A 144179-nucleotide genomic window follows, 5' to 3' on the forward strand; every position below is an offset into this window, starting at 1 on the left:
AAACTTCCATAACTCCCACCCTACCTCAGCCTCCAAGGGGGTATCTATTTATCTACATAAATCCTTACCCTTTTCACTCGGAGCTACATACTCTGATGAAATGGGAAGAGCCCTATTCCTAAAAGGCACCATCAACAATACCAAAATAACGATAGCAAATTTATATGCCCCAAACACGAATCAGGTAGGATGGCTGCTGTCCCAATTGGAGATCTTGAGAGAGTTTGCGGAGGGCCACATTATTCTGGGAGGGGACTGGAATGTCACCTTGAACCCCAAGCTGGATTCCTCCTCGAACAAATCAGGTGTCCCCCAAAAACAAATAAGTAGACTAGTCCGTGTTTTGAACGATTTGGGGGTCGTGGACGCATGGCGCTCCCTCAATCCCTCTTCAAGAGATTACTCCCATTATTCCCACATACACTCCTCATTTCAAAGAATAGACTTTATCTTCGTCTCAGGGGACCTACTAACTAAAGTTAAAAAGACTATCATTGACCCCATAACGATTTCCGACCACGCCCCCATTCATGCGGACATTCTCTTCGTAAGAGATGGCCCCAGGGAATGGAGATGGCGTCTCAACCCATTTCTGTTGGAGTCGGAAATCGATAGAGTGGATCTTTCAAAGTCGATTGAAGAATACTTCCAGCTCAATAACAACGGGACTGTGAAATTACCGGTGACATGGGAGGCCCATAAGGCCTTCGTACGTGGTCTTCTGATCTCTTTGGGATCAAGAACCAAGAAACAGCAACAAGCAAAAATAGACGAGCTTTTAGCACAGATAGCACAGATAGAAAGAGAGGTTAAACTCTCACAAATAACCAACAAAATGGATGAGCTGATCGATTTGAGACGCTCATTAAAAAACCTTTTAGAAGCAAGGTACAACAAAAAGCTCCTCTACTCAAAACACGCCGCCTATGCTCACGGTAATAAAGGCGGAAAATACATGTCTGCACTCCTTAAAAAGGCACGTAGCAGAAATACTATTAAAGTCATTAAAGACCAGGCGCGGAATAAGCATACCTCGTCGCTGGAAATAGCCGACGCCTTTCAACAATTCTATGCAAATCTTTACAACCTTAAAGACCAACACCCTGCCGTGCCACATATCAATAATAGAGACAGAATTGACTTATTTCTAAAAAAACACCAACTTACCAAAATTAGACGAAAACGCCGCCCATCGTCTGTTGGAACCAGTAACACCCCAAGAAGTGGAGGATATCATAATGGCCAGCCCAACGGGGAAAAGTCCAGGCCCTGATGGGCTATCAATAGACTATTATAGAGCCTTCAAAGCGATCCTAATTCCGGAACTAAAGGACCTATTTAATGCTCTCTTATCTGGTGATAGACTCCCCAAACAATCGCAAGAGGCCCACATCACACTACTGCATAAAGAGGGGAAAAACCCGGAGATATGTGGCAGTTACAGGCCCATATCTCTCATTAACGTTGACGTTAAGCTTTGGGCAAAGCTCTTGGCAAATAGAATGGCAAATCTGGTCCCGTCCTTGATAAATAAGGAACAAGTGGGCTTCATAAAAGGAAGAGAAGGGAAAGACAACTGTTATAGATTATTACATGCTATACGGTGTGCCCAAGTCCATAACATTCCCATCGCATTGGTTGGCACTGACGCCGAAAAGGCGTTTGACAGGGTGAGCTGGCTCTACATGGAAAGGGTCCTATCACAGTTTAATTTCCCCTCCCAGTTTATCTCAGCAATTTTCACATTATATCAGGAGCCTCACGCCAGGCTTAAAATCAATAATATCCTTTCCCCCCCATTCAATATCCGAAATGGTACACGTCAGGGATGCCCATTATCGCCTACCCTTTTTATTTTAGCCCTTGAACCATTATTACAGGAAATAAGACTGAACACAGGAATAAACGGCCTTAAACTCGGCTCCGACACGCTCTCAACAGCTGCATTTGCAGATGACATTATGTTCATAGTCTCGGACCCGGAAAGGGGAGTTCCCAACCAGGTTTCAGTCTTAAAATCCTTTGGAGAAATATCCAACTTTAAGATTAACTTTTCAAAGTCAACCATCCTTAATATCTCGGTCCCATCTTCAAAATGCGAATCCCTGAGAGCCAGCTCACCCTTCAAATGGTCAGACACCCAAATAGACTACCTGGGGGTCAAAATCACTAGGAGAGCGGAGGACCTTTATAGCGCCAATTTTCCACCGTTACTAACCTCTATAAGAAACCTCTTGCATTCATTCGATATTCCATTCATTTCCTGGTTTGGAAGGAAAAATATAATCAAATCATACATCCTCCCCAAAATACTATATAAAATCCGCATGCTCCCAATAACTCTTCCCCAATCCTTCTTCAAAACACTAAGAGAGACCTTTTCAAGATTTGTATGGAAACAAAAAAGACCTCGTCTGGCTTATAGCCTGATGACTAAAAGACGGGAGGAGGGGGGGATCGGACTGCCATGCGTCCACGACTTCTACCAAGCAAATCAGATCCAATACTGGATGGATCTGGCGCACCCCATAAGAGATAGAACGTTGGTATCCCTTGCAATGTACTCCCACGGTGATACTTTTCTAGAGAATCTGTGGTTCTCTAGCAAGCTCTCCTACAGATCAAAAAATTTCAATCCTCTTATCAAGGGGCCTTGTGAAACTTGGGACAAACTAAAATTAAACTTAGCCCCAGACCCCTCCCCAATCACACCGCTTAAGTTACTATACAAACTTCTAAACATCCCCCTGGACTCCTCTACTAGGAGTATATGGTCAAGATTCAAAGACCTCCGGATAGCTGACCTACAGGGGCTGAAGCATAAGACAGCGCCAGATATCATACAGGACCTAATCCCACAGACAACCCTATACTTCTTACAAAGAGCTCACATTGCTAGAGTCATCGCGGGGTTTCAGGAAAAGTATAGATCAACCAGGCCTTCCACCTCGTTTGAACAAGCCCTAATTGGGAATTCAACTAAAACCAAGACAATCTCCCACATTCGTAAAAATTTCATCTCAGCCCCCAAAGAATACAAACCAAATTTCTTACATTCGTGGGAGAAGGAACTGGATATCTCTCTATCCCCTTCAGATATAAAAATAATCCTAAAAACATCCTTCGGTATCTCGCCTTGTATCCTCTTGCAAGAGAGTCATTATAAGCTCCTTGTACGGTGGTACAAAACACCACAATGGCTGCATGCTTATAAGCTGGCCCCACACGATAGGTGCTGGAGATGCAACTCCGGTATAGGCTCTTATAAACATATATGGTGGGACTGTCCTGTAATAAGAGCCTTCTGGAGAGATATTGAGGGAGTAATACGTCAACTCAAAGCAGGCTTTACTGTTTCGGCAGAGATAATCTTCCTTTGGAAGCCATCTCAAGACTTCCATCCCCGCAGGGATAAACTCATAGCCTTCCTACTTGACGCGGCAAAAACTCTAATAACCTCTAGGTGGCTGCAAAAAGAACCCCCCACGCTCGCGCAATGGAGAGCAAAGGTTGATTCTATATACAATCTAGAGGAATTGTCTAGCTGGAGTAATGGCACTCAGGAAAACTTTATCATTACGTGGGATCCCTGGAGGAGACTTAAACATTGATCCTCTAGCTAACAGGAGAACTCCACCTGGATGGAGACCAATTTACCCAACAAACAGCTGGATTGTCCCCCCGGACATTGACATGGGCAGCGTCGCGGTCGTCCCTGGCAACGCAACGCTCGGCGGGCGCGCTGAGAGAAGCATCGACTCGGTGAGCAGTCGGAGACTAATTTACCCCACCTCCCCTTCCCCCCCCCCCCCGCTTTCCCCTCCATCTTACCAGCCCCCTCCCCCCCCCCCTAATTCATGGAGATGTTTATTTTGTTGAAATCAAGTTTTGGATGACTGAGGTAACAATGTTCATCGGAAAGATGACTTTTACAGCCACCCAAGACGGCTTTCCTCTTTCCACTTCCACTTACACTGCTCTGTAAAGATTGTTTATTTCTTGATAATATGAGACCTCCCCTTGAGGGAGATCATTCTTGTTATGTTAAAATCTTAATAAAATGTGATTTAAAAAAAAAAAAAAAAATTACTGTTAGTTAGAAATTGGAGGTCCCAAAGGGTCCCTTCCTTGCTAGATATGACTAATTTAATATCAGAGCATGTGGAGATGGAAAGAACCTATGCATTCAGACAAGACAAAATCTCTAAATTTAAAGAGGATTGGAGTCCTTGGATAAACTATTTTATGCTTGAATCTGCAAATTTAATGCTGTAAAAACTGAAAGATATCACAGACCTTCAGTTTATACAATAGGAAAGATAAATCACTCCAGACGGACGAGAGACAGATTGGTTCTAATATATGCAGAGGAATGGTCCCTACTGTTTCTCCCTCCCTCCCCCTACCCCAACCCTCCCCCCCCTCCCTTACCACCTATATTTGAAAAATTTATAACGACTGTTTCAGTATAGCAAGTCAAAGATACTTCATGTTACATATCTCATGTGAATTTGTAAGAGCGAACTGTATTACATAAAAACAGAAGGCTTCTCATTCCATGTATGTATATTCTGTTACTTGCTAATTTTCAATAAAAACGATTGAACAGTAAAAAAAGTACCCATTGTGGCCCTAATCTTATGTCCATATGCACAAGGGGGTCCAAACCGAAAAGAGTAGCCAGTGGCTTTCAGAACAGAAATTTAGCTTGAAGTTGTTATAGGCCCCATAGCACACTAGTAGAGCCCTTGAGCTGCCAAAACGATGGACAACCCCCACAAATGACCCTATTTTGAAAACTAGACCCCTTAGCTGTTGACTAAAAACTTTTGTTTTCTCTACAGCACACATATGAACGTAGAATACACTCCAAAATGGATACCACTGTTTGTTCTTTGTTGAGAAAGTTACCCACTGTAACCCCAATTTGCACACTGAATGCATTAGTAAGCCTGTAATGCAGGTAACACCCTTTGGCTTTCAGAAATGTCAATTTTATGTCTGTTGTCTTTGTTTCAAGCAGAATAAACTGTGGAGACGCACCGCAAACTTCATAGCACTAGTTCTTCTGTGTTCAGCAATGGCTTTTACCAATAGGACCCACGGCTAGGCTTTTAATGGACAAAACATCCATTGTTTTTAGGGCACAATTGAATAAACCTCAGTCCCTATTGCACAATTGTGCAGAAAAAAAAATTGAATCTCTCCTACTCCCTCCTTCTCCGCCTTTGCTGCAAAACGACACTTTTTGGAGGTATTTTTTTTACCTTAGTGATAGGGATGAGGTGTAAAGGTGGTACTATGGGAAGTTCTGTAAGCTTCCTGAGGTGCAGAGGTCTCAAATTGAAGGTGCTCAACAAGCTGATCCTGGAACTGCAGGAAGGTGAGGGTTCCTGCCATACGTGGAATCCAGTTGCCTAGTTCCGACCTGCTAATGTGAGCGGAATTGTGTAATCCAATGCACTTGTGTAATCCAATGCATTCGCGTATTACCGCAGATCAAACGCATGTGAAATCTGCAATTTCTATCTGGTCATGTGAGACAGGCCTAACGTACATCGCTAAATTTTTATACCATTGGATAATGGTCATCATCTAAGGAGGGGTCCTGCTCAAAAAGGCCTCTGGTCACTGATCCAGACTCTTGGCTACCTTTAGTAGCTAGGAGCAAGCAGATTTTAAATTTCCCGGCCCTCCCAAGCTTCTGTATTCGCATCTACCATTCTGCCAATGGGCACATGTGTAGAAGCAAGGAAAGGTAAAGAAACCATCAGGGGACAGATCCAGGAGCCTTAGTTAAGTCATTTCACCACCCCTCACGGATCTGATCCTTCAGGGAAGGTGAAACTAACTTTTTCTTCACTTTTACATGATCGTGTACTGTGGCCCACTGTTAAATTTCAAAGCTCTCAGCTACCTTTTGTGTTTGTAACTGTAAGTGTAGTGTAACAAGAAGTGAGGACCCTTGCCATGGGTTGTGGGCTCACATATTGTAGCTAAAATATCAGCTAATACCTCACATTTATCAGCATTCATCTATAACATGGAGTGCGGCTTTGACTGTTGGGGGAGCGCAAGGTGTCCGTGCCGGTGGGATGTACTTTTGGGGTGCAGAGTAGATCACTGGTTTCAAATTTGGCAATTAATAAGTTGCAATCCTGCATGGTGCACTATATGTATCATGTGGTCTGACATCCCGTATTTGACTTTCTTGTGCAGGAATTAAAAGTAAGCAACCACCCCCATCATTATAAAGAGGGTTTCTGAGGGGTTGTCTCATCAGTGTTCTCACATGTGTCTGTTTTTGGCTCCTCCATACAGCAGTGTGGCCTTGCATGATTGAGGGATATGTGGTTTATATGCCTGCCCTCTTGTATCAATGTATTCCTGAGTACGTGTCCGTATTCTGTAATTTTTTCTTTTACCTTTGGTAGCCAGGAGCAGGATGATTTTAAATTTCCCAGGCAACCCTTGACTGTTTTGCATGCATCCACCAATTGCAGATGGGCATATGCACAGAAACTAGGCTAAGGTCTGCGCATAAAGATCCAGTCGGGAATAAATCTGTGGGCCTTAGGTAAGTAATTTCATCTCCACTTATGTATACTTTTAGAAATGTGACCCGAAAGTGACATACCGGAATTGACGTCAGGGGGTAGGGTTAGTACAGTTAGAACTGACAGAACAGCCAATAGTATCATTTGTAGCTAAATGAATTTTAAGAACAAAAATAACTATATAAATTGTATGGCAACGAATCCAAGAAGTCTGATCGGTAAAGTGGATGAGCTTCTAGCAAGAATGAACAATAGAAATTACGATATAGTTGGAATAACAGAAACATGGCTTGATGATAAATGCGATTGGGCGGTGAATTTACAGGGCTAAAATCTCTTCAAAAGAGACTGTGGGGAACAGAAAGGGGTAGGTGTGTGTATGTACATTAAATTTTACTTAATGCCCAGGTTACGGGAGGATATAGGGGCAGGAGATGAACACGTGAAATCTCTGTGGGTAGAAATACAGGGAGAAAAAAATGACAAAATACTGGAGTTTTCTGTAGACCACCAAAAGCAACAGAATAAACTGAAATCTTATTATTAAGGCAAATAGAAGAGGTGTCAAACCGCAATGAAGTAAATATCATGGGGGACTTTTATCCGGATATAATATGGGAAAACAAAACCTGCAAATCTCACAAGGGCAATAAGTTTTTGAGAACAATTAAAGATAACTTCCCAACTTGTGCAGGAACCAAATAGAGGGAGGGCCACTCTGGACTTACTATTAACTAACAAATCGGACCGCATAATAGGGGTACAGGTTGAGGGAAATTTGGGAAAAAGTGACCACAATATAATTAATTTTCACTTGTCATTCAATAAGAAACCTAATCAGGGAGCGACAAGAAACTAAACTTTAGTAAAGCAAAATTTGATCAGCTCAGAACTACTATTGGTAACATTAATTGGGAAAACATCCTCAAAAATAACAGTACAGAGGACAAATGGGAAAGTTTAAAAGGATCTTAATCACCTCATGTGAACAGTTCATTGCCTTTAAAAATAGAACCTCTAGTAGAAAGAAACCAATGTGGCTCGACAAGACGGTAAGAGGGGCAATAAATGAAAAAAAGAAAGCGTTTAAACAACTATAACAAGAAGGCAGTAAAGAAGCATTAAAAATTTTAATTTAAAATCACACAGGGAAAAAAAAATAAAATATGTAAAGGAATGATCAAAATTGCTAAGGAGGAGGCAAAAATACTGATCACCAAAAAGAGCAAAAATAACCATAAACTATTATTCAACTATATTAACAGCAAAAGCATTTGTACTGGCCCTTTAACTCTTTCCAATCCACTGTCTGACGTCTTAAGACATTATGATTGAAGGCTGTACAGCTCTGATGTTGGAAGACATCCGTCGGGGTTCTCTTACTGTATATTGCCAGCCTCTCTGCTGTCGGAGCCTATTCAATGTGTCACCTCATGCAGTACTGGCTTTAGCCAGCATGTAGCGCCATTGTATAACGGCAGAAAAAGAGTAAGCCCCCTAGGAAAACTAGGATACAAATTGGATTGGAAAGGGTTAACAAATAATGCAGGAGAAATCAGAGAAGACGATGGGGGAAAGGCAAATCTATTAAATAGTTTCTTTTCAACTGTATTCACGAACGAAAAGGAAATGTCACATGAGATGCAGGGGAATAAAACAAACCTCACTCTAAATATTGCATACCTAACACAGGAGGGAGTACAGAGCAGGTTAAAGAGGATTAAAATCGATAAATTGCCGGGCCCAGATGAAATACATCCAAGGGTTCTACGAGAATTAAGTGATGTGATAGCTAGACCGCTATTTCTTATATTTATGAGCACTATCAATACCAGTGTTGTACCATTGGATTGGCGCATTGCCAATGTAGTTCCAACATACAAAAAAACAGTCCAAAAAGAGCCTGGTGACTACAGTCCGGTAAGTCTCACTTTAATAACTGGAAAAATATTTGAGGGGTTTCTGAAAGACGCCATCCTAGAATACCTCAAGGAGAACAACAGTATAACTCCTCATTAGCATGGGTTCATGAGGGGTCAACCATGTCAGACCAATCTGATCAGCTTCTACGATAAAGTAAGCTCTAGGCTGGACCTGAGAGAGTCTATTGATCTTGTGTATATGGATACAAGATAATGAATACAACGGAGGACAGTGTACGGCTACAAAAGGACCTAGATAAGCTGGGGGCTTGGGCAGACAAATGGCCAATGAAGTTCAATGTTGACAAATGTAAGGTTATGCACATGGGCAGGAGAAACGGATGTCACCAATATACACTAAATTGGGTACTGCTAGGGAAAAGTGATATGGAAAAACAACTGGGGGAAATGGGGGATTGTAGATTTAGCTGAAGCAACCAATGTCAGCTGCTGCAAAAGATAATAAAGTCTTTGGAGTGTATTAAAAGAAGCATAGGGGCGAGGGACGAGAACATTATTCTTCCAGCATTTAAGGCACTTGTCAGGCCCCACATGGAATACTGTGTACAATTCTGGTGCTAATAAAAAAAAAAGGTTGCAGTGCTTCAGGGGGTTCAAAGAAGAACAACTAAATTAATAAAAGGAATGAGAGGACTGCAATACCCAGAGAGGCTATTAAAATTGGGATTATTCACCCTGGAAAAAAGACGCCTAAGGGACATCAAATAACTATGTATAAACACATAAGGGGACAATGCAAGGATCTCTCCCATGATCTGTTTATACCCAGGACTGCGAAGGTAACGAGAGCATCCGCTACGTCTAGAAGAAAGCAAGTTTCATCACCAACATAGAAGGGGTTTCTTTACTGTAAGAGCAGTGACAGTGTGGAACTCTCTGCCTCAGGATGTGGTGATGGCAAAATTCATTGAGGAGTTTACGAGGGACTAGATGTCTATCTATAGTGGAAGGATATTCAGGACATAGACATTAGCTGACCAGCAGGTTATTGTTCTGGGTCTTACAGACAGGTAGGAACTATCAAAGGTTGATTCAGGGATTTTTCTGACTGCCATTATGCAGTCGGGAAGGAATTTTTTCCCATGGCTGATTTGCTTCTGACCCTTTTTTTAAAATTTTTTTTGGCTTCCTGTGGATCAAGAAGGGGGTTGGAACAGACTGAACTAGATGGACATTGTCTTCATTCAGCCTAACATACTATGTTACTATGTGAGGAGAGATGTAACTTTAACTTTTTTAAACTTTTCATAAACTTTACAAGATCTGTTATCCACTGGATAACCACGATCATGTGACCGGTGACATCTCCTTGCTCTTGGCTACCTTCGCCTAAGATTTCTTTCACATGCTACAAAATCACTAGAAAATCTATGTATGTGAAGCCTAGAGATGAGCGAGCACCCAAATGCTCGGGTCCACAGTATTCGAGTCGAGCTTTTCGTAAAATTAGAGAGCTCTACTCAAGTAACGAACCCCATCGAGTACAATGGGAGACTCGAGCATTTTTTTTCCTAGTCAGTCTCTGTCTCTCTCTCCCTCCCCCCCCCCCCCCCCGCTCCGCCTGCCAGACAAAAAAAATTGCCATTGACGCGCGCTGCGTCACAGCGGGGAGGGGCCAAAACAGACACATCACAGTGGGGAGGAGCCAAAAACTGTGGTAGGGTCGAACACGGCTTAGAGTAACGAGTACCAACAAGTACGCTAATACTCGAACGAGCATCGAGCTCGGCAGAGTATGTTCGCTCAATTCTAGTGAAGCCCATGATTTCCAATGGGTTCTTTCAGGGTACAAAACATCTGTCATGTGAAAGAACCCATTGGAAACCATAGGCTTCACATACATGTGTTTTGTAGCGAGATTTTGTAGCCTGTGTGAAAGAAGCCTAAGGCCGCCTGCAGACGAGCGGAAATCCCGCCGCGGGATTTCCCGCGGGATTTCCGCCGCTGAAAGTCTGCATAGGAGTGCATTACAATACGCACTCCTATGCAGACGGCCGCGGTTTGGCCGCGCGAAATCTCGCGCGGCAAACAAACCGCGGCATGTTCTAATTTTCTGCGGGGCACGCACTCACCTGGCCGCCGGCTCCGGTCTGCGCATGCGCCGGCTGCGCGGCAGCCGGCACATCAAAGAGCCGGGGCCGCCAGGCGCGGGTGAGTACGCGCTCGTCCCTGCAGGCTCTCGGGTCGGATCGCGCGGCGAGATTTCTCGCTGCCGGATCCGACCCGCTCGTCTGCAGGCGGCCTAAAGGTTAGACACCCAGGACATGAAAACACGTATGGGTGGTCAATAAGGAGTTAACCAAAAGGCTCAGAATATGTTATAATTTGTGTATATCAACATGCAAACACTTATATAAGTTAAGATAAACAGTTCTGTATGCTGTGTTTTTTTTTCTTATGGTGATCACTCAATAAAATCTCTTGAACTAAAGTAAATCTATTATAATAGAGAAATCTTGTTTAGTAAATTTATCTATGAAATATATATATATATATATATATATATATATATATGTGTATATATATATATATATATATATATATATATATAAATAGCAAATAGAAACAATCGTTATTAAAATTACTAAATTAATATAATATTATCATAAAGGAGGGTGGAAAGCAACTTTCATCTATATATATAAAGACGAAAGCCCTCACTGACTCACTCACTCACTGACTCACTGACTTGCCAATAATTCTCCAACTTCCCGATGTCGTAGAAACATGAAATTTGGCACGAGCATTGATTATGTCATAAATAGGAAAAGCTAATTGGTCCAAATCGATTATTCAATCTTAAGTGCAAAAGAATTTGCGTCCAAATTTTACATACGTAATCTAATTCTCCAACTTTGCTATGTCATAGAAACTTAAAATTTGGCATGAGCATCGATTATGTCATAAATAGGAAAAGTTAATGGGTCGCAACTCATTATTCAATTCTAAGCGCAAAAGAATTAGCGTCCAAATTTTACGTACAGAATCTAATTCTGCCACTTCCCCAATGTCATAGAAACTTGAAATTTGGCAAAATCATAGATTATGTCCAAAATAGGAAAAGTAAAGTGCTCCTAACTCGATTATTCAATTCTAGCACAAAAGAATTAGCGTCCAAAGTTTATGTACAGAATCTAATTCTCTCAGTTCCCGATCTCATAGAAATTTGAAATTTGGTAAGAGCATTGATTATGTCATAAATAGGAAAAACTAATGGGTCCCAACTCGATTATTATTTTCTAAGCGCAAAAGAATTACCGTCCAAATTTTATGTACGGAATCAAATTCTCTCACTTCCCAATGTCATAGAAACTTGAAATTTGGCATGAGCATTGATTGTGTCATAAATAGGAAAAACTGATGCGTCCCAACTCAATTATTCAATGGTAGTGCAAACGAATTAACGTCCACATTTTACGTACGGAATTTAATTCTCTCACTTCCCGATTAGAGATGAGCGAGCCCCAAAATGCTCGGGTGCTCGTTACTCGAGACGAACTTTTCGCGATGCTCGAGGGTTCGTTTCGAGTAACGAACCCCATTGAAGCCAATGCGTGACCCGAGCATTTTTGTATATTGCCGATGCTCGCTAAGGTTTTCATTTGTGAAAATCTGGGCAATTCAAGAAAGTGATCGGAACGACACAGAAACAGATAGGGCAGGCGAGGGGCTACATGTTGGGCTGCATCTCAAATTCCCAAGTCCCACTATTAAGCCACAATAGCGGCAAGAATGCCCCCCCCCCCAACAATTTTTACTTCTGAAAAACCCTCATTAGCAAGGCATACCTTAGCTAAGCACCACACTACCTCCAACAAAGCACAATCACTGCCTGCATGACACTCCGCTGCCACTTCTCCTGGGTAACATGCTGCCCAACCCCCCCGCACGACCCAGTGTCCACAGCGCACACCAAAGTATACCTGCGCAGCCTTCAACTGCACTCATGCCACACGCTGGCCTCATAGCCACACCACCCTCATGTCTATTTATAAGTGCGTAGCCATGAGAAGGAACCACAGGCACACACTGCAGAGGGTTGGCACGGCCAGGCAGCGACCCTCTTTAAAAGGGGCGGGGCGATAGCCCACAATGCTGTACAGAAGCAATGAGAAATCCAATCCTGTGCCACCTCCATCAGGAGCTGCACACGTGGGCATAGCAATGGGGACCCATGTGCCACACACTATTCATTCTGTCAAGGTGTCTGCATGCCCCAGTCAGACCGCGGTTTTTTATGAATAGTCACAGGCAGGTACAACTCCACAATGGGAATTCCGTGTGCACCCACAGCATGGGTGGCTCCCTGGAACCCACCGGCGGTACATAAATATATCCCATTGCATTGCCCATCACAGCTGAGGTAACGTCAGGTTTAATGCAGGTGGGCTTCGGCCCACACTGCATGCCCCAGTCTGACCGGGGTTTTTAATACATAGACACTGGCAGGTACAACTCCCTAATGCGAAGTCCCTGTGGACCCACAGCATGGGTGGCTCCCTGGATCCCACCGGCGGTACATAAAAATATCCCATTGCATTGCCCATCACAGCTGAAGTAATGTCAGGTTTAATGCAAGTGGGCTTCGGCCCACACTGCATGTCCCAGTCAGACTGGGGATCTTTAGAAGTGGACACATGCAGTTACAACTCCGTGTGGACCGACAGCATGGGTGGGTCCCAGGAAGCCACCGGCGGTACATAAATATATCCCATTGCATTGCCCATCACAGCTGAGGTAACGTCAGGTTTAATGCAGGTGGGCTTCGGCCCACACTGCATGCCCCAGTCTGACCTGGGTTTTTAATACATAGACACTGGCAGGTACAACTCCCTAATGTGAAGTCCCTGTGGACCCACAGCATGGGTGGCTCCCTGGAACCCATCGGCGGTACATAAATGTATCCCATTGCAGTGCCCTGCTCAGCAGAGCTAATGTTACATACAATACAGGTGAGCTTAGGCCCACAGTGCATGCCGCAGTCAGAGTGGTAATATGTACCTTAACAGTAACCGCGTTGGTGGGAATGTGGTGGCGACTGCGGACCTAGTAGCGCGGTTTTATTTAGTTGGTTTTTGGAATGTGGCCAGGATTAAGTGGGCCGAGGCGGGGGGATGGTGGGGGGGGGGCTCTCTTGTTGTGTCGGTAAAGGTGAAATTCTTGGACTGCCACCAGACAGACCAATGCAAAGGTATTTGCCAAGAAAGTTTTCATAGTTGGAGGAGGAGGGGGATGTTTTTGAGGCACTACGTGTCCTCTCCACGTGTCCGTGGTTATATGCACCTTAACAGTGACCGCGTTGGTGGGAAATGGCCTCGCCCCCATCATGTCTTTGGGAAGCCTCCGTTTCCACACCCCAGTGACATAGCATTAGCAGCGGTATAGGCAGAGCCGAGAATTAGTAACATTTCAGCGGTAGCATTAGGAACAGGCCCCAGTAACATATCACTAGCAGCATTATAGGGGGAGCACAGTATTAGTTCCATTTCAGTAGTAGTAGCAGTGCAGACAGGCCCCAGTAACAATTCCGAAGCAGCAGTATAGGGGGAGCACAGAATTAGTTCCATTTCAGTAGTAGTGGCAGTCAAGACAGGCCACAGTAACATTCCCGTTGCAGCAGTTTAGGGAGATAACAGTCTCTTTCACATTTCAGTAATTGCAGTATAGACAAGGCCTCAGTTACATTTATGTAGCAAAAGTGTGGGCCAACCCCACACACCTTGCTGTAGCATGAGTGCAGGCGAAGCCCATAAAAATTACTAGGATTACACTGTAGGCGAGGGCCCAAAAAAATTGGTGTACCAACAGTACTAATGTACCTCGGAAAAATTGCCCATGCCAAACCAAGAGGGCAGGTGAAACCCATTAATCGCTTTGGTTAATGTGGCTTAATTTGCAACTAGGCCTGGAGGCAGCCCAGTTAAAATAAAAATTGGTTCAGGTGCAAGTTTCAACGCTTTAATGAGAATTGAAACGTATAAACATTGTTTACAAAAGTCATATGACTGAGCCTTGTGGGCCTAAGAAAAATTGCCCATTCGGCGTGATTACGTGAGGTTTCAGGAGGAGGAGCAGGAGGAGGAGGATGAATATAATACACAGATTGATGAAGCTAAAAGGTCCCCGTTTTTTATGGTGATAGAGAACGATGCTTCCATCCGCGGGTGCAGCCTCTGTATTGTTTAGGTACCGCTGCTGTGCGCTGGTGGAGAAGAGAAGTCTGGGGAAATCCAGGCTTTGTTCATCTTTATGAGTGGAAGCCTGTCGGCACTGGCAGTTGACAGGCGGGTACGCTTGTACGTGATGATTCCCCCAGCCGCACTAAACACCCTCTCTGACAAGACGCTAGCCGCAGGACAAGCAAGCACCTCCAGGGCATACAGCGCGAGTTCAGGCCACGTGTTCAGCTCCGACACCCAGTAGTTGTAGGGGGCAGAGGCGTCACGGAGGACGGTCGTGCGATCGGCTACGTACTCCCTCACCATCCTTTTACAAAGCTCCCGCCGACTCAGCCTTGACTAGGGAGCGGTGACGCAGTCTTGCTGGGGAGCCATAAAGCTGGCAAAGGCCTTGGAGAGTGTTCCCCTGCCTGCTCTGTACATGCTGCCTGATCTCTGCGCCTCCCCTGCTACCTGGCCCTCGGAACTGCGCCTTCTGCCACTAGCGCTGTCGGATGGGAATTTTACCATCAGTTTGTCCGCCAGGGTTCTGTGTTATAGCATGACTCTCGAACCCCTTTCCTCTTCGGGTATGAGAGTGGAAAGGTTCTCCTTATACCGTGGGTCGAGCAGTGTGTACACCCAGTAATCCGTAGTGGCAAGAATGCGTGTAACGCGAGGGTCACGAGAAAGGCATCCTAACATGAAGTCCGCCATGTGTGCCAGGGTATCTGTACGCAACACATGGCTGTCCTCACTGGGAAGATCACTTTCAGGATCCTCCTCCTCCTCCTTCTCCTCCTCAGGCCATACACGCTGAAAGGATGACAGGCAAGCAGCATGGGTACCCTCAGCAGTGGGCCAAGCTGTCTCTTCCCCCTCCTTCTCATGCTCCTCCTCCTACTCCTCCTCAACGCGCTGAGATATAGACATGAGGGTGCTCTGACTATCCAGCGACATACTGTCTTCCCCCGCCTCTGTTTCCGAGCGCAAAGCGTCTGCCTTTATGCTTTGCAGGGAGCTTCTCAAGAGGCATAGCAGAGGAATGGTGACGCCAATGATTGCAGCATCCCCGCTCACCATCTGGGTAGACTCCTCAAAGTTTCCAAGGACCTGGCAGATGTCTGCCAACCAGGCCCATTCTTCTGTAAAGAATTGAGGAGTCTGACTCCCACTACGCCGCCCATGTTGGAGTTGGTATTCCACTATAGCTCTACGCTGCTCATAGAGCCTGGCCAACATGTGGAGCGTAGAGTTCCACCATGTGGGCACATCGCACAGCAGTCGGTGCACTGGCAGATTAAACCGATGTTGCAGGGTCCGCAGGGTGGCAGCGTCCGTGTTGGACTCGCGGAAATGTGCGCTGACCCGGCGCACCTTTTCGAGCAGGTGTGACAAGCGTGGGTAGCTTTTCAGAAAGCGCTGAACCGCCAAATTAAAGATGTGGGCCAGGCATGGCACGTGCGCGAGGCTGCCGAGCTGCAGAGCCGCCACCAGGTTACCGCCGTTGTCACACACGACCATGCCCGGTTGGAGGCTGAGCGGCGAAAGCCAGCGGTCGGTCTGCTCTGTCAGACCCTGCAGCAGTCCGTGGGCCGTGTGCCTCTTCTCTCCTATGCTGAGTAGTTTCAGCACCGCCTGCTGACGCTTGCCCACCGCATCAAGCACGGACGAGTACACTCGCTCATCTCTATTCCCGATGTCATAGAAATTTGCCATGGGCATTGATTATGTCATAAATAGGAAAAGCTAATGGGTCCCATTCGATTATTCAATTCTAAGCGCAAAAGAATTGGCGTCCAAATTTTACGTACGTAATCTAAATTTCTCACTTCCCGATGTCGTAGAAACATGAAATTTGGCACGAGCATTGATTATGTCATAAATAGGAAAAGTTCATGGGTCCCAACTCAATAATTCAATTCTAGCGCAAAAGAATTAGCGTCGAAATTTTACGTACGTAGTCTAATTGTCTCACTTGAAATTTGGCAGGAGCATTGATTATGTCATAAATAGGAAAGTTAATAGGTCCCAAATCATTATTCAATTCTAAGCACGAAAGAATTAGCGTCCAAATTTTACGTACATAATCTAATTCTCTCACTTCCCGATGTCATAGATACTTGAAATTTGGCATGAGCATTGATTATGTCATAAATAGGAAAAGTTAATGGGTCCCAACTCATTCGATTCTAGCGCAAAAGAATTAGCGTCCAATTTTACGTACGTAATCTAATTCTCTTACTTCCCGATGTCAAAGAAATTTGAAATTTGACTCGGGCCTTGATCTACATATATAAAAATGAAAGCCCTCACTGACTCACTCACTGACTGACTGACTGACTCCCTGACTGACTGACTCGCTACTAATTCTCCAACTTCCCGATGTCGTAAAAACATGAAATTGGGCAAGAGCATTGATTATGTCCAAAATAGGAAAAGTAAAGGGGTCCTAACTCGATATTTCAATTTTCACGCAAAAGAATTAGCGTTCAATTTTACGTACGTAATCTAATTCTCTCACTTTTTGATGTTGTAGAAACATGAAATTTGGCATGAGCTTTGATTATGTCCTATATAGGAAAAGTTAATGGGTCCCAACTAGAGATGAGCGAGCACACTCGTCCGAGCTTGATGCTCACTCGAGTATTAGGGTGCTCGAGATGCTCGTTACTCGGGACGAGCACCACGCGGTACTCGAGTCAATTCCATTTCCTTGCCTGCATGTTTAGCGCCATTTTCTACCCAATAGACATGCAGGGAAGGCATTACCACTTCCTCCTGTGATGTGCCAGCCCTATCCCACCCCCCTGCAGTGAGTGGCTGGCGAGATCAAGTGACCGCCGAGTATTTAAAGCGGTTCTGCCGGCGGCTCGCCTCAGACACACACTGGGAGAGTATAGGGAAAGTGCTCCTGAGATAGGGACAGTGGTAGTGTAGGATCCTGTCTACAAGAACCCAATGGTCCTTCTTATTACGCAGCTAGGCCTGTTTGCAGCCTTCCGTATATTTTTTTATGGCTGCAGTTTGCACTACATTACCGCTGTCAGCGTGAAAGTGTACGCAAATCATTCCAAAATTATTTACACCAGTCTGTGCCTGCAGTGAATTATACGCACAGCCCAGGCCCAACACAGACACTTTTAGAGGGAAAGTGATATAGACAGTATACAGCCTGTATTTTTTTTCACAAAAAAAACCTTCATTGGGCTGCCTCTCAGCATCTTCATTTTACTGGGTGCCTGCTGGGAGTTGAACTGCTTCACTAGTTCCCAGCTAGGCCTGTTTGCAGCCTTCCTTATAGCAATGGTGGCCCAATCAGAGTATGAGCCATTCATTACCACCCTCTGCTTTCTTTCTCTGAGCCAATTCTTTACCCAGATACACACGTTTTCACCCAATCTGAGCTGTCTCATTTTATATATCAGCCTATTATGCGGCACGGTGTCAAATGCTTTAGAGAAGTCCAGATATACGAGATCAATAGACTCTCCCAAGTCCATCCTAGAGCTTACTTCATCATAGAAGCTGATCAGATTGGTCTGACAAGATCAACCCTTCTGGTGAGGAGCTATTCCATTGTTCTTGAGGTATTCTTTGAAGGCGTCTCTCAGAAACCCGTCGAATATTTTTCCAGTTACTGAAGTGAGACGTAGCGGCCTGTAGTCACCAGGCTCAATTTTGGACCCCTTTTTGTAAATTGGAACCATGTTGGCAATGTGCCTATCCAATGGTACAATCCCGGACTTGATCCTGGTAAAAAACCGGTTCCGCACCTCCTCCTGCGTTAGGTATGAGATATTTTGTGTGGGGTTCATTTTATTCCCCTGCATCTCATGTGACATTTCCTTTTTGTTTGTGAATACGCTTGAAAAGAAACTATTTAATAAGTTTGCCTTCCCTCCATCATCTTCAATGATTTCTCCTGCATTATTTGTTAAAGGGCCATTGCTCTCAGTGCAAATCCTTTTGCTATTAATATAGTTGAAAAATAGTTTTGGGTTGTTTTTGGTCTCTTTAGCGATCAGTCTTTCTGCCTCCTCCTTAGCAATTTCGATCTTATCTTTGCATATTTAGTTTTTTTCCCTGTACGATTTTAGCGCTTTTTCGCTGCATTCTTGCTTTAGTAATTTGAACGCTTTCTTTTTTTCATTTATTGCCCCCCTCACCGTCTTATCGAGCCACAATGGTTTCCTTTTACTTGAAGTTCTTTTATTTTTAAAGGGAATGAACTGCTCACATGAGGCGATTAGGATCATTTTAAACTTTTCCCATTTGTCCTCTGTACCGTTATATTTGAGGATGTTGTCCCAATTAATGTTACCGATAGTAGTTCCAAGCTGATCAAATTTTGCTTTACTAAAGTTTAGTTTCTTGTCGCTCCGTGATAAGGCTTCTTATTGAATGACAGCTGAAAGTTGATTATATTGTGGTCACTGTTCCCCAAGTGCCTCTAAACCTGTACCCCCTTTATTCGGTCCGGTTTGTTAGTTAGTATTAAGTCCAGAATCGCTCTCCCTCTCGTTGGTTCCCGCACAAGTTGGATAAGGTAGTTATCTTTAATTGTTCTCAGGAACTTATCACCCTTGTGAGATTTGTGGATAGCGCCGATCGCAAAAAAGTAAATAAAAGTACAAAAAAGTTAAACATTCAGCTGCCCTGATGGATCGGATCCATCAGGGCAGCTGAAAATACTCACCGAGGTCCGCTGCACTGCTCCCCGCTCTCCTGCCGCTCCGGGCCCCGAAGCAGAAGGCCCGGCGGTGCGGGAGATTTAAAATCTCCTGGCTCCCGGCTCCTGTAGGTAGCCGGGAGGCAGGAGATGTCAGCGGGGACCGCGATGAGCGGTCCCCGGTACCGCGTTCGCCGTTATCCAATGGATAACGGCGATCGCGGAAAAGTGCAAAAAAGTTTTAAAAAAGTCAAGTCAGATCAGATCCATGAGGGGAGGTGAAAATACTCACCTCAGGTCCGCCGATGTCCCCGATGTTCCAGGACCCGAAGTCCTCCTCTGCGCATGCGCGCCCGATGATTGACATTGGGTGCGTGCACAGAGGGGCTCGAGCCCCGGGAAATTCAAAATCCCCCTGCTCCTGGCTGCCATGTGTAGCCAGGAGCAGAGAGATTATACCGGGGACATGATCACTGTTATCCAATGGATAACAGTGATCATGTAAAGTAAAAAAAAAAAAAGGAAAAAAAAGTAAAAAAAGTTTTTAAAAAGTTTAAAAAGCATACATTTCATCTCCCCTCACGGATCATATCCGTGAGGGAGGATTAAAGTATGTACATAAGGCCCCTGGATTTATCCGCGGACCTCACCCCAGCTTCTGCGCACGCGCCCGTCGCCAAAATAGCGGACGCATGCGCAAAAGCTGTGGATTGCCAGGATAATTTAAATTCTCCCTGCTCCTGGCTACAAAACGTAGCCAAGAGCATGGAGATTTCACGGGGGGCCACGGTGAGCGGTTCCTGGTCACGTGTTCGCCATTATCCAATAATGGCGATCACGTAAAAGTTTTTAAAAAAATTGAAGTTTCATCTCCCCTCGCCTATGCAATCGGTGAGAGGAAATGAAATTTTTACTGGAGGCCTGCATATTTGAACCCGACGCGATCCTCCTCCGTGAACCTTCCTGAATTCTGCACATGCGATTGCCGGCAAAATGCTGGACACATGTGCAGGAGTCGGGGAGCCCAGGAAATTTAAAATCTCCTTACTCCCAGTGACCAACGGTCGCCGAGAGCCTGGAGTCTCGTTGAGCGGTCGCCGGTCATGTGATAAAAAGGTAGCGATCTACCTTAGGTCGGTCTCACATGACCGGATACGAATTACGGATTCCGCATGCGTCTGATCCGCGGTAATACGCAGATCAATCGCATTGGATTACACAATTCCGCTCACATTAGCGGGTTGGAATTGTGTAGTCCACTCGCAGAAAGGAGAACGCAGCAGGTTTTATTTTACTGTGGATATCCGCAACATAGAGCCTATTGTGCTCCGTGGTCGCAGATATACCCGCAGCCCATACGCAACTATGTTGTATACAGGCTGCTGGTACCCGCGTCATCACTAAGCGAGGGTTCGGGAAATGCAAACAACAAAAAAGGTGTACTGCGCATGACCGCCTGTGTGAGTATGCAGTTATGCACAGTACGTTACACGGCCGTACGCAGGGTCACAGCCGGGCTCACAGATGAGATCCGCTGTGGGCCTCCACAAGCGGATTCCACCTACGGCTGCGTGAGCCCGGCGTTATTCAGACCGCTACCTGTAATACCTAATTTACAAGAAGCCCCGGGAACGCTTGCCTTCATGCAGTTCCAGGAGCAGCTTGTTGAGCGCCTTCTGTGTGAGACCGCCGCACCTCCGCAAGCTTACGGAGCCTCACAGTGCGCCACTTTTTACACCCCATACCCACCACTGAGGTCAAGAAATAACCCCCAAAAGCATGAGAGGAGGGGGGATACACGGTTTTATTGCCCCATGGGCCCATTTCAACCAGCCTCCGTAATTACCCCTGTCTTCGGAAATACTACACAGTTCACATTATTACTTTTATCTAAGATTTGCAAACGCCGAAAAGGGCGCGGAGTGTGTTTGTGTGTGTGTGGGGGGATTTTTAGGGAGTCAATTTTTATTCTGTACAAATAAGCAATGGGGCCTGGAATTTATTCAGTTGTGCCCTGAAATCCAACGGGTGTTCCCTCCTTTACAGGCCTTGCCATGCGTCCTGTAAGTAGATGAGGGCCACAATGGGTATGTTTCTGAACACGGGACAAATGGGGGTATCCATTTTGGGGTGAACGTCTTCATTCCTATGTACACTGTACAAAAAAACTGTTTTTAAATTTAACAAATTGCCAAAAGAAATTGAAAATCGTAACTTTTTCCTTCTGCTTTGCTTAGATTCATTCAAATACTGTGGGCTCAAAATACGCAGTACACCCCGAGATGAATTTGTTAAGGGGTCTAGTTTTCAAAATGGGGTCATTTGTGGGGGTTCTTTATAGTTTTGGCCGTTCAATGGCTCTACAAGTGGGCAATGGGGCCTGAAATTTATTCACTTGTACTCTGAAATCCAACGGGTATTCCTTTCATTGTAGGCCTAGCCATGGATCCTGTAAGTCTATTAGGGCCACAATTGGTATGTTTCTAAACACGGGACAAACAGGGGTATCTATTTTGGGGGGAAAGTCTTCATTTTTATGTGTGCTGTACAAAAAAAACTGTTTTTAAATTGACGCAATAGCCTAAAAAATGAAAGTCGTAATTTTTTCCTACTGCTTTGCTTAGATCTATTCAAAAATTGTAGGGTTAAAATACACAGTACACCCCTAGATAAATTTGTTAAGGGGTCTAGTTTTCAAAATGCGGTCATTTGTGGGGGGTTTTCTATGGTTTTGGCCGCTCAAGAACTCTACAAGTGGGCAATGGCACCTAAAATGACTTCAAGCAAAATCTATGTTCTGAAAGCCACCGATTACTCCTTTCATTTTGGGCCCCGTTGTGCATGCGGACATAAGATTAGGGCCACAATGGGTATGTTTCTGAAAACAGCACAAACAGGGGTATCCATTTTGGGGTGCAAATCTTCCTTCATATGTGTGCTGTACAAAAAAAGCTGTTTTTAAAATGACAGAATTGCCAAAAAAACAAAGATCCTAATTTTGTCCTTTTGCTTTGCTTGAATTTATTTAAAAACTGTGGGGTCAAAATACGCAGTACACCCCTAGATAAATTCGTTAAGGAGTCTAGTTTTTAAAATTGGGTCATTTGTGGGGGTTCTCAATGGTTTTGGGCGCTCAAGAACTCTACAAGTGGGCAATGGGGCCTAAAAGGACTTCAAGCAAAATTTATGCTCTAAAATCCACTGACTACTCCTTTCATTTTGGGCTCCGTTGTGCATCCAGACATAAGATTAGGGCTAAAATGGGTATGTCTCTGAACACGGGACAAACAGGGGTATCCATTTTTGGGTGCAAGTCTTCCTTCATATGTGTGCTGTACAAAAAAAGCTGTTTTTAAAATGACAGAATTGCCAAAAAAACGAAAATCACAATTTTTTTCCTTTTGCTTGGCTTGAATTCATTCAAAAACTGTGGGGTCAAAATATGCAGTACACCCCTATATAAATTCCTTAAGGGGTCTAGTTTTCAAAATGGGGTCATTTGTGGGGGTTTTCTATGGTTTTGGGCGCTCAAGAACTCTACATGTGTGCTATGGGGCCTAAAAGGACTTCAAGCAAAATTTCTGTTTTGAAAGCCACTGACTACTCCTTTCCTTTTGGGCCCCTTTGTGGACTCAGATATAACATTAGGGCCACAATGGGTATATTTCTGAACACGGGAGAAATAGGGGTATCCATTTTGGGGTGTAAATCCTCATTTTCATGTAAACTATAGGAAAAAAATATGTCTTTAAAATGACATATTTGCAAAAATATGAAATTTTACTTTTTCTCCTCTAAATTGAATTAATTTCTGAAAAAAACTCTGGGGTCAAAATACTCATGACACCCCTCAGTGAATACACTAAGGGGTTTAGTTTTTAAAATGGGGTCATTTGTGGGGGTATCTATTATTCTGACACTCATGAGCCTTTCCAATCTTGGCTTGGTATAGGAAAACAAAGTGTTCCTCAAAATGCTAAAAAGTAATGTTACATTCGTATGTCTCTTAAATGGTTAAAAAACGAAAGTTTTTCCAATGTGCACCCAAAATAAAGTAAACAGGTGGAAATATAAATCTTAGCAAAAATTTCTATATTATGTTTGCACATATTTAAGATATTGTAGTTGGAAATGTGAAAAAATGACGATTTTTTCAAAATTTTCCCAATTTTGGCGCTTTTAATAAATAAACACAAATTCTATCGGTCTATTTTTTCCACCTAAATGAAGTACAACATGTGGTGAAAAAACAATGTCAGAATCAGTTGTATATGCAAACCTTTATGGTGTTTTTCCATGCTAAAGTGACACATGTCAGATTTGCAAAATTTGGCCTGGTCATTAAGGCGCAAACAGGCTTGGTCACTATGGGGTTAAGCTCAGACTGTCTGAAAAGCTACATGAATGGTGCAGATTTCATGTGTATGTGTTTTACCTTCATGTGGGCAACTAAGCGTAAGGTCCATACGAACGTGATCCGAAGACACGGGTTAGGGGAAACTGACCCTGTGCTGCAGGGAAGAAGACTTGGCCCTACCTACAAGCAGAGCAATTGCCTCAATAAAGGCGGCCCCATGCTGAAACATCGGCCCTTCTCTCCCTGAAAGGGTGATACTTGCAACCCGGCGGAACTGACACATTAAATGCACAAACTCACGCAGCAGACAAGACTGAGGAAATACAACTTCCTCATAGCAGAGGGGCTGGGGTGTATATCTACATCTAGACCTAGGAGATTGGCTGACCAGAACAACCACACCCAGCCAGCTCAATTAACCCTCACCTGTGCAGGTGTGCTTCTGGAACCCTGTAGAACCACAAACTCTAGCAGCACAACCTAACAGTACCTCCCCTTTAAAAAAGGTGCCTACGGACCCATAAGGCATAAACAAAAATTATGTAACTCCTACAAACCGCGCATGTGTACAATATTTATTTATAAAGTTCCTGACACCAAGTCAAAGATTGCAAAATGGGAGAGAGTAATAAATAGTGCACCTGAAAACAGCACCACTGCGCCATACACAACCGATCTCAGTCACAGTAACCTGCCAGGAAAAGTGCACCACTCCAGAGTGGAACACATGTCAACCCTCTCTACTGACATAACGTGCACAGGACTTATCACTACGGGCGTGATGCAGACACCAGCTAATCAACTACGAAAAGGGATAAAGCACCCAGATACATAGCGCACATGGCTCTGTAGCAACGGGAAAGACTCGTCCTTAGTTATGTCCACTGGGTGCACCTTGCCGCAGCATGGACACGGATCCAATATTGCGTTCCTCCAGAACGAGCTTGCTGAAAAACCACTCAAACGACATGCTTGCCACTGAAACTGTATGGAGCCACCACAACACCCACCTTACCAGGGAAAGAACGCCAGAACACCCATCTGGCCAATAAGAAAAATCATGGCTGGCATCACCAGCTTGCACCACACGAAAGAAAATCAGATGTTTGGAGGCTGCACCAGCCAAGGGAAAGGAGGGACCTGTGAGTGGCTGCACCTGTGTGGTCACTGTACCACACACTACTGGGTGCACCACCCCAGAACGCCAAGAGTGGGGGGAGGAACAGCAGGTGTCAAAACCATCTGCAAGGAAAATACTGAGAAACTCGCTCCAACAACCGCATGCAACAGACACTACAATCTGAGCACCACCAGGAACAAGTGCATAACTCAGCCTTCAACATACTCAGAACAGGACTATCCACACTTGATGTCTGGCCACCTGCACAGACACTGGAGCAGACACTGTTCACACATAACATATCAACAAATGCCTACCAACATAATGCCCCCCCCCCCCCAGTTACAAAAAGCGGTGCATTATGTTACGTTTCTGTGGGCAACTAAGTACCAGACCCACACAAACGTGACCCGAAGACACAAGTTAGGGGAAACTGACCCTGTGCTGCTGAGAAGATGACTTGGCCCTACCTACAAGCAGAGCGATCGCTTCAAAAAGGGTGGCCCCATGTTGGAACGTCAGCTCTGCTCTCCCTCAGTACTAGGGTGATACTTGCAACCAGGCAGAACTGACACATTAAATGCACAAACTCACAGTATATGTCTATACTCAGACCCAGGGGAATGGCTGACCAGAACAACCACACCCAGCCAGCTCAATTAACTGTTACCTGTGCAGATGTACTCCTGGAACCCAGTAGAACCACAAACTCTAGTAGCACAACCTGAGGGCTTATGTAGACGACAGTATATCGGCTCGGTTGTCACGCCGAGCCGATATACGGTGTCTTTGTCTGCAGGGGGGGTGGATGGAAGAGCCAGGAGCAGGAACTGAGCTCCCGCCCTTTCCCCGCCCCACACCACTATTTACAATGGGAGGGCCGGGACGGGGGTGGAGCTAAGCAACGGGACTTAGCCCCACCCCCGCCTCGCCCCCTCCTATTGCAAATATTGGCAAGGGGCAGAGAGGGGGCGGGAGCTCAGTTCCTGCTCCTGGCTCTTCCATCCTCCCCCCCTGCAAACAAGGACACCGTATATCGGCGTGAAAACCGAGCCGATATACGGTCGCCTAAATAAGCCCTAAGAATATGGTCTGAGATTGCGTCAAATTGGGTGACTTATGTAATGTGTTAGTATAGATAATGAAAAAATATATCTTGTCAATATTGGTCTTAATCTCATAACTAGTATATTGGGTATTGTTGATGGGCTTGATGAACATATTCATTTGAGAATTTAGAGAGCATTGCATCAGTTGCAGAAGTTGACCACTTGTTTGATGCAGCCTGATTCTCCAACAGCAGAAGATATTGTTGCAAAAGCAGAAGCAGTTATATTTTTGGAAAGTAGGATATATTTAAAAAGCCGCTGTTTGACTAGAGCCTTATTCACACAGTGATTTTACATAGCTATTTAGCCGCAATAAATCATTGGTCAAAAAATGTAATCATGTGAAGCATTGGATGCAATTATTCATATGGACGATTTTCAAAAATGCATCATTAATACATCAAATCGGCAACCATTTTTGGTCACAGATTTTTCACGCTGCGTCAAAAGATAGGTCTTTACTTATCGTTTGACCAAAATTGCTGGAAGCTCCTATAAACTCCTATCGCCCCCCAAAAAAGGGAGAATGAGGGAGTTTACATGTGCCCGGCGCTTAGCAAAGAAGACAGCTGGTTCTATTTAAGCATTTGAAGTCATTTCGAGGGTTTCCGCTGACCAGCGGAATTCTGCGCAGCAGCATATTTTTTACATGATACACCCCTGTATTAATGGGGAAAAAAATTCTCATTAATATGGGGTCTCGATCACAGCTATTCTTCATAGATGCGATTTTCGGCTGCGATGTGGCTGGAATAAAATCGCAATGCTCTTGTGAATGAGGCCTAATTTTGAGTAAATTTTGAGTAGATGGTCTTAATTCACTTTGAATGGATAATTCACTTTGAGTGCTGGTTACATTGAGGAATTGTAGAAAAGCTGATGAGATTTGGAGGGGGTGAGGGAGAGATATAACAAGGTGGAGAAGAGTTAAGTTTTTTATATATGCCTAGTTTTTTATTTATTTTTGTCAGGGATTGGGGTGATTATGATTTTCTTAAATATCATAATTGATTGTATTGTTTGGGTGGAGTAATGACATGTTCTATTACTATTACATATATGCATGTAAATTGTCTTGAAAGTAAGGGATAATTGTACTAAAAAATATGATTTCAATAAAAATCATCTGATAAAACAAAATAACTAGAGATGAGCGGGCACCAAAGTGCTCAGGTGCTCGTTACTCGAGACGAACTTTTCGCGATGCTCGAGGGTTCGTTTCGAGTAACGAACCCCATTGAAGTCAATGGGCGACTCGAGCATTTTTGTGTATCGCCGATGCTTGCTAAGGTTTTCATTTGTGAAAATCTGGGAAATTCAAGAAAGTGATGGGAACGACATAGAAACGGATAGGGCAGGCGAGGGGCTACAGGTTGGGCTGCATCTCAAGTTCCCAGGTCCCACTATTAAGCCACAATAGCGCCAAGAGTGGGCCCCCCCCCCCCCAACAATTTTTACTTCTGAAAAACCCTCATTAGCAAGGCATGCCTTAGCTAAGTACCACACTACCTCCAACAAAGCACAATCACTGCCTGCATGACACACCGCTGCCACTTCTCCTGGGTTGCATGCTGCCCAACCCCCCCGCACGACCCAGTGTCCACAGCGCACGCCAAAGTATCCCTGCGCAGCCTTCAGCTGCCCTCATGCCACACGCTGGCCTCATAGCCACAACCCCCTTCATGTCTATTTATAAGTGCGTCTGCCATGAGGAGGAACTGCAGGCACACACTGCAGAGGGTTGGCACGGCCAGGCAGCGACCCTCTTTAAAAGGGGCGGGGCGATAGCCCACAATGCTGTACAGAAGCAATGAGAAATCCAATCCTGTGCCACCTCCATCAGGAGCTGCACACGTGGGCATAGCAATGGGGAACCTATGTGCCACACACTATTCATTCTGTCAAGGTGTCTGCATGCCCCAGTCAGACCGGGGTTTTTTATAAATAGTCACAGGCAGGTACAACTCTCTAATGGGAATTCCGTGTGCACCCACAGCATGGGTGGCTCCCTGGAACCCACCGGCTGTACATAAATGTATCCCATTGCAGTGCCCTGGACAGCAGAGCTAACGTCAGATTAAATGCAGGTGGGCTGCGGCCCACACTGCATGCGTCACACTGCGTTTTTTTATAAGTAGACACAGGCAGGCACAACTCCCTATTGTGAAATCCCTGTGGACCCACAGCATGGGTGGCTCCCTGGAACCCACCGGCGGTAAATAAATAAATCCCATTGGAGTGCCCAGCACAGCTGAGGTAACGTCAGGTTTAATGCAGGTGGGCTTCGGCCCACACTGCATGCCCCAGTCAGACTGGGGTTCTTTAGAAGTGGACACATGCAGTTACAACTCCGTGTGGACCGACAGTATGGGTGGGTCCCAGGAAGCCACCGGCGGTACATAAATATATCCCATTGCATTGCCCATCACAGCTGAGATTACTTCCGATTAAATGCAGGTGGTCTTCGGCCCACACTGCATGCCCCAGTCTGACTGGGGTTTTTAATACATAGACACTGGCAGGTACAAATCCCTAATGTGAAGTCCATGTGGACCCACAGCATGGGTGGCCCCCTGGAAGCCATCGGCGGTACATAAATGTGTCGCATTCCAGTGCCCTGCTCAGCAGAGCTAACGTCACATCCAAATACAGGTGTGCTTCGGCCCACAATGCATGCCCCAGTCAGAGTGGTAATATGCACCTTAACAGTAACCGCATTGGTGGGAATGTGGTGGTGACTGCAGTCCTAGTAGCGCGGTTTTATTTAGTTGGTTTTCGGAATGTGGCCAGGATTAAGTGGGCCGTGGCAGGGGGATGGTGGGAGGGGGCTCTCTTGTTGTGGCGGTAAAGGTGAAATTCTTGGACTGCCGCCAGACGGACCAATGCAAAGGTATTTGCCAAGAATGTTTTCATTGTTGGAGGAGGGGGATGTTTTTGAGGCACTACGTGTCCTCTCCACGTGTCCGTGGTTATATGTACCTTAACAGTAACCACGTTGGTGGGAAATGGCCTCGCCACCATCATGTCTTTGGGAAGCCTCCGTTTCCAAACCCCAGTGACATAGCATTAGCAGCGGTATAGGTAGAGCCCAGAATTAGTAACATTTCAGCGGTAGCATTAGGTACAGGCCCCAGTAACATATCACTAGCAGCATTATAGGGGGAGCACAGTATTAGTTCCATTTCAGTAGTAGTAGCAGTCCAGACAGGCCCCAGTAACAATTCCGAAGCAGCAGTATAGGGGGAGCACAGTATTAGTTCCATTTCAGTAGTAGTAGCAGTCAAGACAGGCCACAGTAACATTCCCGTTGCAGCAGTTTAGGGAGATAACAGTCCCTTTTACATTTCAGTAGTTGCAGTATAGACAAGGCCCCAGTTACATTTATGTTTATGTATAGAGATGAGCGAGCGTACTCGGCCACGCCCCTTTTTCGCCCGAGCGCCACGATTTTCGACTACTTCCATACTCGGGCGAAAAGATTCGGGGGGGTGGGGGGTTGCATCGGGAGTGGGGGGGAGTGGGAGAGAGAGAGAACTCCCCCCTGTTCCCCACTGCTACCCCCCGCACCGCCACGCCTCCCCCCGCCCCCCCGGCGCCCCCCAAATCTTTTCACCCGAGTATGGAAGTACTCGAAAATCGCGGTGCTCGATCGAGTAATTACTCGAAACGAGTAGGTTCACTCATCTCTATTTATGTAGCAAAAGTGTAGCCCAACCCCACACACCTTGCTGTACCATGAGTGCAGACGAAGCCCATAAAAATTACTAGGATTACACTGTAGGCGAGGGCCCAAAAAAATTGGTGTACCAACAGTACTAATGTACCTGAGAAAAATTGCCGATGCCCAACCAAGAGGGCAGGTGAAACCCATTAATCGCTTTGGTTAATGTGGCTTAATTTGTAACTAGGCCTGTAGGCAGCCCAGTTAAAATAAAAATTGGTTCAGGTGCAAGTTTCAACGCTTTAATGAGAATTGAAACGTATAAACATTGTTTACTAAAGTAATATGACTGAGCCTTGTGGCCTAAGAAAAATTGCCCATTCGGCGTGATTACGTGAGGTTTCAGGAGGAGGAGCAGGAGGAGGAGGATGAGTATAATACACAGATTGATGAAGCTAAAAGGTCCCCGTTTTTGATGGTGATAGAGAACGATGCTTCCATCCGCGGGTGCAGCCTACGTATTGCTTAGGTACCGCTGCTGTCCGCTGGTGGAGAAGAGAAGTCTGGGGAAATCCAGGCTTTGTTCATCTTTATGAGTGTAAGCCTGTCGGCACTGTCGGTTGACAGGCGGGTACGCTTATCCATGATGATTCCCCCAGCCGCACTAAACACCCTCTCTGACAAGACGCTAGCCACAGGACAAGCAAGCACCTCCAGGGCATACAGCGCGAGTTCAGGCCACGTGTCCAGCTTCGACACCCAGTAGTTGTAGGGGGCAGAGGCGTCACGGAGGACGGTCGTGCGATCGGCTACGTACTCCCTCACTATCCTTTTACAGTGCTCCCGCCGACTCAGCCTTGACTGGGGAGCGGTGACATGGTCTTGCTGGGGAGCCATAAAGCTGTGAAAGGCCTTGGAGAGTGTTCCCCTGCCTGCGCTGTACATGCTGCCTGATCTCCGCACCTCCCCTGCTACCTGGCCCTCGGAACTGTGCCTTCTGCCACTAGCGCTGTCGCATGGGAATTTTACCATCAGTTTGTCCGCCAGGGTCCTGTGGTATAGCATCAATCTCGAACCCCTTTCCTCTTCCGGTATGAGAGTGGAAAGTTTCTCCTTATACCGTGGGTCGAGCAGTGTGTACACCCAGTAATCTGTGGTGGCCAGAATGCGTGTAACGCGAGGGTCACAAAAAAGGCATCCTAACATGAAGTCAGCCATGTGTGCCAGGGTACCTGTACGCAACACATGGCTGTCCTCACTAGGAAGATCACTTTCAGGATCCTGCTCCTCCTCCTCCTAAGGCCATACACGCTGAAAGGATGACAGGCAAGCAGCATGGGTACCCTCAGCAGTGGGCCAAGCTGTTTCTTCCCCCTCCTCCTCATGCTCCTCCCCCTCCTCCTCCTCCAAAACGTGCTGAGATATAGACAGGAGGGTGCTCTGACTATCCAGCGACATACTGTCTTCCCCCGCCTCTGTTTCCAAGCGCAAAGCGTCTGCCTTTATGCTTTGCAGGGAACTTCTCAAGAGGCATAGCAGAGGAATGGTGATGCTAATGATTGCAGCATCCCCGCTCACCATCTGGGTAGACTCCTCAAAGTTTCCAAGGACCTGGCAGATGTCTGCCAACCAGGCCCACTCTTCTGTAAAGAATTGAGGAGGCTGACTCCCACTGCGCCGTCCATGTTGGAGTTGGTATTCCACTATAGCTCTACGCTGCTCATAGAGCCTGGCCAACATGTGGAGCGTAGAGTTCCACCATGTGGGCACGTCGCACAGCAGTCGGTGCACTGGCAGATTAAACCGATGTTGCAGGGTCTGCAGGGTGGCAGCGTCCGTGTTGGACTTGCGGAAATGTGCGCAGAGTCGGCGCACCTTTCCGAGCAGGTCTGACAAGCGTGGGTAGCTTTTCAAAAAGCGCTGAACCACCAAATTAAAGACGTGGGCCAGGCATGGCACGTGCGTGAGGCTGCCGAGCTGCAGAGCCGCCACCAGGTTACGGCCGTTGTCACACACGACCATGCCCGGTTGGAGGCTCAGCGGCGCAAGCCAGCGGTCGGTCTGCTCTGTCAGACCCTGCAGCAGTTCGTGGGCCATGTGCTTCTTCTCTCCTAAGCTGAGTAGTTTCAGCACGGCCTGCTGACGCTTGGCCACCACTGTGCTGCCACGCCGCGCGACATCGACTGCTGGTGACGTGCTGCTGCTTACACATCTTGATTGCAAGACAGAGGTTGCGTAGGAGGAGGAGGAGGGTGGTTTAGTGGAGGAAGCATACACCGCTGCAGATACCAGCACCGAGCTGGGGCCCGCAATTCTGGGGGTGGGTAGGATGTGAGCGGTCCCAGGCTCTGACTCTATCCCAGCCTCCACTAAATTCACCCAATGTGCCGCCAGGGAGATATAGTGGCCCTGCCCGCCTGTGTTTGTCCACGTGTCCGTTGTTAAGTGGACCTTGGCAGTAACCGCGTTGGTGAGGGCGCGTACAATGTTGCGGGAGACGTGGTTGTGCAGGGCTGGGACGGCACATCGGGAAAAGTAGTGGCGACTGGGAACCGAGTAGCACGGGGCCGCCGCAACCATCATGTTTTTGAAAGCCTCCGTTTCCACAAGCCTATACGGCAGCATCTCCAGGCTGATCAATTTGGCTATGTGCACGTTTAACACTTGAGCGTGCGGGTGCGTGCAGTGTATTTGCGCTTGCGCTCAAACATTTGCGCTAGCGACGGCTGGACGCTGCGCTGAGAGACATTGCTGGATGGGGCCGAGGACAGTGGAGGTGAGGGTGTGGGTGCAGGCCAGGAGACGATCGTGCCTGTGTCCTGAGAGGGGGGTTGGATCTCAGTGGCAGGTTGGGGCACAGGGGGAGAGGCAGTGGTGCAAACCAGAGGCGGTGAACGGCCTTCGTCCCACATTGTGGGGTGCTTGGCCATCATATGTCTGTGCATGCTGGTGGTGGTGAGGCTGGGGGTGGTCACTCACGGCTGATCTTGGCGCGACAAACCTTGCACATCACAGTTCGTCGGTCGGCTGCACTCTCAGTGAAAAACTGCCACACCTTTGAGCACCTCGGCCTCTGAAGGGTGGCATGGCGCGAGGGGGCGCTTTGGGAAACAGTTGGTGGATTATTCGGTCTGGCCCTGCCTCTACCCCTGGCCACCGCTCTGCCTCTTCCAACCTGCCCTGCTGCTGCACTTGCCTCCCCCTCTGAAGACCTGTCCTGAGTAGTCTTAGCAAACCAGGTGGGGTCAGTCACCTCATCGTCCTGCTGCTCTTCCTCCGAATCCTCTGTGCGCTCCTCCCTCGGACTTACTGCAATTACTACTACCTGAGTGATAGACAACTGTGTCTCATGGTCATCGTCCTCCTCACCCACTGAAAGCTCTTGAGACAGTTGCCGGAAGTCCCCAGCCTCATCCCCCGGACCCCAGGAACTTTCCAAAGGTTGGGCATCGGTCACGACAAACTCCTCTGGTGGGAGAGGAACCATTGCTGCCCATTCTGGGCAGGGGCCCGAGAACAGTTCCTGGGAGTCTGCCTGCTCCTCAGAATGTGTCATTGTAATGGAGTGAGGAGGCTGGGAAGAAGGAGGAGCAGCAGCCAGAGGATTCAGAGTTGCAGCAGTGGACAGCGTAGAAGTCTGGGTGGTCGATAGATTGCTGGATGCACTTTCTGCCATCCATGACAGGACCTGCTCACACTGCTCATTTTCTAATAAAGGTCTACCGCGTGGACCCATTAATTGTGAGATGAATCTGGGGACGCCAGAAACGTGCCTCTCTCCTAATCCCGCAGCAGTCGGCTGTGATACATCTGGATCAGGAGCTCGGCCTGTGCCCACACCCTGACTTGGGCCTCCGCGTCCTCGCCCGCGTCCACGTCCTCTAGGCCTACCACTACCCCTCAGCATGGTGTATGAAGGCGGTGATGTAACGGAGACAGCAGAGCCAGGAAACAATTTTGCGCAAGCCTGCTGTAACGCTTAGCTGCGTATTAATTAGGACTACTACCCCCAGCAGAGACGCAGTACACTGAAGACGGTCACAGGCTGCCCAAATATAGTATTTTTCCCCAATTTTTTTGAAAAAGCCCACTGCCTTTATAGACAGTATATCTCTTTCACCTTTCCCACTGTCTCTGCCTCACCAGTACTGCCCCTATACTCTGTACAATGACTGCAGACTAAGGACGCAATGGTCTGCATGCCCGATATACAAAAAAAAAAAAAATTGTGCAACACTGCTAAAAGCAGCCTCAACAGTACTGCACACGGTCAGATGTGGCCCTAAGAAGGACCGTTGGGGTTCTTCAAGACAAATATAACACCTAACGCTCTCCCTATAGCAGCTAAAGCAAGACAGCACTTTCCCTGATCTCTGTCAGCATGCATCTGTGGCGAGCCGCGGGCGGGGCAGATTTTAATACTGGGGTGTCACCTCATCTCCCCAGCCACTCACTGCAGGGGGGTGGTATAGGGCTGGAACGTCACAGGAGGAAGTTGTAATGCCTTCCATGTCTTTCTATTGGCCAGAAAAGCGCACAAATGTCTCAGAGATGAAAATGAAAGTAACTCGAACATCGCGTGGTGCTCGTCTCGAGTAACGAGCATCTCGGACACCCTAATACTCGAACGAGCATCAAGCTCGGACGAGTATGCTCGCTCATCTCTAAAAAATAACTTAAACTTTTCATCCAACAGTATCTGTGAGACATATAAGTTTTGTATGCTTATTTAACATCTTGCACCACATATCTCTGCATATGTTGGATTTTTAGACAAGAGAGCGAATTTGAATTATAACTAATTTTACTTACAGTATATGTAAATGTAGAAATCTTTATAATACACTGTATCATATTAGGAGGCAGTAGCATTCTTGTCACCCTCCAGCAACCAGTATAGATCACAATGCCACTGGTACAGTCAGCAAAGGCCTACATAACTTACGAGGAAGGGGTTAGTAGTATTGGGCAAAGGAGGGGCATTCAGATCTGGTGGTGGACAGTCCATATCAAAGAGATTACGTTAGGCTTACCTCTACCAGGACCATTCGGCACATAGAATGCATGGTAACCAGCTTTCCCGTCCACCAAGTTAGAATGAATTATACCGTTTTGGATTGTAGGTTTCGTGTCTATTGGTCTGAGGCCATTTTAGTTCTTGGTTTGGATGCATTTTGCCTATGCTTCTCATGACAGATGGTGTTGGGTGTCCATGGACTTGGTGTAAAATTGTGTTGGGAGCTGAATTGTCGTTATGTATCCCAATAGTTTAATGGTATGGTCTAAACTGTGTGGCTCTTAGTGGTGGGCTCTGTGAAGTGCTATCTCTTAGGAACAAGTGGCTATTTGACACATTGCATCTGCAGATATTCTTGGTGCCTTAAGGTAGGGTTCCCTGCAGGTGTATGTTAAACAAATTGAGTTGGGGTAGTCCTTGGAGTTGGTCTAATATGGCTTTGATGGATGCATTGTGGGCATGCATCCCACAATAATTTAATAGTGTGGCCCATCCTGTCCGACTCTATATTGAGGGCTCTCTATGCTGGGATACCTTGGGAGCAGGTGGCTATTTAACAAATGGCATCTGTAGGTGTTTTAGTGTTTCCAAGTAGAGTTCATGGCTGAGGTTACCTTAAACAGATTTAGTATGTTGTACATTTGTTTAGTCCCTGCTAAATCTGTATAATGCAGAATGTAACTCAGGATGTGGATAGAATTATTAACTTCATATAATATTCAAGTGACTGAACATGTGATCAAATTTAATTTATCCTTTTCTGTTGTTCCAGCCGTAAAATTAGCTTTCTATGCTACATTATCCTTATATGCATATGTACTGTAAACCTGTTCCAGCCTGCAGTCTATGTGATGTTGTCTGTATTTCAATGCAATGCAAATCTGGCAACATTTGAATAAAAATGACTAAAAGTTTGCCTTTAAACCTTTGGTAATAAGTCTCTGTGTTACCAGGATCCTCACACACAGGAGAGATGGCTGATTCTACAGAGGGTCACACTGACATGCAATATCTGGGTCTCCTGGTCCTGGCACTGATTGCTCTCATAGCTGGACTGGTGTTACATTCATTTATTATAGGCGCCAATGTTAATGACTGGTGGAAAGGAAGATCAGTGACTCCTGTTGACCAGATTGCAACTTCTCTTGCTATTTCAAGGATGTGTGCTCAGTGTGCTACTAGTATATTTTTATTGAGGACTACATTCCTACTGATGAGAAACTTGGATTCATATATATCTTTGTTTATTATGGTTGTGTTTTATGATTTTTTTTCCTATGCAAATATTTGCTTAACATCTCTGCTCTCCATTGTCTACTGTCTGAAGATCTCCAACTTCCACACTAGACTGTTCCTGTATCTGAGGAGGGTTATAGTACACAGGACTGTTCATTTCACTGTAGGCTCAGTACTTCTCTCCACTTTCAGTTGTTTCATCCCATTGTTAATGACTATCATTGAGTTGACCAAAGGTGGAACATATAATACAACCATGGCTGATCTATCCAGTGATAGTCATAATAAATATGTTGTATACATTTATATTATTGGAGATTTCTTCCCACTGTTATTCTATTACATCTCATCAGCCATCCTCTTCATCTCGTGGTATCATCACACAACAAATATAGAGATGAGCAGTAATGTATCAATCAATTTGGAGACATATTACTCAGTGATGAAATGTATATCCTTCACTTTCACTTATAACACTCTATACTTCATTGTTGGTTGTGTTGGTATCTTTTATTACTCTGTTTACTGTGTTAGCCTTGATTGGCTTTTAATTGTCTTAGAATTTCTCCCAGCTCTACATTCCTTCCACCTGTTCTACAGAACAAACAAGCTCAGGAGGCAGATGTCCAAGGGTCTTCAGAATGTTATGCATTTCCTAATACATAATAAAAATGCAGAAACCAGAGATAACATAGAAGTAGTATCTCTGTGAGGTAAATGCATACAATTGGCCATTAGTGTATGAGAGCTAGGGGTTAAGGGCCAGCACTGATCAGAAGACTGAAGGCGCTGTGACCTCGCTGAATCAATGTAACCCTTTATTATTTATTCAGGCACAGCACCATACATATGGGCATGGTTGTGGCTAGTATTGTAGCTCAATCCATTGAAGTTAACAGGATTATGCAGGGGTGAGCTGTATGGTACTGTGCATTGATAGATGTTGAAGGCTGCTTCCCATTTATTCTGCTGATGGATGATGGTCTTGCTGCTGATTAGTGATGGAACTATGGTCTTCACTGTCTAAGGCCTCGGTCAGACGGGCGTATTTTGCCGCGATGTTCGGATCGCATGTCGGATGTGTCAGGACAGTGTCCGGGATATGGGGGTCCCTGAGATATCCCGCAACCCCTGTCCCTGCCTACTTGCCCCCCTGGGCTAACCCCCAGGGCGACAACTGGGCGACGGTCCCTACCCTCACTAGGGAAGCGGGACACGGGAGACAAACAGACACTGAGACAAACAACGGTAGAATGGTCAGACAATCCGGGTAGGCAACAAGAGGGTACGCAGTACGGAGGGGTCAGGCAAAAACGTAGTCAAGTCCAAAAGCAGGTGTCAGAAAAGCCGAGGTCACAAGAGCAGTCAGGATAAACGCGGGTGTAGCTGGAGAACCAAACTAACACTGGCAACGCCTGACAGGAAAACACACATATTTAAATGCTGTCAGTGCTCCCGCCCCAGAAGCTGATTGGGGCGGGGAGCCTGACAGCAGCAGGGCTAATCAGGGAGGTGCTGGGGGCACGCCCCCAGTCTTGCAGCACAGACCGTTACTAGGGAAGCCAGCCTGGTAGTCAAGTGACTAGAAGCACCAGCTGCCTCCCTAGCAACCCGGCGGCGACCAGTCTTACAGCGGCCCGGGGAGATCACCAGAACCGGGGCTCCCCTACGCCGCACTCCTGTAGCCCGGGTGGCAGGACCGGTGGTGCGGGCACGGCGGCCCCGAGAGTTGCAGGTTCTGACAGTACCCCCCCTTCTACGGGGGGACACCGGACCCCCATGGCCCGGTGCGGGTTTAAGCGGGAAAGCCCTGTGGAATGACTGGACTAGGCGTGGCGCATGAACGTCCCTGGCAGGGACCCACGTCCTATCCTCAGGGCCAAATCCTCTCCAGTGGACCAGGTACTGCAGCCCACCTCTAGCCCGTCGGGCATCCACGAGCCTTTCTACTTCATACTCCAGTTCCCCCTGTACCAGAGAGGGAGGAGGCGGGTTCTGGGTGGGGAGAACTGGAGTCACATACTTCTTAAGCAAGTTTTTGTGAAAAACCTTGTGGACCTTCCAGGGGTCAGGAAGTGCCAACTTATATGACACCGGGTTGATGACCTGAGAAACCGTAAATGGGCCAATGAACCGAGGAGCAAGTTTCAGGGAGGGAACCTTAAGTCTCAGATTCTTGGATGATAATAAAACCTGCTCCCCGACCACAAAAGGTGCAGAGATAGTACGTCTTTTATTTGCGTATTTACGCAGTTTCTCTTGGGAACCCTGAAGGTTCTTATGAACCTGGGCCCAAACTGTGCACAGTTCTTCAGCGGATATGTCAGCGGCCGGATTGTTCGAGACAAAAGGAGTAGAAAGCGAGAACCGGGGATGGAACCCATAGTTACAAAAAAAAGGTGACAGTTGGGTCGACGAGTTACCATGGTTGTTAATAGCAAATTCGGCGAGAGGTAAGTAGTTGGCCCACTGATACTGGTTATCAGAGACAAACAGTCGCAGATACTGGATAAGTTCTTGATTCATCCGTTCCGTTTGTCCGTTACTCTCGGGGTGGAAAGCGGAGGAAAAGGACAAATTAACGTTTAGATTTTTACAGAAGGCTCGCCAGAAGCGAGCGACGAACTGAACCCCTCTATCTGACACAATATCCTCGGGGATCCCATGTAACCGAACAATCTCCTTGATGAACATCTCAGACAAAAGTTTGGCGTTAGGCAACTTGCCAAGCGGAACAAAATGAGACATTTTAGAGAAACGGTCAACTATTACCCAAATGACCGTATTCCCCAGCGAGGATGGCAGATCAGTAATGAAATCCATGGACAAATGGGACCATGGCCTGGACGGAATGGGCAAGGGCAGAAGAGGACCCTCAGGACGTCTCCTGAGATTCTTCCCCCTTGCGCAAACCGGGCACGCGGACACAAATACCCGTACATCCTTGGCCATGTGCGGCCACCAATAGAGTCTGGCCGCTAACTCCAGAGTACCCCTGATGCCGGGGTGTCCAGCTAGGACTGAAGCATGTGTCTCCTCTAACACTTTCAATCTCAGTGACAACGGGACAAATAATTTGCCTTCCGGAAGGGCTTCAGGAGCAGATTGTTGAGCGGCGTGAATGAGAGGTGAAAGGTCGGAGGAGACAGCAGCGAGGACCACCCCAGGGGAGAGAATGCTCTCAGGCTCTGGCTCGGAAGGTTCCGGAGAACCAAAACTCCTAGACAGGGCATCAGCCTTGACGTTCTTAGAACCGGGTCTATAGGTAACAACAAAATTGAACCGAGAGAAAAACAAGGCCCAGCGGGCTTGCCGAGCATTTAACCTCTTAGCGGAATCTAGATAGGTGAGGTTTTTATGGTCTGTGAGTACCGTGATCTGGTGATGGGCTCCTTCCAAAAAATGCCTCCACTCTTCGAAAGCCCACTTAATCGCCAGCAATTCCCGGTTGCCTATATCATAGTTCCGTTCGGTGGAAGAAAACTTCCTAGAAAAATAGGCACACGGTCTGAGGTTGGTGAGAGTGGAGGGACCTTGGGACAGTACCGCTCCCACACCAAACTCAGAGGCATCCACCTCCACCACAAAAGGGCTGGACAGATCCGGTTGTACTAGGACAGGTGCAGAAGAGAACGCCGCCTTTAGGGTATCGAAGGCCCTCAGAGCCTCAGAAGACCAGGTCCTCACATCTGCCCCCTTTCTGGTGAGGTCCGTTAGAGGTTTAGCCACCACGGAGAAGTCTTTAATGAATTTGCGATAGTAGTTGGCGAAGCCGAGGAAGCGTTGAAGGGCTTTCAACGACCCTGGCTGGGCCCACTCCGTGATGGCTTTCACCTTTTCAGGATCCATCTGGAAGTCGCATGGCGTGATGATATACCCCAAAAATGATATCTTCTGTACCCCGAAAACACATTTCTCGAGTTTAGCAAACAGCTTGTTATGTCTGAGTCGAGCTAGTACAGTCTGAACGTGAGTATGGTGACTCGGCAAGTCGGAGGAAAAAATCAAAATGTCGTCTAGATATACCACCACGAACACCCCCATGATATCCTGAAACACTGAGTTCATGTACCCCTGAAAAATGGCGGGGGCGTTACACAACCCAAAAGGCATAACTAGGTATTCAAAATGCCCGAGGGGCGTATTGAAGGCGGTTTTCCACTCATCCCCCTCCCGAATGCGGATGAGGTTGTATGCTCCCCTGAGATCAAGTTTAGAAAACCATCGGGCACCAGCGACCTGGTTGAGGAGGTCAGGAATGAGTGGAAGAGCATACTGGTTTCGGACTGTGATTTTATTTAGCTCTCTATAGTCAATACAGGGCCGGAGACCCCCATCCTTCTTCTCAACGAAGAAAAACCCGGCACCCACCGGGGATTCTGAGGGCCGGATGTGCCCCTTGGCCAGGCTGTCCTGGATATAGTCCCTCATGGATTCTCTCTCTGGAACCGTAACGTTATAAATGCGGCCCTTAGGAAGTTTGGCCCCAGGAATCAAGTCTATTTTACAGTCCCATTCCCTATGAGGGGGCAGAGCTTCAGATAGTTGTTTGGAGAACACGTCGGAAAACTCGGAGAAGTATTCTGGTAGGGGGCTCCCCTCGCAGGTGGAGATTCCCACCTTCACCGCACAAAGGTGGTTGGCACAGCGGGGACCCCACTTTACCAGTTCCAACGTGTCCCAATTTACTACCGGGTTGTGCTCCCGGAGCCAGGGGAGGCCTAGGACGACGTCCACAGACAAATCTCTCATCACTAGAAAGTTGCAGGTTTCCACGTGTAAGGCTCCTATAGTAAACCTTACTTCAGGGGTAACCAGATTAACCACCCCTGCTTGCAATGGAGTGGAGTCCACTCCTGAAACCAGAATCGGAGTCTCTAAACGTAACAAAACCCCGGACAGTTGGGCAACGAAATTAAAGTTAACAAAATTAGCCGCAGCCCCAGAATCCACAAAGGCTTGCCCAGTACGGTGGAAAGCATGAAATTCTAGGGTGCAAGGCACTAACATTTTGGACAACACAGGGAGTACCTTGGCTCCTAGACAGTCCCCCCGACAACTGCCCAGGAGCGGGAGTTCTTCCTGCCGTGGCTTCTTAGCGCAGGTAGCAATGCGGTGACCCGGCTCCCCACAGTAGAAGCAGAGGTTCTTCTTCAGGCGGTGTTCCCGTCGTTGCTTGGGGTTCATGGCTCCCAGCTCCATGGCCTCGGTGGTGGGAGGGTAAAAGGTCGGGTCAGTCGAAGAAGTAGACGTGGGGAGTGGGGTGGTCCGAGCGGCGTGTCTGGCCCTCAAACGTCGGTCGGCTCGAATAGCCAGCGACATGGCTTGCTCCAGGGTTCTAGGCTCTGGGTGGGCCACAAGTAGGTCCTTGAGACCCTCAGACAGACCGGTCAAAAATAAGTCTTTTAGGGCGGCATCGTTCCACCCGGATTCCGTACAATGTTGACGGAATTGGGAACAGTAGTCCTCCGCCACTTTACAACCCTGGCGCAGGGCCAGAAGTTTGGAGACTGCGTAGCCCGCCCGGTCGGGTTCGTCATAAATTTGACCCAGGGCGGAAAAAAAGGCGTCAAGGGATAGTCGGGCTGGAGAGCCAGCTGGTAGCGAGAAGGCCCAATTTTGGGGTTCTCCCCTCAGGCGGGTAATTACGATTCCCACCTTCTGGTATTCAGTACCAGAGGAGTGGGGGCGAAGATCAAAGTAGAGCTTGCAGCTCTCTCTAAATGCAAAGAACTGATCTCTCTCTCCGGAGAAGCAATCCGGAAGCGTGGCTCGAGGTTCTGACATTGTTCCTGGAGCGGACGAGGGCTGCATGGGACCTGCAGCTGCCACTTGTTCCTGTGGCTGCAAGCGGGCTGTTAGGTCCTGGGCAAGGGTCGTAAGAACCTGGACCTGGTTCGCTACAGCCGCCACGGCCTCCATCGAGGGGCTCAAAGTTGCCGGGCGGATGCAGGGGTCTGACCTTCGTTCGGCCAGTGTTACTGTCAGGACAGTGTCCGGGATATGGGGGTCCCTGAGATATCCCGCAACCCCTGTCCCTGCCTACTTGCCCCCCTGGGCTAACCCCCAGGGCGACAACTGGGCGACGGTCCCTACCCTCACTAGGGAAGCGGGACACGGGAGACAAACAGACACTGAGACAAACAACGGTAGAATGATCAGACAATCCGGGTAGGCAACAAGAGGGTACGCAGTACGGAGGGGTCAGGCAAAAACGTAGTCAAGTCCAAAAGCAGGTGTCAGAAAAGCCGAGGTCACAAGAGCAGTCAGGATAAACGCGGGTGTAGCTGGAGAACCAAACTAACACTGGCAACGCCTGACAGGAAAACACACATATTTAAATGCTGTCAGTGCTCCCGCCCCAGAAGCTGATTGGGGCGGGGAGCCTGACAGCAGCAGGGCTAATCAGGGAGGTGCTGGGGGCACGCCCCCAGTCTTGCAGCACAGACCGTTACTAGGGAAGCCAGCCTGGTAGTCAAGTGACTAGAAGCACCAGCTGCCTCCCTAGCAACCCGGCGGCGACCAGTCTTACAGCGGCCCGGGGAGATCACCAGAACCGGGGCTCCCCTACGCCGCACTCCTGTAGCCCGGGTGGCAGGACCGGTGGTGCGGGCACGGCGGCCCCGAGAGTTGCAGGTTCTGACAGGATGCGCATCCGCAAACCGCGTGACCGGGGCCGAAAAATCGCCCCAAAAATCTGCTGCTAGGAGCGTTTTCGGGGAAAAGGCCCCGATCAAAGGAGCGCTGTCCAACCCATTGCAATTCAATGGAGCCGGCAATACAGCCGGCTCCATTGAAAGCAATGGGCTGGCGGTGAGCGCGGGATGAATTTTTGGGAAGGGCTTAAAAATATAAGCCCTTCCCTGAAAAGCATCCAAAACTGTGTAAAAATAAATATATATATATATACTCACCTTGTCCCTGCAGCCAGAGTTCAGCCGCGTCCGGCCGGCAGTTCTCCTGAACTGCTCTGGGTAGTATTCAGCAGCCGGGGATTTAAAATCCCCGCCTGCTGAATGGGCTGCCTTTGATTGGTCACAGCCCTCACCAATCAGAGGCAGCTCTCACTCACCCATTCAAGAATTTATGAATGGGTGAGTGAGTGCTGCCTCTGATTAGCTCAGCGCAAGGACCAATCAGGGGCAGCTCTCAGCTATTGAATGACAGCTGAGATCTGTCCCTGATTGGTCCCTGCGCTGAGCCAATCAGAGGCAGCTCTCACTCACCCATTCATGAATTCATGAATGGGCGAGTGAGAGCTGCCTATGATTGGTGAGGGCTGTGACCAATCAGAGGCAGCCCATTCTGCAGGCGGGGATTTTAAATCCCTGGCTGCTGAATACTACCCAGAGCAGTTCAGGAGAACTGCCGGCCAGCCGCGGCTGAACTCCGGCTGCACGGACAAGGTGAGTATATATATATTTTTTATTTTTACACATTTTTGGATGCTTTTCAGGGAAGGGCTTATATTTTTAAGCCCTTCCCGAAAATTCATCCCACGCTCACCTGGAGCCCATTGCTTTCATTGGAGCCGGCTGTATTGCCGGCTCCATTGAATTCAATGGGCGGACATCATTCTTGTCTGCCACAGCTGTTACAGCTGTGGCAGAGGAGAATGTTTTCTGTAGTATATGTTCTCAATGGGGTCGGCGCTGCTGCCGCCGGCCCCATTGAGTGCATATAATAGAACACAAGGAATCGCAGATCGTAGATAGGCGCGATCTGCGATTTCTTGTGTCCTATAATTTATCGGACAAGCGCATAAAAAGCGCCCATGTGTCCGATACCATTGCAAAGCAATGGTTCTAAAAGATCGCAGATCGCATGAGCATGCCCAAATCGCGGGAAAAATCGCCCTTGTGACCGAGGCCTTAGGGTGTGTTCACACAGGGCAGAGATGCTGTGTAAGGTCAGCAGCCAAAAATTCCACAGCAAATTTCAAAGCATTTCACCTTCTAAAACAGGATCAGAATTTGTACAATTGGTGCAGATTTTGACTTGAGATCAGCTGCATATCCGCAACTGATTTCAGCAGATACAGCTCTTCCCTTACTGCACAACTTTTGTTACTGCTCAGCTACTGGCCAGGTGACCAGCAGCTCAATGCATGCTAGAGACTGCCGGATGCCAAGGCATACTAACAGCTCAAGCTTTGTAAGGTAAGGGGAGTGCTGCATCTGCTAAAATCAGCTGCAGATACACAGTGGATTGCATGTCAATATCCGCACTTATGGTTCAGATTTTGACTCTGTTTTGGATGTGGAAATGCTGTGGAATTTTCCATGGAATTTGCTGCTCCAGGATGTCCGCAGTATTTTCGCCCCATGTCAACATAGCCTTAGAGATCCAGGGAGTCTTCATCATTCTCCTTCTCGAAAGGTCATTTGGTAAGAATTAGGCGTGAAGCCCCTTCTCCATCTCTGCTGGATGGCACACCAACAAAAACATAATATGTTTGAAAGAATTAGCACAGGCAAAGATCACAGGAATAAAGAGTACCAGAAAAGTTAAAGAAAAAGGGGGGGGGGGGGGATAATGATAAGTTATTATAAGAGTTCTTAAAATATAAAAACATACATTTTTAAGGACAATAAAAATGAATATTTAACCCCTTAATAACCATGCCAAATTTAGGAAATCTGACGTTTCACTTGAACATAAAATAACTGTGTAAAGGTTTTGCATATCCAAGTAATTCTTACATTGCTTTTTCACCATAATTGTACTTCATTTATGTAGTAAAAATAGACCAATAGAATTTGTGTATAATTATTAAACGCACCAAAATTTGGAAAATTTTAAAAACATTGTAATTTTTTCATATTTTCAACTGTAATATGTCATATGCCTCCAGTCTACCGTCAAGGCTGGAGGCTCTGCCAGATTCTTGTTTGTTATTTTCTTTGAATAGGATTAGGCTTTTGGGTACTGGGATATTGTTCACAGTAATAGAAGTGGAAGCTGCTTTACTCTCTAAGGGCGCCCACCCACTGGCGATTTTTTTCCCTGCGAAATTCGCAGCATTTTTTTCTCTGCAGTGGTCTATGGGACTTGTAATGTTAAAATCGCGATCGCGCAAAATCGCAATTTAGGCCTCCTTCCCACGAACGGATTTCCGCCGCGTAATTCGCGGCGAAAATCCGCTGCGTTGCCCGCAGCTATTAGGTTCTATTGAACCTAATAGCTCCATGCTCACGATGCGTAATTCCACCGCGGAATTACGCACCGCGATTTCTCCCGTCCTCACCCGCAGCATGCTCTATTTTCTGCGGGTGAGGACGGGCTGTACGCACTGACGGCTTCCATTGCAGTCAATGGAAGCCGTCCGTTCACGCTATCTCCCGCTGTAACCAGCGGGAGATAGCGTGAAAAAACGCTTTCCCGCCCACCGCCGCGCGTCATATGACGTCATATGACGCGGCCGGCCGCATCACGTGACACGGCCGGCCGTGCACGTGACACGGCTGGTGACGCGGTGGCGGTGGGCGGTGACGGGCGGTGACGCGGCAGCGGTGGGCGGGGAAGCGATTTCACGCCATCTCCCGCAGGTAAGTATAGGGGCTCTGGGGGGCGCCGTGATGGGCTTCGCAGCGTAATATTACGCGGCGGAGCCCGTCACGCTCGTGGGAAGGAGGCCTTACCGCGAAATCGCGATTTTGCGCGATCGCGATTTTAACATTACAAGTCCCATAGACCCCTGCAGAGAAAAAAATGCTGCGAATTTCGCAGGGAAAAAAATCGCCAGTGGGTGGGCACCCTAAGGGTGCATTCAAACGAGCGTGTGCATGTGCGTACATAGGCGTGCACAAACATGTGTGAATGCAGGTCCGTGCAGCATTGCTTTCAAGTGGGCCACAGCTGCTGCCAGCGGCTCCTTTAAAAGAAATGGTCTGCCGGCAACCTCTGCAGTGATTTTTAGGGAAGGGTTTTCAATATAAGCCCTTCCTTGAAAATCTTTCATATCCAGTGTTGAAAAAAAAACGTCTTCGCCAGTGCCGGGGCTCAGGCACATCTAACAGCTTGGGTGCCATCACTGTAATGTAGTTCTTTCAGCAGGCGGGGATTTAAAATCCCCGCCTGCTGAAAGAGCTGTGCCTGATTGTCTGAGTGCTCAGCCAATTAAATGCAGTGCTCAGCCATTCATTGAATGACAGATAAGCGATGCCTGTGATTGGTCACAGCACTTAGCCAATCACAGGCAGTGCTTGGCCATTCATTGAATGGCTAAGTACTGCTTGTGATTGGTTGAGCACTGTGATTGGTTGATTACAGGCAGCGCTCAGATGTCATTTAATGAATGGTTGAGCGCTGCCTGTGATTGGCTGAGTAGTGGCGGTCCCCTTGAAATCAATGGGAGAGATTTGCGATCCTCTGCCACAGCTGTGACAGCTGTGCCAGGGGATACTTTACTCCCCTATAGGGAGTCCCCTTGTCACTGAACACTGTGACAGTGCTGTCAGTGTCCAGTGATGAGGGGATTCCCTGCTGGGAATGTGACACCCATAGACCTATGGTGTACGCATGTCCTATGTTTTGCAGCCACATGCGTTTGCGCGCCTGTAAAACACAGACATGTGAACACACCAGAGGGAACCAAAGGTTCTAATAGACACGTGGTTATGTGCGCATGTATGTATGCACACGCTCGTGTGAATGCGCCCTGACATATTCAGGCAGAATTTAGGTTAAGGGATATTAGTCTCTGGAAAATATCTATTTAGGCATTTTCTTAAAAAAATATTGATAGAGGAAAATTTCTTAGTGGTCTGGAACTGAGGTATTCGCTGACTAGTCTTATACCCTTTGAGTTTCCAGTCAGTGTACATAGTGAATGCCCTCACAAACAGACATTCACACAAAAGAAAGTGTTAAGGTTGTGCAACTGGGACCTGTGGCTTTACAGGTTTCCTTGTGCACACCCTCACAAGTAGGGGTAATTGAGCTGGCTGGGAGTGGTATTGTCCACCAGCCAATCTCCCTCGTCTGAAGCAGATAAATACCAGCAAACTCTTCGGAGAGATTGCTGGTGATTTTATATATCACCGTGTTGAGAGCACTCAGAGCTGGTGTGGTGCATGTTTGTTTGTAGTTTCCCTCTCTCCTCCCCTGAAGATGGTCTGGGCACCTGATGTCCCTCCCCTGCTTTCCTCCTGGGATGCATGCATTGTGTAGTGTGTGGTATGGTGAGCACACAGGTGCAAGTGGCTCCTATCCCTGGGCAAGTAGGCCTCCCAGACATTTGATGTGTGTGTCAGATGTGTGATGCCTGACACTGTTCCCTATGTCAGCACAGTGGCTGGCTTTCTATCCCCTGGAGTGAGGACACTTGGACTGACCTATGGTTTTCCAACTGTATGCATGTGAGCTCCGGGTGGGGTTCATGTTGTATGTTGTATGCACAACCTGGTATGTTGGTGTGAACAGCAACATGTTCTGTATGTCTGTGCTGGTGGCTTGACATGAGTCCTGTTCTCTGTGGTATGTGGTACACTGTATGCTGGGCAAACAGTGATGTATGTTAGGTCTGTGCAGGGTGCCAGACATGTGCTTATGTGCAGTCCTGTTCTGTGTACACTGTGTGTGTGAACAATGTTGTGCCCTGTGTGTTTAGTGCATCTCTCCAGGTCCCTAATAAGGGTTAGCTAGGTCCTAGAAGAGAACAGTGGGGCCAACCTTATCAGGACGATAACCCTGCTTTTAGGCAGAGGTTCCCGGGTTTCCCTGGTTAGTAGGGGACAGGGGTCCTTCCGTTATTGTCTGGAAAGGTGCAATTGGTCTTGCAAATACTATTTAAGTGTATTTGCAGTTTTAAAAGGACACAATCCTGCGCCCTCATGGAGGCATGGTGCTTTAGTGCGCCCAGTGGACATAACAGGTTCAAAAAGAGGTTCAATATAGAATAGAATTTCTGAAAAGATTTCACTATTTTTGTAGGTTCCTGATTTGTCTCTCTAGATCTATTGTGATTGCTAGCAATATATATGTTTTACTTGTAGCCTTCTTTATCAAAGAGGACATGAGTCTGCCTCCCTTATTGCCCTGTTACTAAAGGTGATGTTTAAAGTAGAGAAGAAATTTTGCGAATCTGACGGTAAGTATGTCTTTGAGCTTTTCTCTCAAGTCGGTCAGCTTTATTTGAGCTTCCTGTGCTTTTTTTCTGTTTCAAAAGTTGTTCTAAGCTAGAGATCTGTGAAAGAAGTCGTCGATCTCTTTTTGCTTGTGCTGAGCCAAGGACTATGAATAGACCTCAAATATATGCTTTGTGAGTCTGCCATACCAAAGGGTGTTTATCAAAAGATTGAACATTCTCCTTCAAAAATAGATTTGAACTAAAAGCCATCGTATTTTTTATTTCTTGGTTATCCAGTAAAGATTCATTAAGCCTCCAGCTCCAGCTTTTGTGTGTTGAATTTATTAAAACAAGAGAGGCTATGATGGAGGCATGATTTGATACCCAGTGGCATAGGAAGCCGGGTGCGGCAGGTGCGGAATGCCCAGGGTGCTATCTCTGAGGGAGGTGACAGCTCAGTTGCGGTTCTCTGGCCACTGGCTATGGCTGCAGGAGAACTGCCTGCTGAGGCCCGCGGCTCCCTCAGAACCCGTGTACCTAGTGCTGCGAGACAGACATGGAAAAGAAGCTGCTGCTCTGACTGCTCTGCCTGACTGCACTGCTGTGTGCCAGGTAGTGTAAGGAGAGAGGTGAGGAGAACAACATCTGCAGCATCCCTGAGCGGGAGTGTAGGGGTTAACACTGGCAGGAGCCGACACGGAAGGCTATTGGATCGGCTGGAAGATGTAGGTGGGGCTATCTGTGGTCGATCTTGCTGGGGCTGAGATACTGATGACAGTGACTGGCACTGCCCCCATATGTCATGTAAGAGAAGGCTGGGGTTGCCATTTTATATAAGTGTTCGCAGTCATTAAATATGTATGTGTGTGTATGTGTGTATGTGTATATGTATGTATATATATATATATATATATATATATATATATATATATATATATATATATATATATATATATATATATATATATATATTAGAGGTGCACTACAGAGAATGACCTGTAGGGGGCAACAATCTGGTGCCTGAGACAAGGGAAAACACCCACAGCTGTGGTTAGGAAGTAGGATATAGCTGTTCTTTCCTACTACAGTCAGAGGTGAAGTGGGCTGCAAGCCAAACAGGTCCAGTGAGAGAGACCTGGGTTGTGAGCCAGGCAGGTCCAGTGAGGGACCTGGGCTGTGAGAGCCCAAGGCAGTTCCAGGGGGGAGACCTGGACTGGGAGCAAGAGGTCTGGAGAGAGACCTGGATGCTGGAGAGACTGTTCGTGTGCCTCAGGAAGGTTGGCGTGAAACCGTCCTGAGGGAAAGCAGAGTGAGTCCTGAAGACTACTGTATGAAGCTGTCCTGGAGAGTGGGTGAGAAACACAGATGGACTATATATTGAACTATATGAACCCAAAGGACATTTAAGATTATTTGCTGAAGGGCTGTGCTGAAACAAGCTGATATTACTGAGAAATGTGAAAATAAATCAGAATTTGGAGTTTAACCCATTGGTGTCTACCCGTGATGTGAGCGAATGGTATATGTAATTTTAATTGCTGGTGGTGGAGTAAAATGAAAAAAAAAAAACATTCCGCCATTTTTCGCTGCGTCTTGTTTCTACGGCGCACAAACTGCAACAAAAATGACATGATAACTTTATCCCATGGCTCAGTACGGTTGCTACAATACCAAAGCTATATATTTTTAATTTTTTTGCTGCGCTACTTGTATTTTTTTTCAAAGATATTTAAGTTTTTAAACTATTTACTGCCGTCAAATTCTGCACGCAATAGCTTTTTTATTCTTCTGTCCACATAGTTGTGCGAGGGCTCAGTTTTGTGGGATGTCCTGCAATTTGTGTTGGTACCATTTTGGAATACATACGACTTTTTGATCGCTCTTTATTTCATTTTTTTCTTGGAGACAGGTTGACCAAAAAAGCGCATTTCTGGCATTTCTTTTTTTTTTTTCTTTTCTGACAACATTCACAGTGCGGGGTAAATAATGCATTACTTTGATAGGTCAGACTTTTATTTTATACAGGGTGCAGTCAGAAAGAGTTCCAGCGCATACATGTACCAAAGATCCCCATAGAAGTCTACGGGAGGTGCGCAAATGCACAAATCACTGAAAGAAAGGACACTAGACCTCGTTCGGCTAAATAGTCATTTAAATCAGGTGCTGATCGTCTGCTACGTGCAAATGTACATGCCTTCTGTGCGCAAAAAGTAAAATAAAATGCGCGGATACCTGCGCAAATCAACCTCGTTCATGCTTGTTTGAAGGAACCCTAATAGAGGCTAAAACACAAAATTGAAATCCATGTTCTAGCGCCATACCATTGTGTACCTCATCCGTGCCTTGCTATTTAAGAACTCCATTGTTCCTGCAGTATAGGCGACTACTAAGATATAGCGCTGGGTCCGTCTTATTAACGCCATCCATATAGGGTGACAGTTGAGTATATGGTCATCCTTCAAACATGGTCTGCATCAATCTCAGGTCTGTGGATGGCGATTGTTCAGCTTCACACAGTTGTTGGGGACAACATGGTGATTGGCTCGTGTCTATGATGAACTAGAGCTGTATGGCTACTTTACTAGTCCCTTTGACTGTTTGGTGTTTGATGTCGTACATTTACTTTCACAGAGTGAACAGTTGCCCAAATGACAGTTAGTGGCTACTTATGAACTCAATAGAGTTTTGTAATATTGCAAATATACTCTTTCCAATTAAAAATGGGTTTTCTTAAAATGCCCGTCCCTCTTATCAGTAGTTGTCCAACTGCTAGGGATTCGGTTCGTCTAGTACAGTAACGCCTTTTGCATTTAATTTTTTTGTGTATTAGAACTTCCGACCAGAAACTGTGCATGAAGAGTAACTTTTCCTGAGTTACTTTAGTTCCGTTACTTGTGCTCACAAGTGCTGGTGTGTAAAGAAAGTCAAAAGCTCCTTTGTTTGATCATTAGGTATCTGGGTGCACAGTTAGTCGGTTAGTAATGGCATCATTTTGTAATATGCTATCACCTACTTTGATGTACACATAGGGCTTCTCTCACACGAGCGTTTTTTGCCAGCGCAGAGCATTATGCATTTCCTGCGTGCTGACAATCCCTATTCGCTTGGCATGTAGGCATGTGTAAAAAGCACTAAGATACTGCATGCTGTGTGTGAGAGGCACAATTGAAAGTAATGTTAAGATTGGTACTGCGTATTGTTGTTAGCTGTTAGTCATTCACGACCCTCAGTGACCCTAAAGCTGAGCTCCCTCCATGTTGTTCGGTTTTGTACCGCTTCTTTCAGTTGTGTGATATCCATGCCAGTATCAGCTCTGAAAGCATCAGCCATTCTTTGGTGGCTAGGTCTTCTTTTTCCACTGATCTTTCCAAATATTATAGATTTTCCTAGTGACTCTGCTCGCATTTCATGGCCAAAATCTGTGAGTCTGAGCCCGGTCATCATCCCCTCCAGTGATATATCAGGTCTTATACGATTCAGGACCTCTCTGTTTGTGACTCTCGCCGTTCAGGGTATACGCAACAGCTCTCGCCAGCACCACAGCTCAAGCACATCAATCCACCTTCTATCAGCTTCCCTCGCAGTCCAGCTTTCACATCCATACATGGCTATGGCGAAGACCATGGTTTGTACTATTCTGTGTTTAGTTGCACTGCCGAAATCCCCACTTTTCCAGATTTTGTCCATGTTTAGCATTCCACTTCACCCCAATGCTATCCTACGTTTTATGTCTTGCACAGATTCCCCAGCCTGGTCAATTTTTGAACCACGGAAGATGAAGCTCTGACATATTCAAAAATGTTATATCACAACTGAATCTGGCAAGGCACACACTCAGCTCTGCTACAACTAAAAGACTCAACTCTACTGTGCTGACATATTCAACAATGTCACTTGTCAATTGAAATTGAATTGATTTTGATGATACAATTTTAAAATTTTTAGAGAACTAAGTGAGGAGACAAAGGTTTTAAGTGTTTATGCTTACAATGTCAATTGTTTTTCCTTATTTTAATAATCTCAAAATTGGGGGTGGGGGTGTGACAACAAAAATTTCCGCCACGGGTACCACCTGACCTTGCTATTCCACTGCTAATACCGTTATGTTCCCTATGTTTGAGGCCTTAATTTGGTGTATCAGGGAGGAAGAAAGGAGAATATAGCCTATTCACTGGGGAGTAAAAGGAGTAAAAGGAGAAATTCCTGGTTGACGGGTGAAGAGTCCTCCAGGCATCTTGTAAGTCTTGAAATGTGCATAGCAGTTTCTTCTGAGCTTGCAGGGATATTTGAGATTTTCCGGAGTAGGAGTCCAGTATGGTATTTAGGGTTAGATTAAGGTCTGACCCCAGGATTATTTTACCCTCCGCAAATAGTGCACTTGCTCACTTTGTCTAAAAGCCAGGTAACCTGGTTTGTATTTAGAGCATACAAATTTACCAATGTGAATGTTTCTGAATGAATTTTTCCCTTAAGGAAGAGCATTCTTCCCTCCAAGTCTGCAAATTTGCTCTTGGGGACAAAGGGAACTGAGGAATTGAATGTTATCGCCACTCCGGGATGGAGAGATGGGTTAATTAGGATAGTTCACTCCCAAAATGCAAAGTTTTGTTTCATCTATTTTCTCCTGCTCTTTCCTTCCTCTATTGAGATTATGAAGCTATAAAGTTGTGCTTATAAAGCTTAGCTCCAGCTCATTTGTTAACATTTTAAACACAAAGCCAAACAATGAACAATGGATTAAACGTTAAATTAACATAACATTTTGTTTGCCCGGTTGCTGCGATAATCATCAGCCACCCAGGGGCAGACTCCCTCATCCAGGGCAGGACTCAAGCGGCCCTCAGTATAAGTCTCAGAGGAGGAGATAACCCAGCCTGTCCATGCAGTGCCCCCAAATGAGCCAGTCTACTCCCCTCCCCCATAGCAGTGAGAGAAGGGACAGGCATATAGATGGGTATACAACTTAATACTTATGAACTACTGATTAGTTCATCAGGTACAGCTATGTCCTCCATCCAGTGGGTGGGTGCTGTTTCCAGTCCAATACACTCAAAGTCTTTAGAACTGTAAAGACAAATATAGGAAGTGCATAAGGGAAAGCAAAGAGAAAGAAAAGAGAGGGGAAAATAAAGAAGGGTAGCAAAGGGTCCATCTTGGGATATGCTTCTTCCAACAAGTTCTGTTCACAACAATGAAGGCCAATGAGCCTGTCAGGGAGACCATCTCATTCATTTTTTATGTACAAGATGGCCTCTCAAGGGACTCTTTGAGAAATAGGAGGTGGTGGAGATAATATGGTTTCTCCTCCCCGGAAGTCAAGTTTGGCTCTGGATCTTCTGTTTCTAGGAGACTTGGAGCATGGGACTGCTTTACAAGGTGTCTGGTTTATTAATCTCTCCGCGTCCGGGAAGGAATCTGAATTGGAGTTATACTCAAAGTGTCCCAAGCCCTATCTAGGTCTGCCAGTGTGTGGATAGTGATGCGCTTGCTATCTTTATGGACCTCCAAACCAAATGGGAACAGCCACACATACTGTAGGTTTTAGCCCTGAGGGCCTCCAGTAGGGGTTCCAGCTGCCATCTCTTTGCAAGAGTGCATGGTGCTAAGTCCTGGTAGAATTAAATACTTGCACCTTGGTATTTTATTTCGTCACTGTCCCTGGAGGCCATCAGTATCGCCTGCGTATCATTAAAAGAAAGTAGGCCACAGATTATGTCTTTTGGTGGATCATTTGTTTTTGGCCTAGGTCTGGGGGCCCGGTGAATTTGTTTGATGATGACTGAGCGAGGTCTCTCCCCACCCAGAAGGTCTGTAAATAAAGACATTGCCACGTTTCTGAGCGAGTCTGGTGCAACTGATTCTGGTAGGCCTTTGATCCTGATATTTTGCCTGCTGCTCCTATTCTCCTGTCCCTTTATCAGGGTTGGAGCCCTATCAGTCTGATCTCTTTGTGATGCTACAAAGGTGGATAGATCATTTGTTTTCTTAATAAGGTCTGTACAAGTGTTTTCTAAATCCTCCACTCTATTGCCTATATTTTGGATTTCTGTTTTCATGTTTTCAGTTAATTCTGTAAGGACTGGTTGTATGGCCCGCGCAAGAGCTTTTTTGAGGAAATCCTTTGATATACTTGACTGATGTGTGCTGCTGATTTCAGCTTCGTTATCACTATCCATGTCTTCTTCTGTTGTGAGCAAGGGATTTTTGTTGGATGTCCGTGCAGGGGAATGAGCCCTCCTTTTTTTAGGTAGCATTGGGGGTCTGATTGATTTTTAGATGCAGATTGCTGACAGCCAGCATAGTGAGCTTTCTCTTTCGCAGTTTTAACCATTGCGCTGCCAGGCTCATGTAGTCTCGTCTGTGTAGGGCACGGAAAACAGGGTAGCAATCAGAACATTATGTTTACACAACTTTAGTTGGTAATTCAAGTAGAGTAGGGTTTGTCACAGTCTGTGTTGCAGCGATTGGGTGAGTATAGGAAAGTTGATAATTAGGTAATTAAACTTAGCATTCAAGTTTGTGGGCCACTACATATCATTGGGGAGAGGTCTGTGCTGATGTAGCATGGTTGCCCAGGCACAGACTTTATAGCTCTGTATGGTTATTTATGGGTGGATATATGGAAAAGTCCCTGGGGAACCTGTGTTGGATAGCTACTCAGTTCCCATTAAAAGTTGAAGTCCTCCTGTGTGTGTCGGTGTTCAGCCTGTATGGACCAGAGGCTCTTTAGATGATCTGTGCTCAGCCCCCTCTCACTGCAGCATGGGAGTTCAGAAAGAGATCCTGGGTCTGCCGGCAAGAGCAGGCTTTGCTGTCTGGTTCCCTCTGCATCTGACAGCTCCTCACCCCTCCCTTACATTTCAGGAGAGAGTGCTTGGTGTCCTGTAGTAGCGAGGAGGGTCTCAGGTATGTTCCTGTTTGACAGCTGTCCTCCGGTTGCTGGTACAAGCACCATGGTTGGCAATGTCTGCAGGTGTCAGAAATTTGGTCCCCTGCTCGGGCAGCTCGGCTAGGCCCCTGCGCTCAGCGTTCCTCTCAGAGCCTCTGTCGGCTTCACAAGGTCTTTTTCTCTTGCTGTCTGACCCCTGGAGATCTCACAGGGGCTAGGAGAGCTCAGGATGCTTGGAGTATGTGTTGTTTCCAATGGAGCCCAATTGCAGTGCAACATCTCTTGGTGGTGGTTAGGCCATGCTTCCATCTGGAAGCACATTTGAAAAATGTTAGGTTTTTAATAGAGATGAGCGAGCACCAAAATGCTCGGGTGCTCGTTACTCGGGACGAAATTATCGCGATGCTCGAGGGTTCATTTCGAGTAACGAACCCCATTGAAGTTAATGGGCGACCCGAGCATTTTTGTATATCGCTGATGCTCGCTAAGGTTTTCATTTGTGAAAATCTGGGCAATTCAAGAAAGTGATGGGAACGACACAGAAACGGATAGGGCAGGCGAGGGGCTACATGTTGGGCTGCATCTCAAGTTCCCGGGTCCCACTATTAAGCCACAATACCGGCAAGAGTGCCCCCCCCCTCCCAACAACTTTTACTTCTGAAAAGCCCTCATTAGCAATGCATACCTTAGATAAGCACCATACTACCTCCAATAAAGCACAATCACTGCCTGCATAACACTCCGCTGCCACTTCTCCTGGGTTACATGCTGCCCAACCCCCCCGCACGACCCAGTGTCCCCAGCGCACACCAAAGTGTCCCTGCGCAGCCTTCAGCTGCACTCATGCCACACCACCCTCATGTCTATTTATAAGTGCATCTGCCATGAGGAGGAACCGCAGGCACACACTGCAGAGGGTTGGCACGGCTAGGCAGCGACCCTCTTTAAAAGGGGCGGGGCGATAGCCCACAATGCTGTACAGAAGCAATGAGAAATCCAATCCTGTGCCACCTCCATCAGGAGCTGCACACGTGGGCATAGCAATGGGGAACCTATGTGCCACACACTATTCATTCAGTCAAGGTGTCTGCATGCCCCAGTCAGACCGCGGTTTTTTATAAATAGTCACAGGCAGGTACAACTCCGCAATGGGAATTCCGTGTGCACCCACAGCATGAGTGGCTCCCTGGAACCCACCAGCTGTACATAAATGTATCCCATTGCAGTGCCCATCACAGCTGAGGTAACGTCCGATTAAATGCAGGTGGGCTTCGGCCCACACTGCATGCCCCAGTCAGACTGGGGTTCTTTAGAAGTAGACACATGCAGTTACAACTCCCTGTGTACCCACAGCATGGGTGGCTCCCTGGAACCCACCGGCGGTACATAAATATATCCCATTGCAGTGCCCAACACAGCTGATGTAACATCAGCTTCAATGCAGGTTGGCAAAAAATTAATTGGATTACACTGTAGGTGAGGGCCCAAAAAAATTGGTGTACCAACAGTACTAATGTACCTGAGAAAAATTGCCCATGCCCAACCAAGAGGGCAGGTGAAACCCATTAATCGCTTTGGTTAATGTGGCTTAATTGGTAACTAGGCCTGGAGGCAGCCCAGTTAAAATAAAAATTGGTTCAGGTGCAAGTTTCAACGCTTTAATGAGCATTGAAACGTATAAAAATTGTTTACAAAAATTATATGACTGAGCCTTGTGGGCCTAAGAAAAATTGCCCGTTCGGCGTGATTACGTCAGGTTTCAGGAGGAGGAGCAGGAGGAGAAGGATGAATATTATACACAGATTGATGAAGCTAAAAGGTCCCCGTTTTTGATGGTGATAGAGAACAATGCTTCAATCCGCCGGTGCAGCCTACGTATTGTTTAGGAATCGCTGCTGTCCGCTGGTGGAGAAGAGAAGTCTGGGGAAATCCAGGCTTTGTTCATCTTGATGAGTGTAAGCCTGTCGGCACTGTCGGTTGACAGGCGGGTACGCTTATCCGTGATGATTCCCCCAGCCGCACTAAACACCCTCTCTGACAAGACGCTAGCCGCAGGACAAGCAAGCACCTCCAGGGCATACAGCGCGAGTTCAGGCCACGTGTCCAGCTTCGACACCCAGTAGTTGTAGGGGGCAGAGGCGTCACGGAGGACGGTCGTGCGATCGGCTACGTACTCCCTCACCATCCTTTTACAGTGCTCCCGCCGACTCAGCCTTGACTGGGGAGCGGTGACACAGTCTTGCTGGGGAGCCAGAAAGCTGTCAAAGGCCTTAGAGAGTGTTCCCCTGCCTGTGCTGTACATGCTGCCTGATCTCTGCGCCTCCCCTGCTACCTGGCCCTCTGAACTGTGCCTTCGGCCACCAAAGCTGTCGGACGGGAATTTAACCATCAGTTTGTCCGCCAGGGTCCTGTGGTATAGCATCACTCTCGAACCCCTTTCCTCTTCGAGTATGAGAGTGGAAAGGTTCTCCTTATACCGTGGGTCGAGCAGTGTGTACACCCAGTAAACCGTAGTGGCCAGAATGCGTGTAACGCGAGGGTCACGAGAAAGGCATCCTAACATGAAGTCAGCCATGTGTGCCAGGGTACCTGTACGCAACACATGGCTGTCCTCACTAGGAAGATCACTTTTAGGATCCTCCTCCTCCTCCTCAGGCCATACACGCTGAAAGGATGACAGGCAAGCAGCATGGGTACCCTCAGCAGTGGGCCAAGCTGTCTCTTCCCCCTCCTCCTCATCCTCCTCCCCCTCCTCCTCCTCCTCCTCCTCAACGCGCTGAGATATAGACAGGAGGGTGCTCTGACTATCCAGCGACATACTGTCTTCCCCCGCCTCTGTTTCCGAGCGCAAAGCGTCTGCCTTTATGCTTTGCAGGGAACTTCTCAAGATGCATAGCTGAGGAATGGTGACGCTAATGATTGCAGCATCGCCGCTCACCATCTGGGTAGACTCCTCAAAGTTTCCAAGGACCTGGCAGATGTCTGCCAACCAGGCCCACTCTTCTGTAAAGAATTGAGGAGGCTGACTCCCACTGCGCCGCCCATGTTGGAGTTGGTATTCCACTATAGCTCTACGCTGCTCATAGAGCCTGGCCAACATGTGGAGCGTAGAGTTCCACCGTGTGGGCACGTCGCACAGCAGTCGGTGCACTGGCAGATAAAACCGATGTTGCAGGGTGCGCAGGGTGGCAGCGTCCGTGTGGGATTTGCGGAAATGTGCGCAGAGCCGGCGCACCTTTCTGAGCAGATCTGACAAGCATGGGTAGCTTTTCAGAAAGCGCTGAAGCACCAAATTAAAGACGTGGGCCAGGCATGGCACGTGCGTGAGGCTGCCGAGCTGCAGAGCCGCCACCAGGTTACGGCCGTTGTCACACACGACCATGCCCGGTTGGAGGCTCAGCCGCGCAAGCCAGCGGTCGGTCTGCTCTGTCAGACCCTGCAGCAGTTTGTGGGCCATGTGCCTCCTATCTCCTAAGCTGAGTAGTTTCAGCACGGCCTGCTGACGCTTGCCCACCGCTGTGTTGCCACGCCGCGCGACACCGACTGCTGGCGACGTGCTGCTGCTGACACATCTTGATTGCGAGACAGAGGTTGCGTAGGAGGAGGAGGGTGGTTTACTGGAGGAAGCATACACCGCCGCAGATACCACCACCGAGCTGGGGCCCGCAATTCTGGGGGTGGGTAGGACGTGAGCGGTCCCAGGCTCTGACTCTGTCCCAGCCTCCACTAAATTCACCCAATGTGCCGTCAGGGAGATATAGTGGCCCTGCCCGCCTGTGCTTGTCCACGTGTCTGTTGTTAAGTGGACCTTGGCAGTAACCGCGTTGGTGAGGGCGCGTACAATGTTGCGGGAGACGTGGTCGTGCAGGGCTGGGACGGCACATCGGGAAAAGTAGTGGCGACTGGGAACTGAGTAGCGCGGGGCCGCCGCCGCCATCATACTTTTGAAAGCCTCCGTTTCCACAACCCTTTACGGCAGTATCTCCAGGCTGATAAATTTGGCTTTGTGCACGTTTAACGCTTGAGCGTGCGGGTGCGTGGCGGCGTACTTGCGCTTGCGCTCCAACACTTGCGCTAGCGACGGCTGGACGGTGCGCTGACAGACATTGGTGGATGGGGCCGAGGACAGCGGAGGTGAGGGTGTGGGTGCAGGCCAAGAGACGGTAGTGCCTGTGCCCTGAGCGGGGGGTTGGATCTCAGTGGCAGGTTGGGGCATAGGGGGAGAGGCAGCGGTGCAAACCGGAGGCGGTGAACGGCCTTCGTCCCACCTTGTGGGGTGCTTGGCCACCATATGTCTGCGCATGCTGGTGGTGGTGAGGCTGGTGGTGGTGGCTCCCCGGCTGATCTTGGCGCGACACAGGTTGCACACCACTGTTCATCGGTCGTCTGCACTCTCAGTGAAAAACTGCCAGACCTTTGAGCACCTCGGCCTCTGCAGGGTGGCATGGCGCGAGGGGGCGCTTTGGGAAACAGTTGGTGGATTATTCGGTCTGGCCCTGCCTCTACCCCTGGACACCGCACTGCCTCTTGCAACCTGCCCTTCTGCTGCCCTTGCCTCCCCCTCTGAAGACCTGTCCTCAGTAGGCGTAGCAAACCAGGTGGGGTCAGTCACCTCATCGTCCTGCTGCTCTTCCTCCGAATCCTCTGTGTGCTCCTCCCTCGGACTTACTGCCCTTACTACTACCTCACTGATAGACAACTGTGTCTCATCGTCATCATCCTCCTCACCCACTGAAAGGTCTTGAGACAGTTCCGGGAAGTCCCCAGCCTCATCCCCCGGACCCCGGGAACTTTCAAAAGGTTGGGCATCGGTCACAACAAACTCCTCCAGTGGGAGAGGATTCGGAACCCTTGCTGCCCATTCTGGGCAGGGGCCCGGGAACAGTTCCTGGGAGTCTGCCTGCTCCTCAGAATGTGTCATTGTAATGGAGTGAGGAGGCTGGGAGGAAGGAGGAGCAGCAGCCAGAGGATTCAGAGTTGCAGCAGTGGACGGTGCAGAACTATAGGTGTTCGATAGATTGCTGGATGCACTTTCTGCCATCCACGACAGGACCTGCTCACACTGCTCATTTTCTAATAAAGGTCTACCGCGTGGACCCATTAATTGTGAGATGAATGTGGGGACGCCAGAAACGTGCCTCTCTCCTAATCTCGCAGCAGTCGGCTGCGATACACCTGGATCAGGAGCTCGGCCTGTGCCCACACCCTGACTTGGGCCTCCGCGTCCTCGCCCGCGTCCACGTCCTCTAGGCCTACCCCTACCCCTCAGCATGGTGTATTACCAGTAGTGCAGAAACAGAACGCTGTAATTAAATGTGCCGCTTATTGGCCTGTGGTTGGAGGCTGACTTCACTTACGGAACGCCAGAAAATAATTTTGCGCAAGCCTGCTGTAACACTTAGCTGGCTGCGTATGAATTAGGAGGACAACTACACCCAGCACAGACCCAGAACACTGAGGACAGTCACAGGCAGCCCAAATAGATTTTTTTTCCCAAAATGTTTTTGGAAAGGCCCACTGCCTATATACACTGTATATGTCTTCTGTCCCTGCGTCACCACTACTGGCCCTGGAGTATGTAAAATAACTGCAGACTGTTGCACTGTGGACTGGAATGTGATGTAACAGCCAACACAGAGCCAGGAAATAATTTTGCGCAAGCCTGCTGTAACACTTAGCTGGCTGCGTATAAATTAGGAGGACAACTACACCCAGCACAGACCCAGAACACTGAGGACAGTCACGGGCAGCCCAAATAGATTTTTTTCCCCAAATGTTTTTGGAAAGGCCCACTGCCTATATACACTGTATATGTCTTCTGTCCCTGCGTCACCACTACTGGCCCTGGAGTATGTAAAATAACTGCAGACTGTTGCACTGTGGACTGGAATGTGATGTAACAGCCAACACAGAGCCAGGAAATAATTTTGCGCAAGCCTGCTGTAACACTTAGCTGGCTGCGTATAAATTAGGAGGACAACTACACCCAGCAGAGACCCAGAACACTGAGGACAGTCACAGGCAGCCCAAATAGATTTTTTTCCCCAAATGTTTTTGGAGAGGCCCACTGCCTATATTCAATAAATATATGTCTCCTGTCCCTGCCTCACAATATATGTCTCCTGTCCCTGCCTCACAATATATGTCTTCTGTCCCTGCCTCACCACCACTACTGGCCCTGGAGTATGTATTATTACTGCAGGGCGCAATGCTCTGCACTGCCGATATACAAAAAAAAAAAAAAAATGTGCAACACTGCAAAAAGCAGCCTCCACAGCACTGCACACGGTTAGATGTGGCCCTAAGAAGGACCGTTGGGGTTCTTGAAGCCTAAAATACTCCTAACACTCTCTCTATAGCAGCTCCGGCACCAACAGCACTTTCCCTCCTCTATGTCAGAACAAATCTGTGGCGAGCCGCGGGAGGGGCCGATTTTTATACTCGGGTTACACCTGATCTCGCCAGCCACTCACTGCAGGGGAGTGGTATAGGGCTTGAACGTCGCAGGGGAAAGTTGTAATGCCTTCCCTGTCTTTCTATTGGCCAGAAAAGCGCGCTAACGTCTCAGAGATGAAAGTGAAAGTAACTCGAACATCGCGTGGTACTCGTCACGAGTAACGAGCATCTCGAACACGCTAATACTCAAACGAGTATCAAGCTCGGACGAGTACGTTCGCTCATCTCTAGTTTTTAACCATTTAGGAGACATACAAATTTAACATTAATTATTAACATTTTGAGGAACACTTTGTTTTCTTACACCAAGCCAAAATAGCAAAGGCTTATAGGTGTCAGAATGATGGATACCCTCACAAATGACCCCATTTTAAAAAAATAAACCTCTTAATATATTCACTGTATCATGAATGTTTTGACCACACATTTTTTTGGAGGAGTTAATGCAATTTAGAGGAAAAAAAGAAAAATGTAATATTTTTTCAAATATGTAATTTTTTTTTTTTTTTATAGTGCACATCAAAATGTGGATTTACACCCCAAAAATGATACCTCAGTTTGTCTTCTGTTTAGAAAGATAACCCTTGTGGCTCTAATTTTATGTCCATATGCAAACCAGGGTCCAAAACGGGAGGAGCAGCCGGTGGCTTTCAGAACCGAAATTTTGCAGGGGTGTGGCTTAAAAGCCAGAGGATGATGGCCACATAGAAAAGAGCTCTGTGCAGTAGCCTTCTAGCCAGAAACACCACAGTGTGAAGATAGGGGAGAATCTATCCGTTCCTGCTACTGCGGACCTCTGGACCCTGATGGCCACCAAAACTAGGGCTTCCAAAGCCCAACCAAAGAAGCTGGAAGACTTCTTTTCTGCCAAGGAAGTCCCTCCCAACATGGTGCTGGCTGCTGTGTGGGATTCTGGAGCGTAAACAAGAGAGACTAGAAGGAAACGTTCACCGCTGCCCGGCCCCGACGCTGCCGCTAGGAATATCCACAAGCTGGGTGAGTCCTCAAAATCCCAGAGGACTCCCCTCCCACCTCAGCCACGGAAGGGAGCAGAGCGAGGGAGCAGAAGGGGTGGCGGCAGTGAGATCCCTGATACCGCCGGCAAGCGGCAAAGCCACTTTCACTTTGCCTGGCAGCTCCTGTGGCTCCCCTGGCAGTCTCCTACAGTGATAGAGAGTGGGGGGATGTCAGACGGTGCCTCTGGAGGGGCCCCTTTGTTAGCAAGATCCCCTGGTGGGGAAAAGGAGAGGGGGGGAAGGAGTGAGGTCCCTGGATAGCAAATGCTTCTCTTCTGGGTCAGCAGAGGCCTATACAGCAGCTGCCGCAGCTATACCTGCTGTCCATAACACAATAAGGGACAAGTACGCATTGTCAGATGCTGCATCTAGAAGGGCTCTATTACCCCCAAGATCATGTGCTAAGGAGAGGGGAGAAGAAGTAGAATGGAATACCCTGCACAATAATTACTCAGATGTAACTCTTCACTCAATGAGAGCTGAAAGGCACACTATGGCAACCCCTCCTGGCAGTAGCACTGGTACAACCACTCCTGGCAGAGACTTAAAGGGGTTGTCCCGCGCCGAAACGGGTTTTTTTTTTTTTCAACCCCCCCCCCCCCCCCCCCGTTCGGCGCGAGACAACCCCGATGCAGGGACGTACAGAAAGCTTACCGGAGCGCTTACCTTAATCCCCGCGCTCCGGTGACTTCTATACTTACCGGTGAAGATGGCCGCCGGAATCCTCTTCCTCCGTGGACCGCAGCTCTCCTGTGCGGTCCATTGCCGATTCCAGCCTCCTGATTGGCTGGAATCGGCACGTGACGGGGCGGAGCTACACGGAGCCGGCATTCTGCACGAGCGGCTCCATTGAAGAGAGCAGAAGACCAGGACTGCGCAAGCGCGGCTAATTTGGCCATCGGAGGGCGAAAATTAGTCGGCACCATGGAGACGAGGACGCCAGCAACGGAGCAGGTAAGTAAAAAACTTTTTATAACTTCTGTATGGCTCATAATTAATGCACAATGTATATTACAAAGTGCATTATTATGGCCATACAGAAGTGTATAGACCCACTTGCTGCCGCGGGACAACCCCTTTAATTTTTACGCTATCACCAGTGGGGTGAAGTGATTCTCACAACAATCTTCTGTCTACTTCGGAAACTCAGAGATCCAAAGAGCATATCACAAAATTCCCATCTACTGACCAACCAGCTTCAGAAAACTTTATTAAAAATATTATCCTCTCTCTGAGTGACTCTATTAATGTTGATATGAAAACCATGAGCTCTGCTGTTACTATGTTCGTTCATGATCTAGGAGAGAGAGTAGACCACATTGAGAATAAAATGCAAGAACTCCCTAAATCCCACAATGACGTAATTGATGCTCATCATTCTCTGGAAGATGAGGTGCACAAATTAAAGGCAAAAATGGCGGATATTGAGGATCCCAGCAGACAAAATAATATTACATTTTAGGGGATTCCTGAGTCTGTGTCTTCGGAGAACTTAAAAGACTTTGCCACACATCTTATCCTAAAGGTTCTCCCTGACACGCCTCCAGGTGACCTTATCATTATCAGAATCTGGACTCCCTAAACGCAGAATCCTACTGGAAGCAACTCCTCGAGACACTATTGCTCGGATTCATTTCTACCATCTTAAAGAGGCTTTAATTTTGACTTCACGAAAGTTGCCCCAGCTTCCAGAGCCCTTCTCGAAAATTAAACTGTTCTCGGATCTCTCCCAGTTTACTATGCAAACCAGAAGATCTCTCTTGCTCATGACAATTGCCCTCAGACAAGCTGGAATCGTTTACAAATAGGGTTTTTCCATAAATTGATGATAAACAAAGATGGCAAAACATATAACGTTCATAATCTGGAGTCGGGAAAAGAGGTCCTCAAAAATTGGGGCATCTCTGTGGACCTGGGGGTCTCCCGGGAATATCTACAGCGGAAACAACTGAAAAAAAGCTTGTTGATGACGTTTATCTTCTCCCTTTTCTTACTTCTATTAAACTACTGAACTCCTATTAAAAGTATAGGAGGCTGTTGGACTTTGAGAGACTATCCACCCCCCCCCCCCCCCCCCGACTGAGGGCAGTTTGTACGCCTGATATGATTTTACACTGTTTTGTTTGTTTTATTTGTTTTCGGTTCAATTGTTCAATGTTGCTGTATGTTCTAAATGTGACAATTCTGCCTGCTCCACACTTAAGAATAAATAAATGGCGATAAGTAAATGGCGATAAATATTTTTTCCTTCAATGCAAAGGGCCTTAGTTCTCCCTTTAAGAGAAGAGCAAATTGGAGGGAGGCGTTGACGTTTGGAGCAGATATAGTATATATACAGAAGTCGCATTCCAAAGCCTCTGCACCTCCCATCATGAAATATGGAATTTTTTCTAAATTCACAGCCAATGCAGATAAGAAAAAGGCTGAAGTATGTATTGCCATAAGAAATACCTTGAGTTTCACTGTCGAGAACCAAATTTTAGACCCTAAAGGCCGCTATATTAGCATGCACCAACAACTCATTTCCAATGATTTTAGCAAATATTTATGCCCCGAACACACATTTATTTTCTGAACAAAATCAGGTGTGGAAGTTTTCCAGAGGCGATGTGATTGTTTTACAGGGATTTCAACATCACCCCTGATATGGAGTTAGATAACACAGGTACTAGCAATCGCCATCTGTCTTCCCTCAGCCCTTCGGTACAGAAGGAAGCCCCGTTTGACACTTTACGCTGTAAGAATGCTTCTGCCCATGAATTCTCCATTTACTTGGCCCACCACAGGTCTTTCTCTAGAATAGATTTATGCCTTGATAATAGACCATTACTCTCTCGAGCGGTCTCCAAGTTAGGAACAGCCACGTGGTTTGGCCATGCTCCCTGGGTTACCTTTCTTTCACTGGTCCCTCAATTCCAATGTCCCAAAACCTGGAGGATGAATATACATTTATGTTGAACATTCCCAAATACAGAGATATTATATTAAATGAAATTAAAATTATTTTAAGTGGAATGCTATCCCCGGATCAAAAGCTACATGGGTCTGGTTGGCACGCAAATCCTATATGAGAGGCATATTTATCAAATTAGAGGCAAGATTTCAAAAGGAGAAGTCAATTGAGATTGACAATCTTGTTAACAAAATCCAAACTGCCGAAAATGACCTGAGAAGAACCCCCTGAGATCATGCACATAAACAACTTTTCTATCTTAGAGAAAAACTGTGCTAGTCCCTCTTTAGACGTGGAATTAACTAAGCTCAAGACAAATATGTACGCAGCAGTGGGTAAACCATAATAAATTCTAGCTAGACAAGTTAAGAAGAGAGACCCCAAAACTAAGATTCCTTATCTGTGGGACCCCGGTAGACAAGGTTTTAAGATTATGCATCCCGAGCAAACCACAGACACCTTCAGAGCCTACTATAATAACCTTTATAATTTAAAAATGACCCTAATATCCCACATCCAACACCAGAAAACTTGGAGGACTACTTCTGCCCCATTCCTTTACAGACTATATCTAAAGAAGACAATAGGTTGTTGGATGCTCCTTTTTCATCAACATTGTTAGACTCGGAAATCAAATCTTTGAAACCCCTGAAGGTCCCTGGTCCTGACGGCTTTGCAAATGACTATTTTAAAACCTTCACAGAACAACTGTCTCCACTCCTACTAGAAACATTAAATTTAGCTGCAGAAGTGGGGTCACTGCCTGAGGAATGTCTACAGGCCACGGTGATGACACTTCCAAAACTGGGAAAAGAACCAACCTCCACAAGTAATTTCCACCCAATCTCCCTGTTAAATTTGGATGCTAAAATTTATGCTAATCACCTTCTGACTATTTTCCATGGGGTTATTAATTCCGAACAAGTTGGGTTTACAAAGGGCAGACAAGCTCCAGACAGCACAATTATTAATTTGATACATATAGCAGAGCAATCCAGCACTCCTATGTTTTTTTTTTAGTGTTAGATGCTGAAAAGAACTTTGATAGGGTCCAATGGGACTAAACGTTCTTGGCCCTTGAAAAGTTTGGCCTGAGAAATATAACAATTAATAAAATTAAAACTCTGTACTCTAAACCCATGGCTAGAGTCCTGGAACACTTTTGAGGCCTTTCAAAATCTCCAACGGGGTAAGACAGGGCTGTCCGCTGTCTCCCCTGTTATTCACTCTAGCCATTGAACCCTTGGCTGAACTGATCTGTACCAACATAGGTGTACAAGGACTTTCTACGGGCTTGCGAAACCAAATATTAGGATTATTTGCTGATCATATTATACTGACTTTGACCAGGCCTCTCCAGTCCCTGCGGGAGGAGTGAAAAATTCTACAGATGTATGGTGGAGTGTCTTACTACAGCCTAAATGTCACCAAGTCTCAAATTCTGGGAATTAATATCTCACCCTGTCTCTGGGAGGCTTTAACCCCTTAACGACCAGCCCATAGTGTTTTTACTTCCTGCCCAAGTGGGCTTTATTCTCGGAGGACGTAAAAACATGCATCCTGCAGAGAGTAAAGCCCCGTGGGCTATGGACGTGACTGCTCCATGCTGTCGGTGCCCGCAGGTAGCCGACAGCATGGAGCTGTCATCCTGGGCTGCGGGGACCCCCCCCCCCCCCTGGCATTGCGATCGGCGCTATCCAATGGATAGCGCCGATCGCAAAAAAGTTAATAAAAGTGCTTGAAAAGTAAAAAATTCGGCTGCCCTGATGGATCGGATCCCCGATGTCTGCCGCGGAGAAAGGGTCCTCCGGGATCCGGCGCGGCTCTTCTGCGCATGCGCGCCAGACGAATGACGTCACGCGCGTGCGCAGAAGAATGGGAACCCCGGGGAGTTTAAAATCTCCTGGTTCCCGGCTCCTGAAGGTAGCGGGGAACCAGGAGATGTTCCCGGGGACCGCGGCGATCGCGAAAAAGTTTTAAAAAAGTAACAATCAGCTTAATTTCACCTCCCCTCATGGATCGGATCCATGAGGGAGGTGAAAATACTCACCCTCGGTCCTCAGCGGTGTCCCGGTCTTCCGGTAACCTGAGTCCCCTTCTGCGCATGCGCGCCCGATGATTGACATCGGGCGCGTGCACAGAGGGGCTCAGGACCCGGGAAATTTAAAATCCCTCTGCTCCTGACTGCCATGTGTAGCCGGTAGCAGAGAGATGTCCCTGCAGAGATGATCACTGTTATCCAATTGATAGCAGTGATCATTTAAAGTAAAAAAAAGTGTAAAGAAAAGTAATAAAAAAAAAGTTTAAAAAGTAAAAAAAAAAGTTTAAAACTAGAGATGAGCGAGCACCAAAATGCTCGGGTGCTCGTTACTCGGGACGAAATTATCGCGATGCTCGAGGGTTCGTTTCGAGTAACGAACCCCATTGAAGTCAATGGGCGACCCGAGCATTTTTGTATATCGCCGATGCTCGCTAAGGTTTCCATTTGTGAAAATCTGGGCAATTCAAGAAAGTGATGGGAACGACACAGAAACGGATAGGGCAGGCGAGGGGCTACATGTTGGGCTGCATCTCAAGTTCCCAGGTCCCACTATTAAGCCACAATAGCGGCAAGAGTGCCCCCCCCCCCCTCCCAACAATTTTTACTTCTGAAAAGCCCTCATTAGCAATGCACACCTTAGCTAAGCATCACACTACCTCCAACAAAGCACAATCACTGCCTGCATGACACTCCGCTGCCACTTCTCCTGGGTTACATGCTGCCCACCCCCCCCCCCCTGTAGACGAGGGCCCCCAAAAATTGGTGTACCAACAGTACTAATGTACCTCAGAAAAATTGCCCATGCCCAACCAAGAGGGCAGGTGAAACCCATTAATCGCTTTGGTTAATGTGGCTTAATTGGTAACTAGGCCTGGAGGCAGCCCAGTTAAAATAAAAATTGGTTCAGGTGCAAGTTTCAACGCTTTAATGAGCATTGAAACGTATAAAAATTGTTTACAAAAATTATATGACTGAGCCTTGTGGGCCTAAGAAAAATTGCCCGTTCGGCGTGATTATGTGAGGTTTCAGGAGGAGGAGCAGGAGGAGGAGGAGGAATATTATACACAGATTGATGAAGCAAAAAGGTCCCCGTTTTTGATGGTGATAGAGAACGATGCTTCCATCCGCGGGTGCAGCCTACGTATTGCTTAGGTATCGCTGCTGTCCGCTGGTGAAGAAGAGAAGTCTGGGGAAATCCAGGCTTTGTTCATCTTGATGAGTGTAAGCCTGTCGGCACTGTCGGTTGACAGGTGGGTACGCTTATCCGTGATGATTCCCCCAGCCGCACTAAACACACTCTCTGACAAGACGCTAGCCGCAGGACAAGCAAGCACCTCCAGGGCATACAGCGCGAGTTCAGGCCATGTGTCCAGCTTCGACACCCAGTAGTTGTAGGGGGCAGAGGCGTCACCGAGGACGGTCGTGCGATCGGCTACGTACTCCCTCACCATCCTTTTACAGTGCTCCCGCCAACTCAGCCTTGACAGGGGACCGGTGACACAGTCTTGCTGGGGAGCCAGAAAGCTGGCAAAGGCCTTGGATAATGGTCCCCTGCCTGCGCTGTACATGCTGCCTGATCTCTGCACCTCCCCTGCTACCTGGCCCTAAGGAACTGCGCCTTCGGCCACTAGCGCTGTCGGATGGGAAGTTTACCATCAGTTTGTCCACCAGCGCCCTGTAGTATAGCATTATTCTCGAACCCCTTTCCTCTTCGGGAATGAGAGTGGAAAGGTTCTCCTTATACCGTGGGTCGAGCAGTGTGTACACCCAGTAATCCGTAGTGGCCAGAATGCGTGTAACGCGAGGGTCACGAGAAAGGCATCCTAACATGAAGTCAGCCATGTGTGCCAGGGTACCTGTACGCAACACATGGCTGTCCTCACTAGGAAGATCACTTTCAGGATCCTCCTCCTCCTCCTCCTCAGGCCATACACGCTAAAAGGATGACAGGCAAGCAGCATGTGTACCCTCAGCAGTGGGCCAAGCTGTCTCTTCCCCCTCCTCCTCATGCTCCTCCCCCTCCTCCTCCTCCTCCTCAACGCGCTGAGATATAGACATGAGGGTGCTCTGGCTATCCAGCGACATACTGTCTTCCCCCGCCTCCGTTTCCGAGCGCAAAGCGTCTGCCTTTATGCTTTGCAGGGAACTTCTCAAGAGGCATAGCAGAGGAATGGTGACGCTAATGATTGCAGCATCCCCGCTCAGCATCTGGGTAGACTCCTCAAAGTTTCCAAGGACCTGGCAGATGTCTGCCAACCAGGCTCACTCTTCTGTAAATAATTGAGGAGGCTGACTCCCACTACGCCGCCCATGTTGGAGTTGGTATTCCGCAATAGCTCTCCGCTGCTCATAGAGCTCGGCCAACATGTGGAGCGTAGAGTTCCACTGTGTGGGCAAGTCGCACAGCAATCGTTGCACTGGCAGATAAAACCGATGTTGCAGGGTCCGCAGGGTGGCAGCGTCCGTCTTGGAGTTGCGGAAATGTGCGCTGACCCGGCGCACCTTTCCGAGCAGGTATGACAAGTGTGGGTAGCTCTTCAGAAAGCGCTGAACCACCAAATTAAAGACGTGGGCCAGGCATGGCACGTGCGTGAGGCTGCCGAGCTGCAGAGTCTCCACGAGATTACGGCCGTTGTCACACACGACCATGCCCGGTTGGAGGCTCAGCGGCGCAAGCCAGCGGTCGGTCTGCTCTGTCAGACCCTGCAGCAGTTCGTGGGCCGTGTGCCTCTTCTCTCCTAAGCTGAGTAGTTTCAGCACGGCCTGCTGACGCTTGCCCACCGCTGTGCTGCCGTGCCGCGCGACACCGACTGCTGGCGACGTGCTGCTGCCGGCACATCTTGATTGCGAGACAGAGGTTGCGTAGGAGGAGGAGGAGGGTGGTTTAGTGGAGGAAGCATACACCGCCGCAGGTACCACCACCGAGCTGGGGCACGCAATTCGGGGGGTGGGTAGGACGTGAGCGGTCCCAGGCTCTGACTCTGTCCCAGCCTGCACTAAATTCACCCAATGTGCCGTCGGAGATATAGTGGCCCTGCCCGCCTGTGCTTGTCCACATGTCTGTTGTTAAGTGGACCTTGGCAGTAACCGCGTTGGTGAGGGCGCGTACAATGTTGCGGGAGACGTGGTCGTGCAGGGCTGGGACGGCACATCGGGAAAAGTAGTGGCGACTGGGAACCGAGTAGCGCGGGGCCGCCGCCGCCATCATGCTTTTGAAAGCCTCCGTTTCCACAAGCCTATACGGCAGCATCTCCAGGCTGATCAATTTGGCAATGTGCACGTTTAACGCTTGAGTGTGCGGGTGCGTGGCGGCGTACTTGCGCTTGCGCTCAAACAGTGGCGGTAGCGACGTCTGGACGCTGCGCTGAGAGACATTGCTGGATGGGGCCGAGGACAGCGGAGGTGAGGGTGTGGGTGCAGGCCAGGAGACGGTAGTGCCTGTGTCCTCAGAGGGGGGTTGGATCTCAGTGGCAGGTTGAGGCACAGGGGGAGAGGCAGTGGTGCAAACCGGAGGCGGTGAACGACCTTCATCCCACCTTGTGGGGTGCTTGGCCATCATATGCCTGCGCATGCTGGTGGTGGTGGCTCCCCAGCTGATCTTGGCGCGACAAAGGTTGCACACCACTGTTCGTCGGTCGTCAGGCGTCTCTGTGAAAAACTGCCACACCATAGAGCACCTTGACCTCTGCAGGGTGGCATGGCGCGAGGGGGCACTTTGGGAAACAGTTGGTGGATTATTCGGTCTGGCCCTGCCTCTACCCCTGGCCACCGCACTGGCTCGGCCTGTGCCCACACCCTGACTTGGGCCTCCGCGTCCTCGCCCGCGTCCACGTCCTATAGGCCTACCCCTACCCCTCAGCATGGTGTATTACCAGTAGTGCAGAAACAGAACGCTGTAATTAAATGTGCCGCTTATTGGCCTGTGGTTGGAGGCTGACTTCGCTTACGGAACGCCAGGAAATAATTTTGCGCAAGCCTGCCGTAACACTTAGCTGGCTGCGTATGAATTAGGAGGACAACTACACCCAGCACAGGCCCAGAACACTGAGGACAGTCACAGGCAGCCCAAATAGATTTTTTTCCCCAAATGTTTTTGCAAAGGCCCACTGCCTATATTCAATAAATATATCTCTTCTCTCTCTGCGTCACCGCTACTGGCCCTGGAGTATGTCAAATAACTGCAGAGTGTTGCACTGTGGACAGGAATACAGCGGTGATGTAACAGCCAACACAGAGCCAGGAAATAATTTTGTGCAAGCCTGCTGTAACACTTAGCTGGCTGCGTATAAATTAGGAGGACTACTACACCCAGCACAGACCCAGAACACTGAGGACAGTCACAGGCAGCCCAAATAGATTTTTTTCCCAAAATGTTTTTGCAAAGGCCCACTGCCTATATTCAATAAATATGTCTTCTGTCCCTGCCTCACAATATATGTGTTCTGTCCCTGCCTCAAAATATATGTCTTCTGTCCCTGCCTAACCACCACTTCTGGCCCTGGAGTATTACTGCAGGGCGCAATGCTCTGCACGGCCGATATACAAAAAAAAAAAAAGGGCAACACTGCAAAAAGCAGCCTCCACAGTACTGCACACGGTTAGATGTGGCCCTAAGAAGGACCGTTGGGGTTCTTGAAGCCTAAAATACTCCTAACGCTCTCCCTATAGCAACTCCACCAAGACAGCACTTTCCCTAAGCTATGTCAGAACGCATCTGTGGCGAGCCGCGGGAGGGGCTGATTTTTATACTCGGGTGACACCTGATCTCGCCAGCCACTCACTGCAGGGGGGTGGTATAGGGTTTGAGGGGGAAGTTGTAATGCCTTCCCTGTCTTTCTATTGGCCAGAAAAGCGCGCTAACGTCTCAGAGATGAAAGTGAAAGTAACTCGAACATCGCGTGGTACTCGTCACGAGTAACGAGCATCTCGAACACGCTAATACTCGAACGAGCATCAAGCTCGGACGAGTACGTTCGCTAATCTCTATTTAAAACCCTTACATTTCATCTCCCCTCACGGATCATATCCATGAGGGAGGATGAAATTACGTACCTAAGGCCCCAGGATTTATCCGCGGACCTTACCACAGCTTCTGCACACGCGGCCGTCGCCAAAGCGGCAGACGCATGCGCAAAAGCCGTGGATTGCCAGGATAACTTAAAATCTCCCTGCTCTTGGCTACAAAACTTTGCCGAGAGCCTGGAGATTTCACGGGGTGCCGCGGTGAGCGGTTCCTGATCACGTGTTCGCCGTTATCCATTGGATAACGACGGTCACGTAAAAGTAAAAAAAAAAAAAGTTAGTTTCATCTCCCCTCACCGATGCGATCGGTGAGAGGAGATGAAACTTTTTACCGGAGGCCTTGGTATTTGCACCCCGGCGCGATCTTCCGCCGTGAACATTCCCGGACTCTGCACATGTGATCGCTGGCAAAACACCGGACACATGCGCAGGAGTCGGGGAGCCCAAGAAATTTAAAATCTACTTGCTCTCAGTGACCAATGGTCACCAAGAGCCTGGAGCAGTGACAGGTGGCCTCGTTGAGCGGTCCCCGGTCACGTGATAAAAAGGTAGCGATCTAACATAGGTCGGTCTCACATGACCGAATACGAATTACGGATTCCGCATGCGTTTGATTAGCAGTAATACGCAGATCAATCGCATTGGATTACACAATTCTGCTCACATTAGTGGGTTGGAATTGTGTAATCCACTCGCAGAAAAGAGAACGCAGCAGGTTCTATTTTACCGCGGATATCCACAACATAGAGCCCATTGTGCTCCATGGTCGCAGATATACCCGCAGCCCATATGCAACTACGTTGTACAAGGGCTGCGGGTACCCGCGTCATCGCTAAGCGACTGTGCGGAAAATACAAACAAAAAAAAGTACTGCGTATGACCGCCTGTGTGAGTAGGCAGTTATGCGCAGTACATTACGCAGCCGTACGCAGGGTCACAGCCGGGCTCACAGCTGGGATCCGCTGCAGCCTCCGCAAGCGGATTCCACCTACGGCTGCGTGAGCACAGCGTTATTCAGACCGCTACCTGTAATACATAATTTACAAGAAGCCCCGGGAACGCTTGCCTTCATGCAGTTCCAGGAGCAGCTTGTTGAGCGCCTTCTGTGTGAGACACACTGCAGCAAGATTACAAAGCCTCACAGAGGGCCACTTTTTACACCCCATCCCCGCCGCTGAGGTCACGAAATACCCCCAAGCGAGAAAGGAGGGGGGATACCCAGGTTTCTTGCCCCATGTGCCCAACCCAACTAGCCTCTGTAATTACCCCTGTCTTCGGACATAAAACGCGGTTTATATTATCACTTTTATCTAATATTTAGGGAATGCCAAAAAATGGGGATGGCGGGGGTGGGGGGGTTATTTTTAGGAAGTCAATTTTTTTATTCAGTTGTACCCTGAAATCCAGCGGGCATTCCCTCCATTATGGGCCTAGCCATGTGTCCTGTAAGTAGTTTAGGGCCACAATGGGTATGTTTCTGAACACGGGACAAACAGGGGTATCCATTTTGGGGTGAACGTCTTCATTCCTATGTGTGCTGTACAAAAAAACCAGTTTTTAAATTGACAAAATTGCCAAAAAAATGAAAATCGTAATATTTTCCTTCTGCTTTGCTTAGATTCAGTCAAATACTGTGGGGTCAAAATAGGCAGTACACCCCTAGATGAATTTGTTAAGGGGTCTAGTTTTCAAAATGGGGTCATTTGAGGGGGTTCCTTATCATTTTGGTCGCTCATAGAGATGAGCGAGCGTACTCGGAAAAGCACTACTCGCTCGAGTAATTGGCTTTATCCGAGTATCGCTGTGCTCGTCCCTGAAGATTCGGGTGCCGGCACGGAGCGGGGAGCTGCAGGGGAGAGCGGGGAGGAACGGAGGTAAGATCTTTCTCTCCCTCTCTCCCGCCCGCTCTCCCCTGCTCCCCGCTGCGACTCACCTGTCAGCCGCATCGGCACCCGAATCTTCAGACCCGAGCACAGCGATACTCAGATAAAGCACATTACTCGAGCGAGTAGTGCTTTTCCGAGTACGCTCGCTCATCTCTAGTCGCTCAATGTCTCTACAAGTGGGCAATGGGGCCTTGAATTTATTCAGTTGTACCCTGAAATCCAGCGGGCATTCCCTCCATTATGGGCCTAGCCACGTTTCCTTTAAGTAGATTAGGGCCACAATGGGTATATTTCTGAACACGGGACAAACAGGGGTACCCATTTTGGGGTGAACATCTTTATTCCTATGTACACTGTACAAAAAAACCTGTTTTTAAATTGACACAATTGCCAAAAAAATGAAAATCGTAATTTTTTCCTTCTGCTTGGCTTACATTCATTCAAAAACTGTGAAGTCAAAAAAGGCATCGTACGCCTAGATAAATTCGTTAAGGGGTCTACTTTTCAAAATGGGGTCACTTGTGGGGGTTCTCCATCGTTTTGGCCACTCAAGGGCTCTACAAGTGGGCAATGGGGACTAAATCTCCTTCAAGCAAAATTTCTGTTCCGAAAGCCACCGGTTGCTCCTTTCATTTTGGGCCCCATTGTGCATACAAACGTAATACTAGGGCCACAATGGGTATGTTTCTGAGCTCGGGACAAACAGGCGTATCCATTCTGGGGTGTAAATACTCATTTTCATGTGTACTATAGAAAAAAGTCCTGTCTTTAAAATCACATATTTGCAAAAATATGAAATTTTAGTTTTTCTCTTCTAAATTGCATTGACTCCTGAAAAAAAACGGTGGGGTTAAAATACTCATGACACCCCTCAGTGAATACGTTAAGGGGTGTAGTTTTTAAAATGGGGTCACTTGTGGGGGTATCTATCATTTTGACTCCTATGAGCCTTTGGAATCTTGGCTTGATGTAGGAAAACAAAGTGTTGCTCAAAATGCTGAAAAGTAATGTTAAATTTGTACGTCTCCTAAATGGTTAAAAAAACACGAAAGTTTTTCCAATGTGCACCCAAAATAAAGTAAACGGATAGAAATATTTATCTTAGCAAAAATGTCTATATTATGTTTGCACATATTTGAGATATTGCAGTTGGAAGTGTGAAAAAAATGACGATTTTTTTCAAAATTTTCCCAATTTTGGCGCTTTTAATAAATAAACACAAATTCTATCGGTCTTTTTTTTCCGCCTAAGTGAAGTACAACATGTGGCGAAAAAACTATGTCAGAATCGCTTGGATATGCAAAACCTTTCTGGTGTTTTTCTATGTTAAAGTGACACATGTCAGATTTGCAAAATTTGGCCTGGTCATTAAGGCGCAAACAGGCTTGGTCACTAAGGGGTTAAAGAATGAGTTTCTCCTCAGGTGGCAGGAAGATAGCATTCTATATCTGGGTATTAATTTGACTCACACCTTAAATTTGATAGTAGAAAGAAATTTGAATCCGCTGACAGATTCATTGTGGCAAGAACGAGATTCATACAAGTCTCAGTACATATTTTGGCTGAGAAAAATTGCAATTTATAAAATGATGACACTTCCTAAGCTTCTGTATGTTTTTAGATCTCTCCAGGTTGTGATACCCATCAAGCATCTTAAAAAATTGCAGAGACAAATTACCAATTTCATTTGGGAATGAAAGAGACCCAGAGTAGCACAAAATATTTTAGCTCTGTCAATGGGTAAAGACAGAGTGGGTGCTCCAAAAATAGAAGCATATCAAAAAGCTGCTATCGTAAATCAGACGAGATGTTGGTTGTCTTCTGTTAGAGATTTAGGCTGGCTGGTAATCGAAGAAGCATCTATAAAACAGAGATCCCCGGGGGCGCTATGGTGGGCCCATATTCTATCCCTTCTTGGAAAATATTCTGACTTGTCCCCCACAGTTTAGGCTTCTCTGAATGCATGGAAATACCTGATCAAAAATCTTGGCCCATCCCTTCAATCAAATAGTCCCATCATCCCCATAGAAACACTTGAGTTCTTCATTAAGGATCTGAGTCTGTGATCTTGGAAATCAAGAGGAGTACGTCATTTAGATGATATTGTAGAAGGCAAGGCAATAATACCCTTTGAGGTTCTCAGAGAAAAATTCTGCTTTCCAGAAGGTGAAAGGCAGAGATACTACCAGATTAGATCTTTCCTCCTCTCAAGAAATGTTCATAGAATCAAAATACCCGTAATAGTCTCCAAGTTTCTAAAAGCAGTCTTCCCAATAAACAAACCACAGATAGCAGCAATGTTTGACTGTCTGACTGGCAACTATTTAATGAGCAAAAAAATCCATATCCTAAACTGGGAAAAAGATTTGAAAATAGTCATAGACAAATACAATTGGGGAGCAGCTTTTAAACGTGTGACAAGAGCAACTAGAGGCTATGGAATTCTTGATTAAAATTGTTACAAGATGGTATTTAACTCCAGTGTCTCTCAAGAATATGAGTCTATGCAAGTGCGACGACTGCTGGAGGGGCTGCGGCTGTAAGCACTCCCTGCTTCACATTTTCTGAAATGCCTATGCTTAACCACTAGAGATGAGCAAGCATGCTCATCCGAGCTCATTCGAGCGAGCACCGCGCGGTGCTCAAGACAAATTTCACCCTCTCCTCCCCACAGGTTTAGTGGCTTCACACAAGCGTGTTTTTGTGCGTATATACGTGCACACAAAGACATGCATCTATAAGCCACAATGCATTCTCTATGGTGTGTTCACATGTCCGTTCTTTATAGGTGTATGCCTGCAAAGATAGGACATGCATGCACCATAATGAATGCACACATTGATTTCAATGGAGCCGCAGCTGCTGCCAGCAGGTCCATTGAAGACAATGGTCCGCCGGCACCCCTGAATTGTTTTTTATGGAAGGGGTTTACATATAAGCTAGAGATGAGCGAACGTACTCGGATAAGCACTACTCGTCCGAGTAATGTGCTTTATCCGAGTACCGCTGTACTCGTCTTGAAAGATTCGGGGCGCTCCGCTGCTGACAGGTGAGTTGCGGCGGGGAGCGGGGCAGAGCTGGCGGGAGAGAAGGAGAGAAAGATCTCCCCTCCGTTCCTCCCCGCTCTCCCCTGCAGCTCCCCGCTCCGCAGCGCGTCCCGAATCTTTCAGGACGAGCAGAGAGGTACTCGGATAAAGCACATTACTCGGACGAGTAGTGCTTATCCGAGTACGTTCGCTCATCTCTAATATAAGCCCTTCCCTGAAAAACAATAATTTTAGTGTGTGTGTGTATATATATATATATATATATATATATATATATATATATATATATATATATATATATATATATATAAATAATTATCTCTCTGACGCTGCGGTGTCCCCCGCAGGGATGCAGAACACATCTGCCACATGTGGCAGGTGTTTCCTTCATCCCCACTAGTAAAAAGAATTCTCTGCTGCTGCACCTGCCACATCTGTGACTGATGCAGCAGAGGAATTATTCAATTTCCTACCAGAGCTGCCTGTGATTGGCAGAATTCCTCTGCTGCATCTGTCACAGATGTGGCAGGAGCAACAGCAGGGAATTCTTTGTACGGCATGTGACAGAAGTGTTCTGCATCCCCGCGGCAGACACGGCAGCGGCGGAGAGGTAAGTTTTTTTAATTTATTTTTTTTTTTTACACTGTCACCTTGAAAAATGCTTGAGTCTCAATTGGGTCCATTACCAAATTACCGAAACGAGCTCTCGAGCATTACAAAAAGCTCGACTCGAGTAGCGAGCACCCGAGCATCTCTAGTTAATAGATTGGGATGAAGGAGGAGAGTTCAGATTTGGTCCTGGAAGAGTGGTAGATAGCGTCAGAGGGTTTAGGCTTATCTCCGACAGGAGCATTTTGCCCATGGGATGCATGGTAACCAGTTTTCCTGTGTACCCATTTGCAATAAATTGTGTTTTTATGCAATTCAACTGGTATTTGTTGGTGTCTTTTGGGGTGTGTCCATTTTATTTGTGGATGGGTGAGTTTTTTGCCTAAACTTGTCAAAGCAGCTGATGGAGTAGTCCTTGGAGTTGGTATAATATAGCATTGGGGATGCATTGTAGGTATGTTACGACCAGTAATTTAAAGGGAACCTGTCACGTTCCAACAACACTATAAACTAAGTTGGAATATATATTTTTTTATACCCACCTACTCCTGCAATCTTCTGCTGTAGCATGAAAATCTGACTCTTTTTACAGACCCACGCACACGCCCTCCTATTCAAGTCTATTTGGGACTGTGTGCACTGGACTCTGAAAAGAGTTAGATTTTCATGCTGCACACTAACATTGCTGGATCACGGGTGAGCATAAAAAAATCAACCATCTCCCTATCACGTCTCCCAACAACACCATGTGGCCTAACCCACCTGACTCTATATTGAGGCTCTGTATGGTGTTATTACTTAGGAGCAGGTGGCTATTTAACAAGTATTTTTAGTGCCGATTTCATGATTGATGGTATGTTGAACAAATCTACCACTGAACATTTGTTTGGCTCGGGATAGATCTGTATATTACAACTCAGGATCAGAAAAAAAAAGTTATTTCAAATATTTACAAAGGGACTTAAGTGAACATATTTTGATTTTTCCTTTTTTGTTGTTCCTTTTCAGTCAAATGATCTTGCTATGTTATGTGATCTGCTCTGCATTTGTTCCATAGACCTGTTCCTGCTTAGAATGCAACATTTGAATAAATAACTAAACATTTTTTTTTAAACTCGTTTTATTGACAAGTTAACAGCATGTCAAATACAGAAAAACAGAAACATAGTGCAGTACATGGTCTTATATGTAGTAGAAACCGGTCGGGCTTGTACTTTACGGTTTACATCTTAGCGTTTCGCTGGCCCGGAGTAGAGGGGGGATAAAATAAGAGTGGAATAAAGTGCAATAGCGTAGGGGGGATAGGTGGGTGGGGAGAGGTGAAGGTAATGAAAGGTTCATAGAGAGAGGTGTAAAAGTGCTAGGACATATTTTAAAGCATATATCTGTTGTATCAATTATCTTAAGCAGACTTGTATGACTTTGCATAAAAATGTGGTTATCAACCGAGTATGTTGCGGTGCGGAGCCGGGGCCATCAAGGTGTTTTATTTTTAGAGGGAGGAGGGAAGAGTATAGTTGTACTCTGGGTGGTCGACCGAGCGCGGGGTCGAGTCTCCCCATCCCGCTGCGGTCCCCCGGGGGTTTTACTATCGTCCCTGTAGCGCTGATATGGCTAATGAGAGCGGTTGCGGAGGAAACAAGGTCAGTGAAGAGTCACACCATTGGCCCCACACCTTTTGGAATTTATCCAGGCAGTTGCGGGCTTTATATACTATGTTATTGTAGGGTATAATTGAATTTGTGGTTTTCTTCCACATTGCTACAGTCGGGCCTCCCTGGTCCATCCATCTCATCGTGATGACCTTTCTGGCTATGAACAGAACCTCCCGTAGGAATATTCTATGATAGTGTTGCCACTCCTCTTCATCAAGGATGCCAAAGAGGCAGACTTCTGGGGTGGCAGGGACTGGGACTTCGAGGACTACAGATAGTAGATTTATGACTTCGTCCCAATATGATCGGATCCGTGGGCAGTCCCAGATCATATGCCAGAAATCGGCGTATGTGCAGGTGCATCTGATACAGTGCGTGGTTGGAATCCTGCCCATCTTATGTAGCCTTGCCGGGGTGAGATAGCATTGGTGAACTATGTATAGTTGGGTCATTTTGTTTGCTGAGGGAGAGACGGATAGCGGTGATTCTAATACCTCTTGAAAAGTCTCTTCCATCAGTGTTGGAATCAGAGACCTCCACTTAATCAGAGCGGGAGGGATTTCCCTGGCGGCTTTTGAAGTTTCTAGATGGGAATATAATGTCGAGATGAGTCCTCGGGGCCCTTGTGATCTTAATATTCCGATTAATGGGTAGTTGGATATAATGCTGCTCGCGGGCGGGAATTGCGTCTGGAGTGCATGTCGGATCTGTAGGTATTTGTAGAAGTGGGATCGAGGTATTTGGTATTGGGCCTGGAGTTGCTCGGACAGCAGGATATTAGAGTTGAGCTAGCCCATGCTGTTCCCATACCTCTAGGTCGGCTAGTAACCGCAGCTCCCCCAGCCCAGGGTTCCTCCACAGTGGCATGTCTGCGGCTATATCATAAAACCCGCTCACCCACCTAGCCTGGCGCCAGACCCGCATAGCCAGTCTATGGATAGGTAGTATTTTGCCCTTTACCGTGGCGGGGAGCTCTAGCAGCGGCCAGAGGCTAGGGGTATTTAGAGTCTGGGCCAGGTGGGCCTCTGAATTGGGCAGTGGGTCGTCTTTCAGCCAACATTTTAAGTGTATCAATTGGCCGGCTAGGTAGTATAGGAATAGATCTGGGAGTGCCGACCCGGCCTCGTCTTTAGGTCTCTGCAGCGTGGAGAGCTTAAGTTTTGGGCGAGAGTTGCCCCATATGAAGGAGGTCATGAGGGAGTTCATAGTTCGGAAGAATCTTCTCGGAACTGGTACGGAGATGTGTTGCAAGGTGTAGAGGCACTTCGGTAGGACTATCATTTTGATCAGGTTAATACGACCTGCAACCGATAGGGGTAAAGATCCCCATACTTTCAATTTGGATCTATATAGGTCTATTAGTGGGTAGACGTTCAGATCTAGGGTTCGAGTGATTGTATTGGTGATCTGGACTCCCAGGTATTTAAAGTCGTTAGAGACTCGTAGGCCGCATAGTGAGTCCGTGAGTCGTAGAGGGTTCTGTGTAGAAACTAACATTAGGGCGGATTTTGACCAGTTTATTTGTAGGCCTGAGAAAGTTGCAAATTTATTAATGATGTCTATGGCGCGGGGCAGGGTGGTTGTTGGGTCTGACATAAACAGCATGAGGTCATCAGCGTATAACGCCACACGGTCCTCCCGGTTTCCTATTTTAATCCCATGGTATAAAGGGCATGTTCAGAGCATAATGGCCAGCGGTTCCATGGCCAGGGCGAAGAGAAGCGGGAGAGAGGGCATCCCTGTCTAGTACCTCTGCACAGGGGAAAATACGTGGAGCAGGTGCCATTCACGGAGATTGCTGCCAATGGTGTTTTGCAAATTATGGAGATCCATTGGATAAAACGGTCTCCGAACCCGAATCTCTTCAGCAGCTGGAGCAGGAAGGGACACTCTATGGAATCAAAAGCTTTGGCTGCGTCTAGTGAGGCCAGGGCCCAGTCCGTTTTGTCTGCCGATCCGATTTGCGCTATTGCCTGGACCCTTCATAAATTTTCTCTTGTGGATTTGCCCGGCATGAATCTGGTTTGGTCTGGATGTATCAGGTCTAGAATAACGCTATTAAGGCCTCGGACCAGCATTTTTATCAGGAGCTTGTAGTCCGAATTGAGGAGGGATATGGGTCTATATGAGCCACATTCTAAGGAGTCTTTTCCCGGTTTTAGGATAAGTACGATTGTGGCCTCATAGAAGGATGGGGGCAGCGTCTTGTTGTTATAGGCAGTGTTATAAGTCTCAAGTAATGTGGGCAGGAGTATTTCTTGGTATTTTGCGAATACCTCTATTGGTAGGCCATCTGGGCCTGGGGCTTTACCGTTGGACATCTCCTGAAGGGCCTCCGAGAGTTCAGTTAGCGTGAATGGGGCATCCACTAGGGTCTGCTGGTCCTGGGAGAGTGTAGGGAAGTTAAGGTTAGATAGGAAGCTTGTTAGTTCTTGTTGTGTGGCATGAAATCCAGTAGCATAGAGATCCCTATAGAAGCGTTGGAATCTTGCCCCTATTAAGTTCTTTTCATGGAGGATTTCTCCTGTTTCCGATGCGATATGAAGTATCGACGGCGATGTCGAATTTTGATGTACCAGGGTGGCCAATAGGCTACTGGATTGATTGCCAAGTTCGTAGAATTGCTGTTTTACAAAGAAGGAGGCTCTACGGGCCTTCTCTTGTAGGTGGGTTAAGTATTGCCTGCCTTGTCTTAGCCACTGCTCTCTACGTTCGTCGGTTGGTTCTGCGATGTAGTCTGCCTCTAGGCATTCATATTGAGATGCCATCTCATGCTCCAGCTTAGAGGATTCCATTTTGATATATGAAATAGATGATTTTAGGGCGCCTCGTAAGAAGGCCTTTAATGTCTCCCACAACACTGCCGGGTCGGCATCTGGCTGGTTAAGTTCTAGGAAAACAGAGAGTTGGTCGGGGACTCTATCATTTGTACCGAATAGATTTAGCCAGAATGGATGTACACGCCAGTTGCGCCTATGGGCATGCGTGTCTGGTGTGGAAACTTCTACGAGTATGGGCGAGTGGTCCGATATGCCTCTAGGAAGATAGTTGATGTGAGTTATTGCAGTGCATAGTCTGGCGTTCCAAAGACAACAGTCTATTCGGGAAAGAGTGTTCCTGCCGGCGGAGTGACACGAGTATTCGCGAGTCGCTGGTCGCCTAACTCTCCAAACATCACACCATCTGACCTCTTGTAAGAATTGCGCCAGGGCTGAGGGGCTAGTCGGGGCTGGGTGAGCTGCGGGAGCACCGAATCTGTCCATCTGGGGGTCCAGTATCAGATTTAAGTCGCCCACGCATATTATAGAGGCATTAGGGTATTGGGTAGCGAATTGGGCCGCCTGGTGTAGGATTGTTATGTTGGCTGGTGGGGGGAGGTAAAGCCCGATTATTACGTACGGCAGGGACTCTATCCACGCCTGGATGAACAGAAATCTGCCTTCTGGGTCCCTGACTGTGCGTCCCGGTTCCCATCGCAATCGCTTGTGAATTAGTATTAATACTCCTCTGGCATATGAAGAGTAGGTTGAGTGGATAGCCCATTTGACCCATGGTTTCCGTAGTTGTCCTGTTTTCTCAGGGATCATGTGTGTCTCTTGGAAGCATACTATGTGGGGGTTATGGTTTCTAATATATGAGAAAATCATAGAACGTTTTCTAGGAACTCCCATTCCCCTCACATTCCAGGAGAGTATATTTATGTTGGCCATTTAACTCGGGTGGTTCTATGCTTATGCGGGAGAGGGTGCCCAACCGAATCAAGCCGAGCCCGTGCCCGGTCCACCACTAGGTCCCCCCAAACAAGGGTCGAGGGATGTGTCCCTTCTCCGACCGAAACAAACTCTGTATGTTGTACTGCACAAACTTATCCAGAACATTGCATTTGTAATTACATCAACAGCAGGTTGCCCGGGTATTGCAAACATCATAACATTTAACGTAACTTGAACGTGCATGTGATAATGGGGAAGACTGTGCACCCAAAGTACGATGGTAAATCTGGGCACAGTCAGACAGATTAATTCTGCTTAGAACTCTAGGCCCCCAATATCACAGGTACATTTACTTCTCTGCCCGACTAAAGTTTCTTATGCATATTTAAACCAGTGAGGATTTTTACAAAGTATATAGTCAATTCTTTCTGTAGTTTCCCCTATACTTTAGATCGTGCCGCTATAGAGTGGTATGTAGGGAAGTGAAAGGATAGTAGTGGTGAAGAGAGGGAACAGTGGGGACAGATGGGGGGGTAGACGCAGGTGTGTGTCTGTAGTCTCTTGGGAATCATGAGGGATGTAGAGCTGACCATAGTCAAGTATCCCGGTCCTTCGTCCACTTCTCCTCTCTAGGCTGGACCTGTTAGGAGGTCATTAGCGCTCAGGTGCACAGAGGAGCATAGGAATTGTGGTAGTGGAGAGGGGGAGAAGGGAGTCAGACCGGAAACAGAGGTATGTGTATACGTGTGCAGTTTTGGAGATCATGGGAGATGTTAACCTGACCGTGTTTGAATGTCCAAGTCCATCATTCCCCTCCCCCTCCCGAGTAAACCTGTCAGAAGATCATTGGCTCCTGGGCGATCTTGGCATACGGTTGAGCCAGTCCTTGGCTTCCTCTGGAGTGGAGAAGAAGGTAGCTCGTTCGTTGCGGACCACGCGCAGGCAGGCTGGATACATCATGGAGTATGGTATGGCGGCCTCCCTCAGGCAACGCTTGACAGCTACGAAGGATGCTCTGGTTTTCTGAAGGGGAGACGAAAAATCTGGGAAAAAAGAGATGTTAGCGTTCTGGTATTGAAGGTTCTGCACCCCGCTTGCGGCCTGGAGGGCTATATCTCTATCCTTGCTGCTCAGAAGTCTTGCCAGCATCGGTCTTGGGGGTGCTCCTGGGGGCAGAGGGCGACCCGGGACCCTATGGGCCCGTTCAATGGCAAAGGCCGCGGTGAATTTGGCCTCTGGCAAAAGTTCTTTCAGCCAGGTTTCCATGAATGAGCAGGGATCTTGACCCTCGGCGCGTTCCGGTAGTCCTATTATCCGGAGATTGTTTCTGCGTAGAAACAATTTTCCAGATCATCTGCTCGCTGGAACCAGGTATTCGCCGCTTTGTCAAGTTCTGTAAGTTTATCTGGTATTGGAGCCATGGTGTCTTCAAGTTGCGATATACGTGTCTCGGTCTCCCCTACTCTGCTTCTGAGGTTATGCATATCTTGCCGTTGTAGTCCTACATCTATTTTGACCTCCTCAATTTTCCCGGTTAAGGAGGTAGTGCTGGTATGTATGGCCTCTAGAAGCTGCGCTGTGACTTGTCTGAGCGTTGGTTCCTTTTCTGTCTCTGGGGGTGGTGCAGAGCCTGAGGCCCCACTCGCGTCCTCATCTAGTCTGGGTGATCGACGCCGGGTGTTTGTTGGTTCGAGTGCGTAAGCCCTGAGGCGCTCCATTATCCGTGGGGGAGTACTGCGGCTCATCTTGGACGACTTGCGGTTGCCCCGCATGTGGGAGGAGGACGGCGGTGGTATGTTTGCGGTCTTTATGCACTGAGCAGACTGTGGAGGATTTTCTTGTTAGCAAGGGTTTGAGATGTATAAATACGCTCCGTTACAGTGGAGTGAGTGGCTTGGTATACGGAAATTGCTGAGCTGCTTGGTTTGGCTGGTAATCGGTTCAGTATATTCAATAGTTGCTGTTTACTGCAGTCAGGATTACCACTGAGAGTCTCACTAGGTTATAGAGGTGGCAGCTGTAGTGATCGGAGTTCATTGGGCGTAGCTGCGTTTTTGTGCTTTGGTGGGATGCCGGTGTACCGCCGGTCGTGCTCCGGTTCTTCCTTGCAAGGAGAGACGGGCGCCCACAGTTTGCTCCGCGTGCTGTTTGCCCGTTTCAGGGGTGGTGCGGTTGTAGGGCCGTCAGCAGACATTGCGTGCGGCCTGTTAGTTGTTGCCCGTTCCGGGCTGGAGGGTGCCTGGGCACGTGGGGTGTTGCCTTGCACTTTATGCTTAGCTGGTGCAGGTTGCCAGTGGTGCTGGTTATGGGTTGATCAGCCGCTTTAGGGTTGTTGTTACTGCGGGGTGGCTTGCTGACATCTTGTACTGTCTGGTGGTGATCGCCCGTTCCGGACTACAGTAATGTCCTGGTGGAGGGGGTTCCACCCTGCACCTTATGCTGAGGTGCCAGTGGGCCTCAGTTATGGGGTTGCCAGTGGGCCTCAGTTATGGGGTGTTACCCGTTTGAAGGGTGTTCCCTTTATGGGGTATTTGGCAGTCCTTTTAATGTGCCTCTTATGCAGGGCCGCTGTTGGAACTGAGGGGGAGGGGGTGTATCCCTCTCGCTCTCTGGTGTCCAGGGGGGGGGGCAACCCGGTGGCCTCTGTGTTTCTTCCTCTCTTCCCCTTCGGCACCCCGCCGCCCCTCACCATTGTAACGGTGGTTTTCCTGTGCCTGTCTGTCGGGTCTGGGACACAGTGCTGGCCGGCCGGCGCCTGTCACTCACCGGGGCCCCGCCTCCTTCTCAGCACCGCGGGAAGCCTCCGGGTCCTCAGGGCCGTGACGCCGTTGCCTTCTGCTGGTTCCCGCCGCTCTCCTCTGCCTCGCGATCTTTGTCCCCTGCCGCTCCGCAGGGCTTCACCTTCCCGCCGGGTCCTTCTAGCGTGGAGGGGTTGCGGAGTGCGCACCGTCTCTCGCGGCTGGAAGCGCCGGAGCTTCAGGAGCAGGCCCAGGGCCGGTGTCTGCCAATCCTCGCCGCCGGGCACCCGCTGGAGGTCTCCTGATCCCTCTGGAGGTGTTCGCCTGCGTCTGGGTAGGTTATTTTTGCGGTTAGTGGAGTCGGGCAGTCCGGATGGATTCAGGATGGTGGGGATTGCCACGGAGCACAAGGTCTGTGCGTCTTCACAGCATGGCTGCTGGACACGCCCCACATAACTAAACATTTTAACATTAAACCTTGGGTAAAGACTCCATGTGGTACAGGAAGCTTATAGTACAGGTGAGATTGCTGATTATACAGAGACACTGACTCTTATATCCAATATCTGGCCGCATTTACTCCTAAAAGAGTATGTGCACACATAGTGGATTATTTTGCATATAATTCCAGACTAAAATCAGCTAATGACTTTATTTGGAGTGAGTCTTCATTAAAGTCTTGACTAATTGCATTCCAGTGAAAGAAAACTACTCTTGAAATCAATCACTTTTCTGTAACATAACATGCTGCAGATCCAAAAATCTGCAGCATGAACATTTTTCCCCTGTAAGCTTTTCCATTGTCAGTGGATTGTGTTTGTTATAATCCCATTCACTTACATTGTACTCTACTTGGAATTCTGGCATGTAATCTGCAGCCAGAATTCCACAACAATTGTGTTGTGTCTTCCATCTTTTATATACATGCACAGCTTAGCTATGCTATGCACACACGCAGACCTGCAATGCTGTAAACACAGTTCTGCTTTGCTATAGACACATACAACTCTGCTGCAAGCATCCCATTGATTTTAATGAAATGTATAATTTTTTATTTTTTTTTTCAAATCAGAATTTTATTAGAGTTTTGACAATTATACAAGGATATCAAATGGTATTACATGTAACATAAATTGGGAAAGAGAGTACACATACGCCTGTGTCTGCTAACTCAAATTCTTCTCATCACTTTCGGTGAACTCAGTGATACATACTTATGGTCATAATCATAGTCATACCAGAGGAGATAAATATGAGACTGTACAACAATTCTTCTCCTCCAGTTTTACTCTCGAACCCAATGGATAACGGGAATAAACACCTGAATCAACATTCAAAATAAGGGGAAGAGGGCGGCGGAAAAGGAGGGGGGAGGAGGGGAAGTATAAGGGTGTGTTGTAGTGGACCGATAGCCGAACAAGGAGAAAGGAGTGGGTGTACCTCGTCTCGTTAGTCCCAGAATGCCAGGAGCCGTACCTCACGCCAGGGCGCCCAAGTTACAATAAACTTGTCGTAGGTGTTGTTTGACCAGCTATGTAGTTCTACCAATGAGTACAAATTATCGACTCTCTCTCTCCATTGACCCAACGTAGGGGGAGTGTTTTGAAGCCATAGACGGGGAACTAGGGATTTAGCTGTATCCAGAAGCAGAGCGATCAGTTTGTTGCTTTTAGGATGAAAATGCTTCTATGGTCTCCATAACAGGACTAAGTCAGGGGAGATGGAAATCTTTGGGGAAATCTTCCGGATGATTTTATCCACGCCACTCCAGAAGGAAGTCAGGGCCGGACATGACCACCAGATATGTAGGTATGTCCCCTCACTGGCCTTACATCTCCAGCACGCCTTCTGGGTGGAAAGCTTATGGTCAAATAACCACTGAGGGGTCCGATACCACCTCACAAGCAGTTTGTAGTGTGCCTCCTGGGCCATGACGCAGGGAGATAGACCAAATGAGGTGTCTAAGATCGATTTAGTCTCTTCTGCATTTATGTGGATACCCAGCTCCCTCTCCCATGAGGTGAGGAAGGCTGGTTTATAGGACTGGCCTGGTGAGATGAAGTTCTTGCGCAAAAAGGAGATTATTTTTTGGGAGGTTTTATTCTCCGACCAGGCCTTTTCAAAAGCTGTAGAGGGCCTAGTGGATTTGTATTTACTTAGGTACTCTCTGAATGTGCCAGTTACTTGAGCTTTCTCTAAAAATGAGAAGTTCTCTCCGGGCCGTAGCTTTTGAAGGATACTGGTAGGGTCAAGATGAGCGAGAGCTTGCAAGTTTGCAATGTGAAGATGTTTAAATTTCCCCCACACTGGGGCAGTGTCCTGACTCCAGTGGAGGTTCAATATTTTAGAGATGGAGGGCAATGGGAGAATGGGTGAGGGGTATGGAGCCAATTCCGCTCTAAGCCTGTCCCAGACCTCACACGGGCCCCTGAGAAGTGGGTTATAGGTCCTGGACTGGTAGTGTGCGCTGACTGGGAACGATAGGTCCTCAGATAGTGGGGATCTGTTATAGCCTTCCACTAATCTAGTGAGAAGCCTATCACCCTCCGCCTGCGCAAGGTCCTACCAATAGCGGAGTTGAGATGCTCTGTAAAAGTCACATAGGTTGGGGAGGTCTATGCCTCCCTCACACCTCCTTCTTATCATCAGGCCATGCGCCAATCTTGGTCTCCTCCGCCTCCACACAAAGCTCGAGAAGGTCGAACGCAACTCTTTAAAGAAACTGGAAGGGAGGTGAATAGGAAGCATCCTTATCTTGTTCAGTATAATGGGGAGTATATAGGTTTTTATAATGTCTTTCCTCCCAAACCATGACACAAATGGAATGTCATAGGTTTTGAGAAGCTGCCTGACCCGCTCGATAAGAGGGACGAAGTTCGCATCATATAAATCTTCCGCTTTTTTGGTCAATCTAATACCCAGGTATTCTAGGTAGGAGGATGACCAAGCTAAGGGAGAACTAGCTCTCAGTTGATCATACTGCTTAGGTGGTATAGAAATATTTAGTGCAGTCGACTTTGCAAAATTAATTTTAAAGTTCGATATTCCACCAAACTCCTCGAGAAGCTCCAGGAGCCTGGGTAAGCTCTTCTGAGGCTCAGTAACCACAAATGCGACGTCGTCCGCGAAGGCCGCTGCTGAGAGTTGTCGACCACCTATATCTAGGCCTCTCACCCCGGGATCCTGCCTTATCCTCAGTAATAGAGGTTCCAGCGACAGAATGAAGAGGGAGGGGGAGAGGGGGCATCCCTGCCGAGTACCGTTTTTTATGAGGAAGGGAGGGGAGAGAATCTCATTTACTCTAAGTTTTGCATGAGGGCAAGCATAAAGCGAGAAGATAGCCCGAATAAACTGCACAGGGAAGTTAAAATGGTACAGTACCCTCTCCATGTATAGCTAGTCAACCCTATCGAAAGCCTTTTCGGCATCAGTACCTACTAGGGCAAGAGGGATCTTGTGATGTTGGGCATATCTGGCCGCATGGAGAAGTCTGAGGCAATTATCTCTCCCCTCCCTTCCCTTGACAAAGCCTGCCTGTTCACCATCTATCAGGGAGGGCACAAAGGGGGCTAGTCTTTTTGCTAACAGTTTAGCACAGAGCTTCATATCCTGATTGATCAAAGATATGGGGCGGTAGTTCCCGCATAACTCCGGATTTTTATTATCTTTGTGAATCAAGGCAATGTGGGCCTCCTGGGCTTGTCTCGACAGGGAAGCGCCCCCCAATAGATTATTAAATAAGGTTGTCAACCTTGGTTTAATCACTTGAAGAAAAGTTTTGTAATATTGGAGAGGGAAGCCATCAGGACCTGGACTTTTGTTAGGGGGGCTAGATGCTATCAGTTCCTCTACCTCGGATTGTGTTACCTGATCAATTAGCGAAGAAGCCTCCGTTGAGTCCAGTCTGGGCATTTTGATCTGCCGGATAAAACCGTCTATGAGGTCAGAGTAATTTCCTGGGGGCGGAGTATCTCCTTCCTTTTTTATATTGTATAAGTCCGTGTAATATTTTCGGAATTCTTCAGCTATGTCTTTGGAGGCGGTCAAAGATACTCCCGTCGGGGACTTAATAACTCTAATCTGGGTCTTTGCCCAAGCCTTTTTAATTAGAGCTGTCATCAGTCTACTGCCTCTGTTGCCCTGGGCGTAAATCTTGTGTCTGAAATTCATCAGTTTTTTTATTAAATTTAGAGTTCAGTAATAGTTTCAGGTCGGCTCTTACCTCAGACAATTTATCTAGGTTTTTTTTTGTTTGAGACAGTTTCGCTGTTAACTCTAGTTTAGCAATTTGTGAGAGTTTATCATCAATGGCCTTCTGAGTACATTTCTTGACCCGGGAACCTAGGTCAATCAACAAGCCGCGCATAAAGGCCTTATGGGCCTCCCAGACTATTGGGGATTTGGACCCCTCTATTGAATTAAGGAGAAAGTACTCCTCGAGCTGCTTGGCCAAATATTCTCTGTCTTCTATCTGGTCGAGAAGAGATATATTAAGCGACCACCTCCACTCTCTCGCGCATGGTTGTGATGGGCGAATCGTCACATGCACAGGGGCGTGATCCGATATCGTCATGATGTCTATATCGGCTCTTATCAGCGTCGCAAGGAGGGCGGAGGAGACCAAAATGTAATCCAGTCTCTGATATGTTGAGTGTACCAAGGAGAAATACGAGAAGTCTCTCGTGGTAGGATTTAGAGAGCGCCACGAGTCCACCAAGCCGAGCTCCTGGATCTGTTTGCCCAATCTTCTCAGTTTGCCCTGCGAGATCTGAGACCGTCCGGAGGAGGAGTCTAACACGGGGTTGAAGGCGATATTAAAGTCGCCTGCTAAAATGATCTGGCCTACGCTAAAGTTTTTCAAAATTCCCAACTGTTTTAACAGCCAGGGTACCTGCTCCTTATTGGGGGCATAGATGTTTGCTAGGGTCATCTTAATATTATTTAGTGTACCTCTCAGGTAGAGAACTCTACCCTCGTCGTCTCCAAACCGAGCCTCCTCCACGAAATTAATCGATTTATGTAAAAATATGGAGACTCCCTTCGAGGCAGACGAGGGGTGGGTGCTATGATACGCTCTGGGGAAACACTTCCCCGGAAGGGAGAAGGATTTGGTACCCTTAAAGTGGGTTTCTTGGAGAAAGAGAATTTTGGTACCATACCTTCTCAGTAGTAACTCCAGGTCGTGGCGCTTTGACGGGGAATTGAGGCCCCTGACATTGAAGGATGTGAGACGCAATCCGCTCATGGTAGAGCCTCTGCGCTAAGGGAGGAATAGACAAAAATTTAGAGATCAAGAGTACACAGAAGCAAGGCAAAGGGGGACTCCGGAGCACCTTCGTGAGGTCACCACCCTCAAGTGGTGTAAGAGGGGGGGGTGTCGGACACGGGAGAGATAGGAGAGAGGGGGAGGGGTAAAAAGGTAGGGGAGGTCAAACACAGGTCTTGCTGGTAGGAAGACGAGCTGGTTTCCCTACAGGGGGAACTCCTGCTCCCTGAAAATAACTTTAGTGATCTGTAAATATAAAGAACTAAAACTTAATGACCAGGGACGGTATACCGAAATCCCGAAGAATCAAGGACCCTAACGGGAGTTCAGAATATCTGTTACTGCCTAGACAGTACAGACAGGCACCCATCAGTCCCTTCGGAAGAGGAACAGACGGGTTGGCGCCCGAAAGGAGAAAAGTATTATGCAACGGCAAACAACATATTATGAAATGTATAATAAAAGCGCAAGTATGCTGGAACAGCAAAGGACGAAACTTATTAAAGCACAGTCACCAGTCCCGAGGCAGTGTGCCAGAGAGTAGTAGGGAGAGCAATTAGCCAACGGCCTTCTGAATGTCTCTATGTTGAGTCGAGAAGAAGCCGTTCTCATCCTCGGATCACACCAGGCTGTGTGGGTAGAAGTTGAGCTGAAGAAAGAGAGGAAAAAACAAAAGGCAATAGCAGAGCATAGACAAAACATAACCTCCTACAGTAGGCAGACAATATAGATGGAATTAGATCTGCCCCTGGGGTTTGTTCTGGCTCTGACAAAACAGTGGAATAATGCACATCAAGTCTGATATCACTTGATTCACGGGTCCTGACGAGGCTTCTTCTTTTTCCCCTTAGGGGATTTAGAGCTACCCGCTAGCATCCAGTCTCCTGGGTCCTCAAGCGGTTGAAACTGAAGCGGATCAGGGATCGACTGCCAATTAGGGAGATCAATAGGCTCAATCTCAAGGAGCTCCCACAACTTTTGCATATCTTCCTGGGTGCGAATATTAAACTTTTTACCTTGGATAGAAATGCTGATGCCGAAAGGGAACAACCAGGCATAACGTAACTCCCTGGATTTAAGAACCTCTAATAGTGGTCGTAAAGCACGTCGCTTAGCAAGGGTGGAGGGTGCCAAATCCTGGAAGATCCGAACCAAAGAGTCCGAATATTTCAGTTCTCCGTGCTATCTAGCCGCTCTCAGCACTGCTGTTACGTCGGGGCGCGAGTAATTTACAAATCACGTCCCTAGAAAACTCAGAGGTGCTAGGCGGAGGTCTAAGAGCACGATGAATTCTCTCAATATTGATGCTGGATGCTCTTTCCTTTAGTATCTCTCAGAGAAAGGGATGTATACAGCTCTCTCTCTCCCAGGAGAGGAGAAAAGTAGATTTGGCTGCTACCAGAGAAGGATTAAAATGTTTGCGTATGAACACCATTTTCCTGGAGGCCGGCTTATCATCTATCAGAGCTTTCTCTAATGGAGTTAGGGGTCTAGTAGATCTATATAAGCTAAAGAAGTCCCCAAACATACTAGTGACGTTATCTGATTGTAACAGGGAGGGTTCAACTGGGAAGAAGAGCCTGTAATATGTCTGAGGGGGACTTGTGGTCCAGCGACTGTAGGTTGCCAATGCTTTTGTCGGCAAAGTTCCCCCAGAGACTGGCTGTGGATAGGTCAAGAGAGAAGTCTAAAAGTTTATATAGTGCTCGAAGTGGGGTGGCCGGAGATGGTCTTGGTTCCAAAACCTCCTTTAAGCTATCCCAGGTCTCGCAGGGTCCCCTAAGTAAGTGGAATGCCTGGTCTATTCCCACCTTACTTACTTTTTCTCTCTTAGAACTCTCTCCCCGACCCCCTTCAGTCTGGTTTCTACACCCTCCATTTGACGGAAATCGCCCTCATAAAAGTGTCTAACAGCCTGTTAATGGCCAAGTTGAGGGGCTACTACTCCCTACTAATCCTCCTTGACCTGTCCGCTGCATTTGACACTGTCAACCATAACCCCCTCCTTGCTCTGCTCTACTCTATTGGCCTAAAGGACATTGCTCCCTCCTGATTCTCTTTCTATCTTTCTGACCGGTCTTTCAGTGTTTCTCTTGCTGGCTCAACCACCTCCCCACTTCCCTTTTCACTGTCGGGGTGCCCCAGGGCTTGGTCCTTGGCCCCCTTCTCTTCTCTATCTATACAGCCCCAATCGACTAACCAGTTGCAGATTTGGCCTCTAACATCACCGCTATGCTGACAACACTTAGCTATATACCTCTTCTCATGACATCTCTGCATCTTTCCTCCAAAAAATCTCCGATTGTCTGCTTGCAGTCTCTAACATCATAACCTCCCTTATTCTAAAACTTAACCACTCAAAAACTGACCTTCACACTTTTCCACCCTCTATCAGTCAACCTCTCCCCAACATTTCCATATAAGTAGCTAGCACTACCACAACCCCCCAGGCAACACACCCGCTGCCCATGGATCACATTGGACTCAGGCCTCTCTTTCACCCTCCACATCCAATCTCTGGCCCGAACCAGCCACCTGCACCTCAGGAACATTGCAAAAATCCAGCTGTTCCTAACCATGGACATGCAAAAGACTCTCTTTGTTGCTTTCATCCATTCCAGACTCGACTACTGCAACTCTTTGCTAATTGGTCTTCCACACACCAGATTTTCCCCTCTGCAATCCATATTAAATGCGGCAGATAGACTCATCTTACTATCCAGACACTTCTCAGATGCCTCCGCACTATGACAGTCACTGCACTGGCTGTGCATGTATTACAGAACTCAATTTTAACTCATAACCCTCAGTCAAAGAGCTCTCCATGACACTGTGCCACTGTATATTACCTTCCTCCTGTCCATACATCAGCCATCCCGCGCACTTTGCTCTACCAACACAGTCAGACTATACATCCCCCTAATACGAACCTCACATGCTCGCCTCCAGGACTTCACTAGAGCAGCACTGACCCTATGAACCACTCTGCCACAAGACATCTGGACAATTCCTGACGCACAGAATTTCAGACGTGCCCTAAAGACCCACCTCTTCAAAGAAGCATGCAAACTCTCCTAATTTAGTCCTCACTTTCAAATGACACTCTCCAGTGCACTCCCTGTCTCACATCGCCTGCACCACCCCACCCCATCCTGATGGTGCTTCTCCATGCATAAAAACACTGCAGAATACGTTGGCACAATACAAATAAAGATTTTCATTATTAATTATTATTATATGGGCTACATTTGTCTCCTCCCTTGATAATCTAAAATGCCTGGCATGAACCCAATTTGTTTTTTCCTCCACTGAGGTAGTGGTGCTTAGCAGCTTTTGAAAGCATCCTTCATATCTTGATTCTAAACTCTTTCTCAGATATATCTTTGGAGAACAACCCAACTGCTCAAAATCAAACTGTGACTCCTCTTTTAAGTCTGGATATGGAATTTATGAAAATACACATTTATGAGTTACAGTTAACTCTTGATTTAAGGCATTTACCTAAGAAGTGAGATCCTCATGCCAAGGCTGCATTCCCACGAACGTATATCGGCTCGGTTTTCACGCCGAGCCGATATACGTCGTCCTCATGTGCAGGGCAGAGGATGGAAGAGCCAGGAGGAGGAACTGAGCTCCCGCCCCCTCTCTGCCTCCTCTCCGCCCCTCTGCGCTATTTGCAATGGGGAGAGGTGGGCGGGGGCGGGGCTAATTCACGGAACTTAGCCCCGCCCCATTCCGCCTCCTTTCATTGCAAATAGTGCAGAGGGGCGGAGAGGAGGCAGAGAGGGGGCGGGAGCTCAGTTTCTGCTTCTGGCTCTTCCACCCCACCCCCCCCTGCACACGAGAACAACGTATATCGGCTCGGCGTGAAAACCGAGCCGATATACGTTCGTGTGAATGCACCCTAAGTCTGGAGAAAGTATAGGCCTGTTACATGAACTCTACTAAGCAAAACTTCATAGGGACTCAACTTAGTCTTATAATTAGGTGTGGTTCTAACCTAGAAAAGGACTAATAAAAGCCCATATGTTACATCATATGTCCATATTACTTTGTTCAACAATTTCTTTAGTTGTATTCTTGTCATTTGCATTTTGTTCATTTTATTTTAAAAGCCACGTTTCTAGCTAACCAACAAACTCCAAACACTTGCTTTTGGTAGCTGTCTGTTGTCATTATGTTGTCATTATGTTGTGCAGTTGCTAAAACAGTCTTGATTGCAGCAAGAAGGTACCTTGACCAATCGGCCTGGGTTGAGACAGGTGCATACCATGCATCCCTCAGCAATGTTGAAACCTGGTGGCAAGCCAAGCAAACTACACTATACCGCAAATTACCTCCTTGGATTGATGGGTTAGCTAATGGCTCAGGTGTGACAACATGGAGTAGAGTGTGCAGGGGAGGCAGAGGAGTTTATCCTTCCTCCAGACCCAGTCAGTGTTGCTTTTGTCTCCTATCTTTTGCCACTTCTCCTTGTTGGCTTGTTCCTGCATTTTAAGGAACATAGAGATAGCCACCCCCGCTTCAGGTGAAACTAGATTACAATCTGTTGCCTTATTCAAGGGAAGTTGGGCTGCTGCTGTGTCTGCTCTCTGGTTCCTTAGAGCCTCAGAAGTTGTCTCTTTGGTATGGGCCTGGACTTTGATAATAGTCATCTGTGGAGAAAAAGCTAAAACCTTACAGAACAAAAACACTGCGTCTGCATTCTGGATTGGCTTACTCCAGGACCTCCTAAAATTTCCACTGTGCCACAAAAGATGCATATTCATGTACAATTCCAAATGTGTACCTTAAGTCAGTGTAGACATTAACAGTTTTATCTGCAGCCAGCTTAAATATTTCAGAGAGTGCCATCATATGTAACTAACTTCTTTCCCCTTATCGCTAAGGTAAAGAACTTCCTCCGTTCGCATGACCTACCCTTCATATTGTGATTTGGTAGAAAAAATGTCTTGAAATCCTATATCCTTCCCATTATTCTATAAAAGATTCATATGCTCTCCATTTACCTTCCTGTGAGTTTCTTTAAAGCCCTTTGCTTGGCTTTTTCTGGTTACATCTAGAGAATGAGGTGACCAAGACTGGCCTACAGTTTAATGGTGAAAAGGGGTATGGAGGAATTGATTTGCATCGCATACACGATTTTTACCTAACTTCCCAACTTAGCTACTGGATGGAGCTGGTCCACCCTATAAAGGCGACAGCTTTATATATCCACTGGCCAAAGGAACCTATGGATCAACCCTTTTGGAGGATCTATGGTTCCCCAGGAAAAAAAGTTACAGGACACAGGGTTTCAATCCCCTACTTAGGAGGTGGAGGAAGATTAGGTTGAGAATGTTACCGTCTCTGTGAGTGGGGGAGTCTGAAAGTTGTGATAGGCTGAGAGGTGAGGTGAGCATTAAAAGCTGGGAGGCAGATGGGGAGATGGGGTCGTTAGTGGGAATATTAAAGTCACCGAGGATGAAGGCTGGGAGCTCACAGGACAGGAAATGGGTAAGCCAGGCAGCAAAATGTCCAGGAACAGGCGAGTGGTGCCTGGGGGCCTGTAGATAACTGCGGCACATAGAGGGAGAGGACGAAAAAGTCACAGGGTTTGTACTTTGAAAGCTGAGAAGGTAAGGGAGGGAGCCAGGGGAAAATCACCTGGAAGGTGCAGTTTGGAGGGAGAAGAACACCTACTTCTCCACCGCGCCTGTCTTCCGATTTGGGGGATGGGAGAACTGCAGGTGATCATAGGACAATACAGCAGGGGAGGTAGAATCGGACTGCTGAACCCAGGTTTCGGTGAGGGCGAGTAGATTTAGGCGCTTGCTGGTGAAGAGGTTGTGAATGGTTGGGAGTTTGTTGCACACGATTGGGAGTTCCAGGGAGCACATTTAAAGGGGACAGGAGGGTGCATGTGGGCTAGAGTTCAGGCTTGAGGCTATGTGGATTTAGTTTGCTGGGCGTATTGGCTGGGAGCAGTACAGAATGGGCCAGGGTTATGGCACTTGTCCACCGCAGCTAAAAGTAATTGGGTAGTGAGGATGAGCAGATACTTGGAGTTTTTGTGAGGGTAGCTGTGGTGCTTCTTGGTGATAAGGGGGAAATTGAGGCATTTGAGGAAGGTAAGAAGCATGCAAGAGCTGTGCATAGGTGAAGAAATCAGGGAGGGGCTGATGTAGATAGTGTGCTTAGGGCTTGGCATAGGAGGAAGGTGTAGATGCAGGCAGTGAGGATGGCTGTAGAGGTTAGAGCTAAAATAAAGGTTTTAATATGCATGGAGTTAGTGTTAAAGGGGTTGGCTTGCTTCCTGCTCTGTCAAGGGGATCTGTTGAGGTAAGTGGCACACTCAAATGAGCAGTAGGGTAGGTGAGGTGGGGTGTGTGTGGAACAGTTCATGACATGTGGTGAGGCAGAGGTGAAAGTGGAGAGCAGTCAGTGAAGAGAGAGGAGTATAGTGTAGTGTAGGCATAGACAGAGAAAGAACAAAGCATGACATGAGCATGCGCAACACAAAACATGAGCATTAATGGAGCACGGCACAGACAACATGAAGCATAGACATCAGCATGGATAAAGCAAAGCATGGACGTGAGCTAGACAGTCATTGCAGATGGTGATAAGGCACGTGCATGATAGAGCAGGCAGAAGCATAGACAATGGAGCATGGGTGCCGTCTTAGCGGATGGTGAGGCAGTGGAGGGATGAAACAGTCTATGCAAGTTGGATGGTGAGGCAGGCTTTTACCCTGGCATCCGGCTTCAGTAGAGGTTCATAGTGGCAGAGTTCGTGCAGAGGCTGCGGTGCCTTTCAAGGGCTCTTAGTGTTCAGGAATACTTTTGCAGTGAGCAGGTGAAGATTGAGGTGGCTGCAGGGCTTAGGCCAGTTAGATGGGTCTCTGAGCTGGGGTGCAGGTGTCTGATCAGGGCAGGTGTTTAAGCAATAAATGTGGGCTATATGTCTCCTGCCCTGTCAAACTACCTTCTATAACTGCATAACACACTTGATTCAGGTCACACTTAATGCCGGTTAGACTTGTGTACCCTGTGCCTTGCATGCTGGAGAAGGTAATGCTACTTTTAAAATCCTGCACCAGTCTAAAGCTGGGAGTGGCTAGTTCATTAGATTGATTAAGCAACTGGTCTAGAGGTTTATGACATCCTTGGATATTCAGCAAACAATAAGACTGGACATGGAGATGGGGGATGGGGCAATCTGAGGAAGTGTGAACCCAGAAAAGAAAAATCTAATAACAAAAATATAGACTGAGCAGAATACACAGCATAGACAGTAAACCGTTAAACTAAGAAGTGAGATATTATTGGTGCAGATTCAGCAGAGATGAGTGTGAGTTCGCAGCACAGAGTATGTCAGCATTTTAGCAATAACAGAACACATGCCAAAGACATCAAACAGTTCAACTAAGCAGTTAGATATAGTAATATGTAGGACCCTTGCAGTCATTGGGCTGTCATTTTTCTAGTTACCAATAAGGGAAATGGAAGACATATATCATGTAATGACATGGTTGCAGTGGAGGGAAGGTCACTCTATTATGCAGGAATATTTGGGCTGAGATTTGTTAAATATCACCAATATGTGTATGGCAATATGAGGATATAATATATATATATATAAATATATATATATAAATATAAATATGAATGTTTGGGTTCCTCCAGGTGGAACACATATGATGGACACATACGACTAAATTCCAAGTCAGGCAGTTGGCCTCGGCAGAGACTTGTCACTGGCTCACATGTAATAGTTTGGAGATTGGAAAATGTCAGCAGATACGACAAAGATAGAAAAAACTCCTGTAAGACTGCGCTACTAAGATGGGTGACATAGTATACAAAAACTTACTTGAAAAAGGGATGCTCCCATATATAAGGGAAGTCACCAGAGCGATAATGTCCATTCATTTCAGGGAAAGTAGATAAAGCAGTAGGTCCATGGCAAGCAGGAAACTTCATGTGATGATTTAATCAGACATTAAAACAATACAAAACAACAAGGTAGCAGTAAGTCTTCCAATGATTCAATAATATTGTGTAATCGGACAAAATGTCAACATGTCAGAAATAATAAGATGTGCAGCTGTACCATGGTAATCCCATCACATTAGACATGTTACATTGCCAATGGGTTGGGTTCTCTCTTGCAGGAATACTACATATATGTATATCCCTGCTAATTAGAGATGAGCGAGGATACTCGATAAGGCACATTACTCGAGCGAGTAGTGCCTTAGCCGAGTATCTCCCCGCTTGTCTCTAAAGATTCGGGAGCGGCGGGGAATAGCGGGGAGGAATGGAGGGGAGATCTCTCTCTCCCTCTCTCCCCCCCACTCCCACCTGCTCCCCGCCGCAACTCACCTGTCACTGGCGCCGGCCCCCAAATCTTTAGAGACGACCAGGGAGATACTCGGCTAACTCACTACTCGTTTGAGTAATGTGCCTTAGCGAGTATACTCGCTGATCTCTACTGCTAATGTGACAGGGGGCCTTGCGCCTTGTCTCACTTGAGTGTTTTTATGTATCAGAAACTTGAATATAATTTTAGACAGAAAATGGATACTATGGCTATAGATGAAGACTGTAGTGCCCCTCCTACACTTCTGATTTTAACATTACAAGTCTCATAGACCCCTGCAAAATAAATAAAAAAACGCTGCAAATTTCGCAGTGAAAAAAAACTGTAGTGGGTAGTCACCCTTAGAAGCGTCAATATGGGAGTTTGAGGTCTGGCAATATACAATAGTATAGTAATAAATGGTATAGCATGTGATATAGCAAAATTCTTAAATGCCACCTCCTGGGTGTTGCTTAAACTTGACTGATAATTCAGAATCTATACATGGAAATATCCAGGATATTTGAAAATGCTGCCAACTCCCAGGCAAGATAAGGATGAGGGGTGATTTGACCGGCTTTTTGGCTCAGGGTTTAGCATGTCCTGGCTCTGGCATCTCATGGGAATTATATCTAGTATAATAAGTATCTATGTTTCTTAATATTGTTGTATTCAATGTGTTCCTATTTTATCTAAACTTTGAATGAGTTGGGTTGCTCAAATGTTGGGAATGGGATAAATCTTTAAAAGCTGTCTACCCAGAAAACCATTGAAAAATGTAATGTGTTGTGATGTTTTTGTCTTGTCCTGCATATCACCTAGCAGTAGGAAGGGAAAATGTATGAGAGAGGAAAAGGTTGGTGGCATGACAATATTTCCTTGCGGAAGTAGCCTAAGGTGACTGCTAGGGTCTCCTGTAAAAGTTAGAGAAAAACCCCAGAATGTTATGTAGGCAGGCATATACTCTCCAGGCAAATAAAAATACTCACAAAAAGGAGGGAATTGTGGGAGATGAGAGAGATTTTCTCTATCTTATATGCATCTTTTCATTTGTTCAGCTGTGTAGGTCTAAGATGGAGGGCACTTCTTGGGCTAGAAGACGTGTCAGCTCCATAGGTGTTTTGGAACAGAATCACAAGGACATATACTATCGACATGTGATGATGCATTGGCAAAATTAAGTATCTATATATATATTGTATTCACACTATACATATCCATCAGCAACCTCTGCAAAACAAAACCTTCTTTTGTTTGAATTACTATATAATCCTTTTCCCACCAAAATTAAAGCAGATGTCTTATGGCACACACTATAATGGAGTGCCTTTTCTTGGCTTCTCTGATCTCATATTAACCATATCTAATATGAACATCATAATATTGCTAATAGAGATGAGTGAGCACCCAAATGCATAACCCTTGTTCTACAAAACAAAGCGACAGGTCTTGGCCTGTGTTGAGGCCAACAACAAGCCACAACATCTGTGAGAACATAGAAGTAGTAGCTCTATGAAGCAAATCCTAAGGACTGGTCATTAACATATGATAAGTGAGGGTTTATGGTCAGCCCTGATCTAATGAATGAAGGGGCTATGGCCTCACTGGAGCACTGTGCCCCCTCATTATTTAACCAGACACAGCACTGCACATACTGGTTTGGCTATGACTACTACTGAAACTCAGTCCATTCAAGTAAATAGGACTAAGTAGAGCTGACTTGTATGGTATTGGGCTTTGAAAGGACTTTAAAGGCTGCTCCCCCTGCATTCTACTGATTGGTGGATGGTTCTGCAAATTGAACCATCAGCCTTGGCTGGAGTGAAAATGGGGTCATGTTTGTGCTCCTGGGACATGTAGTTCTATGGATTTCCAGGAGCACATTTCCACAGGTGTGGAATTATTGGGCTGGCTGGCTGTGGAGTTCTCCAGCCAACCAATCACCACCAATGTATTACACATAAATACTATCCCATCTTGCTAGAGGGAGCTGGTCATTTATCCTTCTCCTCATTCCTCTCAGAATCCTTGAGTTTGGAGTCATGCATGTGTTGCTGCATGCATGAGGTTTTGGATGGGATTCTCTTGTCTGTTATAAACAGTGTCCTGTTCTGCTTGCATGCTATTTTCCATCTATAGCGAGCCAAGCCCTTAGGTTCCAGCTTTGGGCCATTCCCCATTAGGGTGATCGCCCCGTTTGCAGGCAAGACTCCTTGGGGTTTGAGTTGACTTGTTAGAGGGGGAACTCATAAGTCAACGACAACCCTTGTTGTGGCCTCATGAGCTTAAGTGTTTTGGCCAAAATGCAAACGAATGTCTCGTACGCGCTTTAGTTATTCCATCTGCTTATGCGTGTTCGTTGGTATTTTAGGTAAGTGTTTTATTATTTCTCAGTCATTGTTGGATGGCAGCTCGCAAGTCCCATTTGTACATTGTCAAGAGATTATTTTCATTTGCATTCATCCTAGGTGTGGTGTGCATTGTGCTAATAACAAACATACACATGGAAGATAATCTCTGTGACCTTCACTATTTTATCGACCCATGAAGCCTCCATCATCTTTGTTTGGTGAGCTTATTCAGCCAGAAAAACCTAGGTAATGGTATTTCAGCTATGTGGCTTTTGGAGTTTAAGGGTGGTTTTACACTGAACAACATCATTCAGGTAATCACTGGAACATGCAAATCTGAACAATAAACATACAGTGTAAACACAGCCAACGTCTGAATGATGAACAAATTTGTCATTCAGTTTGTGCAGGCATAAAAAAATGTCTATAATAGGCATATTTAATTATAAGCTTTATGATAGGCCCATGTAATCAGGTAGTTGATCATCTGTGAATGACTGCCTGTTTACTCTGAATGGAGGTGTGTAGTCAGAAAAGATCTCTGTCATGCTCCACCATTATTCAGTGAGTGATCATCACTTCTGTCTGAAAGCATGGGATCAATGATCAATGGGACAACTGTCATGTACGTAAGCAATCAACAGTCATCCCGTGTAAAATTGCCCTAAGGCACTATCTCTACAGCTTCTATAGGAATTATTTAATGTATGTGCACCAAACTCTCTTTGCAATAGATCATGTGGGGTCCTGTTCCTAGAGAAGTGATGCCAACTGATTATACGTTGAGTTTTTTTTTCTTTTTTATTGTCACGTTACTTTTTGCAGTGCAGAAAATCTCTGGTTCTCACATGGAACCCATCAATGATGTACTGTTAAAGGATCTTTTGTTGGTACTTTTAGTCGTTAATGATACTTGGATATATACCACCCCTTATCATTATAATCCAGCTATCATTTATTTTGAATGTATGTGTTTTTGTAAACTTGACTAGGTTTTGGTTTCTACAAGACAAAGGAAAAACCACTTGCTATGAGCTTGCAAAAAAGATATGTCTTGTGTAGGCTAAGGAAAGCCCAAACTGGGTGCCTCATTAGTGGAATTCAACAATATAGTGACGAGTCAAAGTGCGATCTCTGCATTTCGCGATGAGCATTTCACCCAGATTGCCTAACTTGGACATTAAAATTTTAAGCTGTGATGATTTGTGCATGCATGTCAGCTAAAGGTATTGGCAGTCTTCACTTCATAGTAAATACTATCAATGTTCCTGTGTACCAGAACATTTTGGCAAAACATCTATTGTCCTCTATTCCAGAGGCTCGAAGTAATAATAGAGAATTTATTTTTCCAACAAGATGTAACATCTTGTTAAAGAACTAAGTCAGCTAAAGCCTGATTAACCCAAAATGGAATCTCCACACTGTCTTGGCTTTCAAGAATTTCATTACTGGCTGTTTGTAATCAAAATCCAGCACGTGGCCACCGGAGCTTCTGCACTGGATTGGAGGGAGATGGAGGAGATGAGTCATGGTATTCTTTTTAGTTTTCTTTTAATTATTGGTTATAGGACATTTTCTGCTCTTCAATCTTTAAGAACACAGATTTTTTCTCGTTTTAGTTTCAGTTCCTCCTCCCCACTCTCAGGCCAGCTTCACGCATAAGAGACGCGTAAATCTTGCACAAATATAAACTCTATTCTGTTGAATGGGTTCATACACATAAGCAATGTTTTCTTGCATGGCACCATAATGCCAAATCAAAGCATGTTCAATCTTACTGCATGATCTTGCATCACAGCCCCATTGTTTTCCATGGGTCCGGTGCAGCAGTGTCAGCTCCATTGAAACAATGGGAGAAAACCGTGATCATTTGCTTCGACTATGACAGCTTCGGCAGAGGATCCCCACATCCCCGAAGTGATGCAAGGCTATTTTCACATGAAAATGCCTCACATCCCTGAGGCTTTCACATGGATGGCGAGGGTAATATTAGGCCATGCAGGTTTACCAGCAGATCACTTTGCATCCAATCTGTGAAATTCTGATTCTCTCACATGAGTTTCATGCGTGATGGTGAATGTAAGAGCCATGTGATGTATTAAAGGTCTCACTGAAATCAATAGGTGATGTGTTCAGAGGAACACAAAAAAATATAACATGCAGCGTTTTTTTCCTCGACGCATTGCAGTGAGGGAAAACATTGTTCATCTTTATGACTCCATTCAAAAGAATGAACTTCATTTTCATGTGAGTTTTGTGAGTCTTGCATTGCATAAAACTCGTGCGAGATTTTTGGCCGTAGACAGAAATTCTTGATGATTACACATAATCATTCCATTTCCAGAACAGTGATGGTCAGTTCAGTGCTTCTGAAGGCAGCAGGTACACAAAGTAAGACAACTTAGCCCTTTTTGAAATTAAATCATATGCTAGGTCTTCAAAATGGATAGTGGATTGACTTAGGAATCCTTTTTATGACTTGAGACTGCTGTAATATCAGGGAGCAGTAAACAATTATGGACTGCTGAAAATTGGTTAGGAAGACGTGAACTGGACTGCTGGAGACAGGGGCGGATTAGGAACCCAAAGGGGCAGTGGAAGAAAATTAAAAAGAGGCCCTATTGTCACTGCAAGATCCCTATATTGACAGTCAGCTGGGCTCACACTGTAATGGCCAGGATCAGAGAAACCTCTGATCCCTGTCATTTAACTACCTAGATTTGCAGTCAGTAGTGACTATAGCATCTAGTTGGATAAAAAGAGGAAGGGGGATCCCTCTTTCTGCATCATCCCCTCACAAATGCAATGGCAGAATGCTGATGGGTAACCCATAATGCCACCATAGTAGTGCTGCAAAAACACTATACAAAGAACGTTATCACCCACTATACGATGACCATATAGCAATAAATGCCAGCTCTATAGGGGTGCTCTGCAGGCTATATAAGCAATTACAGTACTGTTATATCCAGTGATCACAGGTGAAGTCCTCTTATTGGAGTTGTTCACTTTTCTTCTCCATCTAAGTAGACCAAAATAACAACTTTTTCCAGCCAAAGCTTAAAGTTGCGTGAATAGTGCGGATGTGGAGGAGCGAAACAAGTTTTTTTTTTTTTTTAATGAATTTCAAACAGATTTTTTTTAAATTTCCACCTCCAGCAGCCCCAAGATCCAACCGGCCCACTGGGAATATTCCTGGTGGGTTTAATGGCCAGTCTGCCCCTGGCTGAAGAAGCAGGTGTAGCAGGAGGGAACAAGGTTTCCAGATGAGCTGAGATGTTTTGTAATGTCTGGAATACTTAATGTTAATGAGTAACGGTTACAAAAGCTCAATAGCCAACTTATAAGCTTCAGGCAAGAATCAGCATGGCTTAGTTTAGGTAACATGTAATGAGTCCTTCAGGAGGTGTGCACCCAGTGGGTCATTAACAAATTTGACTTTGAGCTGAACATGGGTGCAAAGTCTGAAGAACTATGATTTTGTCACCTTTACCCACACATGGGGATGTGGACTTTGTCATAGGGAATCCATAGTTATTACAATAGAAATAGTCTCCATTAGCAAGAGCTGACATGAAACTGAGCAGAAGACACCAAAACAGATCATTGCAGAGCCTAAGTGCACTTGCCCTATGCTGACAGCTGCAGAGAGCAGTGTGGATCTGTGGCTGGAATTTGATCTTCCAGACAGAAGCAGAGACCCAGCGATCTGAGGGAGGAATGCTACCTGTGCCGAATGTGCTCTGGACTGCTGTTGCTAATTGGTTTAGAGGAGCAAGTGCTCCCAGTATAGAGGTGGCCTGATTCCTGCAAGTGGTTGTGGACCACTTCCAGAGTGCAACCTGTGTCAATCAAACTATGGGCAAGGAAACTACATGGCAATGCAGATGCCCTGTCAAGGGTGCATTGTTCAGTGGCAGCTGGTTCCCAGCCCCCCAGTCCAGAGTTTACACATGACTCAGGAGGCCAGGAGGGGTCAGGCGGCTCATGGATTTAAAAAGCAGACAGGCAGCAGAGGGAGTGTGAGCTTAAGACTTAGGGTGGACACCAACTTGCTATGAAATAGCTGTGTAATGCAAGAGTGAGTGAAAATGCATGATAATTAACCCAATAATTTTCAATGGTTTCATTCTCATTTGTGATGTTTTCACTGTAATCTTGCATCCCAAAAGAGAATGGTTGATATTGCCCATTGTTCTCAATGGGACCAGCGGCAGCTGGGCTAGCGCAATTGAAAACAATGGGGAGAGCATTGCGCTCCCCTGCCACAGCTATGACAGCTGTGGCAGAAGTCTGCGATGCTTTCTTATTTCTTTCAATGGGGTTGACACTGCTGTGGCCCCATTGAAAGCAGTGTGTTTGCAGCGATGATTTTTAGGGAAGGGCTAGAAATTTAAGCCCTTCCATGAAATTCATAGCAAGCTGTAAAAAAAAAAAAAAAAAAAAGAATAACTCACCTAGAAGAGCGGTCCGGCTCTTCTCTCTGGCCCCGGCTGTCTTCTTCTCTGTTCTGGAGGCCTGGGATTGAAAAGTCCCAGCCTCCAGAAAGTGCTGCCTCTGATTGGCTGAGCACTATGGCCAATCAGAGGCAATACTCAGCCGTCATTCAATGAACAAAAATGCATGCTGCAGATTTAGAATCTGGAGCATTTTTTCAAAAAACGCAATAGGACAAATGCTTGTCTACTTTTTAAAGTGTGTGGTTGTGCCTTTTTTTCCCCCAAATTGAACAAATGATGACTTCATATGGAAACATAGGTGCAAAAATCGCAAAAAAAATCTGAAAGAAGATACCACTATTTTTTTTTTTTTTTTTACTTTTGCAGCATTGCTACAGAGAACACATCACAGATGTAAATGAAAGGATTGAAAGACATTAGTTTCATAAAAAAAAACACATGGTACCCTAAGGAGGACATTTTTGCAGTCTTGTCCACATGGCTTGTGCTGTAAATGCTGAGGAATCTGTGATCTGTGTCAATTGCTTAACCTGAGTGCTCATGAGGTCTTGTATAGTGAAGAGTTCAAGACCTGGTCACCTCTCTGAGGCAAGGAAGCTGGAGGCTGTGACTATGGAAATTCTGCATTGGAGGTCAGAAAATGTGACATGGGCAAGACTGGATAAAGTTTGCCTGTAAAGAGCGAGAGAGTGAGTCCTAGTTATGAGCTATGAATAAGGATCTATATTGATCCAAAATGCATAAGTGTTTTATAGACATGCAGTGTATTTGTTTTTATAACTCTATGTCTTAAAAAAACATTAACATTTGTTACCAATGATGCTGGAGATAATTTTTGGATTTTGGGGGAATTTTGCTTCTGTTGTACTCTGAATCCAGCCTTGATTGTCTAAACCTACGTGTACCAGAGAAATGTATTCTCAGCATAGAAGTCCATACGTGATCCCCACACAACACTGAGTTGATTATTTTCTTGTTCTGCATATCTTTCTTATGGGGAATTAATATTCTGTCCATTGCTCTCTGAAAAGTAGCAGGGGCACCTTTTAATCAAAAAGTCATTCTCCCATACTGATAACAGCCTTCCTGAGTGGAAAAAGCATTTTTTCCTTAGTATTCATTGACAGAAGAATTTGCTAATACCCTTTTGTTAGGTCAAAAGTTGTAATGTACCTGCCTGGATCTAATCTTTCAGTTAGCTCATCTACCCTGGGCATGTGGTAGGCATCCAATTTAGAGACCTCATTAAGCTTTCTATAATCATTACATAATCGCCATTCCCCAGAGGGTTTTGGCACCAGCACTAAAGGACTTGACCACTCTTGGAATCCTCAATTACCCCCAGTTCCAGCATTCTTTTAACATCTAGGCAAACTATCTCTCTAGGGGCTTCGGGAATTCAATAGGGTTATGTACTAACTTTATGCGTGGTTCCGTTATGATCTCATGTTTAACGATCTTAGTATGACTGGACAAATCAGTAAAAAGATCCTTATTTTGCTGTAGAAATTCTTTACACAGCTGGAACCTAAGGACCTAGCTCATCCAAAGATGATAAACTATCTAGCCACATAGGATGTATTTCACACAAACACATCCTGGAATGCATCCAAAACGGATGAGGACTGATCACACCACAAGACTAATCACACCTTCTCAGACACACACCACACATCACTGTTCACACCAATAAAACTTCCTGCATGAATGCAAATACCAGGGGGAATGAGGAATCAAGCTCCCTCTAGCCATAAAGACTTATTTATATGTGACCTGCCGTGATTGGTTGGAGAAACTTCACACTCAGCCAGTTCAATTTTACCACACTTGTAAAGGTGTGCTCATGGGAACCCGTAGAACAATAGGTCCCAATAGCACAAACTAACAGCAAAGAATATAGTCTTCACCGTGGGTACCAAAACTAGTACCCAGTCCCTCGGACTGAGCTGCCTGTTTTTGGCTAACCTATTATAGGTTATATGTTTTGGAGCAAGGTGGGGTCAGAATATCCTCAGGATAATGATATAAGCCAGGCCACCTTCTTCCATGTTGAGCGTTAGCCGCTTAGTTCTTATTTTTAATTATAACCCTCCAATATCTCTAGTGCATGAAGTCTCCAGTTTTCTTCTGCACACCTTTCCTATGCTTACAAAGGCACGTAACAGCTGAACATATTTTCATTCCTCTTTTTCTGTTGTCCCAGCTATAAAATAATCTTGCTATGTTATGTGATCTGCTTTGCATTTGTACTGGAGATGTATTACAGCTCAGAGATTCTGTGATGTTTGTATTTCTAAACGTTTGTCATTAAACCTTTGGTCAAAACTGACTGTGTTTACAAAACCCTTACATACAGAAGAGACGGCTAATTCTATGGTTCAAAAGTATTTTATTAGCTACATCAGATATAACAATACATTCACAGGATAAATCAGAATATAATTAAGACAACACTCCTGTATGTTTTGGGATTAATCAACAGCCAGTGCAAAGCAAAATCTAACATAGTTCCACTTGCATTTGTCGCAGAATATCCCATTACCTGGGGGCGAGGGAAAAAAATGAAGGTATCGAAACCTTGTAAAGAGATAGAATGAATTTCTGAAGAGGTTGGAAAGACCCCAGAAAGGAGTTGAAGGGGGCTAAGGGTACAGGGGAAGTCTGTCCAGTCTGAGTAAACCTCTGAGGCAATTTCACAATCGGATTATAGCGTGTTTTCAGCGATAGAGGGTGTGTCAAGTCTGTTCAGGGGGCAACAACGCCATTAATAAACCATGCACCCACCTCTGATGAGCCCGAAACTGTAGCCAAAGCGCGCAGGTATCATAAAATTTAGAAAATCGCCTCTCCTCTTTGGCATAAAATTCCTCCATGTGTTTTAGGTTGTCCATGGCTTCCAGCCACATCAGTCTCGAGGGGGAGTCGTGGACTTTCATCTCCTAGGGATAATCTGCCTCGTCGCTATTATAAAGAAGTGCGATAAGGAGCTTTTTGCTCTTGACAATGACCCGGGAATCAAGAACAACAGTGCCATTTCAGATGTAAGGTTGAGCAAGTTTTTACAAATAGCTGCGTATAGAGCTCCTACCTCTCGCCATAGTAGCTGAATTAGTGTGCAGGACAACCATAAGTGGACAAAGGTCTCTTGCTCACAAAGGTACCACCAGCAAAGATCCGGATACTGGGGGTATACCCTGGCTAACCCCGCCAGGGTCTTATACTGTACCATCATCTTAGAATCTTATAATAGGCATAATTGTAGGTACTGGTACCGTACCAAGCTCCTGCCAGGGATTCTCTTTCATCTAATATCTCCTGTAGGGTCTTAAACCTTGTACCTGTTATTACATCCCGTATCCTAGCAACAGGATTTATCATCCAAGCCATCAAAGAGGTACCCTTAAAGAAGGCTGGTGCATTCAGCTTACCTACTAGGGGAGTGAGCGGGTTTAAGGGCAGGACCATTCCTTGCGCTGAATAAATCATATATGAAGGGAGATAATCCCAAGTCTCTGTGTCTGTCCATGCCCGGAATCCAGATGTATCCCTGCCCTCCAAATGATGCCGAGTCTTCAACCCATTTTTTATGTACTTTACCATGAACCAGATCTAAAACACACTCAGTCAAGGATGCCCTATGATACAGTGAAACGTTCGGGACCCCCATCCTTCCACCTTCCTTGGGGCCAGTAAGGGTCCTCCAATTCCATCTAGGCCTATGATTACCCCAGATAAATCTCATTGCCAGATGTAGAATCCGTGACAGGAACGCTACTGTTAATTTTATAGGGACTGTTTGAAAGACGTACAAGAACCTAGGGAGGAAGTTCATTTATTCGTATTTATCCTCCCAAACCAAGACAGTGGGAGAGTCTTCCATCTATCCAGGTCCTTCTCTAGGGATATGATCAATGGACTGTAGTTCTTCTAAAAGAGATTATCAAGGTCCGCTGTTATCACCATCCCTAGGTACTTAATCCTGTCCTCCCTCCAGGCAAAGGGGAATGCTAATTGTAAAGATTCTTTTTCCTCCCTAGGTAATGCTACGTTGAGTATCTCATATTTATTAAGGTTAGCTTTAAAGTTACATAGCTTGCCAAACTCCTCAAATTCCTCCAGAATACATGGGAGTGCTACTCTAGGTTTGGTGACGTATATCAGCAGATCGTCTGCGTACAGAGCAACCTTATGTTCTGCATTGCCTATCTTGACCCCCTGGATGTTGTGATTGGCTTCCAGTGCATTCACTAACATCTCCATCACTAATATATAGAGCAGTGGTGGCGAACCTATGGCATGCATGCCAGAGGTGGCATGCAGAGCCCTCCCTACTGCCACGCGCCACCATCAGCCGTTCATCACTAGTAAATACAGGCAGGGGCTGCGGCTCCCCTGATGGTATTTACTCACAGCGCTGCTAGCTGCACTCATCCTGGCACACACTGTGAGGTCAGTGGGCACCTGGAATCCTCCCTCCCCTCCCCTGAAGTCTCCAACTACTTGGTTCCACGAGAGCAGGGGGAGGAGGCGTCCAGCAGCACACTGACATCACACTGTGTGCTGGGAGCATATTAACTTTTTCTTTCTCACTTCTGTCGCAATCAGCAAATCCCAGCAACCTTATTGGTTGTTGGGGTTTGATTCACCAAACAACCAATCAGGTTGCTGGGAATTGCTGATTGTGGCAGAAGTGGGGAAGGAAAAGTTAATATGCTTGCCGGGACCATCGCCAACCAGAAGAGGAGCTGTGCTTCCAGGAGGAGGAGGGGGAGTGGGTAAGTATGTGGGTCTTGGGAGGGGCATTGTGGGGTGTCACTACTGCACTGGGGGCCACTGTTGGGTGTCACTAATGCACTGGGGGCCACTGTAGGGTGTCACTATTATACTAAGGGCCGCTGTGGGGTGTTACTATTGCACTGGGGGCCGTTGTGGGGTGTCACTATTGCACTGGGGGGCCATTGTGGGGTGTCACTATTGCACTGGGGGCCACTGTGGGGTGTCACTATTGCACTGGGGGCCACTGTGGGGTGTCACTATTGCACTGGGGGCCACTGTGGGGTGTCACTGTTGCACTGAGGGGTGTCACTATTATTGCTAGGTTCGCTGGGGGGTCACTTTTATCACTGGGGGGGTCACTATTACCACTGGCACCGCTGTGGGGTGGGGGTCACTAATATCGCTGAGGCCACTGTGTGGTGGGGGTCACTATTACCGCTGGGGCCACTGTGATGTGGGGGTCACTATTATCGCTGGGGGGTCACTATTCTCACTGGGGCCACTGGGGGATCACTATTATTGCTGGGGCCGCTGGGGGATCACTATTATCGCTCGTGCATGTTTACATGTGGCGAAAATGGGCAGGGGTATTTCAAAATAAACAGCATGCAGATTTTGACTGCTTTTTGAATGCAGACATGCTGCAGAATTTTCCACAGAAATTTCCGCTGAGGACATTCTGCAGCATTTCCGCATCTAAAATGCAGTCAAAATCTGCACGCTGTCTATTTTGAAGCGACCTTTTTAGAACGACGGGGGTAAAATCATACATCGTGATAAGCCCCGCCCCCTGATGTGTTGGCACTTTGCGATAAATAAGTGGGTTTTGGGTTGCAGTTTGGGCACTCAGTCTCTAAAAGGTTCGCCATCACTGATATAGAGAAAGGGAGACAGGGTACAACCTAGCCTAGTGCCATTATTGATCTGTATTGGCTGGGACAACTGTCCATTAACTCGCACTCTGGAAATAGGGCCACGATAGACGGCCAGAATCTTAATCAAAGATTGTGGGCCTATGCCGACCGTCCCCAGAATGTCCTTGAGGAACTTCCAATCCATCCTATTAAATGCTTTCTCGGCATCTATGCACAGTAAGCACAGTGAGTCTCCCAAGTGTCGCGCCCTGGACAAGGTGGCCAAAGTTCTAATTGTATTGTACCATGCCTCTCTTTCCGGAACAAATCCCACCTGGTCCTTGTCTATCAGTGAGGGGATAAATGGCCTTAGTTGGGCCGCCAATATCCCAGAGTAAATCTTGATATCAATATTTAACAGCGATATAGGCCTGTAGCTGCTACTTACAGAGGGATCCTTCCCAGGTTTAGGAATAACTATTAGGATGGCCTGCAGCGCCTGTGGTAGGAAAGAGCACCCATGTGATATGGTATTAAAAGCGTCTAACATTATAGGAGCTATCACCTCCCCACACAGTTTAAAGAAGCGTGGTGTAAAACCATCTGGCCCGGGGCTCTTGCCTTCCTTGAGGGTCTGAAATATATTGGTCATCTCCTTGAGGAAAAAATCCTCCCCTAACAAATGCCTATTAACTTCAGGGATACTTTCAGGGGAGTTCTGTGATAGATAGGTGTCCAGCACCCCGTCTGCCTCTTTTAACTTCATCGTGTGGTCTTTTGGCAGATTATACAAACTGATAGAAGGAATGAAAACTGTCCAAGTTCTCCATGCTAGCGTGTACGTGTCCTCCTCTCTGTGACTGGATAGAGAAAACATATGTCTGCAGGGTTCTCTGGTAAAAGGCTCTAGCCAACAACCTGCTGCATTTGTTCCCATATTCATAAAAGCTCCCCTTTATTCTGTTTCTCTGACACAGCGAAGCTTTGTCTAACAGAAGTAGGATCTTATTGCGAACATCTGCTATTTCTATTGACTTTTGGTTTGAGGGTGCCTTTTTGTTGGATGACCCCAGGAGATCCATTTTAACAACTAGTTCCTCCAAGGCCCTGGCTCTGTCCTATTTCAATTATGTCCCATGAGAAATAAAAAAGCCCTGTAGCACGCATTTGAGTGCCTTCCATTTAGTTGGAGCTGGATTGCTATCCGATAAGTGATCGATCCTAACCTGTTCTATCACTTGCTGGATGTCCTGTAAGCATACTGCATCATTTAACCCCTTGAGTGGCGGGTTTCCTACCACCCTGTCAGACCCACCAGGGCAGGTTTTTTTAAAATGGTCTAATCATTGAATTTCAACTAATTTTGCAGTTGCGTCTCAAAAGCCATAACATTTTCATTTTTCCATTGACATGGCCATAGGGCTTGTTTTTTGCGGGACAAGTTGTGATTTTTTTAAACAGGGGGGAGGAAAAAAAGGGGCCATGTCATTAAGGGGTTAAATAATGTATTAACTTCCTTCTCTGGGTCATTACGACGCATACATACCACATGTGTGATTTTATTTTTGATTTTTTACAAAGTAAAGGGAGACAAGTGTTTTTATAATTTTTTTACTTTTGTTTTTTTTTTTTACTTTTTTTTTGTGTCCCTTTAGGGGACTTTCACAGGGACCCATCAGGACCCCCTGATCACATTCTGGGGGTCCGATGGTGACAGCCCTTTAGAGGCTGCAGTAACAGCCCTTTACATGCTGCAGTCACATAGACTGCAGCATGTAAAGGGTTAACACAGCAGAGATCGGAGGTTTTCTCTGATTTCTGCTGTAAGAGCTGGTACCTAGCTGTCCTCTGACAGCCAAGTACCAGCACTCCCTGCCACAGAGACCATCGGCTTGCTTCTGACAAGCCGATGGTCTCTATGGCAACCTGTAAACAAAGCAGGAGACTTAGAAGCAGGAGATTGCCGGCAGATCGGCAATATCTTCTGCTGGTTTTTCAAAGCCCTTGCTTTGTTCTCTGTGGGACTGTGCAGGCAGAGCACACTGCCACAGCTTGTGGCATTGTGCTCTGCAGCTCCCATAGTGATACATAGCCCGGAAATCTTCCGGGCTATATCACTATCGGCAGTGGAGCTCGTCCCGGAAAATTTCCAGGCGTGCCACTCAAGGGGTTAACAGATTGTCATTAAGCCTCCAGTTATTGTTATTTCTGTTTCTCTGGCCGCACTCTAAAGACCCCCAGACCGGAGCATGGTCTGACCATAGGAACGAACCAATGGAACACTTAGAACCTATGTCTAGTAGTCTATGTGAAATGAATAAATAATCTAGATGGTGGTAACTAAATGCAGAGGGGATAAGGTAAGGAGGAGGTATTAGATACCCAGGCCAGGGAAAAAGACCTCATAAAAAATAAAAAATGATGATTAATAAATCCAAAAAATATTAATAGAAAGTACCAACACCAAAATGAAAAAAATGTAAACAAAAATACAAAACCCCATGACATCAAACAATACAGATTCCTTTTTTTTATTCCTATGCATTTCACCTCTAAATCCTAAGGACTCATCAGGAATCTCCATTCAATTGATGCCTATACTAGCTGACATACCCGGCTTTGCCCGAGTTAATTTGATATATTTGTTGGCACAGCAAATTTTAAGAAGTCCTGGATACTTCCGAGAGACCAAGGAATAAAATATGTATACACATAGAGAAGCATTAGATTCTCCTCAAACTGTATGGGAGGGGTGGCACATTCTGCAGAGGGACATCAATACACTCTCCTCACTTAGACCAAAAGAATGCTCGTGCCAAATTATATGCTTGTGTGACACCGCATGGTTACATTACATAGTGGTGCCCTTACTTTTGCACTTAGCATTGAATAATCAAGTTGTGACCCCTTTACTTTTCCTGTTTAGGACCTAAAGAATGGTTGTGCCAAATTTCATGTTTGTGCGACACCGAGAAGTTAGAGAATTAGATGAGGTACATTACATAGGGGTGCCAACAATTTTGCAATTAGCATTGAATAATCAAGTTGTGACCCCTTACTTTTCCTATTTATGACCTAAAGAATGCTTGTGCCAAATTTCACGCTTGTATGACACCAGGAAGTTACATTACACAGGGATTCACTTACTTTTGCAATTAGCATTGAATTGTGACCGAGTTGTGACCCCTTTACTTTTCATATTAGTACCTAAAGAATGGTTGTGCCAAATTCCATGTTTGTACAACACGGAGAAGTTAGATAATTAGATTTGGTACGTAATAAAGGGGTGCCGAAACTTTTGTAATCAGTGAATAATCGAGTTGTGACCCCATTACTTTTCCTATTTAGGACCTAAAAAATGCTTCTGCCTATTATTATGTTTGTACTATGTCGGGAAGTTAGAGAATTAGATTATTAGTATTGTGCTCCGCCCCCTTCTACGCGTCATCGCGTAGCTCCGCCCCATCACGTGCCGATTCCAGACTTCTGATTGACGCGTAGAAGGGGGGCGCAGCCAAAATGCCGCACCTGCCGGACCGAACAGATGGGAGAAGACCCTTCTGCGCAAGCGCGTCTAATCGGGAGATTAGACGCTGAAATTAGACGGAGCCATGGAGACGGGGACGCCAGCGCAGGGAAGGTAAGTGAATAACTTCTGTATGGCTCATATTTTATGCACAATGTATATTACAAAGTGCATTATTATGGCCATACAGAAGTACTTAACCCCACTTGCTTTCACGAGACAACCACTTTAATGTATTCAGTTTAGGTAATGCTCTACGAGCTAGATAGATCAGTAGCAAATCTCACTCCTACAAAGTTTCAGTCTGAGGGCTTCTTCACACGATCGTTTTAAATTAACGATAAAACGCTGGTTCAAAATCATGACCATCTGAAGCATTGAATTCAAATGCACTCGTTCAGATGTGCAATTATTTTGATGCGTAAAATTGGCCAGACTGAAAGGATAGTGTACACAGTGCGCATTCTGGCCAAATGCTTTTACTCAGATTGGAAAAGCTAGGTCTGGACCTATCTATTGCCGAAATACGTGGACCAGTCCCATAAACTCCTATGGGAGCTTATGAGACATGCAGGAAAAAGGAGGTGTTAGGAAGTTTAGCAGTAGCTGTGCTAAACTCCCTCCCCATTCCCTCCCCCTCCCCGCCCCTTGCCAGCAAAGGGAGGGGGTGAGATGGGTAGGGAGATTAGCACACTAGCTTTACTAAGCTCCCGCCCTGTCCCAACCCCTCCCCTTGCTGGCAGCAGACAAGTGAAGGAAAGTGGGGCAGGATTTTAACACAATAGCTCCCGTCTTGTCTCGCCCCTCCCTTTGCCAGCAAGGGGTGGAGAGGGAAAGGTGAGAGAGTTTAGCAGAGCTAAACTTTTTTTCCCTGCCTGACGGTATTCCAGGCTGTGGCATAAAATGGTCGTTAAAAAATTGGAGATGCAGCCACAACTGCCTCTCGTTCACACAATTTTCGGCCGCAACATGGGTGGCCAGAAATCGCAGCACGTGAAGGAGCCCTCAAGTCCTTGCTGTTTAGATGAACGAGCATTATCTAGAGTGGATACAGCTGAGAAGAGCACTAATCTAAGCTAAACCTTTACTATGCAAGGCCTAACTCACACAGGAGATTGTGAACCACGTATTACGAGCCAAAATAGTTTAGACCTGCAGATTTTGGTGTGGAATTCTGTAGTTGCAGATTGGGCCGTGAGTAGTATACGTCCATACAACTTGTCATGCCGCCCACTTTTGGAAAGTAACAGGTGCCACGCCCCCTTCCCATGACCTTTGACCCTCTATCCCTTCAGCACAGCAGCTGGCCGTCTGTGACATGTATCAGGGGCCCCCATCCGCATTCTAAGCCTGTGACGCATCACGAGACACACTTTGGAAAACAGTGTGTGTCATGATAATCAAGGGGGCTTATTATATGTATAGTTTGACTTGATGTTATATACCAATCAAGTCGGCTTATGAGTATAAGGGTTAATATATAGATTGCATTTCAAGCCACTAACAGATTTTTTCAGCATTGCAGCCCATCATCCTAATAAGTCTGAGCCGATATAGAGAACACAAAAGGCATTATTATATGTATAGTCTGAGCAGCTGTTATCTACCATTCAAGTCATCCCCAACGGCTTATGAGTATAAGGGTTAATATATAGAATGCATTTCAAGCCACTAACACATTTTTTCAGCATTGCAGCCCATCATCCTAATAAGTCTGAACCGGATATAGAGAACACCAAAAGCCTTATTATATGTATAGTCTGAGCAGCTGTTAGCTACCATTCAAGTCATCCCCAATGAATGGGGTTATTATGTGTATAGGATGAGCTGATGTTATGTATAGCCTGACATGACTTGCTGTTATATATCAATCAAGTCAGTCTATGAGTATAAGGAAGTTAATATATAGAAAGAGCACAAAGTAATGCAAAGTTTTATAAAAGCTTTATTGAGTGCCCAGAATATATAAACGATGCGCTGTAAGAAAAAAAAAATACAGAATATAGAGTTATTACATAAAGGAATGCATAAGAATAATTACATAGATATGTATAACACTGTATAATGTTAAAAGAAATATAGTTACATTTTTACAATCCTTTACAAAGTTAACCAGGACATGGGGCGCAGTGGTGTCGGTCGCTTTTTAGGCAGCCGGCTCCCCTGGGTCATTCCATGTGGAGTTGGGGAGAAAGTCAGGATTTTGTTTTTGGGGGTACCAGGTGCAAAGACGGGACCTGAGCCTGTTTTCAAATCCTGGAGAATTTCTCTAGTACTGTGGCTGCCAATGACCGTCGACAGTCTGTGGTTAGCATAATGTAGCAAGTTCCGTATGTTTGAGGGGAGTAACAGAACAAAAGTCTTTCCGAGTTAAAGTTTTAGATCCATCATGGACTTTATTAAAAAATCCATCTTCAAAGATTCCACCAACTCACGAGTACTGGCGTCTGCAGCGACATCGCTAGGTACATTAGCCTCAGCTATTTCATGCATCAAAATGTTCCACCGCAAAGGTATACTTCTTCTCACGAAGGTGTGACTCTGCGTCGTATGTCTGATCAGCGCGGGGAAATTGGTTCCATGAATTACGACGTTTTTATATACTAGTTCGTGCTTATCGTTCCATGTGATAATATTCCTGTGATTGAGTAGACTGGACAGCAATCGCTCCGTGTTTTTCTGCACGATTGTGGAAGGTCCCAGCTTCGAATGACATTAGCTATTTCAGCCTCATAACGCGATCGTTTGGCAGCATGTACGGATGGAATAGCGTAGTCTGACTCCATATTAAAGTCTTTATCACTTCGGTTTAGCTATGAGCTCAGTCTTGGTATGATTCCTCTCGCAGAGTTCAATAGGTCACTTTAGTGTAACGCGGCACTTTCAACTAGCTGGGGGTAGCCACTAATGATTTCTGTCTGCTGACTTCAAGAAGCTCTCGTTAGTATGATCAGCTGACTATCACTCATGTCCAGGCCCCACAGGATGTGGCTGTGTGGCAAGGAATGGGGTGCGGCTTGAATTAGTTACGCCTTTTTACAATCAGTAGCTAATTAGTCCCAGCTCGGGAAGGCTGTCAGCATAGTGATGAATGATGGTGTCTATTATTACACAGTTAGAATCAAAGATTACGCTGTTAACAGTTAACACAGGTATCTATCTCTCAATTTTATTATACTTCATGTATCTAACGATTATATAAAGATGCACAGATCATATTAAAAACACAAGGGATCCGACATCTGTAATGACGGTCACAAAACTTATCTTTTATAAATTGATTTACAAAATTATCATTTTTTTTAAAAAAATCTGGCGTAAAGAAACGTAAAATACTCTCATAAGATAATCCACGGGCTATGTAATATAATACAAACACACAGTAATGCCCACAAAATACTCTGTCGGTATCCTGAATTTGGTTATCCTGATATATGTACCTAGCGCAGTTTCTTTTTAAAAACTCTATAAAAGCCTCGGGAAAATTGGGACTATCCGGTGCTAGGCCGTAACTATCAAAAAAGACTGCTCTCTCCGAGTCACATAGTACAATTAACACCCAGTGTCGTCCTCGCTGAGTTGAATCATCAGTATTAATTATATAAGCCGATGGTCATTTATCCACATTCGAATTGGGGTAGGAAGTCGCTCGGGTATACGCCAGTAAAAATTCGCGAAGTATAACGATCGAATTTAAGGAGATTCGTGAGTTGAAGTGTGTTCATAATTTAATTGTAATCGTACAGAACTTCTCTTCTGTGATTTATTTCCAGAATAGCGGGACTTGACGCATAGACAAACATGTTAACCGTGTGAGGGGTAGGGACTGAGAAGCGTACTTCCGCACGCAGGTTCCCAGTTTTAACGAGCGAGAAGTGCGTGCCGGGCTCCATGTCCGGTGACAGATCGAATGCAAAAAATGTGTATCCACTAACGAACTCATTTCTGTCAATCGAAATCAAGTTGTCTGCTCATTGCTTTCTGGAGATATGCATGAGAGCTATGTATTCCCTAATAGCTAATTCGGCCTCAAAATCAGGCTGAAAAGGCCTGGCCGGAATCTGTTGACCATCCAGATACAAGGCCGCGTGGTTTATGGAATAATGGTGAAAACAGAGAGGATTTTTTTGGAAGCTACCGCTAAAGGCTTCATTGTCCACAAAGTCTAATATCACAGTTTTAGGTATCTGGCCCAGGAACAAATTTTCATGGGTTGCTATACGGCTTCCGATTGCTATGCTGAAGACTTTGAGACTCGTCCTATCCAAAGTATATTTAGCAGTGGTTGCTAGTAGCACCTGGCTATGGCCTATGCGGACGGCTAGGGATACTTGTACTCTCTTGATGAAAATTGAAGCATGAAGGATTTGAACTTTAAATCCATCAGGGTCTGCTGCCATCAAGCAGAACGAGTCTTTATTCCTTGTCAGTTTTATCTTTAAATCCAGACCGTTCAAGATAAGCTTCGGTTGGTTAAATATATCGCCATAAATAAGCCCCAGAAGCTCCACAGTTTTAGAGCGCTGTGTTGCTGCAGTTCTTTTAGCGAAGCCTAAATTTGGGCCATCGAGTGTCCTTTCATGGTGGTGACCTGCCGAATCCTTGTAAAAAAGCCTGGATGTAAATTGGGATGCGAGCGTTTGACCACTATAATTTAAAATTGTCTCGATGAACGCTCTATAGCTATAAAGATTATCGGATTGTGAGATTAGTCGATCCCCCAATGTAATGTCCACTTGATTAAAAAGTGTGGCTACAGGGTAATTAATAAAGCCCACACGTGCACCATCGGGGATGGCTGTGTTATCTTGTTTAACTATACGACAGGTTAAGTGCAGAAGGGTGTTATTTAAGTCGTAGTAATATTCGCCGCTACCCGATTTGAAGAATTCCAACGGCGTGTTGTCAGTGAGGGCTGCGATAGGCAGGACTTCAACAAATACAGATTTTTCAATACTTGTCTGCATTGGCGGTATGGTGAAAATATCCAACTCAGATTTGGTGCACTCTACAGAACCGTCGTGTATGAACGCCATGTTAGAGAATTAAAAAATGTCGTCTGCTGCACGTCTAGCGGGTTTCTGATGGCGTTGTCTTTTGCGTGAGTCTTATCCATGAGGAGCAGGTGAAATCGTGCAACGATTCGTCTTTTTCTTTTACGGGGGTTTTTTACAACAGAAACAAGTCCGGAGCCGCGCTGTTCTTGACGCGACTGATTGAGTCTGTCCAAAACAGCCGACGAAACAGAAGTGACTGCGTCTGTAGCGATATTTTTGACAGCCATCTTTACTAATTCTAGACCTTTTCTGAAAAGAGGCAAGGCCCTTCGGAAGAGTGACCTGAAGACACCCCCAATTCCTGCGCCAATCATGTACTCATCTCCATGAAATCCATCTATTTTTCCGTTTCCACTCTGCACCAAATAATGTTTCACATATAGCGCAGGATCTCCGTACACTCGTTGAGACAACATGTTTTAATGCTGCGAATCGTTACGCGGTCTAAAGTGTAATCGCAGTATACTTTTCCCGTACTTGAATTTAACAGGCGTGTTCTGGTCTGATAAAATCGAGATTGTAATCGTGTCAAAATGTTGTTTACACACCGGCACGTAATCAGGGCGATTGTACTGAATTGTGACAATGTCGCTGTTTTTACCGCTGATTTCTACCGTTCTTAATAGCTGCACACATAGCTATCGCCTACAAACTGATGATTGATAATATCCGTATACACGTACAATGTATAGAAGCCGCCTTTTATGTCCGCGTAATGCCGCCTCTTGTCCGGGATATTCCCAGCTAAAGCGGCGTTATATTCAGGCAGACCTAGCAGAACGGACAACTTATGACCCGGAGCAAAGTGTAGCGTTGGCGAATCGGTAACTGTAACAATTCTTTTTACTTCATCATAGCGTAGCTTAAAGACCTCGTTTGTTAGCCTTAAAGCCTCAATTCTGTCATTTATCGCACGCATCAAATCTGATAGCGAGGAGTAAAATCCAGACTTGACAAAATATTCCTGGTATGTACTGCCATGTTTAGTGACAAAAAAGTTTCCCCTCGGTCGCCGCAATCGTGTCCCATGTGTGCGGGTACTAAATTTCGGTTAGCGCCACATTGTAAGCGCCCGAGAGCTGAATCGGCTTCACTAGTTTCGTAGTGTTAGTAGAAATTGAGTTTTCGGGGTAGATTCTGGACGACGCATTACTAGGAAGAGTTATATAAAACGAGCCCGACTCCATGCTCTATGCGGGTGACAGTTGATTTTCAGCGACCCAGCTGTTAAATTTTGTAGGGTACCCGAGCCACTTCACAAAATAATGCTCCGTTCCGCGGATGCGCCTTTTCTTTAATATTTTCTCGATCCTGTAGACGTGGTTCTCGTCAGCAGGTACCTGCTGTATTTCCTCTTTAGAAAACGACCCCTCTATAGCTTCGCCGCTCAGGTCGATTAATTTATATAGCGGTTTTTGAAATCGCGTATTAATAGACTCTCTGACGAAAATTTCATCAGTGTAAGTTTGCTCATAGCCTTTCGTAAATGTTCCTTTATGTTGAGAAATCCTCACATGATCGCCTATTTTTAAAGAAGTCTTTTCATGCTTTGAGTTCAGAATATCGCTGTAGATATTTCGCCAAATTGTTAAGGAGTTCTTTTTCGTGACATCCACAGGTCGGCATCGGATAATACGGTGGTAAGTTCAGTTATAACTGTATACCAGTGCTGGTAAAATATCGATATAGCGAAATTTGTTATGATGGGTGAGATAACGCCACATTCGTGATTTTAAAGTGCGATTAAAACGTTCAACCACCGCAGCCTTTACGTTGTTGCTCGTAAAGTAATAGTGTATGTTGTATCTTTTACAAACGCGCTTCATGTGTTGATTCATGAATTCTTTCCCGCGATCGGTGCGTATTTTTCGAGGTACACGATCGCTATTCTCAAATATCAGCTCGAAGGCTCCTGCGACACTTGATCCCGATTTAGATGATAATCCGACGCACCAAGCATATTTTGATAAAACATCTATAACCATTAAAATGTATTTTATGCCATCATTTTTTTTAGAGTATTGCATTAAACACACGAGGTCAGATTCCCAGAGCGAATCTATATCAGCAGCAATTATTTTGTTTCTAGCAAATTTCTTTCTGATCGGCTTGTAAAGGCTATAAAAATTAATCTTTTGCAACCATTCTGTAATTTTGCGCTGGTTTATCCCCTTAAGTGCCTTATACAATTTTTGAATTCCAGCATAAGAACCGGCGCTTGATGGTGTAAAATATTGGCGCTGTAACCGACGTGCATCCCGTGAAGCGGCCATAGTGGTAATTATGCAGCAAGGATGGGGATGCAGCGGTTTAATTACCTCCTAACTTTTTATAAATCTAGAGCGCTTTGATTCTACCACTCGTAGATTTAAATCACCTGATTACAGCACGTAGAAACCTGGACATTTTAATCACTTTCCGCTTTTTTTTAATAAAGTATCTATCACATTTTGATTTTGCTAACCAGCTTTAAAATGTGCCAGAACATAGAATGCTATATTCAGCTTAGTAGCATAGCATTTACAAAGGTTCATTGTGTGACCGGATGAACCATTTGTAAATGTCTTACAAAGGTTCATTGTGTGGCCGGATGAAGCATTTAGGATAATATAAAATCTAGTTGTAAATCCCACAGTTCTGAGTAAGTGGATACAAAAAAGATCTAACATCTGTAGGATCAATGAATGCCTGTTTATGAGTTCATTATAACAGATTGAAGCCATTAGAAATATGGCTAATTTAGCGTGACAGTAGCTAAGTAAGTTTGAGACCTTCTGACATGTGCATGGTCTAGCGTAACAGTAGCTGAAGTTTGACACATTATGACCGGCTGTCTCATACATCCTGATACTTATAGGATCAATAAAATCAAGATGCTATGTCACAGAACTGATTAATTACACTGTGAAAAAAGAGCCTATTGAGAGATTGAAGCCATTAGACATATGGCTAATTTAGCGTGACAGTAGCTAAGTAAGTTTGAGACCTTCTAACATGTGCATGGTCTAGCGTAACAGTAGCTGAAGTTTGACACATTATGACCGGCTGTCTCATACATCCTGATACTTATAGGATCAATAAAATCAAGATGCTATGTCACAGAACTGATTAATTACACTGTGAAAAAAGAGCCTATTGAGACGACGGGGACAAGGGGGTATTTGTAAATAACTAGAAACACCTGTTGAGGAGTTTGTCTGGACTTGTCCGAAGGGCGGACGAGAGCCTCGCATATAACTAGCCCTTAAGTCAGTTAAGACAGCTCGCGAGCCAGTCAACCCATCTCCTTTACAGAGCCAGAAAACATCTGTGTTCATCTAGTGAATTTGGACTCCATCACCACCAAGCACATCATCTCCAGCCCTTCACAAAGCATCATTGGAATAAAGGTAATTAGAGATGAGCGAGCGTACTTGGAAAAGCACTACTTGCTCGAGTAATTTGCTTTATCCGAGTATCGCTGTGCTCGGGTCTGAAGATTCGGGTGCCGGCACGGAGCGGGGAGCTGCAGGGGAGAGCGGGGAGGAATGGAGGTAAGATCTTTCTCTCCCTCTCTCCCGCCCACTCTCCCCTGCTCCCCGCTGCGACTCACCTGTCAGCCGCAGCGGCACCCGAATCTTCAGGGACGAGCACAGCGATACTCGGATAAAGCACATTACTCGAGCGAGTAGTGCTTTTCCGAGTACGCTCGCTCATCTCTAAAGGTAATACATTGTTTTTATCTTTTTATTTTTGCATTAGTGTATAAGGATAAACATTGTTTTATTATAGAGATGAGCGAGCATACTCGTCCGAGCTTGATGCTCGTTCGAGTAATAGGGTGCGCGAGATGCTCGTTACTCGAGACGAGCACCACGCGGTACTTGTCTCGATTAAACGAGCACTGGCCATTGAATTCAATGGAGCCAGCAATACAGCTGGCTCTATTGAAAGCAATGGCCTGCCGGCGAGCGCGGGATGAGTTGTCGGGAAGGGCTTAAATATATAAGCCCTTCCCTGCAATTCATCCAGAAATGTGTAAAAAAAATATATATATAGTCACCTTGTCCCGGCAGAACGATGTTAGCCCATTGAATTCAATGGAGCCGGCAATACAGCCGGTTCCATTAAAAGCAATGGGCTGCCGGCGATCGCGGGGTAAATTGTTGGGAAGGGGTTAAATATATAAGCCCTTCCCTGCAATTCATCCAGAAATGTGTAAAAAAAAATAAAATAAAATAAATAAATATATATATATATATATATATATATATATATATATATATATATACATACATATACTCACCTGGTCCCGGCAGACGGAGTTCAGCGCGGCCAGCGGCAGTCCTCCTGAACTGCTCTGAACAGCTGTGAGTAGTATTCAGCAGCCGGGGATTTAAAATCCCCGCCTGCTGAATGAGCTGCCTCTAATTGGTCACAGCCTGACCAATCAGAGGCAGATTCCACTCACACACCCATTCATGAATTTATGAATGGGTGTGTGACTGCTGCCTCTGATTTTATTTTTGCCACCCCGCTGCATGGGTCAGTGTCTTGGGAGTTTGAGGGCGAGTTTTGCACGCGCGATTTTGTTCAGTTTTTTCTCAGCGGCGCTTTTGAAGATTGCACATTTATTGCCCACAATGCACCTTCGATGAACTTGAGGTTCATAGACTCGCTTAACTTCATTCCCATGAAGCTTAGCAAGCTACCTCAGGCTATGGGTTTTTCAGGGGGAAAGGGACATTTCTCTCACTTTTTCAATACTAAAGAAAACCAGAATTATGTCGGCCCCCTACCTGATGCTAAATATTACGTCCCAGAGTGCATGATGCCTGACGACAGAAAAGAGTTCATGGAGTGGTATGAATCGCAAAAGGACTGTACTTTTGATTTTAATGCAGAATTAAAGGCCTATTGTAAGCAGGATGTTGAAGTATTGCGGAAAGCCTGTGAGCGTTATAGAGACCGGGTAATGGACATGGCTAAGAAAAAGGTTAGAAGGTATTGTACGGAAAAAAGGAAAAACGTTCCAGCACATCACTCTCGCGTCTGTCTGTACGGCTATATACAGGTTTAACTTCTTACCTAAAGACACTATAGCTGTTGTGCCCTCTGATAATTATCATAAGGCCAAAAAAAGGTACTCAACTCCAGCTATTCAGTGGTTGATGTACGTGTCTCACAGTGAAAACATAGTCATACAGCACGCGCTGAGAGGTGGCGAAAAACAGGTTGGTAAGTATTATTTAGATGGCTACGCGTATGTTGACGGACGGCATATCGCTTTAGAATTTCATGGATGTTTCTATCATGGGTGTGTCGCCTGTTTTAACGAAAACGCGCAAAATAACGTCACAAAAACGACGTACAGTCAACTATACCAGGCTTCTTTAGCTAAAAAGCGCTATTTACAGCAGCAGGAGTACACTTTACGCGTCTTATGGGAGCATGAATAGCGTGAAATGGTTGAGACCAATTCAGACCTTCAGGCTTTTCTTCTTAAAATGCAGTTCCCAGTACCGCTAGAGCCGCGTGACGCTCTTTACCGGGGTCGAACTAACGCGATAAAGCTATATCACAGGTTGGCCGATGGTGAGACGATAAATTATTATGATTTCACTAGTCTATATCCTTTCGTCAACAAAACAAAGACTTACCCTATAGGTCACCCGACGATTATTTATGAAAATTACTTTGGTATTGCAAAAGTTAAAGTGTACCCGCCGCGCGATTTATTTTTCCTGGTGCTACCGGTGAAAATGAATTATAAGTTTCCGCTGTGTTACACCTGCGCTTTAAATTTACTGCGCGACCCATGTAGTCATACCGATGAAGAGAGGTCTATCGTTGGCACATGGTGTACGATAGAACTCGAGATGGCTGTAGAGAAAGGCTACAGGATAGCACACACCTACGAAATATGGCACTTTCCAGAAACATCGGATAATCTATTCGCATCTTACATCAAGTTGCATCTTAGGGATAAGCAAGAGGCTTCAGGGTATCCTAGTTGGTGCACTGACGATGATAAGAAAAATGAGTATATTAACTCCTTTCTTCAAAAAGAAGGTGTTCAATTGCGTAAGGAGGAAATAGGCGTAAACCCTTCTAAACGCCAAATCTCCAAGCTTTTCTTAAACTCCCCCAGGGGAAAGTTTGTGCAGAAATCAAACCTTCCGTGTACCAACATCGTGACTGACCCTGATGAACTCTTTGAGTACGTGTTTCTACCACAGTACGAAATTTCAGGTCTAAATTTTATTGATGACGAAACAGCCAATGTCACGTGGAAATACGCCAAAGAGCACCACACGGTCAACAAAAACACAAACATCTTTATAGCTTGCTTTACAACAGCCTACGCACGCCTAGAGCTCTACTCTCTTCTGGAAAGACTGCAGGAACGATGCCTTTATCATGACACAGACTCTGTCATGTTTGTACACCGTGAAGGCGAATGGAACCCGCCGTTAGGCGACTATCTGGGGGAATTGACCAGCGAGATCCCCGGTGATACACACATAACAGAGTTTGTATCTGCTGGTCCCAAAACCTACGGTACAAGTTGAACACATGTAAAACAGTGTTAAAAGTTAAAGGTATAACTTTAAATACGTCAGCCACGCAGGTCGTAAATTTTGACAGTCTGAAAGATCTGGTTCTGGATTATCATCATAACAGCGACCCTGAAACACAAAAGACCATCACCGTAGAGCAGCCTGGCTTCGTGAGAAATATAAAGTATTGGGATATCGAAACAAGGCCGCTACAAAAAACACAGAGGTGTGTTTATACAAAGAGGTATCTACTAGATGATTTTACCACTCTCCCTTACGGTTATTAGATCATAAAGTATGCAAATACACCCAGACACGCAAATCCGGAATATTGTTTGATTTTGTGGCGTGTTGGCGTAATTATATGTCAGGGATAACTGCTTCTTCTCCTAACTAGGATCTGTAAGGAATACGTACTACCGGATCGACTCAGCATTAACGCCACGCAATCCGCAAGATCGTGTGAGGAGACGACTATTAGACGAATTCACACTATAACATCACGGTGTTAACGGTTGCATGATGGACACACGATTGCAACACCCCTTCTCTTGTATTTTAGCCGGTCCGTCTGACTCTGGGAAAAGTTACTTTGTTAAGCAATTGTTACTTAACTCTGCAACGCATATATCTCATATCCCCACTAACATTGTGTTTTTTCATTCGTGTTGGCAACCACTTTATGATGAACTTTCCGCCTCTTTTTCCAACATTAGATTTATAGAAGGACTACCTCAGACTTTTATAGATGATGACTTATTCCCGCCTGATAAGGTAAATTTGACCGTTGTTGATGATCTCATGGAGAGTGCCAGCAAGAACAACGAAATAGAGAAAGCGTTTACCAAGTATGTACACCACAGAAATCTGAGCATTTTGTACCTTATACAGAGCATATTTTGTCAAGGTAAAAAAAGCCGCACTATAAATCTGAATACTAATTCTATGGTGCTGTTTAAAAGTTCACGTGATAAACTTCAAATTGTCACGTTGGCTAGACAGATGTATCCGGGTCAGACGCGCTTCTTCTTAGAAGCTTTTGAGGATGCCACGAGTGCTCCTTACGGATATCTGCTAGTTGACTTAAGAGCCAATACATCTGAGGAGCACCGCTTGAGAACGGGTTTGTTTCCTCCTGCTTTACCAGCTGTGTACATCCCCAAGAAAAATGCTTCTAAAAAGTGAGTTTGTCTTTTTCACGACTTACTTTATTCTGTGCGCATTGGTCCGACAGGATGTCTGAGAGAAAACGTCGTAATTGGGCTCTCTTAAAAAGCCTGGTGAAAGCGAAACCGTCCGTAAGAAAATCTATTTTACGCGACGCGAGCAGCGATCTGATTACAGACATAGCTGAGATCGCATTAAATATTTTAAAAGGCCAGATACCTCTGAAACCTCGTCAGAAAAAGATACAAAAAAAATGGCGAAGTGCTATAAGGCGCCCGGTTGATAAAACACTGGCCATTAACAAAAAGAAGCATATAGTAAATCAGGCCGGTGGTTTTATAGGATCGCTCTTGGGTTTTGCAATCCCAATAATTACGAGACTGCTTGCCAATCGATAATGGAGCATGCGGAGAAAATGTACTTGGTGCCTAAACACGAACTTAACAAGATAAGACAATCCGCTACAATGACACCGAGCATACGACAGACGACTATTCATCGCCTTGATGATGAAATTAGCTCGATTTTACAACGTAGTGACATTCCTGATGATGTGAAAATTAAAAAATACACAGATGTTTTACAAAGATACTTGGTACACGCTAAACAGGACGCAAAAGAGCTAACAAATTTAAACCTCGTAACCGCTGGTGGCGCTGATCATCAGCAAGTATCAAATATATCTCCTGATAATAGAAATACTGTTCACGAAATTGTGAGCCATGTCAATCCACGGTTCAAAAAAAATGCTGAGCTTTTGCTAAACAGACTGTCGCAGAATGGCGATATTACATCGTGGAATTTGCGCGACGAGTTTGTTTATAAAGGTGAGCCGATTAATGGGTCAAACATTTTGGACTTGATCCGCCATGCTACGCAGAGCCATAGCGCTACCAAGAAAAATCACCCTCTGGGCTGGGACATTTTTATGCGAGCGTTGGCCGAAGTTAATATGCCTTCTACGGTCATTGGCAGCCACAGTGCTAGAGAAATTCTCCAGGATTTGAAAACAGGCTCAGGTCCGGCTTTGCACCTGGTACCCCCAAAAACAAAATCCTGACTTTCTCCCCAACTCCACACGGAATAACCCAGGCGAGCCTGCTGCCTGAAAAGCGACCGACACCACTGCGCCCCATGTCCTGGTTAACTTTGTAAAGGATTGTTAAAATGTAACTATATTTCTTTTAACATTATACAGTGTTATACATATCTATGTAATTATTCTTATGCATTCCTTTATGTAATAACTCTATATTCTGTATTTTTTTCTTCTTACAGCGCATTGTTTAAATATACTGGGCACTCAATAAAGCTTTTATAAAACTTTGCATTACTTTGTGCTCTTTCTATATATTAACTTCCTTATACTCATAGACTGACTTGATTGATATATAACAGCAAGTCATGTCAGGCTATACATAACATCAGCTCATCCTATACACAGAATAACCCCATTCATTGGGGATGACTTGAATGGTAGATAACAGCTGCTCAGACTATACATATAATAAGGCCTTTTGTGTTCTCTATATCCGGCTCAGACTTATTAGGATGATGGGCTGCAATGCTGAAAAAATCTGTTAGTGGCTTGAAATGCATTCTATATATTAACCCTTATACTCATAAGCCATTGGGGATTACTTGAATGGTAGATAACAGCTGCTCAGACTATACATATAATAATGCCTTTTGTGTTCTCTATATCAGGCTCAGACTTATTAGGATGATGGGCTGCAATACTGAAAAAATTTGTTAGTGGCTTGAAATGCATTCTATATATTAACCCTTATACTCATAAGCCGACTTGATTGGTATATAACATCAAGTCAAACTATACATATAATAAGCCCCCTTGATTATCATGACACATACTGTATTCTAAAGTGTGTCTCGTAATGCGTCACAGGCTTAGAATGCGAATGGGGGCCCCTGATACACGTCACAGACGGCCAGCTGCTGTGCAGAAGGGATAGAGGGTCAAAGGTCATGGGAAGGGGGCGTGGCACCTGTCACTTTTTCAAAAGGGGGCGGCTTGACAAGTTGTATGGACGTATACTACTGCCGTGTCCTCCAGCATAAATCCATCCCTTGAGAAAAATACCTTGGAATGATATTATATGCTGCACTACTGCATGAAAAGGGCAGGATGAACTAGGTTGATTACAGTTGCCACCTGGATGTCTCAATTCATTGGCAACAAGATGTCCACCTGCTGGCTGTAATCAGTTTAGTTCCATCTGCACTTTGCAGTGCAGTAACGCTGCAGTGTAATAGTAACCTTAGGGTTCCCACTAACGCTGCGATAACGCTGCGTTTTTTAATGCAAATGTCAATGGGACTTTCTAATGTTGAAAGGGAGATGCGTTTTTAACATTAGAAAGTCCCATTGACATTTGCGAAAAATAAAAATGCAGTGTTAAAACCCGCAAGTGTGGGGGAGTTTTTAACCTCTCAATGACACAGCTTATTTTGGTCCAAAGGATGCAACAATTTTTGGGGGATTTTCATTTCCACTTTTCAAGAGCCATAACTTTTTTTCTTGTTCTGTCGATATGGCTATATGAGGACTTGTTGTTTGCATTGCTAGCTGTAGTTTTTATTGGAACCATTTTTCTGGTTACACATACGTAATTTATTGTATATCTTGCATTACATTTTTTTGGAGGGCAGGGAGAATAAATGCCTCGATTCTGCCATTGTTTTTTTGTTTTTTTTTTACAGTAATAATAATGCAGCATAAATGACTTGATGTTTTTTTTTATTGGGTTGGTACAATTACGGCATTTCCAAAATTACATTTGTTTCTACATTTTTCCACTGTAGCACAATAAAACTACCCTTTTTTGGAAATTTTATTTTTTTGCATTACAGCAAAGTCCCATAACTTTCTCTTTCCATGGATGGAGCTCTTTGAGGGCTTGTCTTTTGCATGATGGACTCTAGTTTTTATTGGAAATCCTGGGATATATTGTGTATGGATCCGGACCTGGTAAGAGCAGTTGGTACAAGTCCCATCATAACATGTCAGCAGGGTAGTTCATTACAAGATAGATTGGTCCACAGTCATTTTGTGGCAAAGCATGTTGGTGTCTACGCTGCATATCAAGAGTTGCGGGGTGTCACGGCAGTTGTAGTTGTGTGTTGTGTCCCCATATATAGATTGGACGTTGCTTTGTGAGCCGACATACCAACTATCAATTCAATACTGAGAATTTTATCAACTGTAGATTTAAGGCCCAATGCACACGGGCGGATTTTTACTGTGGAATTCACGGCCAGATGCATACCACAAATTCTGTAGCAATGTCTGTCCATAGCATGCAATGTAAAATGATTCTTCCATGCACATGAGCGGAAATCACTAGTGATTTCCACTTGTGAAGGAGAAATCACTGCTTGATCTGTTTTTGTGTGAGACTTGGATGGCTTCCATTGCAGTCAATGGAGGCCCTTTATGTAGCGGCATTTCAGAAATGTCAGTTTTGAAATCCCTATGGATCCACGTCATCGCTTGAGCAACAGTGCACTGCACTGTGCATGTGCTGCAGCGTGTTATCCAGCACATCCGCAGTGCACTTGAGACAGGTACATGGGGGTCACTGGCCGACACAGGGTCGGACCCAGCCGTGTGCATGCAGCCTAAAGGAGTGGTCCATTTGGCTAAGTTCCAGTGTGGTATATAAAATGTCGGTAAGACAGCGAGGGAGTTCCACAGAAGAGCTGGCAAACATGTTAATGATATATGACACAATCAGGATACGGCAATCACTTGCCATGTTAATGATAAATTTGGAGGGGCAGTCAATAATATCAAGTTTCTGGACATTGAACTTATCCCCCCTCCTAAATGTAGAGGTGATTGGGTATCTCGATTATTATGTAGACACACGTATTAGATCTACACTTTGCATACTATGGAACCCACAGGCGTAAATGATAGATTGAACTTTCAATGTTTTCTTTGAGATACTGCTGATGACTTAGTCAGTGGATGTGAACTTTTTCCTTTTATGGATGTTACTGGTGGTAAGCTAGCTAGTGATGGAAATTCAGGAAAGAAATGCCTTTCAGCATAGTTTATGGAATTTTGTCATGCTCTCAACAATTTTTAATATTTCCTTGCTGTTAGGGCTTATTCCACACTCTATGTATATGGGCTTATTCACAGGAGCGTATATCAGCCACCGTTTTCACGCCAGCTGATATACGCTACCATCTGAGCTGTCTTCCCCCTTCCCTCCCCCTTGCTGGCTCTCTGCCTCCCTCCTCCCCTCTGGCTGTTTGCAATTGTACAGGATGGGGCGGGGCAGAGCTATGCCCCCCCGCCCTTTGTCTGCAGCCAGCAATGGGAGGGGCGGGACTGGGCAGAGCTCAGCTGCGCCCCCACCCTGCATATTGCAAACAACCGTAGGGGAGGAGAGAAGCAGAGAGTCGGCGTGGGGAAGGGAAGGGGGAAGACAGCTCAGATGGTAGGGTGTATCAGCTGGCTTGAAAACGGTGGCTGATATACGCTCCTGTGAATAAGCCCATATACACAGAGTGTGGGATGCTATGGATGCGCCTCCTTAGGTTCTTACATCGCCTGGTCCCCAGGAAGTGACAAACCTCTCTTTAATGGTGCTGCACTTTGGAGAGGAAGGACACTCCATCTGCCATACACAAAGAGGATTTTTATATTTCTGTTTTTTTTTTCTACTGCCACATTCGGTTAGAACTGCTACATGCAGCTTCTGCTAGCCATGTGCTGCATTATTGAGTCCTACTCATGTTGCTTTAATGCCATATGCGAAGTGCTGCCTTTTTTGCCATATGCATGCCTCGTGTTTGTGAAATGCAGCTTGACTGTTTTCTAGACACATGTAGTTTCTGACTCTACATACCGCATAACTGCATTTTGCTATATGCGAGTTGTTGGGGTTTAGCAATGATCTTTATTATTTAGTGATTCAATATGTTGGTGTTATCATGGTTATCCCTTCATTGGTCTCTGAGTCCATGGGTAGGAGGAAACAGAATAGGACCTTTAGTCACTGTATGCGGACTTTACTTCCTGGCACCTTCTGATTTTTGGTACTTTGTTTTGGGTCACAACAGGGCTTTTCATTGTACAGGGATTCCATGGAGCTGCTTTTTTCAAGGAGATCATTCCACATGTTGCTAGTTAGCGTGCTACACTTACAAGGGCCATTTGTTGATAGTATTTTTTGAATTTGTCAAATTGCAATTTTGTTCACCCTAAAAAAGGAAGATCTTCCCTTCATCTCAAAACCATTTGAAACGCCTGGTTTACCTTATAAGCTATCTATCTATCTATCAGAAAACTCTTTTCTTGACCCCCTACAGTCTGACTTACATCCTCTACACTCAACAGAAAACGTCCTTACAAAAGTGTCAAATGACCTCCTGATGGCCAAATCAAGGGGCAACTACTGCCTACTGATCCTCCTCCCATCTCTCTGCAGCATTTGACACTTTTGGCCACAAACTCTTTCTCAGTATGCTTCGCTCTATTGGACTAAAGGACACTGCTCTCTCCTGGTTCTCCTTCTACTTATCTGACCACTCCTTTAGTGTCTCATTTGCTGGCTTTACCTCTTCCCCTTGCTGTTGGGGTCCCCTAGGGCTCGGTACCTGGCCCCCTCCTCTTTTCCATCTACACAGCCCCTTTTGGACAAACCATTAGGAGTTTTAGCTTTCAGTATCATCTCTATGCTGACGACATCCAGGTATACACCTCCCATAACAACACAGCAACATTCCTCTAGAATGCCATTGACTGTCTGTTCACTATCTCTAACACTAAGTCCTCTCTATTCCTAAAACTAAACCTCTCAAAAACTGACCTACTGGTGTTTCTGGCCTCTACTAACCGACCTGGTTCTGACCTCTACATCTCAGTGTGTGGCACCACCATAACTCCCAGACAGTACTCCTGCTGTTTTGGAGTTATATTCAACCCCGATCTCTCCTTTACCCCCCATTATCCAATCTCTTGCCCGACCATGTCAGCTGCACATCAAGAACATCACAAGAATCCACTCTTTTCTCACCGTGGACACGTTAAAAATGCTCACTGTTGCCCTCATCCACTCTCGGCTTGATTACTGTAACTTGCTGCTGATTAGCCTTCCTGTACCAGACTCTTCCTCTGCCAGTCCATCCTGAATGTGGCAGCCAGGCTCATCTTACTGCCCAGCCACTGCTCGGACGCTTTTGCTCTATGCCAGTCACTGCACTTACTGCTCGTCACTACCTTCATCCATAAAGCTCTCAATAACACTGCTCCACCCTACATTGCCTCCCTCATCTCAATCCACCACCCAGCCTGTTCCCTTCGCTCTGTTAATGAAATCTTATTAAGTTCCCATTTAATTTGAAGCTCTCATTCCACTAGTTCTCTGGAGCATGCTACCCAAAACTATGCGGGAAAACTCTCAGACAAAACTTCAGTTAAGTGACCACCTATGTTATGTAACTTCCCAATGCCAAACAAATTTAGGTCCTGAATAGCAAAAGTAAAGGGGTCACAACTTGATTATTCAATTCTAAGTACAAAAATAAGTGTGCCCCTATGTAATGTACCTAATATAATTCTCTAACTTCCCAGTGTCGTGCAAATTTGAATTTTTTGGTGTGACCATTCCTTAGCTCCTGAATAGGAAAAGTAAAGGGGTCACAACTTTATTATTCAATGCTAAGGGCAAAACTAAGTGACCACCTATGGTATGTAACTTCCTGATGTCGTGCAAAAGTGAAATTTGGTACAAGCATTATTTGGGTCCTAGATAGGAAAAGTAAAGGGGTTGTGACTTAATTATTCAATTCTAAGTGCAAAAGTAAGTTATCTCTATGTTACGTAACTTCTCAGTGTTGTAAAAAATGTGAAATTTGGCAGAACCATTCTTTAAATCCTATGTAGGAAAAGTAAAGGGGTCACAACTTGATTATTCAATTCTAAGTGGGAAAGTAACCCCCTATGTAATGTAACTGATAACACACATCTGAACCGCACAAACATTACATTTGCACAGCAATTCTTTACATCCTATTAGGAAAAGTAAAGGGTTTGCAATTTCAATATTTAATTCTAAGCATGAAAAACTGAAAATCTGAGATACATGACATAGTTCTTTTTTCAGAAACCATAAAGCCTAGGATATGATTTGTATACTGAGGAGAATCTTCCTTACCTCTCTGTGTATATACTGAGGAGAATATAACTGACTTCTGTGTGAATATACTGAAAGGCTGTTAAGTACATAAGGAAGCAGACATGGGCAACAGGTATGGAGCATGCCTTTAACCCCTTCCCGCTATAGGATGTACAGTTATGTCGTGCAGGGTCAGAGTATATATGTACAGAGATCGTGGGCTTACCTCTCTTTATACAGCACGAGCACTGGCTGTTTATTACAGCTGACACCCTGGGGCAATAGCTGCAAGCAGCCAAGCAGCTGGTCGGCGCTATTAACCCTTTAAATGCTGCTGTCAAATTTGCCAGCGGCATTTAAATCCCCTGAACAATATTTGGAGATTCTGTATGGCAACCTCGGTGCTGAGACCACAAGGAGCCGTGCAGGTATCATGGCAGCCGGTGGCCTTCTAAAAGGCCCCAGGGATGTCTTAGCAAACTGCCTATCAAGCCATCCCCATGGGGTGGCTTAATAGACTGCCTGTCAGATTGCAGTATGATGTAATGCTTTGGGTGAAATATCAATCACACATGGCTGTAGATGTTTTCCATCGAATACCCAAGCAAATTTTAAATATGAACATGGATTTCACAGCAGAAATCTACAACAAAGCATTGATAAGGATTGAAGATTTGTGCTTAGAAATAAAAAAACAAAGTTTTCAATCAATTGGGAATGCCATCCCCGAATCGATCTGCTGCTGCTTCGTTCGATGTAGAGTTGCATCGTGAAGAAAATTACAACACGGGTAAGCTTTTGTCGTATGTGCAATCAAGTATTCCTAAGCTAACGCTTGGGCAAAAAGGCATTTACAATTAATAATGCAAACTGCCAATAATGGGGTTGGAGAAATCTTCTTCTTGGATGCCAGGAGCAACTGGTAAAACCTTCCTAATTAGATTGATTCTTGCAGCAATTTGATCCCAAAATGACATACCGTATATTCCGGCGTATAAGACGATCTTGTAACCCCGAAAAAGTCGGGGGTCATCTTATACACCGGCTATACCAAAAAAAAGGGTAAAAAAAAAATAAAAAATCAGTACTCTCCTGCCCCGCGTTCTGTGGCGCTGCTGCAGGCTGTCTCTCCCTCCTTGTCCCCGACAGAGCATTGCTTTCTGGATGTGGGGCTTGAAATCCCCGCCTCCAGAAAGCTAATGCTGTGATTGGCTAACACACATGGCGTAAGCCAATCACAGCCATTCAATTACATCATTGAATGGCTGTGATTGGCTAACTCACACGGCGTCAGCCAATCACAGCCATTCAATGTTGCCATTTAATGTTAAAATTAACTACAGCTGTCCAGCTGCAAAATGATCGATCAGCTGCGATATTCTCACATCAATTGCTGAAAATTTTGAACAGAAAGTTGCCAGTTGATCTGACCTCAGGACGAATTTCATTGCCTCATAACTTCTGCAATTTAGTGACGTCAAAAGAATAATTGCTTGTATAACTATGTCCCAATATTCAAACCAATTATAAGAATCATGATTGGCTGAGTGAACGAGCTATTCTTGCGGCCCAGAACAAAGACTTCTACGAACTTAATATTATTCAGGGTGAAGTCACACGAACGTATATCGGCTCGGTTTTCACGCCGAGCCGATATACGTTGTTCTCGTGTGCAGGGGGGGGGGGGGGGGGAGGGTGGAAGAGCCAAGTGCAGGAACTGAGCTCCCGCCCCCCTCTCTGCCTCCTCTCCGCCCCTCTGCACTATTTGCAATGAGAAGAGGCGTAACGGGGCGGGGCTAAAGTCTGGGAATTAGCCCCGCCCCCTCCCCGCCTCTCCCCATTGCAAATACTGCAGAGGGGCGGAGAGGAGGCAGAGAGGGGGCGGGAGCCTCAGTTCCTGGCCCTGGCTCTTCTATCCCCCCCCCCTGCACCCGAGGACAACGTATATCGGCTCGGCGTGAAAACCGAGCCGATATACGTTCGTGTGAACGCACCCTTAGTCTGACATTCAAAGCAAAGCATTCATATACAAGTCCGTTGACACTGTTGTGGAAGCAAATGAAGCAGTTAATTATCCAACAGAATTTTTGAATTCACTCAATCTGCCAGCGATGCCTCCTGATGTACTGCAATTAAAAATCAGCATGCCAATTATCATGTTGCAAAATATCAACCAGCCAAAGCTTTGCAACGGCATGTGGCTTGTAGTAAGAAAATTAACGAGCAATGTCATAGAAGCAATATTCTTGACAGGACCTTTCAAAGGTGAAGATGTCATCATTCCTTGCATTCCTATGATTCCAATGGATATGCCATTTCAATTTAAGAGATTGCAATTCCCAATTAGATTGGCATTTTCAATCACCATCCACAAAGCTCAGGGTTAATCTTTAGAAATATACAGATCTAGACACGGATTGCTTCTCACATGGACAATTTTATGTTGCGTGTTCTAGAGTCTCCAAACCAGACAATCTCTATCTGCACAGACAATGGAACAACAAAAATATTGTGTACCCACAAGCATTGTGAAATTAAAACTATTAGAAACGTATGCTTTCTCTTTTCTTTCTTTTCTATTTAACCAGCCTGAGCCACAACAACACGAGGCCGGGTACGGCTAATTTTGTATTATTTTAATCATCTTCGTAAATAAGATTTCAAGATCTCCCAGGCCACATAGTGTAAGACTCAGGGGAATTAGACTTAAAAAATATATATTGGTCTATGTTTCTATCCGTGGGTCCAAACAGGGACAACAAAAATGGTTGTATCTTGTATTTTCTAATAGATTGAGTAGATGGAGATGTGAATGATAGGCTTAGTGGAGAGTCCCAAACCACATAGTGTCAGATTAATTAGACTTTTGGCTTATCAACATAAGGATGGAAATCCTAAAATATTATCAATGCTACTGAGTCCTCGTTAACACAAGTCTGGTTTTCACGCTCTTAGGGCGAGCACCCACTGGCGTTTGCGTTCTCCGCGGGAAAAAAACGCAGCGTTTTCGCCGCGTTTCTCGCGGTTTTTCCGCGCGTTTTTCGCGGCGTTTTTGCGGCGTTTTCCGTTAATTTCCATTGACATTCATGGGTGCATTAGACTGACAGTTCCTATGTTAAAAACGCAAACGCAACGCAAAAAAAACGCCAGTGGACAGGAACACATGTTATCTCTATGCCTGTGCAGGAAAAACGCAAAACGCAAAACGCAGGTAAAAAAACGCCAGTGGGTGCTCGCCCTTAGGGTGCATTCACACGAACGTATATCGGCTCGGTTTTCACGCCGAGCCGATATACGTTGTCCTCGGGTGCAGGGGGGGGGGGGGATAGAAGAGCCAGGGCCGGAAACTGAGGCTCCCGCCCCTCTTTGCCTCCTCTCCGCCCCTCTGCACTATTTGCAATTGGGAGAGGTGGGATGGGGGCGGGGCTAATTCGGGACTTTAGCCCCGCCCCTGTCCCGCCTTCTCTCATTGCAAATAGTGCAGAGGGGCGGAGAGGAGGCAGAGAGGGGGCGGGAGCTCAGTTCCTGGCCCTGGCCCTTCCAACCCCCCCCCCCCCTGCACCCGAGGACAACGTATATCGGCTCGGCGTGAAAACCGAGCCGATATACGTTCGTGTGAACGCACCCTTATACCATTGCAAAAAAATTGTATAAAGCTCAGAAGAAAATAACATGAATGGCCGATTTCCAACTATTAGGTCTCATTCTTAATTAGCTGTGAAATTGCCCATTCACATTATTGGGAGGTGCGTGGTGCGTGTTATCCAGCTCCCATAGGCGTCCAGGGAAACTCCAACGCATCACGCACCAAAGATAGGTCAGGTCCTATCTTTTCATGCACCACGGACCTGAAATGCGAGCACTGCAGTCACATGGTCTATCTTTGTAAGGTGAGAGTATTTTGCACGTCTAAAATTCCTTCAAGTGAATGCTTCTATAGGAAACTATTGGTTCTATTAGATGCAATATATTCACGCATATATACTGCCCTAAAACCATGTTCGTGTGAGCGAGGCCTTAAGGTGTCTTTGTGACGTGTGAAAAGAAAATGCATGGGTGTTAGGATGACATGTTCTCTGTAAGTCTGTCCAGCCCAAGTATGCTATTAGAGCAGCTAACCTGGTAGTGATTTTGAAAATGTAGGTATCCTATGCATATGGTAGTTGCATCTGGGAAAAGAGACACAAAGGATATTCCTTCCACTATACTGACTAATGAGGTAGGAGGTGGATTGTACATGCATAGGGGAAAGTAAGGGGCATTGCTTATTTAGGCCACTGCAAAAATATATCTTTCTGGACCTACTCTAATTTGGTCCAGTTCCCATCTGATGGTATTATGTTCAAGAATAGATACTCCTCTAAAGCACTTAGTGTGTCATGTATGCTAGGCTAGGACCATTGCATCCAGGATATATAATGGTAGTTGATGGGATAAGATGTACCTTAGAGCCATACTGTATGGGATTTATGTGTACGTATAAGTGGAAAAAGACGGCTTTTTCATGGCGTTCCCAGTCCTCTAACATTTAAAGGCTTGAAGTTTATGTTAGACATTTAATAAGATAAACTAAGAGTGGTCATAAAGTGATGGGATTGCATAAAACTATTTATATTTAATCATTTATTGTTTATCTATTTGTTTATCAGTAAACACTTTATGTAGAAGTATTGGCAAGTTCATTGCACTGAATAGTGTGGTTTTAATCTATATAAATAAAGCTGAAAGCCCTCACTGACTCACTGACTGACTGACTCACCAAAAGACTCTACGATGTCGTAGAAATATGAAATTTGGCGCAAGCATAGATTATCTCCAAAATAGGAAAAGAAATTTGGTCCCAACTCGATTATTCAATTCTAGCGCAAAAGAATTGGCGTCAAAATTTTACGTACATAATCTAAATATCTCACTTCCCAATGTCATAGAAATGGGAAATTTGGCACAAGCATTGATTATGTCATAAATAGGAAAAGCTAATGGGTCCCAAATCCATTATTCAATTCTATGCGCAAAAGAATTAGCGTCCAAATTTTACGTGCGGAATGTAATTTTCTCACTTTCCGTTGTCATAGAAACGTGAAATTTGGCACGAGCATTGATTATGTGATAAATAGGAAAAGCGAATGGGTCCCAACTCGATTATTCAATTCTAGCGCAAAAGAATTGGCGTCCAAATTTTACGTGCGGAATGTAATTTTCTCACTTTCCTGTGTCATAGAAACAGGAAATTTGGCACAAGCATTGATTATGTCATAAATAGGAAAAGCTAATGGGTCCCAACTCGATTGTTCAATTCTATGTGCAAAAGAATTAGCGTCCAAATTTTACGTACGTAATCTAAATCTGTCACTTTCCAATGTCATAGAAACTTAAAATTTGGCACGAGCATTAATTATGTCATAAATGGGAAAAGTTAATGGGTCCCAACACGATTATTCAATTCTAGCGCAAAAGAATTGGCGTCAAAATTTTACGTGCAGAATGTAATTTTTTCACTTTCCGGTGTCATAGAAACATGAAATTTGGCACGAGCATTGATTATGTCATGAGTAGGAAAAGCTAATGGGTCCCAACTGGATTATTCAATTCTATGCGCAAAAGAATTAGCGTCCAAATTTTACGTACGGAATCTAATTTTCTCACTTTCCGGTGTCATAGAAACGGGAAATTTGGCACGAGTATTGACTATGTCATAAATAGGAAAAGTTAATGGGTCCCAACTTGATTATTCAATACTAGCGCAAAAGAATTGGCGTCAAAATTTTACGTGCAGAATGTAATTTTTTCACTTTCCGGTGTCATAGAAACGGGAAATTTGACACGAGCATTGATTATGTCATAAATAGGAAAAGCTAATAGGTCCCAACTCGATTATTCAATACTAGCGCAAAAGAATTGGTGTCGAAATTTTACGTGCGGAATGTAATTTTCTCACTTTTCGGTGTCATAGAAACGGGAAATTTGGCACGAGCATTGATTATGTCATAAATAGGAAAAGTTAATGGGTCCCAACTCCATTATTCAATTCTAGCGCAAAAGAATTAGCGTCCAAATTTTACGTACGGAATCTAATTTTCTCACTTTCTGGTGTCATAGAAACATGAAATTTGGCACGAGCATTGATTGTCATAAATAGGAAAAGTTAATAGGTCCCAACTCGATTATTCAATTCTAGCGCAAAAGAATTGGCGTGCAAATTTTACGTGCGGAATGTAATTTCTTTACTTTCCAGTGTCATAGAAACAGGAAATTTGGCACAAGCATTGATTATGTCATAAATAGGAAAAGCTAATGGGTCCCAACTCCATTATTCAATTCTTGGCGCAAAAGAATTAGCGTCCAAATTTTACGTGCGGTATGTAATTATGTCATAAATAGGAAAAGCTAATGGGTCCCAACTCCATTATTCAATTCTATGCGCAAAAGATTTAGCGTCCAAATTTTACGTACGGAATGTAATTTCTTCACTTTCTGGTGTCAGAGAAACAGGAAATTTGGCACGAGCATTGATTATGTCATAAATAGGAAAAGCTAATGGGTCCCAACTGGATTATTCACTTCTATGCGCAAAAGAATTAGCGTCCAAATTTTACGTACGGAATCTAATTTTCTCACTTTCCGGTGTCATAGAAACGGGAAATTTGGCACGAGTATTGACTATGTCATAAATAGGAAAAGGTAATAGGTCTCAACTCGATTATTCAATTCTAGCGCAAAAGAATTGGCGTCAAAATTTTACGTGCGGAATGTAATTTTTTCACTTTCCGGTGTCATAGAAACGGGAAATTTGACACGAGCATTGATTATGTCATAAATAGGAAAAGCGAATGGTTCCCAACTCGATTATTCAATTCTAGCGCAAAAGAATTGGCGTCGAAATTTTACGTGCGGAATGTAATTTTCTCACTGTCCGGTGTCATAGAAACGGGAAATTTGGCACGAGCATTAGTTATGTCATAAGTAGGAAAAGCTAATGGGTCCCAACTCGATTATTCAATTCTATGCGCAAAAGAATTAGCGTCCAAATTTTACGTACGGAATCTAATTTTCTCACTTTCTGGTGTCATAGAAACATGAAATTTGGCACGAGCATTGATTATGTCATAAATAGGAAAAGTTAATAGGTACCAACTCCATTATTCAATTCTAGCGCAAAAGAATTGGCGTCGAAATTTTACGTGCGGAATGTAATTTCTTTACTTTCCAGTGTCATAGAAACAGGAAATTTGGCACAAGCATTGATTATGTCATAAATAGGAAAAGCTAATGGGTCCCAACTCGATTATTCAATTCTATGTGCAAAAGAATTAGCGTCCAAATTTTACGTGCGGTATGTAATTTTTTCACTTTCCGGTGTCATAGAAACAGGAAATTTGGCACGAGCATTGATTATGTTATAAATAGTAAAAGCTAATGGGTCCCAACTCGATTATTCAATTATATGTGCAAAAGAATTAGCGTCCAAATTTTATGTACGGAATCTAATTTTCTCCCTTTCCGGTGTCATAGAAACGGAAAATTTGGCACGAGCATTGATTATGTAATAAATAGGAAAAGCTAATGGGTCCCAACTCCATTATTCAATTCTAAGCGCAAAAGAATTAGCGTCCAAATTTTACTAGAGATGAGCGAACGTACTCGGATAAGCACTACTCGTCCGAGTAATGTGCTTTATCCGGGTATCTCGCCGCTCGTCCTGAAAGATTCGGGGCGCTCCGCTGATGACAGGTGAGTCGCAGCGGGGAGCGGGGCAGAGCGGGCGGGAGAGAAGGAGAGAAAGATCTCCCCTCCGTTCCTCCCCGCTCTCCCCTGCAGCTCCCCGCTCTGCAGCGCGTCCCGAATCTTTCAGGACGAGCGGGGAGGTACTCGGATAAAGCACATTACTCGGACGAGTAGTGCTTATCCGAGTACGTTCGCTCATCTCTAAATTTTACGTACGAAATGTAATTTCTTCACTTTCTGGTGTCATAGAAACAGGAAATTTGGCACGAGCATTGATTATGTCATAAATAGGAAAAGCTAATGGGTCCCAACTTGATTATTCAATTCTATGCGCAAAAGAATTAGCGTCCAAATTTTACATACGGAATCTACTTTTCTCACTTTCCGGTGTCATAGAAACGTGAAATTTGGCACGAGTATTGACTATGTCATAAATAGGAAAAGTTAATAGGTCCCAACTCCATTATTCAATTCTAGCGCAAAAGAATTGGCGTCAAAATTTTACGTGCAGAAAGTAATTTTTTCACTTTCCGGTGTCATAGAAACGGGAAATTTGACACGAGCATTGACTATGTCATAAATAGGAAAAGCTAATAGGTCCCAACTCGATTATTCAATACTAGCGCAAAAGAATTGGCGTCGAAATTTTACGTGCAGAATGTAATTTTTTACTTTCCGGTGTCATAGAAACGGGAAATTTGGCACGAGCATTGATCTATATATATAAAGCTGAAAGCCCTCACTGACTCACTGACTCACTGACTGACTGACTCACTGACTGACTGACTGGCCAAAAGTTCTCCAACTTCCCGATGTCGTAGAAACTAGAGATGAGCGAGCGTACTCAGATAAGCCCTACTCGCTCGAGTAATTGGCTTTATCCGAGTATCGCTGTGCTCGGGTCTAAAGATTCGGGTGCGGCTGACAGGTGAGTCGCAGCGGGGAGCAGGGGAGAGCGGGCGGGAGAGAAGGAGAGAAAGATCTTACCTCCGTTCCTCCCCACTCTCCCCTGCAGCTCCCCGCTCCGTGCCGGCACCTG

This window comes from Eleutherodactylus coqui, chromosome 1, assembly GCF_035609145.1.
Source record: "Eleutherodactylus coqui strain aEleCoq1 chromosome 1, aEleCoq1.hap1, whole genome shotgun sequence".
Classification (NCBI taxonomy): Eukaryota; Metazoa; Chordata; class Amphibia; order Anura; family Eleutherodactylidae; genus Eleutherodactylus; species Eleutherodactylus coqui.